This window comes from Triturus cristatus, chromosome 7 (genome assembly GCF_964204655.1).
Source record: "Triturus cristatus chromosome 7, aTriCri1.1, whole genome shotgun sequence".
In the NCBI taxonomy this organism is placed as follows: domain Eukaryota; kingdom Metazoa; phylum Chordata; class Amphibia; order Caudata; family Salamandridae; genus Triturus; species Triturus cristatus.
This window is the reverse complement of record NC_140590.1, coordinates 1,119,899,434-1,120,043,612: the sequence shown is the minus strand read 5'-3', so window position 1 is coordinate 1,120,043,612 and position 144,179 is coordinate 1,119,899,434.

Genomic DNA, 144,179 nt, shown 5'->3' with positions numbered 1-144,179 from the left:
GGTCTTGCTGGGGGTGCTGTTTCAGGGTTTAGGGCAGGGCAGTGGTATTCGGGCAGTGTAGGGGTTCTTGCTAGGGGTAGTGTTTCAGGGTTTAGGGCAGGGCAGTGGTGTTTGGGCAGTGTAGGGGGTCCTGCTGGGGGTCGTGTTTCAGGGTTTAGGTCAGTGCAGTGGTGTTCGGGCAGTGTAGCGTGTCTTGCTGCGGCTGGTGTTTCAGGGTTTAGGGCAGTGCACTGGTTTTCGGGCAGTGTAAGGGGTCGTGTTGGGGGTGGTGTTTCAGGATTTTGGACAGTGCAGTGGTGTTCGGGCACTGTAGGGGGTCGTGCAGGGGTGGTGTTTCAGGGTTTTGGGCGGTGCAGCGGTGTTCCGGCAGCATAGGGGGTCGTGCTGGGTCTGGTGTTTCAGGGCTTAGGGCACTGCAGTGGTGTTCGGGCAGTGTAGAGGGTTGTGCTGGGGCTGGTGTTTCAGGGTTTAGGGTAGTGCAGTGGTGTTCAGGCAGTGTAGGGGGTCATGCTGGGGTAGTGTTTTAGGGTTTAGGGCAATGCAGTGGTGTTCGAGCAGTGTAGTGGGTCGTATTGGTGTAGTTTTTTGAGGTTTAGCGCTGTGCAGTGGTGTTCGTGCAGTGTAGGGGGCCGTGCTGGGGTAGTGTTTTATGGTTTAGGGCAGTGCATTGGTGTTTGTGTAGTGTCAGCGCATGCGCTGCGTCGCTAGGGGAGACCTTAAAAGCATTGCACCAAGATGGCTGTCAACACTTCCTGATTTCCTGATGTAATATGTGATGTCATCAGCAGTGCATTGGGGGGGCGCGAGTTATAGTTAGCTGAACTAACTATAACAGGGGAATTTTTATGGTTTTGTACGAGTGAAATGTCCAGCTAACTAAAACACCCCTGAAACCTTTGTTTTTTCCTGTGAATTTCTAAGGTTTTTTAAATGCTAATTCCTAACTATAACATGCCTGAAACCTTTGGTTTTTTAAGTGAATTTCAAAGGTTTTTTAAATGCTAATTTCTAACTATGCTTACAGAGATAGGACATGTGAAGAAAGAAGAAAAAACACACAGAAAGAAGAAAAAGAAATGCAGAAAGAAGCTACAGAAGTCGTCAAAGACAAAGAAAAGTGCCGGAAGAAGGAAGCTGTGCAGAAAGAACAAACAGAGGAGGAGAAAGAGTCTTTGTTGCAAAATCATCCTGTACCCTCAACTTTTTCAGATGGTTACTGGTGGTAACTGACTCTGACTAACCAGTCCTAGAGCCAGTGCTATGCTAAAAGACACTTAAAATACAGTTAAAACACCTACATACACTAGGGAACACTATGCGTTGGGGTACCCCTGTTATTAGCATGACCTCCTCTGTAAGCTCCTAGTATATAATAGGGCAGGGGTATTAAAATTACCTCTTACAACGCGCCACATGGTGCGTTTGCACACTGGTGAAGGGAGGGGGGCTGAGCTGACGTGTGCAAACACGCCCTATGGCCCTTTTAATTTGGGGTATAAAGTCCCCTTGAATCCTGAGTGTCCCTTGGGTACAACTAGCCCTTCAGGTATCTCTAGTTAGCACCACAGAGCTGCCTTTCAGAGAAAATGGGCACGGCCTGGACCACCTCTCTGCAACGCAGCACAGTGGTGCTTACTGGAAGCACCTGGTAGACTAATTGGCCCCCATGGGCCCTCAGGATTGAAGGGGAATTATTTACCCAGCTTAAAACGCGCCACAGGGCGTGTTTGCACACGTCACCTCAGGCCCCGTCCCCTCCCTTCACCACTGTGTAAACCCGCCCTGTGGCCGTTCCAAGTTGAGAGATTAAGTCCCCTGAATCCTAAGGATCCGTAGTGTCAAACTACCTCACTAGGTACCTCCAGTAAGTGCTACAGAGCTGAGTTCCAGAGAGGTGGAAAAAGGGGCATGGCCTCTGAACACCTGTCTCCAACGCAGCTCCCTGGCGCACTGGAGATACCTGTTGGGTTAGTTGGCCCTCAGGGACCCTCAGTATTAAAGAAGAGTTAATCCCCCAACCTAACACATGCCACAGGGTGTGTTTGCACAGTGGTGAATTAAGGAGGCGTGGCCTGAAATGACCTGTCTGCAAACACACCCTGTGGTGCGGTATAAGTTGGGGAATTAATTCCTCCTCAATCCTGAGTGTCCCTGGTGGCCAACTAGCCCACCAGGTACCTTCAGTATGCACCAGAGAGCTGCCTTGCAGAGAGGTATTCAGAGGCCACACCCCTTTTACAACACTCTGCAACGCAGCTCTGTGGCGCTCACTGGAGGTACCTCATGGGCGAGTTGGCCCCCAGGGACCCTCCGGATTGAAGAGAAATTAATTCCTGAACCTAAAACGCGCCACAGGGCGTGTTTGCACACATATCAACTCAGGCCCTGCCCCCTCCCTTCACCACTGTGCAAATGTGCCCCGTGGCGCATTTTAAGTTGGGGGATTACCCCCCCTTGAATCCTGAGGGTCCCTGGGGTGCAACTACCCCACCAGCTACCTCCATTAAGCTCCATAGAGCTGCGTTGCAGAGAGGTGTTAAAAGGGGCGTGGCCTCAGACCCCCAGTATTCAAGGGGAATTCCTTCCCCATCCGCAAACGCGCCAGGAGGTGCGTTTCCAGAGTCCTGAAACGAGGGGGCGTGGCTTCCGGCACAATGCCGGTATTTCTTTTTTTTTTTTAAGGGGGGCTGCATAGCCCCCCCTTCTTTTTCTTATTTTTTGGCCCCGGGGACCCCGTCCCCTAGGGCCTGCCCCCTAATTTAAAAAAAATATATATATATTTGGGAAGGGGGCCCGAGGCCTTAATCAGCCCCAGGGACGCCATCCCCCAGAGCATGGCCTTTTTGTCTTTTTTTTTGTTTTTTGGAGGGGGGCTGCGTTGCCCCCTCCTCTGGCCACTAAAAGCCCCGGGGACCCCATCCCCCAGGGCCTGCCTTTCTAATTTTTTTGGGGGGAGGGGGGCACGTGGCCCCCCTCCCGGTCCACTAATAGCCCAGGGGACCCCATTCCCCGGGGCTGGCCATCTCCGTTGGGGGCCGTGGGGGGGTCCCCAATCCCCCCACGGTCCAGCCGGCTCCCCGCCTCCTGCGGGAGCCGGCATTGCTTTTCCACATGGGGAAGTGGTGCAGTGGTGTTTGTGTAGTGAAGGGGGTCATGCTGGTGGTAGTGCTTTAGGGTTTAGGGCAGTGTAGGGGGTTGTTCTGGGGATAATGTTTTAGGGTTTAGGTTAGTGCAGTGGTGTTTGGGTAGTGTAGGTGGTCATGTTGGGGCAGTGTTTTAGGGTTTAAGGTAGTGCAGAGGTGTTGGTGTAGTGTAGGGGGCCGTGCTCGGGGTAGTGTTTTAGGGTTTAGGGTAGTGCAGTGGTGTTTGGGTAGTGTAGGGGGTCATGCTGAGGGTAAATTTAGGGTTTAGGGTAGTGCAGTGGTGTTTGGGTAGTGTAGGGGGTCGTGCTGGGGGTAGATTTAGGGTTTAGGGTAGTTCAGTGATGTTTGTGTAGTGTAGGGGGTCGTGCTGGTGGTAGTTTTTTAGGGTTTAGGGTAGTGCAGTGATGTTTGTGTAATGTAGGGTGGTCGTGCTTGGGGTAGATTTAGGGTTTAGGGTAGTGCAGTGGTGTTTGTGTAGTGAAGGGGGTCGTGCTGGGGGTAGTGTTTTAGGGTTGAGGGCAGTGCAGTGGTGTTTGTGTAGTGTAGGGGGTTGTGCTGGGGGTAGTGATTTAGGGTTTAGAGTAGTGCAGTGGTGTTTGGGTAGTGTAGGGGTTCATGCTGGGGTGCTGTTTTAGGGTTTAGGGTAGTGCAGTGATGTTTGGGTAGTGTAGGGGGTCATGCTGGGGCAGTGTTTTAGGGTTCAGGGTAGTGCAGTGGGGTTTGGGTAGTGTAGGGGGTAATGCTGACGGTAGATTTAGGGTTTAGGGTAGTGCAGTGGTGTTTGGGTAGTGTAGGGGGTAGTGCTGGGGTAAATTTGGGGTTTAGGGTAGTGCAGCGGTGTTTGCATAGTGTAGGGAGTCGTGCTGGCGGGAGTGTTGTAGGGTTTAGGGTAGTGCAGTGGTGTTTGGGTAGTGTAGGGGGTCATGCAGAGGATAGATTTAGGGTTTAGGGTAGTGCAGTGCGGTTTGGGTAGTGTAGGGGGTTGTGCTGGGGGTAGTGGTTTAGGGTAGTGCAGTGGTGTTTGAGTAGTATAGGGGGTACTGCTGGTGTAGTGTTTTAGGGTTTAGGGTAGTGCAGTGGTATTTGGGTAGTGTAGGGGGTGCTGCTGGGGGTAGTGTTTTAGGGTTTATGGTAGTGCAGTGGTGTTTAGGTAGTGTAGGGGGTCGTGGTGGGGTAGTGTTTTAGGGTTTAGGGTAGTGTAGTGGTGTTTGTTTAGTGTAGGGGGTAGTGTTTTAGGGTTTAGGGTAGAGCCGTGGTGTTTGTGTAGTGTAGGGCGTCGTGCTGGGGTAGTGTTTTAGGGTCCAAGGAAGTGCAGCAGTGTTTGTGTAATGTAGGGGGTCATGTTTTAGGGTTTAGGGTAGTGCAGTGGTATTTGGGTAGTGTAGGGGGTACTGCTGGGGGTAGTGTTTTAGGGTTTAGGGTAGTGCAGTGGTGTTTGGATAGTGTAGGGGGTCATGCTGGCGGTAGTGTTTTAGGGTTTAGGGTAGTCTAGTGGTGTTTGTGTAGTGTAGGGGGTAGTGTTTTAGGGTTTAGGGTAGTGCAGTGGTATTTGTGTAGTGTAGGGGGTCGTGCGGGGGTAGTGTTTTAGGGTTTAGGGTAGTGCAGTGGTATTTGGGAAGTGTAGGGGTTCGTGCTGGGGTAGTGTTTTAGGGTTTAGGGTAGTGCAGTGGTGTTTGAGTAGTGTAGGGGGTACTGATGGGTAGTATTTTAGGGTTTAGGGTAGTGCAGCAGTGTTTGGTTAGTGTAGGGGGTACTGCTGGGGGTAGTGTTTTAAGGTTTAGGGTAGTGCAGTGGTCTTTGGGTAGTGTAGGGGGTTGTGTTTTAGGGTTTAGGGTAGTGTAGTGGTGTTTGTGTAGTGTAGGGGGTAGTGTTTAGGGTTTAGGGTAGTGCAGTGGTATTTGTGTAGTGTAGGGCCTCGTGCTGGGGGTAGTGTTTTAGGGTCCAAGGAACTGCAGCGGTGTTTGTGTAATGTAGGGGGTCGTGTTTTAGGGTTTAGGGTAGTGCAATGGTATTTGTGTAGTGTAGGGGGTCGTGCGGGGGTAGTGTTTTAGGGTTTAAGGTAGTGCAGTGGTCTTTGGGTAGTGTAGGGGTTCGTGCTGGGGGTAGTATTTTAGGGTTTAGGGTAGTGCAGTGGTCTTTGGGTAGTGTAGGGGGTCGTGCTGGGCATAGTGTTGTAGGGTTTAGGATAGTGCATTGGTGTTTGTGTAGTGAAAGGGGTCGTGCTGGGGGTAGTGTTTTAGGGTTTAGGGTAGTGCATTGGCGTTTGGGTAGTGTAGTGGGTCGTGCTGGGGGTAGTCTTTTAGGGTTTAGGGTAGTGCATTGGTGTTTGGGTAGTGAAGGGGGTTGTGCTGGGGGTAGTATGTTAGGGTTTAGGGCAGTGCAGTGGTGTCCGGGTAGTGTAGAGGGTCATGCTGGAGAGGTGTTTTACGGTTTAGGGCAGTGCAGTGGAGTTCGGGCAGTGTAGGGGGTCGTGCTGGGTATGCTGGTTTAGGGTTTAGGGTAGTGCAGTGGTGTTCAGGTAGTTTAGTGATCGTGTTGGGGTGGTGTTTCAGGGTTTAGGGCTGTGCAGTTGTGTTCGGGCAGTGTAGAGGTTTGTGCTGGGGGTGGTGTTTCAGGGTTTAGGGCAGTGCTGTGGTGTTCAGGCAGTGTGGGGGGTTGTGCAGGTGGTGGTGTTTCAGGGTTTAGTGCAGTGCAGTGGTGTTCGGGCAGTGCAGGGGGTCGTGCATGGGGTTGTGTTTCAGAGTGTAGGGCAATGCAGTGGTGTTCAGGCAGTGTAGAGGGTAGTGCTGGGGGTGGTGTTTCAGGGTTTAGGGCAGTGCAGTGGTGTTCAGGCAATGTAGGGGGTCATGTGGGGTGGTTTTTCAGGGTTTAGGGCACTGCAGTGGTATTTGGCAATGTAGGGGATGTTGCTGGGCTGGTGTTTCAGGGTTTAGGGCAGTGCAGTGGTGTTCGGGGAGTGTAGGGGGTCATGCTGGGGCTGGTGTTTCAGGGTTTTGGGCAGAGCAATGGTGTTCGGGCAGCGTAGGGGTCGTGCTGGGGCTGGTGTTTCAGGGTTTTGGGCAGAGCAGTGGTGTTCGGGCAATGTACGGGGTCATGCTGGGGGTGGTGTTTCAGGGTTTTGGGCAGTGCAGTGGTGTTGGGGCAGTGCAGGGGGTCATGCTGGGGGTGGTGTTTCAGGGTTTAGGGCAGTAGTGTTCGGGTTGTGTAGGAGGTCTTCCTGGGAGTGGTGTTTCAGGGTTTAGGGCAGTGCAGTGGTGTTCAGGCAGTGCAGGGGGTCTTGCTGGGGTAGTGTTTCAGGGTTTAGGGCAGTGCAGTGGTGTTCGGGCAGTGTAGGGGGTCATGCTGGGGATGGTGTTTCAGGGTTTAGGGCAGTGCAGTGGTGTTCGGGCAGTGTAGATGGTTGTGCTTGTGGTGGTGTTTCAGGGTTTAGGGCAGTGCAGTGGTGTTCGTGCAGTAAAGGGGTTCATGCAGGGATAGTGTTTTGGGGTTTAGGGCAGTGCAGTGGTGTTTGTGTAGTGGGCAGCGCATGCGCTGCGTTGCTAGGTGAGACCTAAAAAGCATTGCCCCAAAATGGCTGCCAACACTTCCTGGATTGATGTGTTGGCAGCCAATTAGAGCCAAGCTCTTGCTTGTGTAGTTAGGTTCCGCCCAGATATATAAATATATTTTTCCTTTAATATCTCAAAAACTACTGAACGGATTTACACCATTTAGAAAATAGGTCACTTTATAGACCAAGCACTACCTTTTTGCCAAATTTGGAATAATTCCGTTCAGCAGTTTCAGCTGTAACCGTGTCTAAAGTTTCCTATGGGAAATAGATTTTTTGACCACTATTTTTTTAATTTCTCTGGAACGACTGAATGGATTTACACCATTTAAAATAAAGGTCTCTTTATGAGCAAAGGGCTACCTTTTTGCCAAATTTGGTGTAATTCCGTTCAGCAGTTCAGGCTTTAGTCATGTTTAAAGTTTTCTATGGGAAATAAAATGGAGAAAACACGTTTTGGGACCCCCCTTTTTTCTCAGCCCCCACTTGGCGAATCACTCCAAATCTTTCTGGATATTAGCTGACCAGAACGGGCCACATGTTTTGAAAGTTTTGCAAAGATTCGTCAATCGGCGCCAAAGTTATTGGGAAATGAAAAAACGCTTGTCCTATGGAAACTACGTCCTAACTATAACTGTCTACTGGCGATCGTGGTAGAAATATGAGTTGTATTGGCATGTGTGGTAAAGACTGCATTGTAATAGGTGTTCCCTATGAAAACATGAACGCAAATAAAGCAGGTCATATTTCTCCTTCCCCTTCTCTGCCTCTGAGCCAAAATCCTCATCCTCTTTGGCAGAATGTTCAATGCTGACATTGGGAAGAATGCTGGCGCACTTTGAGTGCCTTTTTCATGTTTGCGCCTGCTTACGAACAGATCCGCTTTGATGAAAATTGTGTTTTTTAAATGCCCTTTTTGCGACAAGTCGCAATTAGGAAGTCCGCTGTACATACTATTTGTCATTTCCTACTTTGCGAAATGCAAAATCCATTTTGCATCACTGCATATACCTTTCTAACATACCAAAATGTAATTTTGCATTTTTTAATGACCCTAAATAATGATTCAGACCATTAAGAAATGCAAAATCAATTTGTACATATGGGCTTCAATTACATAAGAAATTGCATAGCGGTGCCATCATATCAAAGTACTTTTGTGTGAGCTGTAGTAGATAATCTTTGTTGAATGCATATCATGATTCTGGCACTTCAGTGTTATTGCAGCATGTGTCCAATGATAGGGTTAGGCCAGCTTTAGCACTGTTTGCACCCAGTGCGACAGTCTTTTTGACACCCTCAAATGATGTCCTTCTCCCCAGATTCCCTCATTACCACCCTCCAACAATGTCCCCCATATCTCAAAAGCCCCTCTCTCACATGCATTTCATGGTACGCAGACATTGGACCATGTTCTTCCTTCTAACATACATTTTGCTGTTTGCACTGCAGACACCTAATTAAATAGTGCTGCAGTTGTAGGTGGAGAAGTGTCAGTCAGCAGGATGGGAAGGGAACAGGATGTATGGAAGGATCACACCCTGTTAAGAAAAGAAAGCTGCAATTACTGTGGGGGAAACACTGGCAACAGGAATTAATCGGTGTTTGCCACATGGTGAAATGACAGTACTTCAAATGTCATTGTTTTTATGCCACTACTCATATAAGTGTAGGGTGTCAAAATACTTTTTATCACATGGTCCAACATGCAGCGGCCCGCCTAGTACTAGGCTGGCCACGCAGATCATCAGCCTCTGCAGCAATGGATGCACTACACTGGCTCCCAATTGCAAAGAGGATTCTCTTTAAGGTCCTCTTGATTACCTTTAGGGCTTATCACCATCAACGCCCTAAATATCTAAGCCAGGGCTTTAGACGATACAATCCGGTACGCTGTCTAAGGTCTGTGGGTCAGAATCTGTTGGTTATTCCTAAATTCAGGCTGACAACCACAGGTGGTAAATCCCTTTTCGTGTTGGGTGCTAAGGCCTGGAACAAGCTCCCCCTCTCCTTATGTTCCATGTCGGATGAAACCCAATACAGGAAAGCATTAAAAACTTGGGTATTTTCTATGACCGATTCAGCTTGCATAGCAATGGTTTAAAGATGTAGTGTCTTGCGTGAACTGTGTCTACTCCCCCCCCATCTCGTACATCTGAGTTGGGTGAGCGCCAAGATACTCCCTGGAGTGATAGTAGCGCTATAGAAGTGGACTTTACATTACATTACATACAGATACAATGAATCATATGTGTGTTGATCAGTATATAGGAAATGTTACATATGACAATGAGGATTGCAAGATATAAGAATCATGTCACTCATACTAGTAGGCAATATATTTTAAGAGTGTTTGGACAGGAGAAGCCAAAACTCAGGATTTAAAATGTACCACTGGTTGGGGCTAACTTTTCTTTTCTCAACACATTTTATTATATTTTGTTTTGACATTACCTGATGGCCAACATGGCCTTAAACGTGCAGGGTAGTAACACCCCTTCGCCCTCCCCCAAAAATTCCAACATATGCTGCCAAAATCAAATCTATCATTCCCACCAAGAACAACATTCTCATAATCTCCATATAGGGGTGTGTGGATCTGATAGGTGACCGGAAACCTCATGGACTGCCATCAAATCATAGTAGTTCTGTGTCATGGAAGTAGTCTTTCAAATGGACCTATGCCAATAGTATGCCTCTGTGGCATGCCCATCACTGCCATATTTTTATGTGTTTTTATGGGCAAACCCTAGCTTGATTTACTGCTATTTCTACGCCCATACAATGGCACATTCCTTGCTTCCAGGTATCTACCATGGGCAGGGACACATCCTTTCATAGCCGTTCAATGTTGCGTTTAGCTAGAGTTAAGCCCAAGAAGAGTAAGTGTTTCTTATATCTATTACCTTCAACTCTTTCTGTGCTATGGAGTAAGGTCATCTTTGGGTGAAAGGGAATCTCCCAGGACAGGACCCCTTCTAGGCAGGCAACAGCTCCCTGCCAGAAACTCTTGAGAGTTGTATATTCCCATACAATGTGGAGGAAGGTACCCTCACTCATTCCACGTCTTAGACAGACCGGCGAGGCGATGGTGCCTATGCACCATAGGCAATATCCAGTAAAATAAGCTCTATGAAGGAATTTCAATTAGATAAGACGTAGTCTGGACAGTATCACCGCTCAACGTGGTGCCATTAGAGCCTCTGCCCAGTCATCATTATCGAGTGTGGGTATGTCCTCCTGCCAGGTGTGTCTGAAAGTTGGAAGTGTGGACGTACTGTGCGTCACTAGTGTCTGGTAAAGCTGTCTAATTGTTTGTTTACCCAAATCCCCAGTTAGTAGTTTGTCCTCTAGTGGTTTGAATTCTGGTAGTTCATGTATATCGTGTAGGTAGGGAGTAAGAGCATGCTGTAACTGGAGATATCTATAGAGTTGCTGTTGATGCAATTGAAAGTCTGTCTGCAGTTTCTATAAGGATTTAAAAACTAGACCCTGCATGATAGCTCCTAGAGTTGAAAAGCCAATAGCATCCTACTGCTACGTTATTTGGCCCAAGAAGTTCTCAACCCACAGTGGTGTCATCTACGTCAGTCTGGTCCACCAACCCATCCATTTAGTGTCAGTTTCCACAGTCAGAACCCCGGTTGGGCTGCATGCTGGATATGACCCCCATAAAGGAGGTGTATGAGTTAAAAATCTTCCATCGCCCAGCACTCTGGCTTCTTCGCTGGGTCTGCCCATAGTGCATACCACCTTTCATTGATAAGGAGGAGATGGGACACAGCATAGTAGGAGTCAACGTCCAGGGCAGCAATGCCCCCGTTGAATGAAGGTGGACTGAACATAGGTCTGTAGAGCAATACGCACTACGCATTCACCCCAAAGAAACTGTCTGAGGGCCATATTGACCCACTTAAACCATGTTGGGTGATGGTAAAGGGATAACACTGCAATTTATAGAGCATTTGTGCCATTGAAACCTTTTAAAAATCATTGAACGGCTTAGCAGAAAGAGAGGCAGCAGGGACCACACTTTGATCTCCTCTCTTATTCAGTGCAATAACAGACCAACATTGAGTTTTGCGTAGTTGAGGAATCACGGGCCAAAATTAATGCTCTGCAGTAAAGTGAAGCGGTATTGCCAGCTGAGAGAAGCAAACACTTTGTCCATATCTACTAAAAGCACTACCGCTGGTAGAGTCAGGCTATCAACCATAGCCAGGGCTTTATAGACACACTTTCTGTTATGACGTGTGGACCGCTGGGCCAAAAAGCCCGCTTGGTCTAGGTGTACAAGATTGGACATCCATTTTGGTAGTCTATTGGCCAGGGTCTTGACTAAGAGCTTCACTTCAAATTTAAGAAGGGAGATTGGGCAGTAGGACACGTGTAGATCTGGTGGTTGCCCTGGCTTCAGGAGTACAACAAACTCTGCATGTCACCAGTCCTAGGGGAGTATGGCATCATCTGATGCCTCCTCTATGACTTCTAGTAGGGTACTGCCAAGATGGCATAAGAACTTCAAGAACTCGCATGGGAAGCCAGTGGTCCCGAGGCTCACCCTGTATGAATTTCGGCTAAGGTCGTTGCCAGTTCCTTCACCGTAAGTTTCTCATCTATTTATCTCTGCACAACTACAGATAAAGTACATGGCAAGATGTCCCTGAAGATTCCCTGGACTAATTCAATTTGAATATGATCATTTGGAACATATAGCACTCTATAATAATCTGCAAAACTTTGGGAGACCTCTGCCAGCCCCAAAATCAAACCCCCCGATGGTTCCATACCGACTCTGGCAACAAAGTCCTCACGGCCTGATGCATTCCATGCAGCATGCGACTGGACTTATCTACCTATTGATTTTTGTTGTTATGTGGACTGCCATGCCGTCTTTGCCTCATTTAGTAAGTGTTAGTAGTATAATTGTTGGGTAAGATTAAGCTCTAGTCTTGCTGCATCATTGCCTGGCTTCCTACAATCGCTCTTCAACTTCTCAATTTGTGTTTCAGGGGCAACCCACTCCTGTGCTCTAAGCCTATAGTCTCCTATGCATAAGCTGATGGTCACCCCTTGAATAGATGGCTTAAGTGCCACCAACAGAACTACCTGTGTGGAGGTTGTTGATGTATTGAATGCAAGGTATTCCGTTATTGCTTTTTTTTACAGTGGTCCTTTAAGTCAGGTTCTGAAGATGCCATTCAGACATCTGCCATAGAAATCCAGGGCAAGTGGCACCAATATGAAGCTCCAGGGATACAGGGAAGAGATCTGAGAACTCCTTGTGTTGAATATGGTGTGATAACACACTGTGGAGATATGTGGTTGGGATCAATAGGTAGTCCAAGCGAGAAAAGGACCCATGGACTGTTGAGTAGTATTTATATATATTCTCAGAAGGGTGATAGGCCATCCATGTGTCCGCCCATCCCAGAGTAGTCACCAGAGTGAACAGTCTAGAGTTATGTTGGATGTCCCTACCACCCTCTGGTTGTCATCTGTCTAACCCGGGGTGAATGATGTAATTCCAGACTCCCCCTACCAATCAAAGCCCGCCTGGCATCTCACCCCTTAAGCAGGGGTTCAGTTAAGGCAACCCCTAACAGAGGGGTGCATAGACACTCAATAGCGTGAGCTGTTCCCCATGATTGTCTCCCGTCACTGCAACGTACCGACCTTAAATAACTACCCATACCCATTCAGTGGCAAAAGGGACCCTACGATGGATTAAAAAGGCTTAGCCCTGGGAGCCCTGTGTAAACCCGAGTGAAAAATCTGTGTATAGCTAAGACATGCTAGGCAGACTGTTTTTGTTCCCTTAAGATTTTTTTTTGTAAGAGGAGAATGTCTGAACCCAAGTGTTTTGCCTGCAAGAGGACTGGCCCTCATTTAATTGTATCCAGTACCCCCTCACATTCCATTTTACAATGTACCCCCTGATGTGCAACTAGGTATGTTTGTAGATGGTAAAGAATCATGTCCTCTAAGTGCATGTCATGTCAGATTTGGTGTGAACAACAGGACTACAACTATTCAATAACCAACAAAGCATGAATACAATAAACAATCCCCACCTCCCTTCTCCCATATTTCACAAAACTGGAAGCATCTGAACATTATAACAGATTTTTGTTTGTTGTAGTGCAAATGTTATGTGCCATCATGTTACTCAGGGGCTTATTCTCATAATTACTTTTTTCCGTAGCTCTGCGTCTGGCCCCGGTGGAGGATGTCACCTATCTGGCTCATCGGTTGTCCAAATCTTCCTTCCTTTTTTTCTCCTCAGGCACCACGTTTACTGCTGTTGTTCCAAGTTCACTTATAAAGTGCTTGTACATATGCATTGCAATTTTATGACAATTTAGAGCAGACTTTTTTGGGGGTAAAATGGTTGGAGGTCTCTGGTCTCAATTGCTGCATCCAAGGCAGGGTCTGCATTCTTTTGAGGGTCATTTTTCAAAAGTAATCCAGAATCAGCTTTTGGATTATATGAGGGCAAGGTTGGGGGCCAGTGCGGGGCTGAAGAGCGTCCCTGATGGATTGTACAATTCTTCCACACCGTGCCAGGATGTGGGGGTTCCTTTTGTGTGAAACATATTGCCAAGGCAGTTGCCTGCTTTTTCACTCAGGTATAGTTCCTTGAGAAGAAATCTCCTTTCCTTTGCTAAGGCAGGGCAACAGCACAGAAGATGTAGCCATGATTCTTATTTCGACTTACTCCACCTGAAATTTGGCTTGCCCAGGACCGTCTGAATTCCACTATTGGCAGTACAAGCAGACACATGTATATGATCTCTCTTCTGATTTTGGGGATCAGCAAGGCTTTACGATGAGCCAAAACTGCCAATAAAAAACCTCCCATCTGTTCCTAGCAGGAACATTAAACAACAGTGTTATACGGACAGGTTTATTGTTGTCTGAAAACTGCTGGACTCACAAGGAACTCTGAAGCACATGCTTTTAAACTCATAACTTATTTCTAAATATGCTGCACCCCTTGTTCAGCACCAGGTGCGGCTGTCCTGGCTGCAGTGCCCCAAAACCGGCCCTGGATAGAGATGAAATGTTTTCAGTGTACTGGGCTATAGTACCGGAATCAAATATTTTTTAACATCTGGCCCGCAAAAGAGTTAAAGCTGTTCCAAAAGTCATAGGCTACTAAATTAGTGATTAGCACTTTTATGTAAGGCAACTTTTGTTTGCTATATTAGCTCCTGGTTTCATAATTCCACCTTCAGTGGAAGGAATAACAACCCTGCTTATTACAGCTTATACTGGAGATTCTAGGTGCCTTCCACTTAGAGAAAAATATTGTCTGAATTCATGCTATGTAATATTATAAATATATGAAGGCTTTTATTGTAGCGGTTGATATGATGATGAATATAATAGATCCCATTTCACTTACCTACAGTTGCATTTGAGATATTTATTTATGCGTTGGGTTTTGGGCAGAGTGCTAATAAACTGCTGGGCACAGACCACTTTGCAGGAAAAGGACATATGTGAAGGTATTGACAGATTACATTATAACACATATGCCAAACCTGAAGGAAGAGAACCACTCAAATGTCAGCAGTGGTGGACAGTACCTCAAGAGGACCCATCATCAAATATATCCAGGTAAGATGAAAAAGGCATTTAAAAGAGCAAGAGTCTTGGGGGCCTTTCTTGAAAGACAAAGCTGGTCTTAGGTGTCTGGTCAGTTGAGGCTTAGGAACACATATTGTAGATCTTAGAGGCAAAAGATTAAGTCAACCACATTCCAGGGCTGCATAATATGCCTTTAAAAATCCTCTGAATTTGTCATATTCACGTTCTAGCCTCAAATGAAGAGGTGGGGAACTCTACACAAAGGAGCCAGGATGTTGACATATTGTATCTCTCTGGACAGCTCATCAGTAGGCACTGGTTGGTAGATCTAAGGCTTCTGGTCAGTTGGTTTAGGGCAAACAGTTTAATCTGTTAGTTCGGTGAATGGTCCGTTAGTGCTTGGTTTAGATTTTAGATATCCCATCTGTCAAAATACAAATCCCATAATATCCTATGGGAGTTATATTTTGGCAGACGGGATATCTGTCACTGCTGTGATAGAGTAACCAGTCTGCCAAAATCTAAATCAGGCCCTAAGAGACTTGTGTTCAAATCAAAGTATTTTAAAGAGAATATTTTTTGTGGGAACCCTGTAGCTGTGTTTCAGCAAGTGTGATGTAGTTGTGAAGATTTATGTAAAACAAGAGGTACTGCAGTATTTTGAACTCCCTGTAATTTACAGAAATGAGTGCAGGGTTATCCAGTGGCTGTGCTGCTGTGGTCATCTAGTCAAGGAATGACTGTGACATGGATTAGGGTGTTTTTAAACAAACCATGGAGCAGAACACGATCTTCTCTCAACAGGTGTAGGTGAGGAAATGTTGTTTGAAGCAAGTTTATTTAGCCATTAGTCCGTAAAACATAACAATAAAATGACAGTTGATAATCCTTACAAACAATTAAGTATACAATGCAATTCTATTTAGAATATAATTTAACTGTCCATCTTATGACTGTTGCATCTAGGAATAATGGGAATTCAATTAATACATAATGTAAAGAGCTTTTTGTATTTAACTGGCAAGGACATAAACCATCCATTGCATGAACCCTAACACTTAGCTCCAGAATAACATAAATTGAATATATTCTAAATTATATTTAATACGTTAAGACATGGATTGGGATCTGCTTATTGATTAATATATGGAAACACTTTCCCCAAGGTTCTTACTGTTAAAGCAATAGAAGATTTTGATGCTAGATATTTAAAAAAAAATGTTTCAAATACATATCTTTCCATTTCAAATTCTTTGATGGATTATAAAACAAATTGGAAAAAAAAAGAAAAAGCCATGTTACAGCAATGTGAAAAACAAATAATCAGAGTTAACAAAACAGATATACAAGAAAACATATCAGGGATGAGTAGAAGGTCTATCAGTATCCCCATGCAAACCTTCCTACTGCATGCAAATACACTACTTGATGGAGCAAAGAGTCTGGAAATCAAAATATGTTATGTTGAACCAATCAACAAGCGATTTATCCATATAAGTTCCCTCACTATGATGTTATACTTTTCAACAATCACCAGTCTCAGCGAACATCAGGGAGAATAGGAGAACCTAGAGACATGAGTGTCCGGAAAACAGTAAATATGAAGGCTATTTGTAGCACAGCTGTTTTTCCAATTACTAATCACAGTCTTGCAAATCTCCATTACGAGAATGTCCAGTCATAGTCTATCATTAGGTGAACACACCTGTGGATCTGGGAATCCATTATTGAGAAAAATGAATTATGTTTTGGGTTGAAAGTCAAATACAATTGAGATAAATTTAAATAACTTATCCCAGAATGGGGAGACTGAGCAGAAGAAAAACAGTAAGAGTGGCATATGATCCATGGCTTTTTTACAGTTCCAGTTTATAGGGCCATCATTAAAAGACAGTTTGTGCAATCATGAAGTTGTGGAATATGTTCTATGAAATAGCCAATATTTAGACTGGGACAATAAAGGAGTGATTTTGTGAGAAACAACTGATTTACATATCAGAATCCAATACTCAGTCAAAATTGTATTAGCCTCGATCCTTTTCTTCCTTAACGCATGATTGAGATGTGTGGTTTTTAGTTGGAAAATTTGATAGAATTTGGATACTTGGGGGGATATGTACAAGGAAGTGGAGGAGGCGGGCATCAGTCTTCCTGGCTAAATGCCTCTCTCCTCCACTTCTGAAACGCAAGGCTGCACCATATTTACAAGAATGTGGTGCAGTCTTGCATTTCCCCCTGCGATGGCACTAAGTTTAGCAACTTAGTGCCAATGCAGGCACCCGTACAAGGGTGTCGGCGGGCAGGGTAGGATTGTTTATATGTAGGAAGGTGTCTCTTCCTGCACATAAACAATCCTAGAAATGCCATTCAGTCACTTTCTTGCATGCTGCTTCATGCAGCACACATAAAAGTGACAACATGGAATTTTATTTTAAAGTTTGTTTATGTACAGGAAGGGACACCTTCCTATACATAAACAAAGAAAGACATTTTGCGTGTTCCATGTGTGCTGCACAAGACAGCACACATAGAAAAAGCAAAAACAAGGAGAAATAATGCATTTCTCCTCGTTTTGCCATCTTAAGATCTGTTTTAACCTGATCTTTATTTTGGCGCTGCCTCCTATGTACGCCACCCTTGTACATAGGGGGCATCATCAAAATGAATGGGTGTTACGGTGGAACTCCCACCGCAACACCCACTGTCCACCCCATTTACGCTAACCATAGCATGAAAGCCCCTATTGCCACCACAACGTCACTGTAGTTGACGTTGTGGTGGTGATAGGGACTTGTACATATGCCCCTTGGTGTTCTGATTTGGTAAGCTAGCTTATCAGGGTGGGTAGAGTCAGGTCTTTATAGGTAAATTTGACTTTGGATATACAGTCTTTGAGTTTGAGAATGACATAGAAGTCCATATTTTCTAGCTTAATTGGATTCGGAGATTATTGAAAGTGAGCGGTCAATTCTGTGTGCAAAGTTGTTTGAGAACAAGGATGTCTTTGTGGGTCCAGGATTTTGAGTATAAAGGTGAGGCTTTCAGGTTACATGTTTTTGGATATATTTATATTGAGATTAAGCTGGAAGATGTTATTGGGATTTCTAAAAAATTGTCGATCCTTAGTATTACCTGTTTAGTATTTTTGAAAATGTATTTGGAGGGTTGTGAGTAATTAATTTTAGTAGATATTAGCATAATAAGATGAATCCCTTCTAAGATTGCTATTTCGACAAGTAGCCAGGTTGGATTATGATTCAACAATGGTGAGAACCACAAAGATCTCTGTTTGGCCAGAAAGAGGGTTTGGTAATTTCTGAAGTTTGTCAGATTCACTCCACCTAAATTGGTTGGAAGATACAGTTTATATTGACATCCTAAGACATTTGTTTTGCCAAACAAAGTTTCCTAGGAGTTTGTCCAATTTGTGGTGGAAGTATTCTGATAGAGTGAGGGGAAGCATACTGAACAAATAGTTGACTATATGTGTTACCCTCATCTTAATTATATTGATACAACCCCTCCAGGTGATCAATTTAGGATTCCAGCTGTCCAGTAAACGTTCTGATTTCCTTAGTGTGATTTTTTCATTGTATTAAATGGTTATCTGTTATATCTGATCCAACATCTATGCCCATGTTCTTCAGGCGCTGTGCTTGCCAAACTAAACCCAAGTTTTCTAGAATGTCCTTAGAGTATAGCGCATTGAGAACTTTGACCTCTGATTTCTCTCTATTAGGTTTGTAGCCTGATACTGAAGCATAAATGTTGATTGTGTTTATGAGGGCTTTTCTAGATGATCAGGCTTTTTTGGTTACAATCAAAATGTCATCTGCATATGTTGACACTACTGCAGTAGTGGTATCAACATCAATATTGTAAATTAGGGAATTGGATTGGATGTTTTAGATTAAAGGTTCAATTGCCATGATGAAAAGAGAGGGGGAGAGCGGTACCCTTGCCTTGTACCTTTCTCAAGTTTAAGGAAGGTAGAGATGAGCCAGCCTGTCCTTACTCTAGCACTGGAATTGCTGTGTAGAGTCATAATCATTCTAAGAACAAACTCCCAGGTTAAATTTGTCAGAGTGTTTTTGAGAAAATCCCATTAAATATTATCAATGGCCTTCTCAGCATCTAGAGTTACTGCCATTTTCATGCTTTCTAGAACATGGCACAAAAGCCATGTCTTGTCATTAGACATGCAATTTCTCACAAATCCTACTTGTGAGTGACCTATTAGATGAGGTAAGTAAGGTTCAAATCTTTGGCCAGTCTTTTAGCATGAATCTTCTCATCAAGATTAATTGGCCTGAAGTTTTTTTTAAAAGTGGATCTTTACCTACTTTTAGGAGGACTACTATTATGGCTTTGTCTGTGGTTCCAGGAAAAAGAACCAGGATCTGCAAAACCATTGAATAAATCTACTAACATAGGGGTGAGTGTTGGAAAATGCTTCAAAGTCAGTTGCAGTATAAACATCTGGGTCCTCACCTTTGTTCAACTTAAGAGATTTTATGGCCATGGTTATTTCCTCTGCACTGAATTGGGTGTTTTAATTTTTATCCTCTTCAGTTATTTCTGGGAGTTTCATTTTAATTTTGAAGAATTTGCATTTTTCAAAGGAAGTGTGTGATTAATTCCTATATAATGATTCAGACAATTCCCTGAACACATACACATTTGTTGAGGATTTGTTTGTGTATTGTTTATCTTATCTTTAAGTGTGGTAATACCTTTTTGATTTTGTTTGTGTTTTAGGTAGGACATGATCATTTTTCCTACTTTGTTTGGTTCGCTGAGTTTTGACATAATATTCTTTCATATTTTCATAATTTATTTGTAAATTGATTGAGAGTGGAATTATCTAGATGATGCGTCTCGAGCTTTACAATTTCTTATTCCAATTCTGTTAGCGTTAAGTGCGTCCAAAAATAAGGGGAATGAAACTTCAGAAGATTTATTATAATTGATGTAATTAAGCATAGTTTATTCTACATTTTCTCTGTTAACTTCATTCTTAAGAATCTCTTGCTAAAGTGTCATATTTTATACTTTGGTTTGGGGTTCTTACCTATGAGGGTCGTAGTTATACGTGAATGATCTCAGATGAGCCTAGGGAGAATATTAGTTTGATCAATGAGATGGGTGTATGAGCCCAAATTGAGGCGATAATCAATTATACAGTAAGAATTATGTGGATCAGAGAAAAAGGTGTAGTCTCTTGTGTCTGGACGTTGGAGGGTACAACAATCGCATAAATTCTATTTAGAACATAATTTTAGTACAGCTTTGTGAGACTTTGGGAGATGTTATGAGATTGTGGATTGTCTGTGAAGAATCAAGTCAAGAGAAAGATTGAAGTTGCTGCCCACTAATGTTCCAGAATATGGGTTCTTCTGAGTTTGGATGTATAAGTTTGCATGCATATATTTGTTGTTTTTGCAAAGTTTTGTGATTATCCATTTGCTCTCTATGTCAAAAAAGTGGAAGTCTATCTTCAAATCTGAATTTTCCGAGATCAGGGTCATCACTTCATTTAATTTGTTTACTGCAGAGAGCATATTATGTTACTTGACTAATTGTTTTTAAATGTAGCTGCCTCCTTTGAGCCTATATTAGTCTTCTGAAACATGATTATGTCTGCCTTGACTTTGAATCCATAGTCTACAACCTTCTGGCATTCAACAGGATGGTTTAGATCCTTAATATTCAGTGGTGCCACATTTATGTTGTCAGTGAGAGGAGGTTTTGGTAGTTAGGGAGAATAATTGGTTGATCTGTGGTAGCTTGGTTACCTAGGTGAAAAGGTCTATGATATGCCTATATTGTTCTAAGAGAAGGCACAATTTCAGGAGGAGGATTGTATGCACTCCTTCAATTGGTGGGTATGAGTGTACGCTGTATCTTTGTGTATTAGTTAGGTTACAAACAATCTGTTGAGATTGTGGTAAAGGAGAAACCATGTTTTTTGATTTGCAGAGGTTGAGGGTAATTTTAGTGAATAAAAGACCGCATAGCAAATAAAGAGCATATATTACAAGAAATAGAAAAGGGAAATCCAACACAATAAACCCACCCCAGATCCCCTGTGCCATCTCCCCACCCACCCAATTCCCAACAGAGATATTGGGAGAGACGACGGAGAAGCGTCATCCCAGCAGTGGCAGAGCTGTAGATATAGCTTCCAAAACAGATACAAACCTTTCGTAAACTTATTTTAAGGTTTTACAACAGGTAGGTCTGAATGCATTGCAAACAATAGAAAGCTTCGCATCATGCATAAGTCAAGACAGTTAGCCGGGTTTTCCGCAAATAACTAGGTGAAGGTGCAAGTGCTGCTGTGGTAGCTACTGTGTACTAAATAGAAGACTTCTGTTCAAGCCTAACCACGGATATGACATTTTTAACTTATATTATGTATAACTAATAATAATGATTAGGACCACAGTTTTTCTATAGGCATCATTGGACTGAAATGTATGTGAGTTTTAAAACATAACAGAGGTTACTCTCCAAACCCGGCCGGAACCCTGCCTGCTACCAAGGACCCTTCACCTGCCAAGCCTGCAACTTCACCTGCCTCCGGACCTGCACCACACCTAAAAGGCCAGGCACCAGCAACAACCACCTCAAGGGCATCCTGCTCAACACCCGCTCCGTCCAGATACACGCCGTCGAACTCTAGAACCTGCTCGACACAACAGCACCAGACGTCGCCTTCCTCACGGAATCCTGGATGAACACCTCCTCAGCCCCCGACATCGCCATAGCCATCCCGGACGGATACAAGATCACCCGGAGGGATCGGGCAAACCAGACCGGAGGAGGCATCGCCATTGTCCACAGGAACACCATCCGCATCACGACCAACTCCGACGACACCATCACCGCCGCCGAGCACCTTCACTTCCAGATACACACTGACCCCAAGACCACCCTCAGAGGCACTCTCATCTACAGACCCCCGGGACCACGCACACAACTCTGCGAAGCCATCGCAGACTTCATCAGCCCGCACGCCCTCACCTCCTCTGACTACATCCTCCTAGGAGACCTCAACTTCCACTTGGAGAACAACAATGACAGCAACACCAACACCCTGCTGGACAACCTCGCCAACCTCGGACTCAAGCAACTGGTGAACACCCCCACCCACTACGCCGGCCATAAGCTTGACCCCGTCTTCTCCTCCAGCAAGCACATCTCCTTCAGCCACTCCACCAGACTTCGTTGGACTGATCACAGCTGCGTCCACTTCAACTTCAGAAGAACCACGACCCACCACCACCCGCAACAGGTTCCCCGCAGGAGCTGGAACAAGATCACCAGCGACCAGCTCACCACCTCCCTCAGCCAGAACCCTCCCGCCAGCGCAACTGACCCCAACGAAGCAGCCCGCAACTTCACAAAGTGGCTCACCAACTGCACCGATGACCTCGCACCTCTGAAGAACCCACCCAGCAGACCCGGCAGCAAGAAAGCCTCGTGGTTCACCAACAAACTCAAAACGTCCAAGAAAAACTGCCGCACCCTCGAAAAAACCTGGCGCCACAACCAGACTAAGGAAAACATGACAGCCCTCAAGAATGCCACCCGCATACACCATCAGCTGATCCGCACCACCAAAAGAACAACATTCAAAGAACGACTGGACAACAACACCCACAACAGCAAGGAACTCTTCAGCATCGTCAAGGAGCTCTCCAACCCCAGCGCCGGAAACAACGACATCACACCCTCGCAGGACCTCTGCGACTCACTCGCCTCATTCTTCCACCGCAAGATCGCTGACATACACAACAGCATCGGCGCACAGACCACGCACCCAACCACCAAACCAACGCCCCCCACCACCACCCTCTGCAACTAGACCCCAGTCAGCACAGAAGACACCATCCGCACGATGAACACCATCCGCTCCGGATCCCCTACCGACCCCTGCCCCCACCACGTCTTCAACATGGCCGACTCCATCATCGCACCCCAACTCCGGGACATCATCAACATCTCCTTCACCACCGCCACCTTCCCGGAGAGCTGGAAGCATGCCGAGCTCAGCGCCCTCCTGAAGAAACCGACAGCGGACCCCACCGACCTCAAGAACTTCGCCCCATCTCGCTCCTCCCTTTTCCTGCCAAAGTCATCGAGAAGACCGTCAACAAACAGCTCCCCGCATTCCTCGAGATGAACAAATCCCTCAACCCCTCACAGTCCGGTTTCCGAGCCAACCACAGCACCGAGACCGCCCTCATCGCAGCCACCGACGACATAAGATCCCTGCTCGACAACAGGGAAACGGCTGCCCTCATCCTCCTGGACCTCTCTGCAGCGTTCGACACAGTTTGCCACCGCACACTAACACAGCGCCACACCGGAATCCGAGAGAAGGCACTGGAGTGGATTACCTCGTTCCTCGCCGGAAGAATCCAGAGAGTCCACCTCCCGCGTTCCGTTCTGCGGCCACCGAAGTCACCTGTGGCGTACCCCAAGGATCCTCGCTCAGCCCCACCCTCTTCAATGTCTACATGAGCCCCCTCGCGGCCATCGCACGCCAACACAACCTTAACATCATTTCCTATGCCGACGACACCCAGCTGATCCTCTCCCTCACCAACGACCCCGCCAATGCCAGAGCCAACCTACACGAAGGAATGAAAGACGTCGCCGAGTGGATGAAGAACAGCCGCCTGAAACTGAACTCAGACAAGACAGAAGTTCTCATCCTGGGATCATCCCCTTCCGCCTGGGACGACTCCTGGTGGCCCCCTGCCCTGGGCACCACCCCCAAGCCAATGGACCACGCACGAAACCTGGGCTTCATCCTGGACTCCTCCCTCTCGATGACCAAACAAGTCAACGCCGTCTCGTCATCCTGCTTCAACACCCTGCGCATGCTCCGAAAGATCTTTCGATGGATCCCCACCGAAACCAGAAAAACGGTCACCCAGGCACCCGTCACCAGCCGACTGGACTACGGGAACACTCTCTACGCAGGAACCACAGCCAAACTACAGAAAAGACTCCAGCGCATACAGAACGCCTCCGCACGACTCGTTCTGGACATCCCCCGCCAGAACCACATCTCCGCCCACCTGAGAGACCTGCACTGGCTCCCCGTCAGCAAGAGGATCAGGTTCACACTCCTCGCCCACGCACACAAGGCTCTTCACGACCTGGGCCCCAAGTACCTCAACAACCGCCTCACTTTCTACACGCCCACCCACCAGCTGCGATCGACCCACCTTGCCCTCGCAGCCGTCCCACGCATTCGCAGAGCCACCGCCAGAGGAAGATCCTTCTCCTACCTGGCAGCCAAGACATGGAACTCCCTCCCCATCCACCTACAGCTGACACAGGACCATCTCTCCTTCAGGAAGCAACTCAAGACCTGGCTTTTCGAGCAGTAACGGACCCCCCCCCCCAGCGCCTTGAGACCCTTACGGGTGAGCAGCGCGCTATATAAATCGATTGATTGATTGATTGATTGATAGTAACATATAACATAATCTTCAGTGAATAATAACACAATATGGTAAACTCCGCACATAGTAAATTCAAACATGAGGTTCAAGGTTCCGAGCTATGCTTATAAGTATAAATACTATTTAGACAATAATGTCAACTTATTTGCCTCTACCTGGAAGAAAAATATATTGCAGGACTTGGTAACCGAACCCAGAAAGCCGGCTAACAAATGTTCGGTATTTCCTCTTGGTTTTGCTGTTATGTTGACTTTCCATTCATTGTTAATCTCTTCCATCTAAAAAGGTTGAGAGATCTTTGCAGTCAACAAAGATATGATGTTCCCCATCTGCAAAATCTCTACATATTGCAGGGCCAGCAAAGGAGAATTGGAGAGTCAAGCTTTTGAGTCTAGGGTGAAAAGCCAATAAGCCCTTCATCATTTCCACTGATGATTTTGGGCAATACTGTGAGATTTAGATATTCTGACCATTCCAAAGAATATGGTTATTTTTATACATATAATTGAAGGCCAGTTCCATGTGTTGGAAGTGCAGGGGCCTGCACACAATCTGTCTTGTGATATATTTGTTTGTAGGTTTAACTGAAGGAACTGAATGTTCATGCTCCAGTTAAAAATCTTTGTTGAAGGATAGCCCAGTGACTTACGGTATCCGTTTTTCCAGATAGGAAATACAGGAATCAGCTGTTTCTTCAGCCAGTTCAGGAATGCCAAAGGTCTGCAGGTTCCCTCAGCGATTCCTATCTATAATACCGAAAGGTCTCTGTGGAGGGATTTTATTGTTGAGTGAAGTACTTTAAGGTCCTTGTTTGCCATTACCGATATATTCTCACATTTTCTAATCTAATGTTTGGCCTCAAGTATTTTATTATTGATTTAGTTAATGTTGGTTCTTATGGCTGTCATTTTTAGTTACATCACATATGTATTGGACTTTGTTAGTTAGTGGACCTCAACCAATGTTCCAAGGATCATATCCATAGTTCTATTGATGTCAATTTTCCCTTTAATCAGTGAGTCCAATAATGGAGGATTAGCGTCTGAGCATTTGAGATTTGATTTAGTGGGCTTCTCCACCATGATTGCACTCTTCCAGAAATTGTGTGTGTATATTGTGCTGCAGGGATATGTATGTGTGAATGACCTTGACCATGAACGTATAGTGAAATCTGAGCAAATGACAAGTGTTTCTGACCTTTACACACAGCATAAAAGGAACAAGATTATATTTATGAAGTGCCAGTGTAGGAACAAAATTGTACCTTTACGATTGAGGAATTTGTGTGACTTGGTATTCGAGGGCAGACAGGATGGTCTTATTGATTTGTAGGAGTTGATTTTAGATTACCAGTATGCTGATAAGTGCCACGCTCCTTTAGTTGCCCAATTGACAGCAGAGGACCGAAATTAGGACTCTGGTATGCACTAAATCACTTTAGATGCCAAATAGCCATACATGTTGATTGTTCTACATTCTTCTAGATGCCTAAGTAGCAATGTAGAATGCAAATATGCAACAGTATAGGGATTAGATGAGTTTAATAACTGACAGGCCTTTGGACCAGAGAGAATGAGGACAAGAGACTTACTTGGCTACCATGTTGAGGACAGGCAAGGTTCGAGATGACTCTCAGGTGTCAATGATGAAGTGTTTCTCAACAATGGATTAAGTACGCCTTTTCTTAACATAATAGGCTAACCTCAATCTGATCCTATTTGTCATGATCATTCTAGCTTAACTATAGTACTATATACAGCTGAAAAATGAAACCTTTTGTGCCTTAGGTCTTTTGTTGTAATAGTTTGAGATCTGCAGTGACATGCCATATAAATAACAGCTTCCCTCTGCATCTTTATCCATGTACTACCTCTGATGTTCATGTAGATAAACTGTGTTGTGCCAATTCGCTAAGCACACTCACAGCACCATTTTGAGGTCAGGCAGGGTGGTTGGGCTGATATTTCATAGCTTAATTGGTTTTTACTTGTAATCTTTAATGTTGAGCAGCACTCCACCACCATACCGTCAGTCTTACCTCCTCGTAGCTCGCTGTTAAGAGTGAGCATCAGGGTTTTTAGTTGTTCCTGTATGCCATGATGCAAGCTCACGCATGACAACATCTGCCGTTTTTGTTCCCCAATTATTCTTCTTTCATTGAATATCCTTCACTACCATAGTGCTGTTCTGGAAATGCGTGGAAAAAATGATAAGCTCTGCGCTGGTAAGAGTGGCAGAGTTAGCCTGCCATCTGACTTGATATCCAAGCCATACCCCCCTCTAAAGATGTTTTAAAGTTGATTTTCTTAAACGTGCTTTTGTCCAACAGTTCCCATGATATTATAGACCCCATGCATCAAACCAAAAAACAGTCACAAAGAGGCATATTCTGCGAATCTGCCCCTTTGCGACCAATATTTTTTCATTTGGGATGCATCATCCGAAATGCAAAAATCGCAACTTAGGGAATCCTTAAAATTGTGATTACTTAAATTGAGATTGCATTTTAGGAATCGCAAATTGTGATTCCTTAAATTCGATGCATTAAACAAAAAATTATTGCGATTTTGCTATTAGGAATCGCACATTACCATCAAACTAAAGTCGATGGTAATTTGCGATTTTTTGTGAAAAATGCACTAAATTGCCTGAAACAACCTTTACAATGCAGTCATTACATCGCACTAATTTTACAAAGCAGTCATTACATTGCAACATCCTTTACATCACATGTCAATACAATGCAGCCATTACTTCGCATGTCACTACAACTCAAGTCATTACAATGCATGTCACTACAATGCAGGCATTACATCGCAAGTCATTACAATGCATACCATTACAACGTATAGTACCCTTATACTATCCAACACTTACCCTAATGTTACACTCACTGGAGTTAGAATAGTAATTATTACCCCTATACTATCCAACACTTACCTTAAATGCGATGTAATGCTATGCATTGGAATTGTATGCGTTGTAAAAGGTTTAATGCGATGTATTGGAATGCGTTGTAAAGGTAGTTTCTGAAAATGCGATGTAATGGCATGCGATGTAAAAGAATGCATTGTAAAGGATGTTGCGATGTAAAAACTGCGTTGCAAAGGCATGCATTCCAAATGTATGATTTGTAACGTCATACATTCCTAAAGTGCATTTTTCAAAGGCAGATTTTACACACATGCATGCCCTCGGGGCATGTGTGTGCGCAACATGTGGAACAATTTGATTTTCAGGGGTGCAACGGGGTATCCTTTTGGAACCCTTGCACCCTTGAAATTGCATGCGCAATTTGGGAGTACCTATTGAGTACTCGCAAATTGCGCATGCAATTCCCATTCATTCCTAAGGGCCTCCTGGCCCATAGGAATCAATTCCTTAATTGAGACTCGCAATTTGTGAGTCGCAATTAAAGAATTTGTAGGAAATGCATTTTTTTGTGTGATTCCTACATGCATTGCATTTTGCGATTTCTAAATAGCGAATCAGTAAAATTTGCTATTTAAAAATCAGAAAAAACAGGCTTGATGCTTGTGCCCCTATATTTTACTTAAGAGATTTTATTCTGTTCTTCATTTACCAGAAATGTATTTATAAAAATTTGCATATGGATGCTATGAGGTTTAATTTGCATTGTGTCCTATTGGGAGACTCATTGTTTTAAACTGTCACTCTCTGAATATTCAAAAGAGACATTTAGGTCAAGACACAATAACTTGGAACCATATACTGCCATTGGTGGGATTTTAGCCGGATAGGTTTTAAGCAAGAGGGCCAAAGAATACCTCCCATATTGGTGCGTATATTTTACTAAAGCACACACTGTTAATAAAGCCCTGAAATTGATTGAGGCAGTGTAGGTGTTCTTTCCAGCTGTAAATAATAAACCTCGATATTGATATAAATTGACCTCCTGCACTGTATTTTCTTCTGGGTACAGTTTAAACTTAAACTCTTTCTTACCAAATACTAATATTTTAGTGTTTTTCAATCTAAATGTTAACCAATGTATTTCAGAATATTTTATTAAGACATTCAACTTTCTTTGTAGGCCTATCGCTGTATAGTCCAATTATATTAATTCATCAAAGTTTAAAAGGCAGAGAATGTGGACAGCACCTATTTTTGGTGAAACAAATAGCGATTCTTTCAACAAAGATGGTAAATCTGATGCATAAAGCCCAACAAAGAATGGAGCAAATACACCTCTCCTCCAAAGCCCACTCTCAATGTTATTCTTTTTGAAAGTCATCCTGTCGGATCAAGTTCCACTTGTGCCCAATGTATTGTATTCAGTGCCCGAAGGAGTGACAGCTGGCCCTCAGTGTTTTTGCATTTGGATAACTTATGCCTAAGGCTTTCTCGATCCACTGAGCCCAATGATGTTGGCAATTTGTGAAACAACAACATTACCTAAGATTTGTCTCTTTTGATTTCTGACTTAGTGACCAAAGGGCAAATCAGTGATCTATCACAGAATCACGTTCCTGGCATTTCCCTTGTGCGATTGGTAAATGATTATTATTTTTAATGCATTAATCCTAGTGTTCCTGAAGAACATCTGCAAAAACCTTTGAGGTTATAGCCATTAAATTGATCATTCTATATTTGCTAGGCATACCACAATCACCTTTTTCAGAAATAGGTATTATGACTCCCCCGCTCCATGAAATTGAGATTTGTCTGATGTTAGTTATCAATTGGAAAGAGGATGCACATTTTTTCACCGATGAGTGAGAGGTAATATTTATTTGGATAGTTACTGTGGGTATATTGTGAGGGCACTCCCTTATACTTAAATTTAGCACTGATATAATTCTTATTTGTTCTTTGATGAATGTTCCAATAATATCAGTGTCAGGTTAGTGCATTTGAAAAATTGGTATTTTTAGTCGATTTTCTTATATCCCACAACTCTTCTCCTATTGTACATAAAAGAGACCCAGGTTTTATATTTCAGACAATGAGTTATTATGTTAGCTGCTGATATGATTTCATTTAGTGTCAGTAATTTATATTGTAGATAGTCTATATTCTTCCATTTTAACAAATGTAACATTTTTGACCCTTCTTCCTTTGTCGTTTCTCCTCTTCACTTTTTAGATACTTTTTTTGTAACTCGTTTTTTGGAAATCATTAACCAAATGAATTAATCTCCTATGGATATTATAATTTGATGATGCCATGTATTCAGTTTAATAGTGGAGAGCAATAAACGTCTCAAGAGTATTTCAGATCCGGTTTTACTGAATCTATTTTCCCAGCAGTATCCTCTGAAGAATTCTCTTTCTTACAATAATAGGGACTGCCATTTTCGAATGCATGATTGAATAAAATGTTTAGTTTCTAAATTACACAAATTGAATTCACCAATGGCAGTACTGTAGATCTTATTTAACTTTGTAGATCTTTTGTGGATGACTTAACTTCCACTCATAACATTATATTTGCTTTCCTTATTATCCATATTTTTCTCTGGTTCTCAAAGTCTCACAGATCTATGAGAACCACAATAAGACTATCTAATTCAATTTTTAACTATATTTTAATGTCTTATGTTTGCACAATTTACCTTGCAAGTATGAACACTATCGACTTTGCATATATAATTTACAAAGAGCATCAGCTGCTACAAATTTTCCTCCAACGTGTCACTTTCTAAGAGAGTACTCCCAAATCCCCTTCCGCCCTCTAATATCAAGTTTACATGAGTGGTTTAATCAATCAATGACTTCTTAATATTCAATCGCTGAACTCGGGTGTATATAATATTTTAATAAAAATACAGCATACATTAGTTTGATTTAATAGTAAAATTTTATGTAACTTTGTAGGTATGTACACGTTCTGACTTACCTCTTCACTGTGTCCTATTCCAGATTTTTGTTGGCACCTCCATTTCAACCCACCATATAAACTAATCATAATGCAGGTACCAAATTAGAACAGTACTTTGAAAATTGCTTATTTTTCTGAAGTGTGACCAAGGCGTTGCAACAGCACATCTCTTCAGAGAATAAAGGATATTAAATTGTGGCTTCTGTCACTCAAAGCCAGCATTGAGAGTTGCTTATTCTGAGCATGTATTCTGTCACCCTAATACATTCATCAACCCTAGGCTCCTTGGGGGAGGGCAGCTCAGTGATGCTGCTTTCTGACCTGCGTGAAGGCCCTCCAACTCAGACAAATGAATGAATCTTCTAAAGAGCGCTATGAATGATCCATCTGTTCTCTGGGTGTACCATTGCCACCACTAACCATCCCACCGATCATCTACCTCAGCTGTGAGAGAGCAGTTCTCCCAGGAAATGATCAAAATGAAAAATTCAAACTGCTGTCAGGAAGTTGTCAAAATATTTTTCTCAACGTCTCTTTTGAGACGCCTCTGTTTCCGTTAAATCCTGCATCCCAACAATGTAGATTATCATATTGCACCCTACAGGACCTACAAGACCATTGGTGAGAGATGGTGGGTGGTTACAAGCACCACTGGAAACAGCCACAATCAAAACTTCGAGACGAACCAGCTCTCGCCCAGATCTATGCAGTGAGGTCCCTGGACTTTCAAATTGGGGGTTGGTGCTGCCCACCGGCCTCAGCTGACAATTACTGGACCATGGAGGGAAGATCCTGCGGTTGGGTAAGGCGGCATACTGGTGCACATCCGATGATTTCTGGATGTCTACTGGACTACGGAGGGGAGAGCCGGAAAAGCGGCACATTTGGTGGGGGTCAACATCCTTTACTTGGCCCTCTCCCCTGAGCCGCTAGCTCTGCCTGTAGTCACTTCTCCATATCATAATATTATGAAAGTGTCCATTTCCCCTTGGATAACTTCATTTAGCCCTGAACTCCGATTCATCTGAGAAAATGGCAGCCGTGCTGGAGCCCCCCATGGAAGCTCTGGGGCTCAGCATCACTCTTGGGTGAAAAGCCCAGATCCCAACTGGTCTTCACCTCTCCCGAAATGGTAGTCTACGTGGCAGCTGCATAGTGCTATACAAATAGTAAGCCCTGCACTGAAAAAACATATTCACTGAGCATCTCGTAAACGACGGGTCTGCCAATTGTGAGACTCATCCTTCATTAATCAGTGTACCCAACATCTAACATCTGGCCCCCAGGCTTTGAAAGCATTGCACACTGTTGAAATAGAAAAGCAAGAATAATAATGAGGCATTAGCGCCATCTTCTGGCCCTTTTTCCTACATCTACTAGACAAATAATCCTAAACCAAGTTAACCGTGATTAAGCCTCCTTCTTGCTCCACGCCCATAACTTTGCCAGTATACTACTCCCAGTTAAACTACATGAAGGCATTTGTGACAGAGAGAATGTATTTTACTTTTTATTGAACTGTTCCTCTGAATCATTATATTAACATAAATTGCGTGCATCTTGTTGGCCCTCAATAAAGTATGCTGATACTCTCTAGTAACCCTGGGCGTAGTGGGCGTAGTGGGGCTAAGCGGAGCATCACGGAGTGGGGGCAAATCTACGCACACCCGCAAAGTCCGCGTTGCCCCACTACGCGCCACCCACCTCCTTCCCTCCCGCTTTTAAAATGCAGTGAGAATGATCCTAAACTTTTAAAAAACAAGCTTAAAGTAATTTAAAAAACTTACCTGAGCTGCAGCGTCCCGGGGCTCCCTCTTCCTTCTCTCGCCGACTTCTTCCTCACAAATGCGCATGCGAGGGCAGCCGCGGTTTTTGATCTTCATTAGCTACCCATCTTGCCCTTCCTCACTCTTAATGTCTACCCCAATAGGTGAGGCTGAATCGCTGCTTGAAATTCCAAAATGCAATCTTTGTGTCCGTCCTAGCTACCCCACCTCACCCTGTTTTACTATATTTCTCTGATGTTCATGATACTCCTATAATCCTGATCCATCCTAGCTACCCCACCTCACCCTGTTTTACATTATTTCTCGGATGTTCATGATACTCATACACCACCTTGCTTATTAATTTTTGTACCCTCCTAACTTTATTCAGGTACTTCCTGGGCTGAAGGTACACCCTTTAATTAATCCAGATCAGTGGGTGGATTTTTAATCTGTTGTCATATGTGCAACTACATTTTTCCACCTCCACCAAATGCGTGATGAGCTCCAAAAACTGTAGATTCTATCTTATATTTTAATTGTTGCTCTCCCTGCTGCTAGACAATCTGTATTTGATGTTGAATAGCCATTAGATGCATTTAACCTAATGCGCTACGTGCACCCAAATTGATCTACCTCATTTGGTGGCTTTTTACCTCAATCGTTTTTTTATTAGCTGCTTGATAATCTGTACTTTAGCTGGAAATGCTCCAAGATTTTTTTTACTTTATGCACTATATACCCCCAAAAGTTTCTACCTCACTGTGATATTTTAATATTTTATATGGGTCCTCCTTACCCGCTGTTAGACAAGCTGTAATTTTGTTTTTCGGACTTGCTGCTGGACTTTAACCTAATGCACTATGTGCTTCCAAATTGATCCTCCTCATTGTATGGTTTTTTATTTCAAATGTTTCCTTGCCCGCTGCTAGGCCATCTGTATTGTTAACCCTAATTATGCTATGTGCACCCAAAGTAATCTACCTCATTTTGATGTTTTTCTTTTTTGCCTGCTGCTAGGTCTACCTGTATTGTTAACCTAACATGCTACGTGCACCCAAAGTAATCTACCTCATCTTGGTTTCTTATTTCAAATTGTTCTTAGCCCACTGCTAGTCTATCTATATTCTATTTTGAATGGTGACTAGATGTTTTTAACCCATTGCGCTACATGCTCCCAAACTGTTCTTCCTCATCTTGATTTTAATTGCCTTGAATGTTGAACCGCTCTGTCACCCTAATTAGCTGAATACTATCCGCCTCTATCCCATGGGCCGACCCCTAACTTCTCGTGGAAAAAAGATCATTGTGATCCTGCATATCTCCCCGGTCTCCTCGCAATCTTAATCTCTCCCCCCTCGCTCATGCCTATTCTCCCACTCTCTGGTCTTTAACAGGGACTCCCCTAGTTACTCTTACCACTCTTTATTCCCCCCAACCTCACCCCCATAATCTCCCCTGTCCCAGCCATACCACCCCCACAACCCCCTCTCTCCTCCTGACACTGCACTCTCTAGACATGGCCCCAACTCATGGAACATCCTATACCCCTCCAACCTTTCAAAAAACGGCAAGAAAAACTTCAAGCATAAATTACTTACTCGTCTCCCAGAAATGTTAATTGCCGATACCTATCTTAGGGTCACCTCTCCCATTAAATCGAATTTCATTTTCTTTACCAAACGCCTCTCTAAATGGAAAAGCACCTTCCTCCGCCACCTTCAAATCTCTAATTCCACTAACATTCCTTACAGTTTTAATCCCCATCCCCAATCTTTCCCGTGAAATTGACATTTCCATCTTCAAAACTGACAACATCATCATACAAGCCTCAGACCACCACCTCACCCTCTTTGAGAAACACTTTAGTCCCTTGACGTACCAACTCTCTCTAGCTTCTCCAATCCCCACCCAGACTACCCGATGACCACATTCGGTCCCCTCCCCCACTAGATCTCCCTCGCCAACACCTACACATCAACCCAGTACAGACTAACATGCCTACTCTCCTTCTCACCCACGATCAACCGTCACCTACCCATCATCCCTCCTCTAACCTCACTCATCTCACCCGTCCACTACAACTCATAACTTCTGCCCCACCACTCCCGCTGCTAATCTCTCCCTCCCTGAATGACTCCCCCTCTCATTCAGAAGATTCCCAATTACCACCTTCCTCTGCCCTGATTGACTCTACTACAAACCGTTCTCTATACATGCCTAACATCCTGCAAATCAGCCAGAAGGTCTTTCCAACGGCACCTCCAGATCCCCCTCTCCCGGCATACACTAGACGTCCTCCCATGACAAGAACGGAACCTACGGCATCCCCAAACACCCTTTCAACTGAACCCTCACCTATTCTTCTAACACAGACGCTTATCAACATCTAGCGATATCTCTCCATTGTGACCTCTGAACTTTCAAGGCTCAGAAAGGACTACAACTCCCTCAAATCCCTGGTCCTCCCTAACTATAAGGAGGTCCCCTGTGCCTGCGCCCGAGGCATGCACCTTCCCAATAAATGGAGGACTACACACTCCCATGACCGAGATCGTAGGCCTCTGCGCACTGTGAGCGACTTATCCTCCTCTGACCTCAGGGACCTCAGTAATTCATTCCTCCCGAATCTCTTGGATCACGACCTTCCCCCCCAACATGCCAATATTCCCGTGATAATGGGTATCAACAGAATCCCATACGCACTCCCTTCCCCCGACCCCCTGGTCAACTCACCACAATCCAATGCAATACTACATCAGATAGCCCAAATCCCCTCTCTTGCATGCTGGTAAACTGCCGCTCGGCGGTCCGACATGCAACCAAATTATCTGAAACTATACTCAGCGAAGACATTGACATCACATTCCTGACAGAAACCTGGTTCAAGGACCATTCAATGGCTTTTCTGGACCTAATCATTCTACCCAGTTTCTCTATCCTCAGGAAAGATAGGCACGTTAAGAAAGGTGGCGGTCTAGCCATTATATATAAAACATCCTTAATCTCTCCTTCTAAAAGAATCTGACCACCAAACCTTTGAATACCTCAGGGTTGAACTCTTGATACAGGGTGCGCCCCCCATCCAACTGCACAACATCTATCACCCGCCGGGTGAACCGCTTCTCTTTGCCGAAGAACTGTCTGACTTTATCTCACTTTCCTCTCTTTCAAACTCCAAAAATCTCTTCCTAGAAGATTTTACCATCCATTGGAACAACATAGAGGATCCCATAGTCATGCGCCTCAGTAACCTCCTAGAGAGTAATGATCTCAAACAAGTATGTCAACATCCAACCCACATCAAAGGAGCAACTCTTGACGCTATCATTTCTGACAGCGACATTATATCCCTTACCAGCATCACTCCCACTGACTGGTCGGACTATCACCTCATTCTTTTTAAGTTCGTAACTAATCCCGCTCACCTAACAAAAATCTCCAAACCCTTAAAATGGACCAGAAACCTTAGTCAAATTCCCTCAGACGTACTTGAATCTGAACTCTAAGCCCAACTCCTGTTCACCCCTCTCTCCCACAATGCCAACAAGCTCACTGAGCATTTTAACAAGACAGTCAATGAGGTGCTGGATCACTTAGCCCCTACCAAACTAAAAATATAAAGAAACATCCCATCCAACTCTTGGTTCAACTCCGATCTGAATAATGAAAGACGTTCTCTTAGACAGACTGAAAGAACATGGAGACAACACCCTTCTCACTCCCATCTAGCACTCCTCGGATCAGCAAGATCGGAATACAAGAAACACATCTTCAAGGAAAAAGCAATTTTTTTCTTTCACAGCTTGATCGTGCCAAAAATAGGCCCAGAGAACTGTTTCATATTGTTAGAAAACAAACATCATCCGCCCCCCGGAGCTGATCACCTCCTCAGAGAGATATGCAGGAATTGCTAACTTCTTTTCTGAGAAAATCACCAAAATTGAACAATCTTTCCTCACTACCCCTGCCTCACCTTCCCTTCTACCTGCGGGTGATATCTTTTCAGTCCTCCCGACCACGTCGAACCTGCCCCATCATCCCAGCACTCCAACAGATATTCCTGTTTCTACCTCTCCTGATTCCTTCCCCTCCATCTTACAGCTGACAAGTAATGCCTCCTGGCAAAATTTCCATCCTGTCACTAAACAGGAAGTCCTTAACATCATCTCCAAACTTAAGCCTTCTTCGCACTCCAAAGATCCCCTCCCCCCCAGCCTCGTCCATGACCTCAAACAAATCATCGCCCCTTTCTGGACTTCAATCATTAACTGCTCCTTTGCCACGGAGTGTGTCCCTGACTCTCACCAGCTCAAATCACTCCCATCCTCAAAAACCCATCTGCCGACCTGAATGACCCTAACAACTTTCGCCCCATTTTGAACCTCCCACTGCAATCTAAAGTCCTGCAAAAATGTGCTCTCCGACAATTTGACAATCACATCAAAAATTTCCACCTACTTGACCCGTTGCAATCCGGTTTCAGAAAAGGATTGTCGATGACCTCCACCATTTCCTTGACAATGGGAGGTCCTGCCTTCTCATTCTCCTTGACCTCCCCGCTGCCTTCGATACAGTTAACCACGCCTCGCTACTTAACTCACTCAAAACCCGTTTTGGCATCAACGGTCTAGCCCTCAAATGGTTCTCCTCCTGTCTCCAACACAGAACACAACAAATCAAAATCAAGGACTGTCTCTCCAACCCAATGCTGGTCTCCCTTGGCATACCCAAGGGCGCCATTCCTCTCCCTCCCACATCAACCTCTTTATGGAACCCCGTACTCTCATTCTGAAACAAGCAGGAATTAACTACCATCTCTACACGGACGACACCCAACTGTACTACAAGATCAAATCCCACTCTGATATTCTACAATCACCTCACACTTAACCCTAATAAAACTGAAATCATTCTCTTCTCACCTAAAAACAACAAGCTTCCCATCCAAGGCTGGCTCTCTGACCTCAATGCCCTGAACTGCTCTCTCTCCTTATCTAACTCAGCAAAATCACTTGGCTTCAATATCAACAATAAATTCACTCTTAACAACCACATTAAGTATGCGGCTAAAGGAGCTCTCTGCACTCTCTGGCATCTTAAAAAACTCAAACCCTTCATTCCTTCTGACAGCTTTAAATGGGTTGTCAAATCCCTAATCCTCTCCAAAATAGACCATGGTAATGCTATCCTCACCGGAATCCCCAAAACACACCTTGCCCCCCTCATATCTGTGTTTAAATCCGCCGCCAGGCTAATCACTGACTGTAAACGTTTCGACCACATCCACCCAGCCCTCAAGGCCCTAAACTGGCTAACCATTGAGGGAAGATCTGCTTACAAGACTGCCTGTATTATACACAAAACCCTCCACTAACAAACCCCGCTATATCTCTCTGACAAACTTGAGAAAGTGGGCTGCTCCCAGCAGGCAATAAGCTCAAATGCTCTACTTCTCGTCCCCCCCTATCAAATAGGAGCTCCACACAATTCCGCTCCTTCTCGGTAAACGCCCCAATCATCTGGACTGCCCTCTCCAGAGACCTGCGCTGCAACCCCTCGTACCACAGCTTTAAAAAATACCTCAAATCCCACCTTCTCTGCAAATACTGGGGTCCATAATCACTGTATTCAACCCTTTATTCATACCCCGTTATTCATTACCCTTACAGTCTTTTTCTGTCCGACTCTTCTCCCCTCTCTCTCCCTCCTTGACTTTTCTTTTCTCCACTCTAATTTTACCCTCCCTCCTTTTAACACTTACCTCTAGCTCCTCCTCAATTTCTCCCCCAAACTTGTAGCTCCCTTCTTCTCTCTTTTGATCCCTCCCACCCTATTTCACTTGATTATTCTTAGCTTCCTCACTTAACAACCCCGATCTCTCCCTCTCCCCCCTTTCCTAATTTGAGCTGTGCTGCATGTTTCGGACAATGTATATTTGATCAGCCCTATCCCATTTAACTGCTTAAATGAAAGCCTTGTCCCGGGTTTCTTTAGCTCCCTTGCCTTTTTATTGTTCCTTTGTTAATTGTCTGTAGTGTCATTTTCGTTCTACTCATGGCCATAACTGTTACTCTATTTGCTTATTTAAGAAGTGTTTTTTGTTAAATGTGTATGTCAGTAAATTCTTTTGATCCAGATGAATCTACTGTACCGACTGGAATCTTAATGCTCATGTAAAGCGCTCTGCTACCCCCGGGTCTTGAAGCACTATATAAAACTTTTCAAATAAATAAACTCACCCTTTATATTTTAAGACTGTGAGTTTATAGTACTTCAAAGGGGTTGGAGATCTATCTACAGGTATTTCTGTTGATAACTTACTACTTCACAGTTTGTAACACTACTAGTGTTTTATAAAATAGTAGTTGCTAAAAAAGTTGTATACATAATGCTTCATTTAATGTTTTGATGAGGCGTACATCTCTATGTAATATGACGTCATTTGTGTTTAACTGTTTTTTACTTGTTATTGTTGTTGTAACCTAAGATGATGTAGTGCGGGAGTGTTTCTTGTAGCACTTCTTTTCTAATTTATCTAAAGGTAACTGAGGCCCTCCTATACTAACAAGAATATGGGCCAACACTTTTACAAACTATAGGCGACAAAAAAAAGGGAGGGTGTGGCCACGCTTAAGGAATATTTTATGAATTGTGTTCCTAAGAAAGTATATTTGTGATTGCTTGATAAAAACTTTCAAACCTAGACTGACCACACCTACTATTTTGCTGCAAGGAAGTAGCACTCCCCGTAACAGAAGTAAGCACTGCACTATAACTATACATTATAAGTAAACATTGCTCCCGAGAAGTAGCCTACTCAGAACCTTATTTAAATGAAGACCGCAACAGCGTGCTTTGTTTTTGCAACCCCCTACTCCATATTATATTTGCTCCAAAGTTATAGCGCTCCTCGTCACAAAAGTAAACGCCACATTATAAGTAAATAGTGCTCCTGGGAAGTGTCCCACCCGCTGACTTAATAAAAAGAAGAGCGCAACACACTCTGTTATTTTCCCGACGTGATTTGTAGGCTCCATGCTAATTATATAAATGGCCCCTAAAATATATAAAAAACAATTTTTACCTTCACAGTCCCAGACCACCACCTTGTGACCACTCTACAGAGTTAATAGTGTTCCTACCCTCCCCTCTACTACTTTTTTCACGTACTCCTTTGAAGTGCGTCACAAAATGGCTGACAACAGTGAACCGTTCCGAGACAATAAGGAGCAAATTTGTACTCAGAACACTTTAGCCAATAAAATTCCATGGTGTTCCGCAGAGGGGGAGGGAATGGCTGGCAACACTTCTACTTTCAATGGTTCACAGCCAATGAACATTAAGCTCTGGAAGGTCCTTCTTGGAACATGTGAGCCAATCAGATGTCCTTGCTACTCCATGGAGGGGGAGGGAATGGCTGGCAACACTTCTACTTTCAATGGTTCGCAGCAATGAACATTAAGCTCGTTCTTGGAATGCCTCAACCAATTAAATGTTAATTTTGTGCCGCCCACAGGGACAGAACACGCCCTTCCACATAATATTAAATTTCCTCTAACAAAGTGACACTATCCGTGATAAAAGTGAAAACCGCATTATAAGTAAACATTATTGCGCATTACATTAACCCCTTCGACGCTTATGACGGAACGGTTCCGTCATGCACGTCGGTTGGGCTATGCTTATGACGGAACCGTTCCGTCATGGCCCCGCCCGCGCTCAGAACCTTCAGCACCACGCTGGAATCCGCGCAGCGCTGAAGGGGTTAAAGGAAGGCCGCAAAGCGGCGCATTGTTGTTTTGCCGATATGATTTCCACAGCCTACTGAACATTGCCGCAATACCGCGCATCGTTGTTTTAGGGACGTGATTTCCACGGCCTACGCAACATTCACAACACCTCTGTGTGCACCCTACACACTGCTTAACGCAATACCGCTCATTCTTTTTCCGACGGGATTTCCAGAGCCTACGAAACCTTGCCACAATACCGCACATCGTTGTTCTGCGGACATGATTTCCAGAGCCTACGCAACATTCAAACTCCCTGCCCCTGCACTGTACAGACTGCTTAAACTAAGTCCACACTGTTCCTACTATACCCTCTTAAATAATTTTTCTCTTTTTTCCCCTACTCCTTTCAACTGAGTTACAAAATGGCTGCCAACACTTCCTAGTTTCAACCATTTAAAGCCAATGAGCCGCAAGCTCGTGCTCGTAATGCCTCAGCAAATCAGATGTCAGAATTCTCAAATATCGATATCTGTAAATTTTGATATTTCTCAAAAACTACTGAACGGATTTACACCATTTAAACAAAATCGTGCTTGCTGGACCAATACCTTTCTCCCTGCCAAATTTGGCATAATTCCGTTCAGCAGTGTGACCTATAGCCTTGTCAAAAGTTTCCTATGGAAATTGCATGGTGAAAACACGTTTTGGGACCCCCCTTTTTTCTCAGCCACCCCCTAGACAAATCACCCCAAAACTTTCAAGATAGGAGCTGATCTGAAAAAATTATTTTTGGGGAAAATTTTATAAAGATTCGTCAAACGACACCAAAGTTATAAGCATATCAAAAAATGCTTTTCCTATGAAAACTTGGTCCTAACTATAACTATCTACTGGTGACCGCCAGTAGACAATATATATATATCTATATATCTATTCGCAGAAAAAAACATAGGTTTCAGGGGTGTTATTTGAGATGTCATCAGTGATATCATCAGTGATGTCACTGACCATGTCATGAATGATGCAATATGTGACATCATCAGCAGTGCATTGCGGGCACGCGAATTATAGTTAGCAGAACTAACTATAACGGAGGATTTTCTATGGTTTTGTATGAGTGAAATGGCCAGCTAACTATAACACCCCTGAAACCTACGGTTTTTCTGTGAATTTCTAAGGTTTTTTAAATGCTAATTTTTAAGTGTGATAGTAGTTATACCTATTTTTTGTACTGATTTTCTACAGTTTTTAACTTTTTATTTATACATTTTTTATTCATTAAATAACATTATATATTTTTCTGAAAATTACAAAAAAAATTAACAAAAAAAATTCAAAATGAAATATTGATTTATTTTCCTGTTTTAATTTTTATTTGAATATATTTATATTATTGTCTTTAAAAAAATATCTATTTTTTTTCGGAGTCGCGCTCTCAAAGCTGGCACATCACGGTGGGTGTGCACATTCTAGCCGCCATTTTAGAAAAGTCATGAAGGATCCGCGTACGGTGGCTGCGTGTTTTAATGTTACATTATATACATTTAATATTACGTGATGTGCGCGATTGGTATGTGACCAGTCCGCAACTCCTGCTCCCGCGCATTCGCGACAAATGCACATTAGAGTGCGAGATGCTTGCGCGGTTGCGGTTCCCGCGTGACGTCATATACGTGCTGGGACGCGCTGGGTGCGCGACTCTGCAAAAAAAAATGATGTTCCAAAATGATATGTATGTGTCTTTAATATACATATTAGGGCAAGTGATTATCTAAGATATATTCATAAAAATAATATATTTGTATTTATAATAAACTTATATGATTTTGACATATATTTTCGCGAAGTCGGGTGCGTGCATCGTGAGTGCAGAGAACCAGGTCAGCAGAGCTGCTGTAGAGCCTAAGAAGCAGGTCAGCAGAGATGCTCTAGAAAAAGAGACCCAGGTCAGCAGAGCTGCTCTAGAGCCAGAGACCCAGGTCAGCAGAGCTGCTCTAGAGACCGAGAACCAGGTCAGCAGAGCTGCTGTAGAGCCAGAGAAACCAGGTCAGCAGAGCTGCTTTAGAGCCATAGAACCAGGTCAGCAGAGCTGCTCTAGAAGTAGAGAACTAGGGCAGCAGAGCTGCTTTAGAGCCAGAGAACCAGGTCAGCAGAGCTCTAAAGAGGGAGAGAACCAGGTCAGCAGAGCTGCTTTAGAGCCAGGGAACCAGGTCAGCAGAGCTGCTTTAGAGCCAAAGAAAGCAGGTCAGCAGAGCTGCTTTAGAGGGAGAGAACCAGGTCAGCAGAGCTGCTTTAGAGCCAGAGAACCAGCTCAGCAAAGCTGCTTTAGAGCCAGAGAACCAGGTCAGCAGAGCTGCTTTAGAGCCATAGAACCAGGTCAACAGAGTTGCTCTAGAGGCAGAGAACCAGGTCAGTAGAGCTGATTTAGAGGGAGAGAACCAGGTCAGCAGAGTTGCTTTAGAGCCAGAGAACCAGGTCAGCAGAGCTGCTCTAGAGGCAGAGAACCAGGTCAGCAGAGCTGTTTTAGAGGGAGAGAACCAGGTCAGCAGAGCTGCTTTAGAGCCAGAGAATCAGGTCAGCAGAGCTGCTTTAGAGCCAGAGAAAACAGGTCAGCAGAGCTGCTTTAGAGGGAGAGAACCAGGTCAGAAGAGCTGCTTTAGAGCCAGAGAACCAGCTCAGCAGAGCTGCTCTAGAGGCAGAGAACCAGGTCAGTAGAGCTGATTTAGAGGGAGAGAACCATGTCATCAGAGTTGCTTTAGAGCCAGAGAACCAGGTCAGCAGAGCTGCTCTAGAGCCAGAGAACCAGGTCAGCAGAGCTGCTTTAGAGCCAGAGAACCAGGTCAGCAGAGCTGTTGTAGAGTCAGAGAACCAGGTCAGCAGAGCTGCTCTAGAGCCAAAGAACTAGATCAGCAGAGCTGCTCTAGAGCCAGAGAACCAGGTCAGCAGAGCTGCAATAGAGCCAGAGAAACCAGGTCAGCAGAGGTGCTTTAGAGGGAGAGAAGCAGGTCAGCAGAGCTGCTCTAGAGGCAGAGAACCAGGTTAGCAGAGCTGCTCTAGAGCCAGAGAACCATGTCACCAGAACTGCTTTAGAGCCATAGAACAAGGTCAGCAGAGCTGCTTTAGAGCCAGAGAACCAGGTCAACAGAGCTGTTGTAGAGCCAGAGAACCAGATCAGCAGTGCTGCTCTGTAGCATAAGAACTGGGTCAGCAGAGCTGCTCTACAGCCAGAGAACCAGATCAGCAGACCTGCTGTAGAGCCAGAGAAACCAGGTCAGGAGAGCTGCTTTAGAGGGAGAGAACCAGGACAGCAGAGCTGCTTTAGAGCCAGAGAACCAGGTCAGGAGAACTCCTCTAGCTGACACGGACTGATTGACACTGACTAACACTAATTGACTGACACTGTCACTGACTGACACTGACACTGACTGACACTGACACTGATTGACTGAAACTGACTGACTGACAATGACTGACACTGATTGACTGACACTGATTGACTGACACTGACTGACTCACTGACTGACACTGATTGACTGACACTGACTGACTGACGGACACTGATTGACTGACACTGACTGACTGACACTGACAGACTGACTGACACTGACTGACTGACACTGACACTGACTGACTGACACTGACTGACTGACACTGACTGACACTGACTGACTACTCTCTACTACTCTACTGTTCACTCTCTACTACTCTCTCTCTACTACTCACTCTCTACTACTCACTCTCTGCGTCTCTGTCCTAGTCACTCTCAACTACTCTCTACTACTCACTCTCTACTACTCACTCTCTACTACTCTCTACTACTCACTCGCTACTACTCTACTACTCACTCTCTTCTACTCACTCTATACTAATGTATACTATTCTGTGGGAGCCGGCCTCGTGGCGTGGTCCTGTTTCCCCGCGCTCAGCCGCACGAGGTCCCATGCACATCGGAACTCCGCCATCTTGGATTGCCCGTCACTCCACGTGACCACCTGTATGACCCTGCTCTACCCGGCCTCGGTCCCAGCGAGGCACGACATCGAGACGCCAACCCCTGGCCCGGGGGAGACCACATGAGCCCTTTCCACTCCCGGCGGAGGGCAGTATCGATGGGACCCCCTACCGTCTCTCCACACCTAGGTGTGATCACCCCACAGCTCTCTGGGGCCTGGCGCCTCTCCTGCTGGGCGTCTGGCCGCTCCCTACCCGGCCTCTCTGCCCCCTCCGGGCGCACGGGTCCGGACATCAAAGGGCTCCCGTCCTATATCTGGGGCGACCCGACAACTGGACAGTAGTTGTATCCTGGAGTCAAGAGCCCTGCTGATCGGATCGCGGCTGACCCTACGGTAGAAGACTCACCCTGAACCACCACTTGAGCCCTGCTGACGGCGTCGCGGCTCCACCGTGCTTAAAGACCTTCACGAACCTTTGGGGCCCTGCTGACGCTGTCGCAGCCCGACCTTGTTGAACCTTACCACCAGAGCCCAGCTGACCTCGTCGCGGCTCGACCGAAGCGGAACTACCATCCGAGTCCTGCAGACGACGTCGCGGCTCTCCACGTCCGAGCCGCTCTGAGACCAGCATCCAAGGTCTGGCGCAGAGCCCTCCCGTGCCTGGCTGGCACTAAGACTGTCCCGCTACCCTATCCTCTTGAACGAACACTGAGACTCTGACAGGATCCCTCGATCCCTCTGTAAATATTGCACGTATTACTGCCGATAAAGAATCTAATCTCGCAACTGCTATTGAGTCCTGTGTGGTGGTGTTACTGGGCCTAGTACGATCATAGGAGAAAGACCTCCCCGAGGGGGCTTGTCAGCGGCGCTCGTCTATAACTTTGCGGTAGGATGGTGCCGGAATAGTCTCCCCGACTACCCGGTGGGCCTCCCTCCAACAACTCTCTACTACTCACTCTCTACTACTCACTCTCTACTACTCTACTACTCACTCTATATTACTCTCTACTACTCTCTCTCTACTACTCACTCTATACTACTCTACTACTCTCTACTACTCACTCTCTACTACTCTCTACTACTCACCACTACTCTCTCGCTACTACTCTACTACCCACTCTCTTCTACTCACTCTATACTACTGCCTACTACTGTCTCTTTACTACTCTCTACTATTCACTCTCTGCTACTCACTCTCTACTACTCACTCTACTACTCTCTACTACTCTCTACCACTCACTCTCTACTACTCTACTACTCACTCTCTACTACTCTCTACTACTCTCTCTCTACTACTCACTCTCTACTACTCACTCGACTACTCTCTACTACTCACTCTCTAGTACTCTCTCTCCACTAATCGCTCTCCACTATTCACTCTACTACTCACTCTCTACTGCTCACTCTCTACTACTCGCTCTCTACTACTCTCTACTACTCACTCTCCACTACTCACTCTCTACTACTCACTCTCTACTATTCTTTACTACTCACTCTCTACTACTTATTCTCTACTACTCTACTACTCTCTCTACTACTCACTCTCTACTACTCACTCTCTACTACTCTACTATTCTCACTTACTCTCTCTACTTCTCACTCTCTACTACTTTCTCTGCTACTCACTCTCTACTATTCTCTACTACTCACTCTCTACTACACACACTCTACCACTTGCTCTCTACTACTTGCTCTCTACAACTCTCTAGTACTCACTCTGCTACTCACTCTCTACACCTCTCTACTACTCACTCTACTACTCACTCTCTACTACTCTACTACTGTCTACTACTCTCTCTCCACTACTCTCTACTACTCACTCTCTACTACTTACTCTCTACTACTCTCTACTACTCTCTCTACTACTCACTCTTTACTATTCTCTACTACTCATTCTACTACTCTCTACTACTCTCTACCACTCACTCTCTACTACTCTACAACTCACTCTCTATTACTCACTCTACTACTCTCTACTACTCTCTCTACTATTCTCTCTCTACTATTCTCTCTCTACTACTCTTTAGTACTCTCTACTACTCACTCACTACTACTCACTCTCTACTACTCTCTACTGACTACTCTCTACTGGTCACACTCCTCTACTCACTCTCTACTGCTCGCTCTCAACTACTCTCTACTACTCACTCTACTACTCACTCTCTACTACTCTACTACTCTCTCTTACTCTCTCTACTTCTCACTCTCTACTACTTTCTCTACTACTCACTCTGTACTACTCTCTACTACTCACTCTCTACTACACATGCTCTACTACTTGCTCTCTACTTCTCTCTAGTACTCACTCTACTACTCACTCTCTACTTCTCTCTACTACTCTCTCTCTCTACTACTCACTCTACTACTCACTTTACTACTCTCTACTACTCACTCCCTACTACTCTCTTCTACTAATCACTCTCTACTATTCACTCAACTACTCACTCTCTACTGCTCACTCTCTACTACTCACTCTCTACTACTCTCTACTACTCACTCTCTGCTACTTACTCTATACTACTCTACTACTCTTTACTACTCTCTCTACTTCTCACTCTCTACTACTCACTTTCTACTACTCTCTCTCTACTACTCACTCTCTACTACTCACTCTACTAATCTCTACTACTCACTCTCTACTACTCACTCTCTACTACTCTCTACTACTCAGTCTCTACTACTCTCTCTCCACTACTCTCTACTACTCAATCTCTACTACTCTCTACTACTCACTCTCTACTACTCTCTCTCTACTATTCTCTACTACTCTCTACTACTCACTCTCTACTACTCACTCTACTAATCACTCTCTACTACTCACTCTCTACTACTCTCTATTACTCACTCTCTACTACTCTCTCTCTCCTACTCTCTACTACTTACTCTACTACTCACTCTCTACTACTCTCTCTCTGCTATTCACTCTACTACTCTCTACTACTCACTCTCTACTACTCACTCTCTTCTTCTCTCTACTACTCTCTAATACTTACTCTAGTACTCACTCTCTACTACTCACTCTCTATTACTCAATCTACTACTGTCTACTACTCACTCTCTACTACTCTCTACTACTTTCTCTCTACTACTCACTCTATACTACTCTACTACTCTCTACTACTCACTCTCTACTACTCTCTACTACTCACTACTACTCACGCGCTACTACTCTACTACTCTTCTACTCACTCTCTTCTACTCACTCTATACTACTGTCTACTACTCTCTCTCTACTACGATCTACTATTCACTCTCTACTACTCACCCTCTACTACTCACTCTACTACTCTCTACTACTCTCTACCACTCACTCTCTACTACTCACTCTCTACTACTCTCTACTACTCTCTCTCTACTACTCTCTCTCTACTACTCACTCTACTACTCTCTACTACTCACTCTCTACTACTCTCTCTCCACTACTCACTCTCTACTATTCACTCTACTACTCAGTCTATACTGCTCACTCTCTACTACTCGCTCTCTACTACTCTCTACTACTCACTCTCCACTACTCACTCTCTACTACTCACTCTCTACTACTCTATACTGCTCACTCTCCACTACTTACTCTCTACTACTCTACTACTCTCTACTACTCACTCTCCACTACTCACTCTGTACTACTCACTCTCTACTACTCTCTACTACTCACTCTCTACTACTTACTCTCTACTACTCTTCTACTCTCTACTACTCTCTCTACTACTCACTCTCTACTACTCACTCTCTACTAATCTGCCACTCTCTACTACTCTCTCTACTACTCACTCTTCACTATTCTCTACTACTCGCTTCCACTCACTCTCAACTACTCTACTACTCACTCTCTACTACTCACTCTCTACTACTCACTCTACTACTCTGTACTACTCACTCTCTACTACTCTCTCTCTACACTTCTCTCTCTACTACTCACTCTCTACTACTCTCTACTACTCTCTACTACTCACTCTCTTCTACTCACTTACTTCTACTCACTCTCTGCTACTCTCTACTGCTCACTCTCCACTACTCACTCTCTACTACTCGCTCTCAACTACTCTCTACTACTACTCTACTACTCACTCTCTACTACTCTCTCTATATTACTCACTCTACTACTCACTCCACTACTCTCTACTACTCAATCTCTACTACTCTCTCTCCACGAATCTCTCTCTACTGTTCACTCTACTACTCACTCTCAACTACTCGCTCTCTACTACTCTCTACTACTCATTTTCCACTACTCACTCTCTACTACTCACTCTCTTCTACTCTCTACTACTCACTCTCTACTACTTACTCTCTACTACACTACTGCTCTCTACTACTCTCTCTACTTCTCACTCTCTACTACTCACTCTCTACTACTCACTCTCTACTACTCTCTACCACTCTCTCTACTACTCACTCTTTACTATTCTCTACTACTCAATCTACTACTCTCTACTACTCTCTACCACTCATTCTCTACTACTCTACTACTCACTCTCTACTACTCACTCTCTACTACTCACTCTTTACTACACACGCTCTACTACTTGCTCGCTCTCTACTTCTCGCTCTCTACTACTCTCTAGTACTCACTCTACTACTCACTCTCTACTACGCTCTACTACTCACTCTACTACTCACTCTCTACTACTCTACTACTCTCTCTTACTCTCTCTACTTCTCACTCTCTACTACTTTCTCTACTACTCACTCTCTACTACTCTCTACTACTCACTCTGTACTACACACGCTACACTACTTGCTCTCTACTACTCTCTAGGACTCACTCTACTACTCACTCTTCTACTCTCTACTACTCACTCTCTACTACTCTCTCTCCACTAATCACTCTCTACTATTCACTCTACTAATCACTCTCTACTGCTCACTTTCTACTACTCTCTACCACTCACTCTCTACTACTCTACTACTCACTCTCTACTACTCTCTCTCTATTACTCACTCTACTACTCACTCTACTACTCTCTACTACTCACTCTCTACTACTCTCTCTCCACTAATCACTCTCTACTATTCACTCTACTAATCACTCTCTACTGCTCACTCTCTAGTAGCTCTCTACTATTCTCTACTACTCACTCTCCACTACTAACTCTCTACTACTCACTCTCTACTACTCTCTACTACTCACTCTCTAATACTTCCTCTCTACTACTCTACTACTCTCTACTACTCTCTCTACTTCTCTCTCTCTACTACTCACTCTCTACTATTCTCTACTACTCACTCTACTACTCTCTACCACTCATTCTCTACTACTCTACTAATCACTCTCTACTACTCACTCTCTACTACTCACTCTACTACTCTCTACTACTCACTCTCTGCTACTCTCTACTACTCACTCTCTACTACACACGCTCTACTACTTGCTCTCTACTTCTCGCTCTCTACTACTCTCTAGTACTCACTCTACTACTCACTCTCTACCACTCTCTACTACTCACTCTACTACTCACTCTCTACTACTCTACTACTCTCTCTTACTCTCTCTACTTCTCACTCTCTACTACTTTCTCTACTACTCACTCTCTACTACTCTCTACTACTCACTCTGTACTACACACGCTCTACTACTTGCTCTCTGCTACTTGCTCTCTACTACTCTCTAGTACTCACTCTACTACTCACTCTCCACTACTTTCTACTACTCACTCTACTACTCACTTTCTACTATTCTCTACTACTCACTCTACTACTCTCTACTACTCTCTACCACTCACTCTCTACTACTCTACAACTCACTCTGTACTACTCACTCTCTACTACTCTCTCTACTATTCTCTCTCTACTACTCACTCTCTACTACGCTCTACTACTCTCTACTACTCACTCTCTACTACTCACTCTCTGCTACTCTCTTCTGACTACTCTCTACTTTTCACTCTCCACTACTCACTCTCTACTGCTCGCTCTCAACTACTCTCTACTACTCACTCTACTACTCACTCTCTACTACTCTACTCCTCTCTCTTACTCTCTCTACTTCTCACACTCTACTACTTTCTCTACTACTCACTCTCTACTACTCTCTACAACTCACTCTCTACTACACATGATCTACTACTTGCTCTCTAATACTCGCTCTCTACTTCTCTCTAGTACTCACTCTGCTACTCACTCTCCACAACTCTCTTCCACTCACTCTACTACTCACTCTCTACTACTCTCTACTACTCTCTCTCTACTACTCACTCTACTACTCACTCTACTACTCTCTACTACTCACTCTCTACCACTCTCTCTCCACTAATCACTCTCTACTATTCACACTACTACTCACTCTCTACTGCTCACTCTCTACTACTCGCTCTCTACTACTCTCTACTACTCACTCTCCACTACTCACTCTCAACTACTCACTCTCTACTACTCTCTACTACTCACTCTCTACTACTTACTCTCTACTACTCTACTACTCTCTACTACTCTCTCTACTTCTCACTCTCTACTACTCACTCTCTTCTACTTACTCTCTACTACTCTCTACTACTCTCTCTACTACTCACACTCTACTATTCTCTACTACTCACTCTACTACTCTCTACTACTCTCTACCACTCACTCTCTACTACTCTACAACTCACTCTGTACTACTCACTCTCTATTACTCACTCTACTACTCTGTACTACTCACTCTCTACTACTCTCTCTACTATTCTCTCTCTACTACTCACTCTCTACTACTCTCTACTACTCTCTACCACTCACTCTCTACTACTCACTCTCTACTATTCTCTACTGACTACTCTCTACTGGTCACTCTCCACTACTCACTCTCTACTGCTCGCTCTCAACTACTCTCTACTACTCACTTCACTACTCACTCTCTACTACTCTACTACTCTCTCTACTTCTCACTCTCCACTACTTTCTCTACTACTCACTCTCTACTACTCTCTACTACTCACTCTCTACTACACATGCTCTACTACGTGCTCTCTACTACTCGCTCTCTACTTCTCTCTAGTACTCACTCTACTACTCACTCTCTACTACTCTCTACTACTCATTCTACTACTCAATCTCTACTACTCTCTACTACTCTCTCTCTACTACTCACTCTACTACTCACTCTACTACTCTCTACTACTCACTCTCTACTACTCTCTCTCCACTAATCACTCCCTACTATTCATTCTACTACTCACTCTCTACTGCTCACTCTCTACTACTCCCTCTCTACTACTCTCTACTACTCACTCTCCACTACTCACTCTCTACTACTCACTCTCTACTACTCTCTACTACTCACGCTCTACTACTTACTCTATACTACTCTACTACTCTCTACTACTCTCTCTACTACTCACTTTCTACTACTCTCTCTCTATTACTCACTCTCTACTACTCACTCTACTACTCTCTACTACTCACTCTCTACTACTCACTCTCTACTACTCAGTCTCTACTACTCTCTCTCTACTACTCTCTACTACTCAATCGCTACTCCTCTCTACTACTCACTCTCTACTACTCTCTCTCTACTACTCTCTACTACTCACTCTCAACTACTCACTCTACTAATCACTCTCTACTACTCACTCTCTACTACTCTTTATTACTCACTCTCTACTACTCTCTCTCTACTACTCTCTACTACTCACTCTACTACTCACTCTCCACTACTCTCTCTCTGCTACTTACTCTACTACTCTCTAATACTCACTCTCTACTACTCACTCTCTACTTCTCTCTACTACTCTCTAATACTCACTCTAGTACTCACTCTCTACAACTCACTCTCTATTAATCACTCTACTACTGTCTACTACTCACTCTCTACTATTCACTCTCTACTACTCTCTCTCTACTACTCACTCTATACTACTCTACTACTCTCTACTACTCACTCTCTACTACTCTCTACTACTCACTACTACTCACGCGCTACTACTCTACTACTCTTCTACTCACTCTCTTTTACTCACTCTATACTACTGTCTACTACTCTCTCTCTACTACTCTCTACTATTCACTCTCTACTACTCACCCTCTACTACTCACTCTACTACTCTCTACTACTCTCTACCACTCACTATACTACTGTCTACTACTCTCTCTCTACTACTCACTCTCTACTACTCTCTACTACTCTCTCTCTACTACTCACTCTACTACTCTCTACTACTCACTCTCTACTACTCTCTCTCCACTACTCACTCTCTACTATTCATTCTACTACTCACTCTATACTGCTCACTCTCTACTACTCGCTCTCTACTACTCTCTACTACTCACTCTCCACTACTCACTCTCTACGACTCACTCTCTACTACTCTATACTGCTCACTCTCTACTACTTACTCTCTACTACTCTACTACTCTCTAATACTCACTGTCCACTACTCACTCTCTACTACTCACTCTCTACTACTCTCTACTACTCACTCTCTACTACTTACTCTCTACTACTCTACTACTCTCTACTACTCTCTCTACTACTCACTCTCTACTACTCACTCTCTACTATTCTGCTACTCTCTACTACTCTCTCTACTACTCACTCTCCACTATTCTCTACTACTCACTCTACTACTCTCTTCCACTCACTCACAACTACTCTACTACTCACTCTCTACTACTCACTCTCTACTACTCACTCTATTACTCACTCTCTACTACTCTCTCTCTTCTCTTCTCTCTCTACTACTCACTCTCTACTACTTTTTACTACTCTCTACTACTCACTATCTTCTACTCACTCTCTTCTACTCACTCTCTGCTACTCTCTACTGCTCACTCTCCACTACTCACTCTCTACTACTCGCTCTCAACTACTCTCTACTACTCACTCTACTACTCATTCTCTACTACTCCACTACTCTCTCTTACTCTCTCTACTTCTCACTCTCTACTACTTTCTCTACTACTCGCTCTCAACTACTCTCTACTACTCACTCTACTACTCATTCTCTACTACTCTACTACTCTCTCTTACTCTCTCTACTTCTCACTCTCTACTACTTTCTCTACTACTCTCTCTCTGCTACTTACTCTACTACTCTCTAATACTCACTCTCTACTACTCACTCTCTACTTCTCTCTACTACTCTCTAGTACTCACTCTAGTACTCACTCTCTACAACTCACTCTCTATTAATCACTCTACTACTGTCTACTACTCACTCTCTACTATTCACTCTCTACTACTCTCTCTCTACTACTCACTCTATACTACTCTACTACTCTCTACTACTCACTCTCTACTACTCTCTACTACTCACTACTACTCACACGCTACTACTCTACTACTCTTCTACTCACTCTCTTCTACTCACTCTATACTACTGTCTACTACTCTCTCTCTACTACTCTCTACTATTCACTCTCTACTACTCACCCTCTACTACTCACTCTACTACTCTCTACTACTCTCTACCACTCACTATACTACTGTCTACTACTCTCTCTCTACTACTACTCTACTACTCACTCTCTACTACTCTCTACTACTCTCTCTCTACTACTCACTCTACTACTCTCTACTACTCACTCTCTACTACTCTCTCTCCACTACTCACTCTCTACTATTCATTCTACTACTCACTCTATACTGCTCACTCTCTACTACTCGCTCTCTACTACTCTCTGCTACTCACTCTCCACTAGTCACTCTCTACGACTCACTCTCTACTACTCTATACTGCTCACTCTCTACTACTTACTCTCTACTACTCTACTACTCTCTAATACTCACTGTCCACTACTCACTCTCTACTACTCACTCTCTACTACTCTCTACTACTCACTCTCTACTACTTACTCTCTACTACTCTCTCTACTACTCACTCTCTACTACTCACTCTCTACTATTCTGCTACTCTCTACTACTCTCTCTACTACTCACTCTCCACTATTCTCTACTACTCACTCTACTACTCTCTTCCACTCACTCACAACTGCTCTACTACTCACTCTCTACTACTCACTCTACTACTCACTCTCTACTACTCTTCTCTCTCTAATACTCACTCTCTACTACTCTTTACTACTCTCTACTACTCACTATCTTCTACTCACTCTCTTCTACTCACTCTCTGCTACTCTCTACTGCTCACTCTCCACTACTCACTCTCTACTAATCGCTCTCAACTACTCTCTACTACTCACTCTACTACTCATTCTCTACTACTCTACTACTCTCTCTTACTCTCTCTACTTCTCACTCTCTACTACTTTCTCTACTACTCACTCTCTACTACTCTCTACTACTCACTCTCTACTACACACACTCTACTACTTGCTCTCTACTACTCACTCTCTACTACTCTCTAGTACTCACTCTACTACTCACTCTCTACTTCTCTCTACTACTCACTCTACTGCTCACTCTCTACTTCTCCACTACTCTCTCTTACTCTCTCTACTTTTCACTCTGTACTACTTTCTCTACTACTCACTCTCTACTACTCACTCTCTACTATTCTCTACTGACTACTCTCTACTGGTCACTCTCCACTACTCACTCTCTACTGCTCGCTCTCAACTACTCTCTACTACTCACTTCACTACTCACTCTCTACTACTCTACTACTCTCTCTACTTCTCACTCTCCACTACTTTCTCTACTACTCACTCTCTACTACTCTCTACTACTCACTCTCTACTACACATGCTCTACTACGTGCTCTCTACTACTCGCTCTCTACTTCTCTCTAGTACTCACTCACTACTCACTCTCTACTACTCTCTACTACTCATTCTACTACTCAATCTCTACTACTCTCTACTACTCTCTCTCTACTACTCACTCTACTACTCACTCTACTACTCTCTACTACTCACTCTCTACTACTCTCTCTGAACTAATCACTCCCTACTATTCATTCTACTACTCACTCTCTACTGCTCACTCTCTACTACTCCCTCTCTACTACTCTCTACTATTCACTCTCCACTACTCACTCTCTACTACTCACTCTCTACTACTCTCTACTACTCACTCTCTACTACTTACTCTATACTACTCTACTACTCTCTACTACTCTCTCTACTACTCACTTTCTACTACTCTCTCTCTATTACTCACTCTCTACTACTCACTCTACTACTCTCTACTACTCACTCTCTACTACTCACTCTCTACTACTCAGTCTCTACTACTCTCTCTCTACTACTCTCTACTACTCAATCGCTACTCCTCTCTACTACTCACTCTCTACTACTCTCTCTCTACTACTCTCTACTACTCACTCTCAACTACTCACTCTACTAATCACTCTCTACTACTCACTCTCTACTACTCTTTATTACTCACTCTCTACTACTCTCTCTCTACTACTCTCTACTACTCACTCTACTACTCACTCTCCACTACTCTCTCTCTCTGCTACTTACTCTACTACTCTCTAATACTCACTCTCTACTACTCACTCTCTACTTCTCTCTACTACTCTCTAATACTCACTCTAGTACTCACTCTCTACAACTCACTCTCTATTAATCACTCTACTACTGTCTACTACTCACTCTCTACTATTCACTCTCTACTACTCTCTCTCTACTACTCACTCTATACTACTCTACTACTCTCTACTACTCACTCTCTACTACTCTCTACTACTCACTACTACTCACGCGCTACTACTCTACTACTCTTCGACTCACTCTCTTTTACTCACTCTATACTACTGTCTACTACTCTCTCTCTACTACTCTCTACTATTCACTCTCTACTACTCACCCTCTACTACTCACTCTACTACTCTCTACTACTCTCTACCACTCACTATACTACTGTCTACTACTCTCTCTCTACTACTACTCTACTACTCACTCTCTACTACTCTCTACTACTCTCTCTCTACTACTCACTCTACTACTCTCTACTACTCACTCTCTACTACTCTCTCTCCACTACTCACTCTCTACTATTCATTCTACTACTCACTCTATACTGCTCACTCTCTACTACTCGCTCTCTACTACTCTCTACTACTCACTCTCCACTACTCACTCTCTATGACTCACTCTCTACTACTCTATACTGCTCACTCTCTACTACTTACTCTCTACTACTCTACTACTCTCTAATACTCACTGTCCACTACTCACTCTCTACTACTCACTCTCTACTACTCTCTACTACTCACTCTCTACTACTTACTCTCTACTACTCTACTACTCTCTACTACTCTCTCTACTACTCACTCTCTACTACTCACTCTCTACTATTCTGCTACTCTCTACTACTCTCTCTACTACTCACTCTCCACTATTCTCTACTACTCACTCTACTACTCTCTTCCACTCACTCACAACTACTCTACTACTCACTCTCTACTACTCACTCTCTACTACTCACTCTATTACTCACTCTCTACTACTCTCTCTCTTCTCTTCTCTCTCTACTACTCACTCTCTACTACTTTTTACTACTCTCTACTACTCACTATCTTCTACTCACTCTCTTCTACTCACTCTCTGCTACTCTCTACTGCTCACTCTCCACTACTCACTCTCTACTACTCGCTCTCAACTACTCTCTACTACTCACTCTACTACTCATTCTCTACTACTCCACTACTCTCTCTTACTCTCTCTACTTCTCACTCTCTACTACTTTCTCTACTACTCGCTCTCAACTACTCTCTACTACTCACTCTACTACTCATTCTCTACTACTCTACTACTCTCTCTTACTCTCTCTACTTCTCACTCTCTACTACTTTCTCTACTACTCTCTCTCTGCTACTTACTCTACTACTCTCTAATACTCACTCTCTACTACTCACTCTCTACTTCTCTCTACTACTCTCTAGTACTCACTCTAGTACTCACTCTCTACAACTCACTCTCTATTAATCACTCTACTACTGTCTATTACTCACTCTCTACTATTCACTCTCTACTACTCTCTCTCTACTACTCACTCTATACTACTCTACTACTCTCTACTACTCACTCTCTACTACTCTCTACTACTCACTACTACTCACACGCTACTACTCTACTACTCTTCTACTCACTCTCTTCTACTCACTCTATACTACTGTCTACTACTCTCTCTCTACTACTCTCTACTATTCACTCTCTACTACTCACCCTCTACTACTCACTCTACTACTCTCTACTACACTCTACCACTCACTATACTACTGTCTACTACTCTCTCTCTACTACTACTCTACTACTCACTCTCTACTACTCTCTACTACTCTCTCTCTACTACTCACTCTACTACTCTCTACTACTCACTCTCTACTACTCTCTCTCCACTACTCACTCTCTACTATTCATTCTACTACTCACTCTATACTGCTCACTCTCTACTACTCGCTCTCTACTACTCTCTGCTACTCACTCTCCACTAGTCACTCTCTACGACTCACTCTCTACTACTCTATACTGCTCACTCTCTACTACTTACTCTCTACTACTCTACTACTCTCTAATACTCACTGTCCACTACTCACCCTCTACTACTCACTCTCTACTACTCTCTACTACTCACTCTCTACTACTTACTCTCTACTACTCTCTCTACTACTCACTCTCTACTACTCACTCTCTACTATTCTGCTACTCTCTACTACTCTCTCTACTACTCACTCTCCACTATTCTCTACTACTCACTCTACTACTCTCTTCCACTCACTCACAACTGCTCTACTACTCACTCTCTACTACTCACTCTACTACTCACTCTCTACTACTCTTCTCTCTCTACTACTCACTCTCTACTACTCTTTACTACTCTCTACTACTCACTATCTTCTACTCACTCTCTTCTACTCACTCTCTGCTACTCTCTACTGCTCACTCTCCACTACTCACTCTCTACTAATCGCTCTCAACTACTCTCTACTACTCACTCTACTACTCATTCTCTACTACTCTACTACTCTCTCTTACTCTCTCTACTTCTCACTCTTTACTACTTTCTCTACTACTCACTCTCTACTACTCTCTACTACTCACTCTCTACTACACACACTCTACTACTTGCTCTCTACTACTCACTCTCTACTACTCTCTAGTACTCACTCTACTACTTACTCTCTACTTCTCTCTACTACTCACTCTACTGCTCACTCTCTACTACTCCACTACTCTCTCTTACTCTCTCTACTTTTCACTCTGTACTACTTTCTCTACTACTCACTCTCTACTACTCACTCTCTACTACACACACTCTACTACTTGCTCTCTACTACTCACTCTCTACTTCTCTCTACTACTCACTCTACTGCTCACTCTCTACTATTCCACTACTCTCTCTTACTCTCTCTACTACTTTCTCTACTACTCACTCTCTACTGCTCACTCTCTACTACTCGCTCTCTACTACTCTCTACTACTCACTCTACTACTCACTCTCTACTACTCTACTACTCTCTCTTACTCTCTCTACTACTCACTCTCTACTACTCTCTACTACTCACTCTCTACTAGACATGCTTTACTACTTGCTCTCTACTACTCGCTCTCTACTTCTCTCTAGTACTCACTCTACTACTCACTCTCTATAACTCTCTACTACTCACTCTCTACTACTCACTCTCTACTACTCTACTGCTCACTCTCTACTACTCTCTACTACTCTCTCTCTACTACTCACTCTCTACTACTCTACTACTCTCTACTACTCACTCTCTACCACTCTCCACTACTCACTACTACTCACTCGCTACTGCTCTACTACTCACTCTCTTCGACTCACTCTATGCTACTGTCTACTACTCTCTCTCTACTATTCTCTACTATTTAATCTCTACTACTTACTCTCTACTACTCTCTACTACTCTCTCTCTACTACTCACTCTACTACTCACTCTACTACTCTCTACTACTCACTCTTTAATACTCTCTCTCTACTAACCACTCTCTACTATTCACTCTACTACTTACTCTCTACTGCTCACTCTCTACTACTCTCTACTACTCACTCTCCACTATTCTTTCTCTACTACTCAATCTCTACTACTCCCTACTACTCACTCTCTACTACTTACTCTCTACTACTCTACTACTCTCTACTACTCTTTCTACTTCTCACTCTCTACTACTCACTCTCTGCTACTCACTCTCTACTACTCTACTACTCTCTACTACTCTCTCTACTACTCACTCTCTACTATTCTCTACTACTCACTCTGCTACTCTCTACTACTCTCTTCCACTCATTCTCTACTACTCTACTACTCTGTACTACTCACTCTCTACTACTCTCGCTCTACTACTCTCTCTCTACTACTCACTGTCTACTACTCTCTACTACTCTCTACTACTCACTCTCTACTATTCACTCTTTACTACTCTCTACTGCTCACTTTTCACTACACACTCTCTGCTACTCACTCTCAACTACTCTCTACTACTCACTCTACTACTCACTCTCTACTACTCTACTGTTCTCTCTTACTCTCTCTACTTCTCTACTACTTTCTCTACTACTCACTCTCTACTACTCTCTACTACTCACTCTCTACTACACACGCTCTACTACTTGCTCTCTACTACTAGCTCTCTACTACTCTCTAGTACTCACTCTACTACTCACTCTCTACTACTCTCTACTACTCACTCTACTACTCATTCACTTCTACTCTCTACTACTCACTCTCTATTTCTCGCTCTCTACTATTCTCTACTACTCACTCTCTACTACTTACTCTCTACTACTCTACTACTCTCTACTACTCTCTCTACTACTCACTCTCTTCTGCTCACTCTCTACTACTCTATCTACTACTCACTCTACTACTCTCTACTACTCACTGTCTACTACTCACTCTACTACTCTGTACTACTCACTCTCTACTACTCTCTCTACTATTCTCTCTCTACTACTCACTCTCTACTACTCTCTACTACTCTCTACTACTCACTCTCTACTACACACTTTCTTCTACTCTCTACTGCTTACTCTCCACTACTCGCTCTCTACTACTCGCTCTCAACTACTCTCTACTACTTACTCTACTACTCACTCTCTACTACTCTACTGCTCTCTCTTACTCTCTCTACTTCTCACTCTCCACTACTTTCTCTACTACTCACTCTCTACTACTCTCTCTCTACTACACACGCTCTACTACTCGCTCTCTATTTCTCTCTAGTACTCACTCTACTACTCACTCTCTACTACTCTCTACTACTCACTCTACTACTCACTCTCTACTACTCTCCACTTCTCATTCTCTACTACTTCACTACTCTCTATTACTCACTCTCTAATACTCACTCTCTACTACTCTCTACTACTCACTCTCTACTACTCATGCTCTACTACTCTCTACTACTCAGTCTCTACTACTCTCTCTCTACAAGTCTTTACTACTCATACTACTCTCTACTACTCAGTCTCTACTACTCTCTCTCTACTACTCTCTACTACTCACTCTCTACTACTCTCTACTACTCTCTCTCTCTGCTACTCACTCTACTACTCTCTACAACTCACTCTTTACTACTCACTCTCTAATACTCACTCTCTACTTCTCTCTACTACTCTCTACTACTCACTCTACTACTCACTCTCTACTACTCACTCTCTACTACTCTCTCTCTACTACTCTCTACTACTCACTCTCTATTACTCACTCTACTACTGTCTACTACTCACTCTCTGCTACCCTCTCTACTACTCTCTACTACTCTCTACTACTCACTCTCTACTCTCTATTACTCACACTCTACTCTCTACCTCTTTACCTCTCTCTACCTCTCTCTCTACTACTCTCTACCTCTCTACCTCTACCTCGCTACCTCTACACATCTACCTCTACACCTCTAACTCTACACCTCTACCTCTACAGCTCTCTCTACCTCTCTCTACGCGTACACATATGCACATATATATAGATGCATATATATGCATATGCATTTATATATATGTATGTATATATATTACCTACAGGATGACGCCAGTAGGTAGTTATAGCTGGAACCTATTTTCCATAGGAAATCTGCAACATTCTATTCCCAATAAGTCTGGCACCGGTTGACGAATCTTCGCAAACTTTTCCAAACTTTTGGCCAGCTCTGGTCCGCTCCTATCCTGAAAGTTTCAGGGTGATTCGTCAAGTGGGGGCCCGAGAAAAAAGGGGGGTCTCAAAACGCGTTTTTCCCCATGGAATTTCCCATAGGACCTTTTGACGCAGCTACAGCCCGAACTGCTGAACGGAATTACACCAAATTTGGTAAAAAGGTAGTCCTCCGTTCAGACTCGTGCCTTTTGCTTAAATGGTGTAAATCCGTTCAGTAGTTCCTGAGAAAATTAGAGTTAAATGTACATATATATCTATGGCCTCGGAGGATCCGCGCACCCTATTTTTAACCTGAGCACACCCTCTGCGAACCGTGCACGCACCCTCCCAATCACGCGCTGAATGCTAATTGGCTGTCAAGTGTCTGTCAACATTCGAAACCAGGAACTGTTGGCAGCCATTTTGTGCCTCGGTAGAAGTGAGGCTGAGGAAGTAAGGGAAATAAGTGTGTGAAAGATGTAAAGGGGGCAGGGTAGAAATTCTCTGACCCTCTAGTGTTGCTTATGGGGTCCCAGAAGGAAACCCAGGGCCCCCTTTTTTTTTTTTTAAACGGCAAAATGCGCGCAGGGTGTGTGGATCCAGCCGTAAAAAAACATAGCGTGGGCTTTCGCACTTCCTTAATAATTAGCCCCCGGGGTGCCTGATCCCAGGGGCAAAATGTGTATCAAATTAACCGCTACCCCCGGGGCTAGCAAATAAATAGGGTGGGGGGGATGAACGGCCCCCCCAAGCCCAGGCGACCACCACCCCCCGGGGCTTTATATATTGAGGGAAGGGGGCAGCGTGGCCTCCCTCCTGGAGCCATCGAGGGCCCTGAGGATCCCCACCTCCTACAGTGTCCTGGGGTGCCCACCCCCAGGACACTGTTGTTTGCTATGAGAGGGCGGCAGTCTCCCGCCCTCCCATAGTAAACTTCGTTTGGATTTTGAAAGAGAGAGCGGGAAACCTGCTCTCTCTTTCAAAATCCAAACCATATTGCTTTTCCACATGGCGAGCTGTATGTCAGCAGCTCCCCATGTGGAAAAGCAATGCCGGCTCCCGAAGGACGCGGGGAGCCGGCTGGGTCCGTGGGGGTGTTGGGGCTCCCCCCACAGTCCCCAACGTGTTTTTATAAGCCCCGGGGGATGGGGTCCCCGGGTATAATAAAAATTAGTGATAGGGGCTATGTTCTTTTTTACGGTAAAATTAGGAGTCGCGCATCCTAACGCGTTAGGTGCACGATTTCTCTCGCGTAGGGTGGGCGGTTCCTAACGCGTTGGGTGCACGACTCCAAGGGAAAAACTGAAATCTTTGGGAGATAAACATCAAGCTTAAGTGTTTTGTTCTTGAGTGGCTCTAAAAAGAGCTGTTGTGTTCATTGAGAGTTTTTGGTACTTATAAGTAAGTAACTATACAGAGTCTAAAGTTGTTGAGGAAGACTCTGTTTCCCTCATCAGTAAAGTGTACTCCATCTCTCCTGTACATCTCTTGCATATGAAAGCTCAGATTGTTATTGTAAATGGACCCCATTCTATAGTCTCAGAGAAAATCAGAAACAGATTAATTCATATGTTTCCTAGCTTTCTCAATCAGTGGACAAAAATGATTGGACCAGTTCCATTTCTGCCTTTGGCATATGTTAGAATACACAATGGCAGTTTTGGGAAAAAGTGAAATCAATTCTGCAAAAGTGTCCTGCATAAGCATTTCCAGACCTACACCAGTCAAAGTACCTAGGTCATTGCCACCACAGCGCACTATTATGAGGTCAGGGTGTTGGAGATGCATAAAGGATTTTACCAATGGCATCAATTGGTGCCACTTTAACCCTCTCTATCCAGTCCATTTAATGTCTACATTTGGCAAACCTAGGTCTTTGAGAAAATTTAGCTGTGTCCCTCAATCCACATTCTAAGCATCTTGAAGGAAGGTCTGGATGCACTCAGATGGTCTCTGTAAATGAAATGGCAGTTTGAAAAGTAAGATTTTTCTAAAATGGTGGCTAAGATGCAGTTTTGAAAAAAGACAAGAAATCATTGGTTGTTTGACAACCTTCTACACTGAAAACTAGGGTGCATGTTTCTGTTTTTTAAACGCTTGATTCTTATTGGTAAACAAAAACTGATTGAAAGGAACATTATATATGATAAGCTGATATGTTGAAAAGTCAAGCACACTTGCAGTTTTGATTAGCAACATTGTGTGCTGAACTTGTGACCTGTGTGCTCAGTTAAGTGCTCCATGACCTGTTTCTATGATAACAGGCAGAAGGCAGATTAGGGTAGGGTTCAAATGTATGTCATTTGGAAAGGGTCGAAATGTTAAACCAATAGAAATGTGTGTTAGCTTTTGAATTAATGTGGGAAGGAATGTGATTTGATGTTTACATGTATATGCGTGCAAAATGAGAGGGAAACGTTGCCATTCTTTGGTTTTGCTGACAGGTGCACAGTGCAGAGATTCTGTCTAAGAAAATCTGGTGTGTCACTGACATACTTCTTAATCAACAAAACAACTTGAAAGGTGAGTTATTTAATTGTGAGGGGATGTATGTGGTCTATTTAGATTTTAATCAGTGTTGGAAGGCGGACCTCGGGGGGGTCGGAGAGACCACACAGGGGGGCCCCCACACTGTACGAAGTAGCCGAGCGCTGCTGAGAAGCCTCCTACGAGAGGTCCTTCTCCTATACCGTACTAGCACAGTAACACCACCACACGGGACTCGAGGATGTTTATCAAGACAAGCAATTCTTTATCAGCATTTAGGAAGTTACGGTTATCGATATATACAAGGGGGGATCGAGGGATCCGCAATAGTCTCAAAGTCTTTGGTAGGGACGGGGTAGCGGGACAGTCTCTAGTAGCAGCTGGGTACGAGGGTACCTTAGGCCCAGGTCTTGATCCTCAAGCTGGCGGGACTCCGGGTCTCGGAGGGGTCGAGCCGCGACGGCGTCAGCAGGGCTCTGGCGATCAGTTCGTGGAGCTTGAGCCGCGACTAGGTCAGCAGGGCTCTTAAGGTGTTTCAGTTCAGCTCGAGCCGCGACGACGTCAGCAGGGCTCTGGGGGGAGGTTTCAGCGAGGTTGGGCCGCGACAGCGTCAGCAGGGCTCCGATGTTCCGTGAGGTTCCTTGTCTCAATAAGGTGGAGCCGCGACGCAGTCAGCAGGGCTCGTGGTATAGTGTCCAGCAAGAGTTCTTCTCCGTAGGGTCAGCCGCGATTCCATCAGCAGGGCTCTTGACTCCGGGATACAACTACTGTCCCATTGCGGGGTTGCCCCAGATATAGGTCTGGAGCCCTTTGATGTCCGGACCCTTGCGCCTGGGGGGGCGGAGAGGCCGGGCTGGGAGAGGCCAGACGCCCAGCGGGAGAGGCGCCAGGCCCGGGGAGGCCGGAGGACGATCGCACCTAGGTGTTGAGGGACGGTGGGGGTCCCATCGAAACTCTCCTCCTCCGGGAGTGGTGAAGTGGCCATGCGGTGCCTCATGGCCAGATCTTGGTGCCTCGATGTCGGGGCTTCGCTGGGGCCGAGGCCGGAGGGAGCCGGGCTGCGTGGGCTGGTGCGTGGAGCAAGTATGGGGGGGGGACCCCGAAGGGATGAGGGGCCCCTGTGCGGCCTGGAAAAGGGGGCCGCTGAGGCGGGTGTAGGAAAACGGGTACAATCCAAAGGGGGCCTCGAAGGGAGGAGGGGTCCCTGGCGGCCTGAAAGGGCGGCCCGTGTAGGCCGGTGCGGGGGGGACGAGCACAATCCAAGAGGGTTAAGACCACGCCACGAGGCCGGGTCCAACAGGCGTCCCCCCCAGCCGAAGGCAGGGAGAGTCCCCCATTTCCTTGGGGGTTCTCCTCGTCGAGGCGGAAGAAGCGGGACAGGCCATCGGCGTTGGCGTGGTCATTGCCGGGCCGGTGTTCAACAGAGAAGTCCATCCCTTGCAGCGAGATGGACCATCGCAGCAGCTTGGGGTTCTCGCCCCTCATTTGCATTATACACCGCAAGGGCCGGTGGTCGGTCTGGACCCGGAAGTAGGTGCCGAAGAGATAGGGCCGGAGCTTTTTGAGGGCCCACACTACAGCGAAGGCCTCCCGCTCGATGGTGCTCCACCGCTGCTCCCGGAGCAGCAGCCGTCGGCTGATGAAGGTCACTGGTCTGTCGAGTCCCTCCGAATCTACCTGGGACAGGACGGCCCCAATTCCATATTCGGAGGCGTCCGTCTGCACCACGAACTCCTTGCTGTAGTCAGGGGCCTGTAGCACGGGGGCAGTGCACATCACCGTTTTGAGAGTCTCGAAGGCCGTCTGGCAGCGGGGGGTTCAGTGTACCTTCTTGGGCTGCTTTTTTGACGTGAGCTCTGTGAGGGGGCCGACAATGCTCCCATAGTCTCTGATGAATCGCCGGTAGTACCCGGTGAGGCCCAGGAAGGCCCGGACAGCTGTCTGGGTGGTGGGGGGTTCCCACGCCTGAATGGCATCAACTTTCGGTTGGAGGGGAGCCACCTGACCGCTCCCTACTTGATGGCCCAGATAGGTCACCGATCCTTGGCCTATCTGGCATTTGCTGGCCTTGATCGTGAGCCCGGCCCTTTGGAGGGCGGCCAGGACTGCTTTGAGGTGCCCCAGGTGCTCAGCCCTGTGACTGCTGTATACGGCAATGTCATCTAAATAAGCCGCGCTGAAGGCCTCTAGCCCGGCCAGGACCTTGTTCACTAGTCTCTGGAAGGTGGCCGGGGCGTTCTTCATGCCGAAGGGCATCACCCGAAAGTGGTAGTGCCCATCAGGGGTGGAGAAAGCGGATCTCTCTTGGGCACCGGGGGTGAGCTGGATCTGCCAGTACCCGGCGGTGAGGTCAAAAGTGCTCAGGTAGCGGGCTGCCCCTAAGCGGTCGATGAGCTTGTCGGCCCGGGGAAGAGGATGGGCATCGGTCTTGGTAACAGCGTTCAGGGCCCGGTAGTCCACACAAAATCATAGCTCCGGGGGGGTGCCTGGTGCGGCGGCCTTTGGCACCAGGACGACGGGACTGGCCCACGGGCTGTCGGAGGGCTCGATGACCCCGAGGGCCAGCATCTTCGCCACCTCAGCCTGGATGCAGGCCCGCACCCGGTCGGGTACTCTGTAGGCTCTGTGTCGCACGGGGGGACTGATCCCAGTGTCGACGTCGTGAACACACCATGGAGTCACCCCCGGAGTGAGGGAGAAGAGGGCCGCAAAGGGCTGCAACAGTTGCTGACAGTCGTGGTGCTGTTCCAGGGTCAGGGAGGAGGCGAGTTGTTCGCCTTCGATGGTCCCGTCGTGGTCGCTGGTCCGCAGGAGGTCGGGTAGGGGCTCAGAGTCGCCTTCGCCCCTGTCGTCGGTCGCTAGCAGTAGGCTTAGTTCGGTCCGGGCAAAGTGGGGTTTGAGCCGGTTAGCGTGTAGAACCCGGAGGGGGTTCCGGGGAGACTCTATGTCGATCAGGTAGGTGACAGGGCTCTTCTTTTCCACCACCTTGAAGGGCCCGGTCCATTTGTCCTGGAGGGCGCAGGGGTCAACCGGTGACATGACCCAGACTTGCTGGCCCGGCTCAAACTCGATGGTAGAGGCGTTTTGATCGTACCATCTTTTCATGTCCTCTTGGCTGGCCTCGAGGTTGGCTTCGGCCAGGGCTCGGAACCTTCGTGTCTGGTTTCGTAGGGTCAGGAGGTATCTGTAGACGTCGGGAGGGGCATCTCGGGGCTTCGTCTCCCAGCCCTCTTTGACCAGGCTGAGGGGCCCTTGGACATGATGCCCATACAATAATTCGAAAGGGCTCAATCCCAGGGACTTCTGCGGGACCTCCCGATAGGCAAACAGGAGGCACGGCAGCAGGACATCCCATCTCCGCCGTAGGGGTTCTTCCAGGCCCTTGATCATGCCTTTTAAGTTTCTGTTGAACCGCTCGACCAGTCCGTTCCCCTGAGGGTGGTATGGGGTGGTGAACTTGTACGTGACCCCGCACTGCTGCCACAGGGACCGCATGTATTTAGAGATGAAGTTCATACCTCGGTCGCTCACCACTTCTCGGGAGAACCCCACTCTCGAGAAGATGCCCATTAAGGCCCGGCCCACTACGGGGGCTGTCACAGTTCGAAGCGGGATGGCCTCAGGGTACCTGGTTGCGTGGTCTACGAGGACCAGGATGAAGCGGTGACCCAGGGCGGTCCGGGGGTCCAGGGGCCCTACGATGTCTATTCCGACCCGTTCGAACGGGGTGTTGACTGCTGGGAAGGGCTGGAGAGGGGCTTTGACCCGTCCCCCCATCTTGCCGCTGGCTTGGCAGGTCTGGCAGGACCGGCAGTGGTTGTCCACGTCCTTCCGCATCCGGGGCCAGTAGAAGTGGGTCACCAGGCGGATGTAGGTTTTGTCCTGCCCCAGGTTCCCGGCGAGGGGCACATCATGTGCCAGGTTAAGGAGGAACTACCGGAATCGGAGGGGGACCACCAGCACTCGACTGGCCCCCAGTTCTGCAATCTTCTGCTCGCTGTACAGTAGTGCTTCGGCCCAATAGACCCAGTGGGTTCCGGTCTGGTCACCGTTGGCCTGCGAGGCCGCTTGCTGCCGGACTCCTTCAAGGGAGGGGCAGGTCTTCTGTTCCTGCAAGAACTGTTCTCTGGTGGGGCCCCCGTCGTGGCGCCATTGGGCAAGCTCCGGGAGTGTGCCGAGAGAGGCGTTCTCGTCCGGGGGGGGCACCGTGGATCTGGCATCGGTGTCCGCTTCTTCCTCGCTGGAGGCAGGTGGTGGCATGGGCCCCTCGGGCTCGACGGTGTCGGCGGCCATGGACGAACGGGGGGCCTGGGCGGCCATGGACCGGGTGGTGGCGCAGGTCCATTCGGGTAGTCCTAGCATTCGGAGATGCTCTCACCGCTCCACTTGAGCCCAGGGGGAACTCTCAAGGTCGTTCCCAAGCAGGCAGTCCACCGGTGCGTCGTCGCGGACAGTCACCTTCAGCATGCCCGTCACCCCTCCCCATTCGAAGGGAATCTGGGCTATCTGGCACATGCTCACGCTGTTGTCGGCCGTCCGGACGGGGCATAGCACATTCGGCAGGATCTGTTCGGGGGCCACCAGGTGGCAGCGGACAGCGGTGACACTGGCCCCGGTGTCACGGAGGGCTTCGGCCCGTCGTCCATTGATAGTGACCCACTGTTGGTACTTCTGGGTGTTGCTCGGGATGGGTGTTCGGGGCACCATTTCTCGGCTGCCCAGGCAGACCAGGGACATGGCCGCCGGCTCCCACTCAGTGGACCCCCCGTCGAGGGGTTCTTCCTTTTCCTCCCCTTCTCCCAGGGCGGCAGCCGCTAGTTGTCGGGGCGGGGGCCCGCTGGTCCCACTTCGTCGGTTCCGGGGGCAGGCAGGGTCGCTGGCATAGTGTCCTGTTTGTTGGCAGCCGTAGCAGGTTATCGTGGGCCGGCGTCCGGTTTTGGCTGGCGTCGTCCCTCTTCGGGCTAGGTTCGGGGAGGTGTGTTGCTGATGCGGCCCCCGAGGCGGACTCCGGTGCAGCCTGGCTGGGATGACCCGATTCCTGTTCAACCCTCCTCCCCTGCCGCGCTGGCGGGGGGGTCCGGTGGGGTTTCGCTGGTACTCCCCCATCGAGCTCCGGGGGACTCGGGTGTTGACCCATCGATCGGCGAGCTTCCGCGGCTCGGTCAGCTTGCTGTCGAGGAGGTGTTGTCTTAGCTCCACGAAGCAGTTGTTGGAGAGGTGTTCCCAAATAATGAGGTCGACCAGCTGCCCGTAGGTGGTGACCTTGCTCCCCTTGATCCAACCTTCCAGGGCCCTGCTGAAAAAGTCAACATACTCTACCCACGTGGTACCGGGGATTTTCTTGCAGTCTCTGAAATGCTGGCGGTACATTTCCGCGGTTAGTCCATAGCGGGTGAGCAGGGCCTCCTTCATATGGTCGTACGAGGTCATCACCTCTTCCGGGAGCTGGAGTAGGGTGTCTCGGCCATCGCTAAGGAACCGACCCCATAGGCCGGCACCCCAATCCTTCCGGGGTACCCGATGGGAGGTCATGGCCACCTCGTACGCCTTAAACCACTGCTGGATGTCGTCGTTTTTATAGTACTCCTTGACGACATCTTTGGGAATATGGACCTTGGCTTCGGTGGGCGGCAGAGCGTCTCTATTGCTGGGGGTGCCGGTCTCCCCCTTCTGGGCCTTGAGCTCAAGTTCTTTGAGGCCCCGCTCGTGTTCGAGGGTCAGCCTTTTCTCCTCCAGCTCTCGATGCCGCTTCTTCTCCTCTATCTCCTCTTGTAGCCGTAGCTGTTCCATGGCCAATTTCTTTTCGGCCAGCAGGAGTTCGCCGTCCAGCCGAAGTCGTGCGAGCTCTAGCTCATGGGTCCGGACCTTCTCCCGCTCTCGTATTTCTTCCGCGGAGAGGCCGGTTTCCAGGCTGTTTCTCCCTCCGTTCGCTGGGGTCGGTGCTGGTGGCATGGCTGTATTCAGGGGCAGGGGACCTTCACTCTGGGAGGGACCCGCCTGGGACTCTATCCAGGTTCTCAGGGCTTTCTGCATCTCTTCCTTGGTACCTAGGCCGGTGGTCGCAATGCCCTTGTCCTTGCAGAACTGTTTTAACTCTTTGTGCGTGTACTCTTCCAATCTTTCTGGTTGGAACTCCATGGTCGTGGTGGTTTCCTGGTTGCTCATGGTCTCTGTTCGTCTGGATGGATAGCGAGTGGGTTACTTGCTTGTACGATCTGCGTTCGGCTCGGATCCCGTCGCTGGCCACCAAATGTTGGAAGGCGGACCTCGGGGGTCAGAGAGACCACCCAGGGGGGCCCCCACACTGTACGAAGTAGCCGAGCGCTGCTGAGAAGCCTCCTAGGAGAGGTCCTTCTCCTATACCGTACTAGCAGAGTAACACCACCACACAGGACTCGAGGATGTTTATCAAGACGAGCAATTCTTTATCAGCATTTAGGAAGTTACGGTTATCGATATATACAAGGGGGGATCAAGGGATCCGCAAGAGTCTCAAAGTCTTTGGTAGGGACGGGGTAGCGGGACAGTCTCTAGTAGCAGCTGGGTACGAGGGTACCTTAGGCCCAGGTCTTGATCCTCAAGCTGGCGGGACTCCAGGTCTCGGAGAAGTCGAGCCGTGACGGCGTCAGCAGGGCTCTGGCGATCAGTTCGTGGAGCTTGAGCCGCGACTAGGTCAGCAGGGCTCTTAAGGTGTTTCAGTTCAGCTCGAGCCGCGACAACGTCAGCAGGGCTCTGGGGGGAGGTTTCAGCGAGGTTGGGCCGCGACAGCGTCAGCAGGGCTCCGATGTTCCGTGAGGTTCCTTGTCTCAATAAGGTGGAGCCGCGACGCAGTCAGCAGGGCTCGTGGTATAGTGTCCAGCAAGAGTTCTTCTCCGTAGGGTCAGCCGCGATTCCATCAGCAGGGCTCTTGACTCCGGGATACAACTACTGTCCCATTGCGGGGTTGCCCCAGATATAGGTCTGGAGCCCTTTGATGTCGGGACCCTTGCGCCTGGGGGGGGCGGAGAGGCCGGGCTGGGAGAGGCCAGATGCCCAGCGGGAGAGGCGCCAGGCCCAGGGAGGCCGGAGGACGATCGCACCTAGGTGTTGAGGGACGGTGGGGGTCCCATCGAAACTCTCCTCCTCCGGGAGTGGTGAAGTGGCCATGCGGTGCCCCCTGGCCAGATCTTGGTGCCTCGATGTCGGGGCTTCGCTGGGGCTGAGGCCGGAGGGAGCCGGGCTGCGTGGGCTGGTGCGTGGAGCAAGTATGGGGGGGGGGACCCCGAAGGGATGAGGGGCCCCTGTGTGGCCTGGAAAAGGGGGCCGCTGAGGCGGTGTAGGAAAACGGGTACAATCCAAAGGGGGCCTCGAAGGGAGGAGGGGTCCCTGGCGGCCTGAAAGGGCGGCCCGTGTAGGCCGGTGCGGGGGGGATGAGCACAATCCAAGAGGGTTAAGACCACGCCACGAGGCCGGGTCCAACAATCAGACTAATATATTTCTCCTGCTAAAGTGCAGGGAGTACTTTTTTTGTCTACAATCTTATTGTCAATGTGTGTGCATGTAGAAACCATTCTGTGATAAGCATTTGTGTTTTTCATGTGTTTGCAGACAGATAACTGTGCTGTTTTTATGTTTTCGTAGAATTAGAAACCAGTCATTGTTTATGTATTTGCAAAATGAGTCATGTTTCTACACTAAAATGTAGTACTCCTTCTAGATTAAGAAATGTGTTTTGGTACAGTGCAAGGGATAGTGTTGTTTGTCTAGAATCACACAGTGAGTCTGTGTGCATTTAGGAATCATTTTGAGAGAAACATTTTGGTACTAATGTGTAAAAGAAAATGTTCTGCAATGTGTGCAGTCACCTACATCTTGTAGACTAGTAAATGCATTTTGTACAAGGGATAGTTGGCTGTCTGCAATTACACTGTGAGTCTGTGTGCATTTGGGCAATTATTGTGAGAAAAGCATATGGTAACATCATGAATTTGATTGCAGATTACTGCTTTAAAATGTGGTTTGTTGTCAAGTTTGAGTGGCATTAGAAGCCAGTCATTGCTTATGCAATTGCAAAATGAGTCAGGCTTTCACAGTAGTGTGCAGTATTGAAATATGTAGAATGTGTGCAGTCACCTTACCCATTCCAGAGTAGTGAATTAGTTTTGGTAAAGTCCAAGGGATAGTGTTGCTTGTCTAGAATCACATTGTGAGTCTGTGTGCGTTTGGCCAACCATTGTGAGAGAAGCATTTATAACATTGTGTATTTGCTGACAGATAACTGTTTTAAAACCTGTCATGTTGTCAAGTTTTAGTAGCATTAGAAGCCAGTCTTTGCTTATGCATTGATAAAATGAGTCAGGCTTTGCAACTAAAGTGCAGTACTGAAATACGTAATTTGTGTGCAGTCCCCTTACTCCTTCCAGAGTAGTGAATGTGTTTTGGTAATGTCCAAGGGATAGTGTTGCTTGTCTAGAATCCCACTGTGAGTCTGTGTGCTTTTGGGTAAGCATTGTGAGAGAAGTATTTGGTAATATCGTGTATTTGCTTGCAGATTACTGTTTTAAAACCTGTCATGTTGTCAAGTTTTAGTAGCATTAGAAGCCAGTCTTTGCTTATGCATTGATAAAATGAGTCAGGCTTTGACAGTAAAGAAAAGTACTGAAATATGTAGATTGTGTGCAGTTTCCTTACTACTTCCAGAGTAGTGAATGTGTTTTGGTAAAGTCCAAGGGAAAGTGTTGCTTGTCTAGAATCACACTGTGAGTCTGTGTGCATTTGAGTAACCATTGTAAGAGAAGCATTTGGTAACATTGTGTATTTGCTGACAGATAACTGTTTTAAAACTTGTCATGTTGCAAAGTTGTAGTAGTATTAGAAGCCAGTCTTTGCTTAACATTGATAAAATGAGTCAGGCTTTGACACTAAAGTGCAGTACTGAAATATGTAGATTGTGTGCAGTTCCCTTACTCCTTCCTACATTTGGGTACTTCATATCTTTGCATACACATAACTGCTTAAACACCTTTCCTGTTCTCAAGTTTTGGTAGAATTAGAAGCCAGTCATTGCTTATCTATTCACCCAGGACCTCTCCTTGCAATACTGTAAACATTCAGTTAATATCCAAGTAGTAATGGAGTGAGGCAGGCCTTAGCACATGGATTGATTCAAATGCTTATCCACTCTGCATGCAGTCCTCTAACCATCTACACACTTGTCTTTCACACCTTCAATTCCCCAGTCAATATCCATACACTTCCAGCAAACACCCTGTCACTGCCCTTGCACTCCTCTACTGATCCATTCAGCACCATGTACTAATCCATTCACTGTGCGAAAACCCAACCACTTATAAATTCATCCAGTCATTCTCCTTGCAGTACTCTAATTATTCAGTCAGTACCCAAGTACTCATGCAGTGACCAGGCCTTAGCACATGGACTGCTTCAAACCCCTATCGACTATGCAGGCAGTCCTCTAACCATCTGCACACTTGTCTTTCACACCTTCAATTCCCCAGACAGTATTCATACAGTTCCAGCAAACACCCTGTCACTCCCCTTATAGTTCTCCAGTGACTCATTCAGCATCATGTAGTAATCCTTTTACGGCGCCAAATCCTAAACCCGTATAAATTCACCCAGGAACTCTCCGTACAATACTGTATACATTTAGTTAATATGCAAGTAGTAATGGAGTTAGGCAGGCCTTAGCACATGGATTGATTCAAATGCGTATCCACTATGCATGGAGTCTTCTAACCACCTACACAATTATCTTTCAGACCTTTAATTTCCCAGCAGTATCTATAAACTCCAGTAAACACTCTTTCAGTCCACTTGCACACCTCTAGTGACTCATCTAGCACTATGCAGTAATCTATTCACTGCATCAAAACACAAAAACTTAAAAAGATTGACCCAGGCATTCTCCTTGCAGTTCTGTACTGATTCAGTCAGTACCCTGGTAATCATGCAGTGTCCGAGGTCTTAGCTCATGGTCTGTTTAAACATCTATCCACTATGCATGCAGGCCTCTAGTCACCTACACACTTGTCTTTCACTTTTTCATTTAACTAGTCAGTATCTATATACTTCAATAAACACCCTGTCACTCACCTTGCACTCCTCTAGTGACTGATTCAGTACCATATACTAATCTATTCACTGCGCCAAAACCGAACAACTTAAAAGTTTTACCCAGGCAGTCTCCTAGCAGTAGTTTAATGATTCAGTCAGTACCCAGGTACTCATGCAGTGAACCATGCATTACCACATGGACTGCTTCAAAGGACTATCCAGTATGCATGCAGGCTTCTAACCTACTATACACTTGTCTTTAACAGCTTGAATTCCCCAGTCAGTATCCATGTACTTCCAGCAAACACCCTGTCACTCCCCTTGCACTCTTCCAGTGACTTATTCAGCACCATGTAGTAATGCATTCACTGTGCCAAAACTGAAACACTTATACATTCACCCAGGCACTCTTCTTGCAATAGTCTAATCATTCAGTCAGTACCCAAGTACTAATGGAGTGAGGCAGGCCTTAGCACATGGATTGATTCAAACGCGTTTCCACTATGCATGGAGGCCTCTAACTACCAACACAATTGTCTTTCAGACCTTCAATTTCCCAGTCAGTATCTATAAACTCCAATAAATACCCTGTCACTACAATTGCACACCTCCACTTACTCATTTGGCACTATGTACTTATCTATTCACTGCGCCAAAACCCCAAAACTTAAAAAGATTCACTCAGGCACTCTCCTAGCAGTACTCTAATGATTCAGTCAGTACCCAGGTAGTTATGAAGTGATCCAGGTGTTAGTCCATGGACTGTTTAAAACGTCTATCCACCATGCATGCAGGTCTCTAGCCACCTACACACTTCTCTTTCACACCTTTAATTCCACAGTCAGTATTCATACAGTTCCAGCAAGCACCCTGTCACTCCCCTTATAGTTCTCCAGTGACTCATTCAGCACCATGTAGTAATGTATTTACTGAGCCAAAAAACAAATACTTATAAATTCTTCCAGGCACTCTCCTTGCAATACTCAAAACATTCAGTCAGTACCCAAGTACTATTGGAGTGCAGCAGGCCTTAGCACATGGATTGATTCAAACGCCTATCCACTATGCATATAGGTCTCTAATCACCTACACACTTGTCTTTCACACCATCAATATTCCAGTCAATATCCATACTGTTCTTGCCAACACCCTGTCACTTCCTTTGCATTTCTCCAGTGATTTTTTCAGTGACATGAAGTCATCCATTAACTGTGTCAAAAAACAAACACTTATAAATTCATGCAGGCACTCTCCTTGCAATACTCTAAACATTCAGTCAGTACCCAAGTACTAATGGAGTGAGGCAGGCCTTAGCACATGGATTGATTCAAACGCCTATCCACTATGCATGTAGGCCTCTAACCACGTATACAATTGTCTTTCACACCTTCAATTCGCCAGTCAGTATCCATACACTTCCAGCAGACACCCTGTCAATCCCCTTACTCTCTTTTAGTAACTCATCAGGCACCATGTAGTAATCTTTACTACACAAAAACCCAAACCCTTAAAAGATTTATTCAGGTACTATCCTTGCATTACTCTAATGTTTCAGTCAGTATTCAGGTACTCATGCAGTGAAGCATGCCTTTTGACAAGGACTGTTTGAAGTAACTATCCACTATGTATATAGTGGTCTAACCAGTTTTACACTTGTGCATCAGGCCTACTTTTCCACAGTTACTATGCATACACTCCAGCAAACACACTGTGACTGCTGATGCAAACCCTTTGTGAGTGTTTTAGTAGCATGTAGTGATCTATTCAATGAAGTAAAATTCAAACAACTGTGATTTCACTCAGTGTCTCTCCTTATAGTAGTGTAATCATTCAGTTAGTTAGCATGTAGTCTTTCAGTGAGGCAGGCTTTAGGGCATGAACTGCTTCTAAGTAGTATGCACTATGATTGTAGTGTTTTAACGATCGTCCCACTTGTGCTTCAGGGCTATAATTTCTTAGTCAGTATTTATATAAAATGTGTTTGTATAGTAATAGAAAAATATAAATTATAACGATATTAATATACATTTATTTGTGATTATTTTTTACAGATACTCTTTTTCTCCATTAAAATAGAGAAATCATGCCAGAAAAAGAAAAGAACAGAGAAAGGAAAGTTACTTGAAGAAAAATCAACCACAAGTATTGAATGAACAACATAATGTGGCTAAAAAGAAAAAATCTTCTGGTAAGATCACAAAGCAATGTATTAAAAATGTTTGTAGGACCATACAGAATGTCCAGAATGCTGAAACCTCTAAGAATGCTTCAACTAGAAAAAATATTTAAAATAATAGGAAAAGCAAAAAAGCAAATGGACAGTCAAAGGAGACAAAGTATGGTAAAAGAAGGCAAAATCAGTATAAGGAAATACGCAAAAAAACATTTTACAAGAGAGTAGTACATAATTTGCTGAAATATGTGAAGAAATATAAAAAGAGAGCTCTATTTTATAAAATGAAGAAGCATAATGAAACCATTGTTGAAAAGGCTTTTGAAGTAAAAAGGAAACTATTCATTTTAGTATTAAAGAGAATTAGATCACTAGATAAACCAATACATTTAATGAAGGCCAAAAGTAGGAAGAAAAGAGTAATGAATAGAACAACATTTTGTGATTTTTTTGGGGAGAATGGAAACACAGTTCAAGTTCAGACCCTTTCTTTAATGAAGAGAGTTATTTACAGAGCAATAATTTATTTATAATAATAATATTATAATTACATTATAATTTATAATAATTTATTTATTTATTTATTGCATCCAGTGGTCGAGGTTATGAGGATAGAGATGGTTGTCCAATTGACAAAGAGAAAATGGTTGAAAGAAATGTAGAAGAAGTGATAGCTGATGAAGTTCTAGGGAGACGTCCTAAACACCCTGTGTACACTTGGGATTGCAGTAGTATTTGTAGTGTACGACAAGAATCTATTGATAAATTATGTAGTTTCTTACGAGCATATAGTAAAAAAGTGTTAAACAAAAGATTAAGGTGTTGCAAGGACTAGACCCTTGCAGAGTGAGAAAAAATAGTGGTTTGCAAGGTCATTCTCTGGCTTGCCTTTCTAGGAAAGTTTGTCAAAGTGTTTTTCACTATTTTAGGATGTTGGCAGTACATCATACTCAAATGCGGAAGTTAGTGAGAAGATTGTATTATGCAAAAAGTCCAGCATTAAAGTTAAATGAGTTGAACAGTGCTCTTTTGCGTGGGTCAGTATCAGATGTGAAGAAGGTTCGTGATGATATTGAGTTTTGTTACTTTGGTCCTCAGCAAGAGAGTGCAGAAACTAACACATTAGTAGAACAAAATGTTGAAGACAATGTAGGACCCGTGATTACAAAAAATGTTGAAGATCAAATCACAAAGTTTAAGGTAATTTCAGGTGAAAGACCAAATGTTTCTTGTATTTGTTGTCGGCGAAGTCACTAAAAAAATCATTTGATTTGGGATCTGAGCAGCATATTTGCAAATATTGTTATAACAAATTAGATGAGAATAAAATGCCTGCTAGAGCTGTTCATAATAATCTAGAGTTGGTTGCTATTCCTCCAGAGCTGATAGATTTAAATACGTATGAGTCTATTCTCCTTCAATGTGTGCACCCGTTTCAGGCTATTGTTCATATGGAGCCTAAAACAGGTAAATTACCTCCATCAGAGTTACAAAGAGGATTGAAAGGAAGAGTTGTGTATTTACCATTAGATTTAAAGAAAAACATTGAAACTATTGGTGTAGACCATGCAGCAAATGAACCACTAGTCATTCTAGTTAATGGTGTTCCTACTAAGAATAAGAAAATCTGGCAATAGTTAGTGGATGTTAAAAAAATGCAAAAGGCATCATTGTATGTGATAAAAAATAATGAGTACTATAGAAATGTGTTTGTAGGAGAAGAAGAAGTAGATTTAGCAGAAGATACTGAAACATTAAGTGGACAAATTGAAAAAGTGGACATGTCCAGATGTGAAGAAATCTATGAACATTACAGTGTACATCCACTTCATTCCAAAGAGGTGATGGGGAATACGATTGAGTTGTTCCAAATGAAAAAAGCAAGAGGAAGTCCCATGAGTGTATGGGAAGAGAGCTTGGAAGCTCGTTGTTTCCCGCAGTTGTTTCCAACAGGAAAAGGTGGACGACATGATGAAGGTACTGTGCAGATTCCTGCATCTGAATATCGGACAACAAGATTATATGCTGAAGATCCAAGATTTCGACAATGTATCCCTTATATATTTCATCTTCTGTTTGAAAGTGACTTGTCTGGACTTTCATATGCAGTAAATCACATTTTAAAAACTGGAATGCATCTGCAAAATGTAACTGCAAAGGATTTTATGGATAAAGTGCATCAGAGAGATGATCATTTAGAATCTCAGTTGATTAATCTGATGGCATGTCAGCGTGGGACTAATAATTATTTGTGCCGTCATCATGGAGAACTGAAATGTATTCTATGGAACTTAGGAACTCCTACATGGTTTATTACACTATGCTGTGCTGAGTATGCTTGGGATGATTTACATGAATTTCTTCGAGAGGCAAATTCCAATATAAAAAATATTGAATACAAGACTCCTGGAGAATTGTGCTCTTTGGATCCTGTTAATGTATGCAGATATTTCAATCATAGATTTGAAGATATGATGTCTTTCATCTGCAATAAAAAAATCCTCCTCTTGGAGAAGTTGTGGATTTCTTTTGGAGAAAGGAGTATCAAGCAAGAGGTGCTCCTCATATATATATATGTTGTTATGGATCAAGGAAGCCCCCAAATTTGGAACAGATTCAGATGATACTGTTTTGTCTTTCATTGAAGATTATGCCACATGTGCTGTACCCAATAGCAGAGAAGATAAAAACTTAAAACAACTAGTCTTACGATTCCAAAGCAATAGGTGTGGGAAATACTGTCGACGAAAGTACAAGTCAAAGGATAGGTTCTATACCAAATATCATTTTGGATTTCCCCGTCCTGTATTATCTAAAGGAAGAGTGAACAGTTTTATGTCAGCTATGAGACATACCATCGCAAGAAAGTCTCTGAAAAATACCTCCAGCTTAAGAAGAAGCGAAGAGTCAAAATACATAAATGACTACGATCCAGTTATTTTATCCATGTGGAACGCTAACATGGATATTCAGTATGTTGCGGACAATTCCATTGCTGTTGCTCGATATGTAACGTCCTACATTAATAAATCAGAAAAGACGGAATTGAAAAAAATGTGGGAAGAGATTTCTCACGAGAAGACTTTAATTAAGAAATTATAGAGTTTCAGTTTGAAGATGTTATCGCATCGTGAAATTGGAGCATATGAATGCTCACATCGGTTATCATCTGCAAGTCTATACTCCAAAAGTAGAAGAATCATTTGAGTGAGTCTTGGTCTTGCAGCAATGCGAAATCGAGTGCTAAAATCTGTTCAAGAAATTGAATATTTAGCAGAAAAAGAACCAGAAAGTACAGATATTTTTAAATCGAATATGTTGGACACATATTACCCAAACAGAAGTCATCATCTTGAGAACATGTGTCTCTATGAAGTGCTGCAAAACTACACTTTTAAACGGAATACTACAGAGAACATCAATGATGGAAAATATGCAGTGATTGGTTCCGAAGGATGTTTGGTGAAGCAAAGGAAAGGAAATTTAATTAATCACAGGAAACTGAGATAAAAGGGAATTTCGCTATTTAGCCCTTTTGCAAATGTTCAAACCATGGCGTTCAGAACTGGAAATACTTGGAGATTTTCAGCTATGAAGATTCATTTAATGCTTGTAAAGATAGGATACAATGCAGTGCTTTTGTAAATTATGTGAAAATGTTGAATGATGAAATTGATCAAGAAGCTACAATTGCAGCTGAGATTGCTAGAGACAGTTCTCAAGACAGTCAAAGTTCTGCTGCACTGAGTCAAGATCCACTAGGACAACCAATTGTTGAAAATGAAGAAGCAATTGCCATGAATGAGGTGGAAACAGCAATGCATCAAGCTCAAGAAGATGTAATGCAGTTAGGAAACTTGGAAGAACAACTAAATGTTGAACAAAGTATCAACAAGTGAAAGAACAGATTGACCATGGATTATTTCATGGAAAGAAGGGTGCTCATGTACATCATTTCAACCTATCCGAATGTATGTGAGTGGTCAAGCTGGAACAGGAAAAAGTTTCTCAATTAAAGTAATTACAAGTTATCTGCAGAGAACAACTGAGTCGCATTTGTCTTGTGCTGTCACAGCTCCAATTGGGTTGGCAGCACATAACATTAAAGGAATTACTTTACATTGTTTACTAATGCTACCAATAGAGCATGAGAACAAATTGGAATACCACAAGCTATCTGGAGAAGGTTGTTGTGAAGTAAGGGTGGGCGCAGTGCTCCGCTCCGCCTGCGGAGTGTGCGTAGTGCTGTCTACTTCGAGCTTCGCAAAGTAGGCATAGCAGGGGCAGGCTACGCACACGCCGTGGTGGAGCAGAGTTGCCCGCCACCCGCCTCCCTCCTGCCCTCATTTTACAATTACTTAGAACCTTACATATAAAGAAAATTACTTACCTGAGCTGCCGCGTCCCGGGGCTCCATCTTCCAGCTTCCTGGATAAGCTTCTACCTCACGAATGCGCATTCGCGGGAGCGCGTGAGATTCCCGAGACGCGGCAGCTCAGGTAAGTAATTTTCTTTATATGTATGGTTCTAAGTAATAGTAAAATCGGTGCAGGTGGGAGGCGTGCGGCGCGTAGTGGGGCTACACGAAGTGTGCGGGTGGGCGTAGATTTGCCCCCACTCCGTAATGCTTCACGTAGCCTCACTACGCCGACTACGCCCAGGGCTGTTGTGAAGTTTCGAGCGTCCTGAAGAAAATTAAACTTCTCATTATTGATGAGGTAAGCATGGTCTCAAACTTGATGCTTGCCTTTGTGCATTGAAGAATGCAGCAAATTCTTAAAACAGAGTATGAAGTTTTATTTGGAGGAAAACACGTCATAGTTTTTGGAGATCTACTGCAACTGACTCCGGTAAAAGGACAACTGGTATTTAAAACACTTGCACATGAAGATATCAGAAAGTCTCTCGGTAGTGTTGGTAACGTGAACATTTGGACATATTTTGAATACAAAGAACTGACAACAAATATGCGACAGGCAAATTATGCTGAATATGGTAGTATTCTTCAAGATATAAGAATTGGACTTCTGACAGAACATGGCAAACAAGCTTTGCAGAGTCGATTACTTTCCTATTTGTTTCCAAATGAAAATGTATTTCCTGAGAAAGTGTACATGAAAAATGCAGAAAATAAATCAGTGATCTACTTAATGCCAACACTGCAAGAGTGTTCTATATTCAACGAAGAACTATTGTAACTGGAAAATGAAGAAATTATAAAAATGGAAGCCATTGATAAAATAGAGCATAAAGGAATCACTATTATTTTGACGGGAAAATTGGAAACAAAACTGGATTCTTTAGAAAAAAAGATATCTAAAACGGCTGGTTTAGACAAGACTCTATATGCATGTGTAAACTATCGGGTAATTTTAAGGCGTAATTTGGATGTAGAAAAAGGTTTAGTTAATGGAGCAATGGGTAAAGTGGTGGATTTTGTTAATTATCAGAAAAAAGTAGGAATTGAATTTTTAAAAATTAAATTTGATCAGATTGAAGAAGTTAAAGAAATTGGTCGTGGTTCAGTTCGTTTTTTGCTTGTTAAAGATTTATATGTCTGTAGGAAACAATTTCCATTTTATCTGGCATATGCAGAGACTATTCATAAATCTCAAGGATTAAGTGTAGACAGTGCTTTGGTGAACACTGGATCTACTGTGTTTAAAGAGGGTATGGCATATGTTGCTTTGTCACGAGTCAGAACATTATCTGGTTTGTTTTTGATTGATTTTGATGACACAAAGGTTACTGCAGATGCAAACTGTGTAAAAGAGTATAATAGGTTAAGAAGGGCATATGCTCCCAATTTAGGTCAATATCCTGTATTTGAAAAGCGTGTGGTTGGTTGAAAAAGATGGTTTGAGAATATCTGTACTGCAGGTGTAGAGAAGGGAAAAGAACAAGATAATGTTGTGATTGCAAGTAAAAAGAAAAAGGACATTATTGAAGAGATTGTTGGTTATCAGTCTGAAAATAGTTCAGGTGTCAACTGCTATGCTAATGTAGTGGTCAATGTTGTTTTTTATCTTAAAGGTTTGCAAGAACAAATTATGCAGAATCGGCAAAAAAGATTTTGTTCCTTGTTGCATTCTGTTTATGAAAAATTGACAACAGATACAAGTAAAATACAAACTGTTTCAGATGTTCGTAATCTTTTGGATGTGTGTTCTGGTTCTACACAATTTACGAAAAATATCCAACAAGATGCTCATGAATTTTTAATGTATATGCCTACCATATTTGAAAATGAAGGTGTAGAAATAGAACATATTTTTGGCCTTTGTTACAAATGTGAACATCATTGTGAAAATTGCATGTATACATCTAGCACTAATGTAGACACTGAAAGATTTCTATATTTAACATTAACAGACTGTAAATCAGTGTCTTTGAATAAATTAGTTAAATGTGCAAATCAAAACATGGAGTGTAGCCAATGTAAATCAGAAATGTTATCCACATTATTTAAAAAAAAAATATGGACAATATATAATTTTTATGATGCAACGTTGTACAGCTGATGGAAGAACATTTAATACTTTAATAAAGCAATTTGTAGCAACACAACTATCAATATCAGGAAGCAATTGCAATAATTTTCCATGATGGTCCTTCAACAACATCTGGACATTACACTGCCTATCTAAAATGTGACAAAGGCTGGACACTTTGTAATGATGCCCAGTTGGTTTTCAAACAACGTTTGCCTAGTGAATTACCAAACTCCTACCTAATATTTTTAAAGCCAAAGTTTTAGGAAGATATTTCACTCTCTGAGGAATTTATTATTATATTTTAATAGGATTACCATTGGACAATTTACATAAAAAGGAGTGCAAAAATACCATTTGGCCTCAAGGAAAGGTATATGTTTGAATTATGGACTTTTTTGGGCTCATTGACTCGGTGAATATTTTAAAGCGACAACATTTACAGTTTTTATAAGTTAAAGTTATAAAATGTTGTTAGCCATAAGCATTTCATATATGTGTGATTTGTATTTTCTGGTATTTTACTGAGAATAGCATGTTGGGTTTTTTTAAACAATCTTTTTGATTGGTTTTTTTTGCCTGCTGTTATGTGATGAGTACGATTGAAATCACTATTTCTAGTGAAATTCAATATATTCTGAGAACAGCAAAAAAGGCACACAAATGACTGTGTTTAAATTATGCTGTGTTGTTAAAAATGTATTATTACATGTTATAACTATTTTGTCTTTTCTTTCACAGATCCTAATTCTAAAATAAGCAATTTACCCCAATTTACATTACAAAAAACATCTGAAAAAAATGTGTACCATTTTTTATTTCTATTACTGTGAAGGTAAGTTTAACTAAGTATTAATATCTACAATGGGCAGATCTGCAAGAAGCTGCAAAGTTTGAATACGTTTTTCAAAACACCCTGTTGATACCTATGTAGTTTTTGAATCTGCCTGTCATAGGATATCATGTGACCTGCAAAAAAACTGATTTGAGTGGTTCATAATATTTCCCATTGTACCTATTGAAGGGCCGCAATCATTTCAATCATTCTTCTTTGAGCATCTTTGCAGACAAAACTCTGTGCTTACCTCCTATCATTCGCAAGCAATTTTCCAAACAGAAATATGTCACTTTTTGTAACATAGCTATAGCGCAAGACACTCTTTCATATTTACAAAGAGAGCAAAAGGCACTCTGTGTACCTTTTCTTCTCCATGTAAATGCAACCTCATCATACACACCATTTTGCGTTGAAAGGGTGTTCTATAAGTGTTGTTGTGCGTGATTCAACAGAATACTCATAGAACAAGACACATCTCCAGATTTATCAGAAATCATAAATCTCAACATGTGTGTGAATGCTGCACTATTCTCCAATTGGTGAAGCAAATCACAACAAGGAGAATTGTTTTCATTTCTCCTCATTTTTTAACCATCAATGCATGCTAAAATGTTCAGCATACATTGAAGGAGAAAAATGTGTTTACTGATTATTTTTGTGCAGGAAGGTGTGTCTACCTGCACAAAAACAAACACCACATGACACAGATATCCGTGCACCATGGTGCAAGGGTGCCTGTGTCACCATATGGCTGCAGTTTAAGCAGCCATGCAGAGAGAAGCATAGATTGGCAACATATATTTATGTACATATGTTACATCCCTGTTCTTCGGAAGTCCTACAGCACACTGCAGATAAAGAGGTTACTGTGTGATGCTGCAGCACTTCCTCATAGTTCTGCACTTATACATTCACCATACGCTACTAATGCATTTGTTCAGTCAATTATGCACTACACATACATTCATCTAAACTTTCACACACTACATGGCAGCCGCTGACTGAATGGCCGCGGGTGCTCTGCTTCGGGTTTTCGGGCCATAAAGCTTGACTTCGAGGCAAAATTAATCAACTATGAAAATCCCCCGTATCGATCTCTTCGAAATATGGTGTGGTCCCCCACAAACAGAAATTTTTGTTATTACTTACCAGAGCCTGTTCTCCTGTCGGCGCCCCTGGCTGCTGTGGCGGTGGCGGATTCAGAGCGGATAGTCTGTTTTCGTCTTTCCGATTCCGGTTCCTGTGTGTGCGGCAGGGTCAGACGGTGTGAAGGCTGGGCCGTGCCTGAGGCGCCGGCGAGGAGGAGCGAGCGTGGAGCTGCTGAATGCCTGAGTTGGAGGTGGGGAAACGCGGTGGAGGCATTGAGATGGAGCATTGTGTTGTAGTCCTGACGGTGTTCACTGCCCGGATTTTCCTTGTTTGTCTTCAGAACAGGTAGAGAGGGTTGGGACAGTGTGCCGGAGGGGCTGGCGACGATTTCAGGCTGGAGTGAGTGCAGTGTGCTTCCTGGAACTTTCCTGGCCATTCTGCTTGTTGGTGGGAGCAGTATCCCCGAGTGTGGAGGTGACTATTTTGGATTCAATTAAGAACGAATTACCCTTGCTTGTTTCCAGCAATAGAAACAGTAATAGGAACAGCACATTGGAAAAAGCAGAGGGGGTAATTCTAGGTGAAATTCCCCCCGAATGTATGGAGAGTAGGATTACTGTGCAAGAGGGTGCTTCTCCCCCTAAACTTACCAGATACTCACTAAGGGCTGGGGCGGCACATTTAGTTTCTAATAAATTGATCACCCAGTCGATTTTCCCGCAGCGACCCCCCCCCCCAGTGGCTGAGATTAACATCTTGACCAGGAAAGGAAAACAGATTAAGCAGGAGGGGATTTTTGGGGTCTCAGAGGCACCTGTTTCTTTCCCAAAACCACAAAGGGGTAAGGTGAAACTAAAAGAAAATAAATTGGTGGGTACTAATGTAAGAACTAAGCCCTCATTGAGATCCTACTACCAGGTTATGTCTCTGACCGCCACAAAAATGAACCCCCGATCTCAATCACAAGCCCCTGTCAGCTCCAAAGTGGCATCTCTATCAGAGTCCATTGTGTCCCATTCGTCTGTTTCCGTTCCCTCCCTCCTCCCCCTTCCACCCTAAAGGGAGGAAAGGGTCAATATTGGAGGTTATTGACTGCAAGCAGAACAGTATACATAGGGAAAGCCCCCTCTCGGAGTCAAGAGATTTAGTTAACTTGGTAGAATGTATTGAAAAATCTGATCTGGATTCAGAAGTACATCCAGCTATTACCCTTGTTAACAGATACTCCATTTTGGATCAGCAGAAAGAGGATGATCAGGGATTCGACCAGCTACAGGGAATGCAACAAGTTCAAGGCCGGGAGGAAGGGAATTGAATGGACAAGCAAGAACTATTAGAGCTATTAATAGGGGCACAAAATAAAGGAAAGGTAAAAGGACAATCAGAGGATCCGAGTTGTTCTACCAGCCAGTGCATCAAAGGCTCAACCCCCCTTCCTATGGAAATAAAGGCCAATTCAATCCCAATTTCCCACTCGTTGGCTGATATCCTCTTGGCGCTGAAAGACACAATGGCAAATAGATTTACAGTTTCCAAGGCAAACCAAGCTGATCTAGCGAATAGATTCTTGGTCTCCGAGGCAAATCAGGCTGCCATTCGATCTTCTAGTGAGTTGCTGGACCAGAAATTGGAACTAGTTACCACAAGGACAGGTGCAATTGAGAAGGAAATCCCCAAGATTAAGAACGTGATGGAGGCCACCGCGGCACAACTGGAAAAAATATCTATCCAGAACAAAGATCTTAAAGACTCAAGGAGAAATAATTTGAACATTTTGAACATTCCCGAAGCAATGGAGGGAGATGATATCAAGAGTTTTCTGATCTCCTTATTGAAGCGCACTGTACTGAAAGATCATACTGGTATAGATTTAAGCTATGAAATCCAGAGAGTTCATAGACATCCATTCAAAAGAAACCCGGGTCGGTTGAAACCCCGGCAAATTTTGGTCAACTTCCTATCTTATTCAGTGAAAGAACAGATCTTATCTGCTGCTCTAAAGGAAGGGGCTATCCCATCGCCATTTTCACAACAGTCTTCTTTTTCCTTTTTTATAAGATCAGACATTTCTCACATAACAGCGGAAAGGCAATGGGTACTAGGGAAAAGACTATCAGAATTGAATGGGTTGGGGGCGAGGGCTAAACTAAGGTTTCCAGCTACACGGTGGGTTATGTGGAACAATCACATGCACATGATTCGCTCATCACAAGAAGTTGACACTTTAATTGCAAAAATTCAGCACGATAAACATGGAGGTCCATGAGGGGGAAGGGTAGAAACTCATTATGATTCCTCAGTCAAGTCAAGCCGTTAGTTAATGATTTATGTTGCCCGGAGAGGGGAATAGCCAGAATAGGCATTTGCCTTTTGGAGGGTAGGGTTTCTCAGGGCGTAAGGGGGTCAGGGGATCACGAGGGGTTAGGGAGGGAAGGGGCGAGGGAGGGTGGGGGAGTGGTGGGGCACAGGGTGGCAGGAAAAATGGTAAAAAATGTTCTCATCTCACTGGCTATTTAGATAAGTGTTACCCGTTAAGCAGGGAATTCACCTCGGAAGGATAAAAAAAAAAGGGGGGCCGCAAGATCCAAGTTATTTTGTGGAATATAAATGGTTTAAGATGTCCCAGAAGACAAAGATTGATTTTTAAATATCTAGAGATGTTACCAGTTCAGGTTTGTTTATTGCAGGAAACTCACCTAAACCAAGAAACGTCTAAGAGTATTTTGTCCAAACTCCCGTGGATACAATCTTTTTGCCACTCTCAACAATCAATGAACAGCCGCGGGGTGGCATTTTTGGTTAAGGGGGGATTTTCCTGTGAAATAAACTCGGTTTTAACAGACCAATCAGGAAGATGGATTATCACCCAGTTGGATTTTGAGGGGGAAAAGTTGACCTGTTCTTCCTCTTACGGCCCTAACGTGGACGATCCCTCCTTCCTGGTTAAACTACAGGATAATCTTATCTCAGCATCTCCCCCCCTAATTGTGGGAGGTGATTTCAATGTCCGGCTCGACTCGGTCAAGGATAGGTCTAATCAGAGTCATACCATCGGCTCTCTAAAATCTCGAAGGGTCCTGAAAAACCTCTTATTAAATATCAACTTGGTGGATGTATGGAGATCTAAGATGGGTAGTGCACAGGGCTTTACTTTTCATAGTAAAAAGTATCATCGTTCTGCCAGGATAGATTATGTCCTGACAACCAAAGAGGCCCTGGATAAGATCCTCAATATCTCCATTCCACCAAGTCATCTTTCAGATCATGCACCTCTGCTCCTGCAATATTCTATGAGCAATCCACGTCCGCAACCAAGGTGGACTTTGAATAGAGCATTCTTGTCAGATTCAGGGATTATTCAGGCAATCAAAGAGGCTACCACTGAATTCTTTTTTTTTAATATGGGCTCGGCCTCAATAGATCAGGTTTGGGAGGCATATAAATCCAATTTGAGAAGGGTGCTGGGTTGTCAAATACGAATAAAAAATAAAAAAAAGATTCTTGAATTACAGTCATTAGAGTCAAGAATATCTGCCCTTGAAAAAGAAAGGAATCTCATTAATCAAGAAAATTCTAGGGATTCGGACAAACTAGAAAAGGAACTTGAGAAAGCTAGACAGAATCTCAGGATATTTCTAGATGAGAAATGCAAGGCCCAGTGGCAGGCACGGAATATGGAGAATTTTGAATACGGGGAAAGAGGCGGAGCATAATTGGCCTGGAAAGCAAGGTTGGATCGGGCAAAAAATGATATAAACAAACTTATCATAGATAGCGAGGGTACTAAATCAAGTAAGCATGTAGAAATGCAGGATTGCCTTCGGTCCCTCTTTTCAAAGCTGTATAGAGAGAACATTACTCCCTCTACTGAAGCAATTAGCTCATGGCTAAGGGACAAGTCCCTACCTGTGTTAACTGAAGCCGCTAAAGATTTGTTAGAAGCGCCTATCTCTATTGAGGAGATAAGGGTTCAAATTAAGAGGGCAAAAAATAAAAAAGCGGCTGGTCTTGACTCTCTTCCTAATGAAGTCTATAAATTGTTAGCAGATGAACTTTTGCCTATTCTTCACACACTTTTTAATTCAGTTTACAGCACCTCCGGGGTGGTCCCTGGATCTTGGAAAGAGGCCACAATAGTTTTAATATTGAAACCAGGGAAAGATCCCCAGGCGACAGACTCTTATTGACCAATCTCCCTGCTGATGCCGATTATAAGATCTTCATGGGCAATTTAGCAGGGAGGCTGGCAAAATTGGCAGCAAGCTTAATAAATATCGACCAGAAAGGTTTTATGGTTGGGAGATCTATCCAGGAGCAAACCCAAATTTTGATCGGAAATATTGACTTGGCAGAGATTAGGGGTGATCCCTTAGCGGTGATCGAGTATGTTGGAGATACCTATGGGGGGCGTTAGAGATTGCAGGTATAGGCCCGATATTTGTCCAGACCCTAAAAAATTGTTATGCTGGGGCATCGACGAAAATCTTGCTAAATGGTTCTTTGATCCCTAGTTTCGAAATACAGAGAGGAACGAAGCAGGGATGTCCTTTGTCTCCTCTTTTGGTAAATATATATATTGAACCTTTGGCACAGATGATCAGGCTGGATAACGGCAGAAGCCCATTTGAATCACAAGATTATCATTGTAAAATCGCACTTTATGCCGATGATATTATCATTTACACCAGTGGTCCCAACATTGCCATCCCCCGGATTGAGATATTGTTACAGGAGTTTGGCTTATTGTCAGGATATCTAGCTAATTCGGATAAAACCGAAATTATGTGTTGGAATACAGCATATAGGCGAGGCTCTGAGAGTGGGGAGTTCATATATCTCGGGATAAAAATAGCGAAGGAACTGAAGAAAATACCCCTCTTAAATCTGGTCAAAATTGAAAAGGACATAGATTACCTCTTTGCTAGGTGGAAAAACTTCCCTATGACGATCTACGGAAGGGTAAACCTAGTTAAGATGTCGGTCCTCCCTAAACTGACATATCTTTTTAACACGATCCCCCTCACTTTTCCACAGAAAATCATTAGTAAAATTCAGGGTAAAATCAGAAGTTTTATATGGGGGCAAAAGAGTGCAAGACTATCATGGAAGAAACTAAGAAGAAAGCTCTTGAAGGGCGGCCTGGCCTTACCAGATATTAATTGGTACCTAATGGCATTCCAGTTTAAGGGCATTAGGATGTTATTAACAACTCCGGCAGAGACTAAGTGGGGCAGGCTTTTGGGGGAAATGGTATCAGCAGAGGGGGGCAATGGGCAAAGTGGGTTTTTGTATAAATTTGGAGTTCCCAGATTTTTTAAACGTGTGCACCTCAAAGTCCTAAAAACTGCCTTGTCAAATTGGTACAAAATGAGGCGAACTCTGGGTATAGTCTATTTTTCCAACTTTGCCCCGATATGGGATTCACCAGGGGCTCCAGAATGTTTGAGGATAGCCTAGCGACTTCTATAAGGAAGGCTGGTTGTGGAAATGGTTGGACTTGGTCGATTCAGAGGGGGTATTCCCATGGGAGCTGTTAGAGTTCAAGATTGGCTCCACCTTTTCAAGGTTAAAGTACCTCCAGTTAAGATCATGGTATGAGGCTGAAGTGGGTAAAATTAAAGGGAATTTGGATCTGGAGCAGTTATTCCAAGATCCGCAACCAAGGAAAAAAGAAATATCCCTCTGGTATGCAAGTTTGCCTGAAGCGGAGGATAGTGAGATCCCGCCCCAAGCATCGGTGCAGAACCCTCTTCCCCAAGCCCATCCCACAGAAGCCCATTTTGAATCCTCTCTTAAATTACTTTATAGATTTATAAAGCCTGCTATGCTAAAAAAGAATCACTTTTTTGTGCTAAACAGGCTTTATTATACCCTGGCCAGAATTGCTAGGTTTGCCCCGGTCACGTCTCCACAATGCCACAGATGTAAAAGTGATAAAGCTGACGATGTTCATATGTTTTTCGAATGTATATGGTTTTGAGCATTAATCAATACATGCCTATATTGATTTAGACCATTATAGTCATATGATGTGCATAAACTATTCAACAAACATTATGAACAGGTTGTACATTTGTCTCCTGTATGTTTAGACTTGCGGCATAATGCCGAAGAATAACTAAAACTAAAATCACTGTATTGCAATACATAGTTTCACTTCTTGTATAAATACACTAAACACAGTAAAAGAATACAATGGTATTTGCTGTATAAATGATGTGACCCTGTAGCATAACAATTGTTTTTTTGAGTAAGAAATTAATAGGAGGGTATACATTCAAATACGTGCTAAAATCATTCTAAATGTAAAAACACTCAAAACAACTTAAAAACACATTATACGATGTAAAATTGATTCCTTCCTTAGAAAAGGACATTTCTTTACTTGTATTTGAGGATAAATGAATTGTTGGGCTAGGTCTAGGAATATAAAGTGCTGAGAATATGTGCAAAACTTGGAATAAAGTGCAAATAGTGCTAAAATACGTTTTGGAATAAACCAATTGAAATCCAGTGTTTACAAAGACAATCCTCTTTTAGCCAAAAGAAAGGAAAAAGTCTAAAATTTAAATTTTAATTTTTAAAATTACAGATAGTAGGGAGTCTGCTGAAATATAGGAGGATACCACAATTATTTGAACTGGAGTACTGTACATGGCCACTTGGCTAATGCTAGAAGCCGAACATTTATATCAATAAACTTAATTTCAGTTTTGTTTGTACAAGTTATAGATCTTTTTATAGAATTTAGAGCCAGGCGTATAAGTCTTCGGTCGTATTAAGACCATTCAGAGACTTACTGTCAAACTCCAAAATATATTTGGTTTCCAGTTTCCTCAATTGGGCCTCCCTGTTACCCCCTCTCCTAAGTGATGGTACCGCGTCCACAACATAATATTTGAGATCATGTACTGAGTTGTTGTGGACTTCCTTAATATGTCGGGCCACAGGGTAGCTGGGATCTGCGTTGGTTACAGCTCTCGTGTGCTGGAGAATGCGCTTGTGGACTTGCAGCTTGGTGCTACCGATATACTTCAGTCCACAAGCGCATTCCAACACATAGATTGCATACTCTGATTTGCAGGTTAAGGATTTGGAGATTGTGGACGGGGCCAATTTGAATGGGGTTATGAAAGAATTTTTGTTCAAACCCAATTTGCAGGCTTTGCATGAAAAACATTTCTTGAAACCTCTAGAACTTAATAGCCAGTTTTTGTTGGCCGAGATTTCTGGACTACTTTTAACTAAGTAGTCACTAGATGATGGAGCCTTCCTATAGGTAATGACTGGATTGGCTAAAAGTTGTTCCCCAATTATGGGATCAGTGCGTACAATATGCCAATTTTTTCTTATGACGCGACTGATTATGTCCCTTTGTTTGTTGTAAGTCATTTTTAACCTAGGATTAAGAGGCTCTTCTGTTTTCTGGCTAGAGATCACGTGCGATTCCATTCTGGCAATGGGGAAAATTAACTCATCTCTGCGGAATTGACTGGTTTTATTTATTGCAGCAGAGATTGTATGCATAGAATACCCTCTCGCTAAAAAGCGATTTTTGCATCCCTTTTGTGCTTGCGCCAGATCATGATCTCTACTGCATATCCTGCGTAGCCTCAGCATTTCTCCATACGGAATGCTATGTATGGTGTGTTTAGGGTGAAAACTAGAAGCGTGGAGAATAGTGTTTCCCGCTTTTGGTTTGCGATGCAACCTAGTTTCCAGTTTATCATTATGAATAAACACTTCCACATCAGGAAAACAAACCGAGTAATTACTGATATTGTATGTGAGCTGTAAATTGATGTCATTGTCATTAAGCATGCTAATGAATGATACTGCGCTTTCCCTATTGCCATGCCAAACTAAAAAAAGATCATCTATATATCTGACCCATTTAATTACATGTTTGTCAATTATGTCCTGGTATTGAGCATGTACTACTTCCTCCTCCCACCAGCCCATATGGAGGCAAGCATAGCTGGGTGAAAAGCTTGCCCCCATAGCCACACCTTGAATTTGCTGGTAGATTTGATTCTGGAAGAGGAAGTAGTTGTTGCTAAGGCAAAATTCAGTCAAAGTTAACAACATTTTGTTATGGTTGAGGAACTGAATTGGTCGCCTATCCAAAAAGTGTTTTAAAGCTTGTAAACCATCCTTATGGTGTATGCTAGTGTATAGACTAGACACATCTTTAGTCATTAGTAGATAATCTTTGCACCATTGTAGTTCATGGATTTTTGTTAAAAAGTCAGTGGTATCTTTTATGAAAGAAGGTAGAGCTCTGACGTGGTCCTGTAGAAATGAGTCTATGTAGATGGAGATGTTTTCCAACGGACTTTGCTTGGCCGAAATGATGGGTCTGCCCGGAGGTTGTTTAATGTCTTTATGAATCTTAGGGATAAAGTATAACACGGGCATTACAGGATAGTCTTTTTTCATGAACTTGTATTCATCCGCATTTATTAAGCCTGCACTTTTCCATGCTAGCAGCCATTTGAAGAGCTCATTTTGTGCTGCCACTAATGTTGGTTTATTGCTCAGTTTGTAGCAGGTTCTATCACTCAGTTGTCGTAACGCCTCTTCCAAATATAATTTTTTTGGCCAAAGAACAACATTGCCTCCCTTGTCAGAATTTCTTATAACAAGAGAGTCATCCTTTTGCAATTTGGTGATCAATTGATGGTACTGGTACTGGCGTGCTTGTTGATAATTTAAGTTTTTTTGAACTTTGTGATTGAGCTTTTTGATTTCGTTCTGTACTACTTCATGGAAGGCATCGATAGAGTCGCGTGGTAGAATGGGGACAAAGGTTGATTTAGGTTTGAATCCCAAATTGATGGTGGCATTAGTGGAAATGGCTTGCTGCTCAAAAATTAGATTGATATTTTGTGAGTCTAAAGTTGGGGAAATGTTTGCTTCGAGAGCTTGCATGTCACAAAATAGCACAGTATCAGCTACCACTAATCCTTGTGGCGGTTCGTTTGTTGCTGAATTTGTCATTGGAAGACAGGTTTTGTTTTTTTGTAGTTTATGTATATGTATATGCATGCATGCATTTATATTTGTATTTATATAGATATGCAGATTATATATATGTTTATATATGTATGTATATATATATATATATACACATACATATATATAAATGCATATGCATATATATGTGCATATGTGTGCGTGTAGAGAGAGGTAGAGGTGTAGAAGTAGAGAGGTAAAGGTAGAGGGAGAGAGGTAGAGAGGTAGAGACGTAGAGAGTATTAGAGAGAGGTAGAGAGGTAGAGAATAGAGAGTGAGTAATAGACAGCAGAGAGTGAGTAGTAGAGAGTAGTAGGGAGTAGTAGAGAAAGTAGCAGAGAGTGAGTAGTAGAGAGTAGTATAGTGAGTAGTAGAGAGTGAGTAGTAGAGAGTAGTGGAGAGGGAGTATTAGAGAGAGAGAGTATGAGAGAGTGAGTAGTAGAGAGTAGTAGAGAGTGAGTAGTAGAGTGAGTAGAAGAGAGTCATAGAGAGCGAGTAGTAGAGAGTGAGTAGTCGAGAGTAAGTAGCTGAGAGAGAGTATTAGATAGTAGTAGAGAGTGAGTAGTAGAGTGAGTAGTAGAGAGTAGTAGAGAGAGAGAGTAGTAGAGAGAGTAGTAGAGAGAGAGTAGTAGAAAGTGAGTAGTAGAGAGTAGTAGAGAGTGAGTAGCAGAGAGTGAGTAGTAGAGAGTGAGTAGTAGCGAGTAGTGGAGTAGTAGAGAGTGAGTAGTAGAGTGAGTAGTAGAGAGTAGTAGAGAGTAGTAGAGAGTGAGTAGTAGAGTGAGTAGTAGAGTGAGTACTAGATAGAAGTAGAGACTGAGTAGTAGAGAACAAGTAGTAGAAAGTGTGTAGTAGAGAGTGAGTAGTGGAGGGTAGTAGAGATGAAGTAGTAGAGAGAGTAGTAGAGAGTGAGAAGTAGAGAGAGTAAGAGAGAGTAGTAGAGTAGTAGAGAGGGAGTAGTGGAGTGTGAGAAGTAGAGATTAGTAGAGAGTGAGTAGAAGAGAGAGAGTAGTAGAGAGAGAGTAGTAGAAAGTAAGTAGTAGAGAGTAGTAGAGTGAGTAGTAGAAAGTGAGTAGTAGAGAGAGAGTGAGTAGTCGAGAATAGTAGAGAGTGAGTAGTAGAGAGAGTGGTAGAGAGTAGTAGAGTAGTAGAGAGTGATTAGTAGAGAGTGAGTAGTGGAGAGTGAATAGTAGAGAGAGTAGTAGTGAGTGGTAGCGTAGAACAGAGTGTGTGTAGTAGAGAGTGAGTAGTAGAGAGTAGTAGAGAGCGAGTAATAGAGAGAGAGTAGTGGAGAGTGAGTAGTAGAGAGTAGTAGAGAGTGAATAGTAGAGAGTGAGTAGTAGAGAGTGTATAGTAGAGAGTGAGTAGTAGAGAGTAGTAGAGTGAGTAGTAGAGAGTGAGTAGTAGAGAGAGAGTAGTAGAGGGTAGTAGGGAGTGAGTAGTAGAGTAGTAGAGAGTGAGTGGTATAGACTAGTAGAGAGTAGTAGAGTGAGTAGTAGAGAGTAGTAGAGAGTGTGTAGTAGAGAGTGAGTAGTAGAGAGCAGTAAAGAGCGAGTAATAGAGAGTGAGTAGTAGAGAGTGAGTAGTAGAGAGTAGTAGAGAGTGAGTAGTAGAGAGAGAGTAGTAGCGAGTGTATAGTAGAGAGTGAGTAGTAGAGAGTAGTAGAGTGAGTAGTAGAGAGTGTGTAGTAGAGAGAAAGTAGTAGAGAATAGTAGAGAGCGAGTAGTAGAGAGTAGTAGCGAGTGAGTAGTAGAGAGTGAGTAGTGGAGAGTAGTAGAGAGTGAGTAGTAGAGAGTGAGTAGTAGAGAGTAGTAGAGTAGTAGAGAGTGAGTAGTAGAGAGAGAGTAGTAGAGAGTAGTAGAGAGTCAGTAGTAGAGTAGTAGAGAGTGAGTGGTAGAGAGTGAATAGTAGAGAGTAGTAGAGAGTGAGTATTAGAGAGAGAGTAGTAGAGAGTGAGTAGTAGAGAGTAGTAGAGAGTGAGTATTAGAGAGTATTAGAGAGTGAGTAGTAGAGAGTGAGAAGTAGAGAGTAGTAGAGAGTGAGTAGTAGAGTTGTAGAGAGTGAGTAGTAGAGAGTGAGTAGTAGAGAGAGAGAAGTAGAGAGTAGTAGAAAGTGAGTAGTAGAGTAGTAGAGAGTAGTCAGTCAGTGTCAGTCAGTGTCAGTCAATCAGTGTCAGTGTCAGTCAGTCACTGTCAGTCAGTCAGTCAGTGTCAGTCAATCAGGGTCAATCAGTCTCAGTCAGTCAGTGTCAGTCAATCAGTGTCAGCTAGAGCAGCTCTGCTGACCTGGTTCTCTAGCTTTAAAGCAGCTCTGCTGACTTGGTTCTCTCCCTCTAAAGCATCTCTGATGACCTGGTTTCTCTGGCTCTACAGGAGGTCTGCTGACCTTGTTCTCTGGCTCTAGAGCATCTCTGCTGACCTAGTTCTTAGGCTACAAAGCAGCTCTGCTGACCTGGTTCTGTGTCTCTAAAGCAGCTCTGCTGACCTGGTTCTCTGGCTCTAGAGCAGCTATACATGCCTGCAGTGAATTAATTGTTATACTGATTTTTTTGATACTGATTTACTACATTTTTTAAACTATTTATTTTTAGATATTTTTTTTATTACATTATAATTACATTATACATTACAATACAAAATATACTTTCTTAGAATGAATTACTTTATTTTAAATACTTGGCAAATAGGCAACAGACTTTTAAGTACAGTAGTTACAGTTGTTACAATGGCCAACACAATTTCAAACACAAAGCAACATTAAGCTCAATGTGAATTTCTAGTTAAATGCAATTAGTTACTTTATGGATTAATTTTCTAACCACAGGACTGGATCCTAGATTCAGTCCTTGGACATCTCCTGTAAATAGTTGAGTAAAAGCGTTTTGGTTACAGTAGTTATTTTTAAGGAATATTATTGTATTTTAAAAGTTGACACTTAGAAATTTTTTCACATAGAATCACCAATGTTATCCTATGGCAGAAAATTCACTTAGCAGATAAGTAGTGTTATCGTTACTTTTTCTTACTCAGTAGTGGATCCTGGATCCAGCACTGGTAAACTCCTGTAAACAGTTGAAAGAATGTGTTTAAGTCATACAGATGATTTTTTAGAAATATTTTTATTTTGTGAAAATAGACACAGAAACTTTTCTGCTGAAAACCACACAATGGATTCCTATAGAAGGAAAAACAAGTTACTGGTAAATACGCTTAGAATTACCTTTCAGGGTCAGTGCTGGGCAAAAAGATGCAGCCCTGGGTTCTCTCCTGATAACAGGTGAGTAAATCAGAATTCGTAGTTCGGCTTATTTTAGAGGAATATTTGTACAATGGTGAAGGAAGGGGGCGGGGCCTGAGGTGACGTGTGCAAACACGTCCTGTGGCACGTTTTAAGTTGGGGAATTAATTCCTCTTCAATCCTGAGGGCCAACAAGCCCACCAGGTACCGCCAGTATGCGCCAGGGGGCTGCATTGCAGAGAGGTGTTCTGAGGCCACGCCCCTTTTTACAACACTCAGCAATGCAGCTCCGTGGCACTTATTGGAGGTATCTGGTGGGCTAGTTGGTCCCCAGGGACCCTCAGGATTGAAGAGGAATTAATTACCCAACTTAAAACGTGCCACAGGGCGTGTTTGCACACATATCACCTCAGGCCCCGCCCCTACCTTCACCACTGTGCAAACACGCCCCGTGGGGTGTTTTAAGTTGGGGGATTAAGTCCCCTTGAATCCTGAGGTCCCCTGGCGTCCAACTAGCCCACCAGGTACCTCCAGTATGTTCCAGGGAGCTGCATTGCAGAGAGGTGTTCAGAAGCCACACCCCTTTTTACAACACTCTACAACGCAGCTCCGTGGCGCTTAGTGGAGGTACCTGTTGGGCTAGTTGTCCCCTAGGGGACCTCTGGATTGAAGAGGAATGAATTCCCCAACTTAAAACGCGCCACAGGGCGTGGTTGCACAGTATCACCTCAGGCCCCGCCCCCTACCTTCACCACTGTGCAAACGTGCCCCGTGGCGTGTTTAAAGTTGGGAGATTAAGTCTCCTTGAATCCTGAGGTCCCCTGGTGGTCAACTAGGTACCTCCAGTAAGTGGCAAGTTTGCAAAGGGGTGTAAAAAGGGGCGTGGCCTCATTACACCTCTCTGCAACGCAACACCCTGCCGCATACTGGAGGTTCCTGGTGGGCTAGTTGGCCCCCAGGGACCCCCAGTATTGTAGGGCGTGTTTGCAGAGTGATGAAAGGAGGGGGCGTGGCCTCCTCCCGATCCCGTTTTTTTTTTTTTTTTTTTTTTTTAAGAAAGGGAGCTGTGTAGCTCCCCTTCTTTTTCTTATTTTTTGGCCCTGGGGAGCCCATCCCCCAGGGCCTGCCCCCTATTTTTTTTTTTTTTTAACTGTGGAGGGGGGCTGCATGGCCCCCCTCCTGAGGCCTTAATTTGCCACAGGGACTTTTTTTTTTCCTTTTCTTTGGAGGGGGCCTGCCTGTGGCCTCTTTTGGTCCCGGGGACCCCATCCCCCTGGGCCGTTTTTTACTTTTAATTTTTTTATTTTGGGGAGAGGGGCAACGTGGCCCCCCTCCCAGGCCACTACTGGCCCCGGGGACCCCATCCACTGGGGCCTGGCCTCCGTTGGGGACTGTGGGGGGTCCCCAATCCCCCCACTGCCCCGCCGGCTCCCCGCCTCCTGCGGGAGCTGGCATTGCTTTTCCACATGGGGAGCAGCTAACATGCTGCTCCCCATGTGGATAAGCAATCTGCTTTGCTATTTGGAAGAGAGAGCAGGTTTCCCTGCTCTCTCTTCCAAATAGCAAAGCAGTTTGCAATGACAGGGTGGGAGCCGCGAGGCTCCTGCCCTGCCATTGCAAACAGCAGTGTCCCGGGGGTGGGCACCCCGGGACACTGCAGGAGCCGGCCCTGGGGGGTGGCGGTCCCCAGGGCCACGACAAGGCTCCAGGAGGGGGGCCGCGTGGCCCCCCTCCCACTTAAGTTAAAGCCCCTGGGGGTGGTGGTCCCCGGGGCTTGGGGGTCCGTAATGGACCCCCTACTTTAAATATGTAGTGCCCCAGGGAGGTGGCAGTCCCCGGGGCATGTGTGGGGGCTCAAGCCCCCCACACAGGGTTTAAAAAAAAAAAAAAAGCCCCGGGGGTGGCAGTCCCAGGGGCTGCGAGGGGGCCATGAGCCCCCCGCATACATTAAGATAAGCCCCCAGGGGTGGCGGTCCCTGTGGCTGGGGGGCCCCTCTGGGCCCCCATCATAATATTTTTAAAACAAGCCCCGGGGGGTGGCGGTCCCCGGGGCTGTGAGGGGGCCATGAGCCCCCCTGCATACATTAACTTTAAGCCCCAGGGGGTGGCGGTCCCCGGGGCCCCTCTGGGCCTCCCATGACTATGAAAAATTGCCCCCGGGACATGGCCCCCCGGGGGCTAATTGTAATTAAAGCGCGGGAGCACGTGCTTCGCTTTTTTTTTCCTCAGCGGGATGCACATTTTTTTTGCAATTTTTTTTTTGGGCCTTGGGGGTCCTTGTGGGACCCCCTGAGCAGGCCTAGGGAGTCAGGGTGTTTCTACCCTGCCCCCTTTTCGCTTTTTGCGATTTTTTGGGGGGGCTTCTTGTGGCTCGGTTCTACCGAGGCACAAGATGGCTGCCAACACTTCCTGATCTGGAGTGTTGACAGCCAATTAGCATTCAGCTCGTGCACGGCAGGGTGCGTGCTGGGTGTGGGGAGGGTGCGCTGATCCTCCTCAGCCATAGATATCACTAACTTTTAACTCTAATTTTCTCAGGAACTGCTGAACGGATTTACACCATTTAAGCAAAAGGCACGAGTCTGAACTGAGGACTACCTCTTTGCCGAATTTGGTGTAATTCCGTTCAGCAGTTTGGGCTGTAGCTGCGACAACAGGTCCTATGGGAAATTGCACGGGGAAAACGCGTTTTGGGACCCCCTTTTTTCTCGGCCCCTGCTTGACGAATCACCGCGAAACTTTCAGGGTAGGAGCGGAGCGGAGCTGGCCAAAAGTTTGGAAAATTTCGCGAAGATTCGTCAATCGGAGCCAGACTTATTGGGAATAGAATGTTGCAGATTTCCTATGGAAAATAGGTCCTAACTGTAACTATCTACTGGCGACCGCCAGTATATATTATATATATATATATATATATATATATATATATATCTATATATATATATAATGGCTGTTCTATCTTTTTGCTGAGGAACAATAAACTATTCAATCGCTAAATCTTGTGGTCCACGCTCCATCTGTTACGAGATTGGTAAAACGAAAGTGGAGTTCGAGTCATATATATATATATATATATATATATATATATATATATATATTAAACCAAGGTTGCCCATATAGGAGAGGTCACTCAGAGAAGAGTTACCGCACTCACATCCCCGGCGGTGACAAAGTCGCTGCTCTCGCTCATATCCCTCGATTCACCAAACGCGTTTCGGGCGGTGAGCCCTTGATCACTGGTGCAAACAAACACGGAGGCAGCTTCAGTGTATGGAAACCATTTTAATTGGATTAAGGTCCCGCCCCAATGGGCGTCGTCAGGCATTGCATTGTGGTAGATGCAGTCAATATGCTTGTAAAGACCCCAGGTTATCCACGGTACACCCAGGTGGGCGTTGCTGCCCCGTAACAAGTATGGAGATGTGCTCAATACAGTTCCTTTGGCACCAATATCCCCCGAAGATGAGGCCTCCTCAATTCCACACGGCGCTGTGTTAAAACGCCGGGATCCGCTATGATTAGCGGCGGGACATCTCCGCGACCGGACTGGCCGCATAACATTAAACCAAGGTTGCCCATATAGGAGAGGTCACTCAGAGAAGAGTTACCGCACTCACATCCCCGGCGGTGACAAAGTCGCTGCTCTCGCTCATATCCCTCGATTCACCAAACGCGTTTCGGGCGGTGAGCCCTTGATCACTGGTGCAAACAACACGGAGGCAGCTTCAGTGTATGGAAACCATTTTAATTGGATTAAGGTCCCGCCCCAATGGGCGTCGTCAGGCATTGCATTGTGGTAGATGCAGTCAATATGCTTGTAAAGACCCCAGGTTATCCACGGTACACCCAGGTGGGCGTTGCTGCCCCGTAACAAGTATGGAGATGTGCTCAATACAGTTCCTTTGGCACCAATATCCCCCGAAGATGAGGCCTCCTCAATTCCACACGGCGCTGTGTTAAAACGCCGGGATCCGCTATGATTAGCGGCGGGACATCTCCGCGACCGGACTGGCCGCATAACATTAAACCAAGGTTGCCCATATAGGAGAGGTCACTCAGAGAAGAGTTACCGCACTCACATCCCCGGCGGTGACAAAGTCGCTGCTCTCGCTCATATCCCTCGATTCACCAAACGCGTTTCGGGCGGTGAGCCCTTGATCACTGGTGCAAACAAACACGGAGGCAGCTTCAGTGTATGGAAACCATTTTAATTGGATTAAGGTCCCGCCCCAATGGGCGTCGTCAGGCATTGCATTGTGGTAGATGCAGTCAATATGCCCTCGTAATATCAAATGCTGTGACATCTATAGATTCTATAGCTTTAGCTGCAGGGTTCATGTCCGGACATCGGGTCACCGCGGCACAATCAGGGACAACAATATCCACCGCAGCAGGTATAACCTCACTAGAAGTTGCAACCTTAACATTAGTTTTCAAGTTCTCTGCTCCCTGAGCGACCTTCTTACTCTTAGTAGACTGAGTTTTAAAAATCGAAGGTACTGTTTGTTTACCTTGGCACGGCGTTATCTTCACATTAGGCTTTAATTATTGCTGCTGCTGCACCCGCCAAAGTTGCCCGAGTTTCCCGCATTTAAACTCTCATTAGTAGGGATAGAGAGACCCACTGTTGCTGCCACTACTGCTAATTTCTAACTATAACGTCCCTGAAACCTATGTTTTTTTTCAGTGAATTACAAAGGTTTCTTAAATGCTAATTCCTAACTACAACATATTTATATATTTATATGTATGAAATGGCGGATTTCAACAATGTGGCCCTGTGGCTGCGTTATGTTGACGATATCTTTTTCATATGGTGCGGTGATGAGGAATCAGTCAGAAACTTTATTGACAAACTCAACAGTAACAAATTCAATCTACAGTTTACAAAACATATCAGTAAGAATACAATGGAATTTCTTGATGTACTCTTAGAAGTGAAGGACAATCAATTAACAACTAAACTGTTTTGCAAAAAAACAGCAGGAAATAGTATTCTGAGTGCAAGCAGTAGTCATCCACGGAATTTGGTGTACATAATCCCACATGGAGAGTTACTGAGAGCCAAAAGAAAATGTAGTTCTGTTGAGGCTTACAAATGGGAGGAAATAACTATGTGCCAGAGATTCAAAGATCGAGGGTATAGTAACAAAATGATCAAGGAAGCAATTTCTAGAGTAGAATTGAAATCCAGAAATGAGTTACTATATCCTCAACAGAAGGACGAAGGTGGTGAGTGTATCAGGTTTATCACCACATTTTCGGGGCAGTCAAATGAGGTACGCAATATTTTTAAAAAACATTGGCATGTATTACTCACAGACGCATCTAAAGAAAAATCTGGGGAGTAATCCACAAATTACCTTCAAGAAAGGACGATCATTGAAAGATGTATTCAGTCACAATTACATCACAGAACGGGATATAAATTTATCCAAAGGTACACCGTGGTTCAGATGCTGTCACAAATGTAAAGCGTGTAAAAATAGCAGCGATTGCAATAGACTGTCAGTACCCAACTCTAAGAGGGAGTTTGTGATTAAGAAAAAATTGACATGCAATACTACATATTGCGTCTATGTTTTGATGTGTCCTTGTAATAAGTGGTACATTGGAAGCACGAAACATAATGCAAAAAAAAGAGTTTTGGAGCACTTTCGTGCAATACGAAATAACAATAGGCAATACCCTATAGCTCTTCATTTTCATGATAAACATATGCAGGACAATACATTAGTCCGCATGGTGGTAATTGATGCTGTGGATTTGGGTGTGAGGGGCGGCAACAGAGAATTGTCGCTAAGGAAACTGGAGTCTCGATACATTATGGATTTGGAAAGTCTGGCCCCTAAGGGGTTGAATTTGAGTGAAGAATTGGCAATTCATTTGCACAATTAATTGAATATAATGTACTGTCTGTCTCAGGATTTTAAATTAGATTTTGTTTTATCACAGGTACTTCTCTTGCATTTGGTGGAATTTCTGTTGTTCATTGAAGAAACATTGGATTATTGGAGAATGTCATGAAATTATGGACAGGTTTTTTCTTGTGTATATATACCAATGCCATTATTTTTTGCATAATTGATGTAGCCCACTTGGGCTCATACATATGATGAATTGCGCTGAGATACATAGACTTTAGATATTCTCAGCAGGGTATGCCATTCTCAGTTAAATCTTCTGATTTTGATATTGTAATACAGGAATTCAGGCACAGTGATACGGAGCCTAGAGTGCATTACAACGAGTATTGACACCCGTCAGAATGGAGTCGCGTAGAGCATGAAGTTCGCAGTGCAACATTGTTTGTGCTAATATTTCATTACCCAATATTCTTATGTGATATTTGTCCACTGGGACCACAATTACGATATGTATGACATTATCAATGAGCAATTTACGTCTAACTCATGTTAATGCGACATTTCAAAATGGCTGCGATGTTTGTACTCGTATACTGTTTTGTTTGCAAGAGTGGTCCGTTTTTCAGTATTCACTTGGTGATGTATTTAAACATGGTGGATTGTTTACTTTACGAGCGTGAACAAGCCGTAAAGGTGAAATGGGTCGTCTCTACTTGCCTAATTAAATGATCTACTTTCAAACGGGGTGTCCAAGTGTTTCCTTGGGATAAGGGGAATTGTGGAGTTGATATATATATATATATATATATATTATAAATCCAAAGATGCGGCACTCGGGAAAGAGATTTTCAAAAGATTATTTATTTGCAACACAGCTCCAGCAACGCGTTTCAGCCACCAAGGCCTTGTTCACGGTCAGTAAGTCCTTTCTCTATTGCACCATTTATACACCCACCTGGCCTCAATGTTGCATTGTGGGAAATGTAGTGCAGTAAAAAACAAAATTGTATTTTTATCCAAAAGGAAACTCAATTACGACTGTTAAATAACAGGAAAGGGCACTTTAAACTAAGTTATGGTATAGTACCAGACATTTAGTATACAAATGGTTATAAATTCATTTGCTAGTAAAGAAACATTCAGTAACATTGGTATCATGATGTCTCAAAGTCTTGATTCCATCCTCATGTGTCTGTGTAGTACAATTGTCATGAAGGCGGCATAATAGATATAGAATGAAAAAGTTTCAGAGTACTATGTTTTCATGAACGGGAGTGAGAGGAAAAACACAAACAAAAGAAGAAAATGAGAAAAGTGAGAGAAAGAGTGGATCCTAATTAGGTTCATCGAAGGTCAAAAGGTTCATCATGTTACAGGACGTTATTCTAAGTGTACATAAAGTTCTTCGTCATTGTTCATGCCTCTCGGGTTCTTAGTTTTGAGTTTGATAATATAGCGTGATTCAAGTTGACGTAGCTTCTTGATTCTATTGCCACCTCGTTCGTTTGCTGGGATGGTGTCAATCCCATAGTAGCACATTGATCTCCAGTTCCCCTTCTGGCATAGTATCATGTGTTTAGCAGTTGCATAGGAGATGTCTTTGTTTTTAACTGCTCGAATGTGCTCGAGAATACGCTTTTTTAGTGGGCAGATGGTGCTCCCCACGTATTTCTGTCCACATGTGCACTCAATGACGTAGATCACAAATTTGGTATTACAGGTTATTCTTGTCCTTATAGTTACAACATTTCCGTTAGGCTCTGTGATAGTTCTTATGTTTTTGCCAATCTTACATGCCTTGCATGAATTGCATTTAGTAAATCCATTTTGTTTTTCTGTTAGCCAGGTTGTTTCTTCTCTTTGTGTGAAGTGGCTTTTGACGAGCATGTCCCTCAGAGATTTGGTTTTTCTGTATGAAACAGTTGGTTTAGTACCTACTAGTTTGCCTATATCTGGGTCTTTCATAATTAGATGCCAGTGTTTTATGATTTTGCCCATGATGGTACTACTCTCTCTGCTGTAGGTAGTAATAAATCTCGGGATTTGTTTTCCGTCTTCAGGTATTGGTGTCATTTTAGGTATTAAGGTCTCTGCTCGAGTTTTGTTATCGATTCTCTTTTTATTTTTCTTGAGAGTGAGTTCTGAGTAGCCTCTCTGTTTGAGTCTTTCCATAGATTCATAAATTTTGCTTTCAGCATCTTCCGGTTTTGAGCCATTACGTTTTAGTCGCATGAATTCCCCATAGGGAATACTATCCAAGAGGGGTTTGGGGTGGAAGCTAGTTCCATGCAGGATACTGTTTGTTGCTGTTTCCTTTCTGTAAAGTGTCGAATGGATCTGATCATTCTCAATGTAGATCAAAGTGTCCAGGAATGGAATTTCTGACCTGCGCATATTGTATGTAAAGGATAGGCCAGTTTTGTTGTTATTAAGTTTGTCAAAGTATTTTTTGAAATCATCATCTGTGCCATTCCAAATTAAAAACAAGTCATCGATACGGACCCATAGTATGATCTTCTCCAGCTCATCCTGGTTGTCTAGGTTCCACGCTATGGTTTTCTCCCACCATCCCATGGTGATGTTAGCGTAATTTACAGAAAAGGAAATGCCCATGGCTGTTCCGCACATTTGTTTGAACAATTCTTTATTGAAACAAAAAATGTTATTAGTGAGACACATCTCGATCATGCTAAGAAGCATTTGTGTATGTTTCATTTCTGTGATTTTTCTTTGTCTCAGAAAATAATTGCATGCTTCCAGGCCCACCTCATCTCGTATGGATGTGTATAATGACACCGCATCTATGGTGATTAACAGAAACTGGTTGTTCCAAGATATACCATTCAAGACACGTAAGAAGTCTCCGGTGTCCCTAATATAGGAGCTCATGCTACGGGCTATTGGGGCGAGAAAGTGATCCACATATTCTGATATGTTCTCGTACATAGAGTCACATGAAGATACGATCGGCCTGCCTGGTGGATGATTTAAAGTTTTATGAATTTTAGGCAAGAAGTATATAGTTGGGATGGTCGGAAATTCATTAGTCAGGAATTTCAATTCATCTTCACTGATTAGATTTTCATTATGCCATTTAGTTAGTTTTTCACTCAAGTCCTTTATCATTGCATTCATTGGATTAGTAGTAATCCTGTTGTAATTCGAGGTATTGTTCAACTGTCTATATGCTTCATCTAGGTAATCTTCGGTGTTTAGAAGTACCGTGTTGCCGCCTTTATCCGCCGGTTTTATTATCAGATTTTTATTCTGCATCAGATTTTTGATTGCTTCTCGTTCTTTTTTGCTCATATTTTCTCTATGCGTGACATTCCTGGTATTTGTGATTTTATCCAGTTCTTCAATTACTGCCTCGCTAAATTGGTCGAAGCGATTCCCAGGTGGTAAAACAGGGCAATACTTTGATTTCTTCTTTAGTCCACTGTCTGGTCTTTTGTCTGTTTCTATTGACAGATGTTCAAGAAGTTGTTCCTCAGTCATCTCATCATCGTTTAAATCATATAGGAGATCGAAGATATTCTTTAAATCAGTTGCTTGGTCAATACTAAGCATAGGTTCCAGATTTAGAGAGGAGAAATCAGAAAACACTGGCATCTAATTATGAAAGACCCAGATATAGGCAAACTAGTAGGTACTAAACCAACTGTTTCATCCAGAAAAACCAAATCTCTGAGGGACATGCTCGTCAAAAGCCACTTCACACAAAGAGAAGAAACAACCTGGCTAACAGAAAAACAAAATGGATTTACTAAATGCAATTCATGCAAGGCATGTAAGATTGGCAAAAACATAAGAACTATCACAGAGCCTAACGGAAATGTTGTAACTATAAGGACAAGAATAACCTGTAATACCAAATTTGTGATCTACGTCATTGAGTGCACATGTGGACAGAAATACGTGGGGAGCACCATCTGCCCACTAAAAAAGCGTATTCTCGAGCACATTCGAGCAGTTAAAAACAAAGACATCTCCTATGCAACTGCTAAACACATGATACTATGCCAGAAGGGGAACTGGAGAACAATGTGCTACTATGGGATTGACACCATCCCAGCAAACGAACGAGGTGGCAATAGAATCAAGAAGCTACGTCAACTTGAATCACGCTATATTATCAAACTCAAAACTAAGAACCCGAGAGGCATGAACAATGACGAAGAACTTTATGTACACTTAGAATAACATCCTGTAACATGATGAACCTTTTGACCTTCGATGAACCTAATTAGGATCCACTCTTTCTCTCACTTTTCTCGTTTTCTTCTCTTGTTTGTGTTTTTCCTCTCACTCCCGTTCATGAAAACATAGTACTCTGAAACTTTTTCATTCTATATCTATTATGCCGCCTTCATGACAATTGTACTACACAGACACATGAGGATGGAATCAAGACTTTGAGACATCATGATACCAATGTAACTGAATGTTTCTTTACTAGCAAATGAATTTATAACCATTTGTATACTAAATGTCTGGTACTATACCATAACTTAGTTTAAAGTGCCCTTTCCTGTTATTTAACAGTCGTAATTGAGTTTCCTTTTGGATAAAAATACAATTTTGTTTTTTACTGCACTACATTTCCCACAATGCAACATTGAGGCCAGGTGGGTGTATAAATGGTGCAATAGAGAAAGGACTTACTGACCGTGAACAAGGCCTTGGTGGCTGAAACGCGTTGCTGGAGCTGTGTTGCAAATAAATAATCTTTTGAAAATCTCTTTCCCGAGTGCCGCATCTTTGGATTTATAATATATATATATATATATATATATATATATATATCAACTCCACAAGTCCCCTTATCCCAAGGAAACACTTGGACACCCCGTTTGAAAGTAGATCATTTAATTAGGCAAGTAGAGACGACCCATTTCACCTTTACGGCTTGTTCACGCTCGTAAAGTAAACAATCCACCATGTTTAAATACATCACCAAGTGAATACTGAAAAACGGACCACTCTTGCAAACAAAACAGTATACGAGTACAAACATCGCAGCCATTTTGAAATGTCGCATTAACATGAGTTTGACGTAAATTGCTCATTGATAATGTCATACATATCGTAATTGTGGTCCCAGTGGACAAATATCACATAAGAATATTGGGTAATGAAATAATAGCACAAACAATGTTGCACTGCGAACTTCATGCTCTACGCGACTCCATTCTGACGGGTGTCAATACTCGTTGTAATGCACTCTAGGCTCCGTATCACTGTGCCTGAATTCCTGTATTACAATATCAAAATCAGAAGATTTAACTGAGAATGGCATACCCTGCTGAGAATATCTAAAGTCTATGTATCTCAGCGCAATTCATCATATGTATGAGCCCAAGTGGGCTACATCAATTATGCAAAAAATAATGGCATTGGTATATATACACAAGAAAAAACCTGTCCATAATTTCATGACATTCTCCAATAATCCAATGTTTCTTCAATGAACAACAGAAATTCCACCAAATGCAAGAGAAGTACCTGTGATAAAACAAAATCTAATTTAAAATCCTGAGACAGACAGTACATTATATTCAATTAATTGTGCAAATGAATTGCCAATTCTTCACTCAAATTCAACCCCTTAGGGGCCAGACTTTCCAAATCAATAATGTATCGAGACTCCAGTTTCCTTAGCGACAATTCTCTGTTGCCGCCCCTCACACCCAAATCCACAGCATCAATTACCACCATGCGGACTAATGTATTGTCCTGCATATGTTTATCATGAAAATGAAGAGCTATAGGGTATTGCCTATTGTTATTTCGTATTGCACGAAAGTGCTCCAAAACTCTTTTTTTTGCATTATGTTTCGTGCTTCCAATGTACCACTTATTACAAGGACACATCAAAACATAGACGCAATATGTAGTATTGCATGTCAATTTTTTCTTAATCACAAACTCCCTCTTAGAGTTGGGTACTGACAGTCTATTGCAATCGCTGCTATTTTTACACGCTTTACATTTGCGACAGCATCTGAACCACGGTGTACCTTTGGATAAATTTATATCCCGTTCTGTGATGTAATTGTGACTGAATGCATCTTTCAATGATCGTCCTTTCTTGAAGGTAATTTGTGGATTACTCCCCAGATTTTTCTTTAGATGGTCGTCGGTGAGTAATACATGCCAATGTTTTTTAAAAATATTGCGTACCTCATTTGACTGCCCCGAAAATGTGGTGATAAACCTGATACACTCACCACCTTCGTCCTTCTGTTGAGGATATAGTAACTCATTTCTGGATTTCAATTCTACTCTAGAAATTGCTTCCTTGATAATTTTGTTACTATACCCTCGATCTTTGAATCTCTGGCACATAGTAATTTCCTCCCATTTGTAAGCCTCAACAGAACTACATTTTCTTTTGGCTCTCAGTAACTCTCCATGTGGGATAATGTACACCAAATTCCGTGGATGACTACTGCTTGCACTCAGAATACTATTTCCTGCTGTTTTTTTGCAAAACAGTTTAGTTGTTAATTGATTGTCCTTCACTTCTAAGAGTACATCAAGAAATTCCATTGTATTCTTACTGATATGTTTTGTAAACTGTAGATTGAATTTGTTACTGTTGAGTTTGTCAATAAAGTTTCTGACTGATTCCTCATCACCGCACCATATGAAAAAGATATTGTCAACATAACGCAGCCACAGGGCCACATTGTTGAAATCCGCCATTTCATACATATAAATATATAAATATGTTATAGTTAGGAATTAGCATTTAAGAAACCTTTGTAATTCACTGAAAAAAAACATAGGTTTCAGGGACGTTATAGTTAGAAATTAGCAGTAGTGGCAGCAACAGAGGGTCTCTCTATCCCTACTAAGGAGAGTTTAAATGCGGGAAACTCGGGCAACTTTGGCGGGTGCAGCAGCAGCAATAATTAAAGCCTAATGTGAAGATAACGCCGTGCCAAGGTAAACAAACAGTACCTTCGATTTTTAAAACTCAGTCTACTAAGAGTAAGAAGGTCGCTCAGGGAGCAGAGAACTTGAAAACTAATGTTAAGGTTGCAACTTCTAGTGAGGTTATACCTGCTGCGGTGGATATTGTTGTCCCTGATTGTGCCGCGGTGACCCGATGTCCGGACATGAACCCTGCAGCTAAAGCTATAGAATCTATAGATGTCACAGCATTTGATATTACGAGGGCATTCGGTGGGCAGACTGCAGAGAGCCTGGGGGATTCGGAGGATTTTGGCACTACTAAGACAAGTCTAACTCTAGGAGCTGTCTCAGGAGAAGAGTCCAGTCTCAAAAATAATCCTCTGGCCAGTGGCATTGTGGGCAATGCAGTTCCGCTGAGGAATAAATACAGAACTCCCAGTCTAATCGTTAATGAGGTACAAGATAAGGTGTTTATGATTAAGCAAAGTATCCCACAGGCATCTCACCAAGTTGAAGGTACTGGGGACAGTGATTAAATGGATAATTTATTTTCATTGTCGGACTCTTCATCTTCATCCGAGGAAGGAGATTTAAGTAAAGACTGGGCTAATTATGATACAAACAGCACCGGCCAAGAAAAACTGTCTTTATCCCAGATAGGAACAGTCCGCAGACCTAAAGCACATGTGGAGGCAGGGGGGAGTCATGGGATTGCGGGTACTCTGGACTGGGATTACTCGTTTACAACCTCATTAGGTAAGCCGCTTTTGGTAGATAAAGGAGATGTGGTATCTGCGATAAACCCGGCCCATGACCCCCCAAAGGAGATCTCCCTCGATATGATTTACCAGACTATTGTTGCCCATCACGCTGAGACCAGACTTGAGAGTGCCAGGACCCAGGGGGCCTGTCGCAAACTTCAGAACGCCATCAGGAGGATGGCTAAGGCTTGCACAGATATCGGTCTTTGGGTAGGAGAAACAGAGGGTCGAATCTCTATGCTCGTAGATGAACTTGTTGTACAGAAGGGAGTTACAGAGGCATTAAAAAATCAGAAAGATGATGTTACATGGAAGCTCTCCGATTTAGAGAATCGGATGAGAAGGAATAACCTTCAGATATTAGGCATTCCAGAGGGGTCAGAAGGCGAGGACACGCGCCAGTTTGTGGTAGAGCTTTTCACAGAGGCATTCCCGGAACTGAATCACTGGGAGTGGAAGGTCGAGCTGCAGAGAGCCCACGATTCCCATTTCACCTAAAATCACAACCTGGTCAATCGAATGTATTACCCCGGGCTATCTTGATTTCTATGAATAATTTTTTAGCGCGAGAGGCTGTTTTTGATCTTGTTAGGCCTAATAGAAAAAGGGCTGCTAGGGGGTTTGATTTTTTTGTGAGGCCAGATTTTTGCCAGGCGACAGTTGAGCGAAGGTGGCAGCTCCGCCAACTAATTTCACTATTTCAAGCTAAAGGGGCACAGGTATTTCTGCTTAATCCCGCAAAATTAAAAGTGATCCATAAGGGACAAACAAAGTTTTTCACTTCAGAAATACAGGCAAAGGAGTTTTTGCATCTAATATAAGGGGTCAGATGTGGGGAACATAAGTGAAATGCTCCGTGGGAGGGGCTCACTCTCAGTGGGGGGCTCCCAGCTCCCCATCGCTAGGGACCTATGGTCCTTTTGCCGCTTAAAGGGGGTGGGGGTGGGGAGGGATGTTGGGGGTCTCGGGGTTTGGGGTATAGTGGGGGTAGAGGGAGGGATTCAGGGGGTGATATGGGCGGGGGGAAAAAGGTGGAAAAAATGTTCCACAGTTTCATGTTTCTATGCAAGATGATTGTTATTGATTTTCAGATTGTAATATTTCAAATGCAAACTCCGAAGATTTATCTATGGCTAATTTAGACTTATGAATATGCTCCTTTAACGTATGTGGGCTTAACGGATATGATAAAAGGAAGAGAGTTCAGTCTGAGCTCAGGGTTATCAACCCAGATATAGTTTGTATACAGGAGACTCATCAACCATGGCTCAAGCGGCAGAGTTTATTAGATCTGGGGTTTAACCTATTGGTTGCTTCTAAACAATCTAATACAGTTAAAGGGGTAGCAATATTAGCTAGACCCTCGGTAGTGGTCCCAGGACGGCAAATGGTAGATAATCAGGGGCGGTGGGCTATCTCGGAGTGCTTAGTGGGGGAAGCAAAATTTACCTTATGTACAGTTTATGGGTCTAATCTGGATGAGGACACGGTTATGGAATACCTGAATGGTGAGCTAGCACTTTGGCCCTCGCCTTTAGTAGTATGTGGGGATATGAACATTAACCTGTCCGGTAACACACTTCAGCTCGGCAGACAGGACTATAAAGGGCGTAAGCCTAAAGTGTTTAGGGCTCTGAGGTCTTTGCTTATGCATCATGGACTGGTGGATGTCTGGGCCACCCATCATGTGCAGGATCCAGGATATACCTTTTGCTCTTGTCCCCATAAGAAGCTAGTCCGGTTGGATTATTTTTTTACATCTGCCGCTTGGGCCTCTGAAGCTTTAATGCAAGTCTACCCTAGGGTCACATCGGACCATGCTCCGGTCGTTATTAGGGTTTCTAATATGGCGATACATAAGCCCCCTAAGTCTTTTACGTTTGATAGGAAGCTTCTCTTAGATCCAGCCTTTGTTAGCTACATGAAGAGTTGGATTAAAGATTATTTCCTGATAAACAGAAACTCTGCGTCATGCAACATGGTCTGGGACTTGTTTAAATCCTATTTTAGAGGTGAGGTGCTGAGCTATGGGCTTTTTTTACAGAAACAGGCGAAAATGACAATTTTTGAGCTATATAATCAACTTAAAAAAGCAGAAGAAAGGCTGTCTGGTGGCTTGGGGGTCGGCCAGGATGTAACTGACTTGCTGGATAATTTGGCACATTCTAAGGCAAACATAAATCGAATATGGTCCCAAGAAATTGCATGTAAGCACCAGATGTATAAGGAGCAAATGTATGAGTATGGGGAAGACACCGGTAGGTGCCTTGCCCAGAGAATCCGTGCCAAAGAGGCTCAGCAAAGAATACAAGTGATTAAGGATATGGGAGGTTCATTGGTTTATGACCCACAGGCGATTTTAAACGTTTTTCATATGTTTTATACAAATTTATATGCAGAGCGGGTGTCTGGTAAACTTCCCCCTGATCTGGGACTCCCTCCTTTGCCGTGGGAGCATTTGGACCCCGCACATTATGAGATGTTAGAGAGGCCATTCACCAGAGAGGAGCTGGCACATGCTGTGAGCAGTGTGGGAGGGGGGAAGGCCGCAAGGCCTGATAGGCTCCCCGCGGAGGTATATAAAATCTTCTTTCAAGAACTGAAGGAAGATATGTTTGTTGCATTTCAGGCTGCCCTTCTTGGTAATGCCCCGAGATCTTGGCAGGAAGCTAACATAGTTATTTTTAGGAAAAAAGACAAACCTGCTGACTTCCCCAGTTCGTATCGACCAATCTCCCTGGTGAACTGTGACGGCAAGCTATATGCAAAAATGTTAGCTAATAGATTATCATTGGTTGTGCCACCCTTGGTCTCGAAGAGACAACACAGCTTTATACCAGGGTGGGGGACGGTCAATCATGTCAATAGAGTTGTGGCCCTTCTCGACATCGCACAGGTCGAGTCTAGGATGTTGGGATTCGTTCTGCTCGATGCCGAGAAGGCGTTTGACCAGGTGGCCTGGGGATTTCTCTGGGGGGTTTTATACCGTATGGGATTTGGCCCAGGGTTCAACCATGCCCTGCAGGTTCTCTACCGCTCTCCCACTGCTAAGATTTGTGCAATGGGATATAGTTCCAAGGATGTTTTGATATCTAGGGGTACGCGACAGGGGTGTCCGTGCTCCCCACTCCTGATTGCGCTGTATATCAATCCCTTTTTAAACATGCTGGAACTAAGTAACCATATTCCACCGTTTATGGTGAATAATGAGCATTTCTCTGTGTTAGCGTATGCGGATGATATTGCTGTCATAACAACTGACCCAGATATAACTATCCCGGAGATCGAATATTTAGCTGGTAGTTTTGGGGCTATGTCTGGATACAAGTTAAATATTACTAAAACTCAATTAGTTTGTACAGATCGCTCACGGGTAAAAGATCAGAGAGTAGAGGAAGAAGCTATGTATCTAGGCATTAAAATGAGACCCTGTTTAAAAGATTTAGTACAGGTAAACTGGGACTCCATAGTGGATAAGACTAAAGCAGCGCTGACAAATTGGGAAAGTTTGCATCTTTCATTAGTGGGAAGATCTAACTTATTGAAAATGGTTATCCTACCGAGAGTTATGTATTTTTTTAGGGCGGTACCCCTTGGGATTCCCAAAACCCAGATTCAACATCTTCAATCATTATGTGTTAGGTATCTGTGGGCTCCAGGGAGACCTCGGAGAGCTGCTCGATTTATGAGTCTACCAGTGGATCGGGGTGGGTGGGCAGTGCCATACTTTTCTTTTAATCATATATCTTGCCTATTGGCCAATATGTGTTTATTATTGACTGGGGAAGAGGTGAGCAACCCCGCAGAGTCACCCTCTATCTATCAGATGGTATTGGGTCCTGTGACATATAATTGTCTATTTTCCAGACCTGACGGCAGCTACTATAAGAGGACTCAATTCAAAATGTTGGGGGCTGCCTTTGGGGTATGGGACACTGGTAGGAAAGCATTTCAGATTCCTAGACTCTCCTTATACACACCATTATCAGCAGATCAATTCTTATCCCCCATTTTCTTTGATCACATACTTAGTGATTGGAGATTAAAAGGCATCATACGCTTGGGTGATTTTTATGCTACTGATGGGGTTTGTGTTTCCTTCTCTAATTTGAGGGATAAATATAATGTCTCATCTACACAATTCTTTAAGTTTTTGCAGATTCGTGATTTTTTAATGAAACATGTTTCATCTGTAAATTCCTATCAAATAGTTGAGGCTATCAGGCGTAAGGCAAGGATAGGAGTGTTATATCAAATATTGTTAACATCAAGAGGGGATGACATGGGGAAGATTAATCTTAGATGGGGGGATATCTTGGCAGACAGCTCGATTTCGGTTGAAAACCCCATTAAAGTTGCCAGAAAAGTATGTCTTACAGCTTCATTGAGGGCACAGCATTACAAAACGGTTTTAACTTGTATCGTACTCCTGCCGTTATGATGAAATGGGGGGGGGCAGTGAATTTTGTAAATAATGGGAAGTGCTTTTGCTGCAGGGGTGACAATGCCGATATTGTGCATCTATTTTTCTTGTGTCCCAAGCTGGGACAATTTTTGGGTCACATTGAAAAATGTATATCATTGGTTATTGGAAAGCCTATTCGATTTTCTGCTAGTATGATGTTATTAGGGATTGGGGAGGATCTTAAGGAGGGTCAACCTTTGTTTAAAGACCGTTTTTTAATTTTTATAGTGGCAGCAGTGGATCGACTCTGTATAGCTACTTCTTGGTTACAGCCTGAGGACCCCCCTTTTGAAATATGGCGGGCAAAGTTTTACAACATCTTTAATTTAGAAGTCAGCTTATACGCACTTAAAAACCCCAACAGGCGAAAGTTTGGTTTTGCGATATGGGAACCCATGATTGAGTATTGTAGGGGGTAGCTATCGGTATTAGCGGAGGTGGTAAGAATGTATTACTGGATAACCGATCGACCCCGTTGTCATGTATCATTTGTCTATGGTGTTTATAATTGTACATGATTGTAAAAACAAAAGAAATTAGCATTGGAAAAAACCTTAGAAATTCACTGAAAAAACCACAGGTTTCAGGTACATTATAGTTAATTGTACATTTCACAATTTCAAACATAGATGTGCAGATCAAAATGGCCGTCTGAAATTTTGAGTCGGTGTATCAAAGGTTATATTAGGATGTGAGAAGATGTACTAATTTATCACATGGATGACGTCATCAGTGATGTCATCAGTGATGTCATTTAAGATGTCATCAGTGATGTCATGAGTGATGTCACTGACCATGTCATGAGTGATGTAATATGTGATGTCATCAGCAGTGCATTGCGGGCGCGCGAGTTATAGTTAGCTGAACTAACTATAACGGGGGAATTTCAATGGTTTTGTATGAGTGAAAAGTCCAGCTAACTATAACGCCCCTGAAACCTATGGTTTTTTCAGTGAATTTCTAAGGTTTTTTAAATGCTAATTCCTAACTATAACGTGCCTGAAAACTATGGTTTTTTCAGTGAATTTCAAAGGTTTTTTAAATGCTAATTTCTAACTATGCCTACAGAGATAGGACATGTGAAGAAAGAAGAAAAAACGCACAGAAAGGAAAAAAAGAAATGCAGAAAGAAGCAACAGAAGTCCTTAAAGACAAAGAAAAGTGCAGGAAGAAGGATAACATGCAGAAAGAACAAACAGAAGAGCAGAAAGAAGCCTTGTTGCAAAATCATCCTGTACCCTCAACTTTTTCAGACGGATACTGGTGGTAACTGAGTCTGACTAACCAGTCCTAGAGCCAGTGCTATGTTAAAAGACACTCAGAATACAGTGAAAACACCTACATACATTAGGGAACACTATGTGTTGGGGTCCCCCTGTGATTAGCATGACCTCCTCTGTAAGACCCTAGTATATAATAGGGCAGGGGATTAAAACTAACTCTTAAAATGCACCACAGGGCGTGTTTGCACACGTCACCTCAGGCCCCGTCTCCTCCCTTCCCCACTGTGTAAAGCCGCCTTGTGGCCGTTTTAAGTTGGGAGATTAAGTCCCCTTGAATCCTGAGGGTCCCTAGGGTCCAACTAGACCACTAGGTACCTCCAGTAAATGCCACAGAGCTGCGTTGCAGAGAGATGTAAAAAGGGGCACGGCCTGCACCACCTCTCTGCAACGCAGAGCAGTGGTGCTTACTGGAAGTACCTGGTGGGCTAGTTGGCCCCCAGGGTCCCTCAGGATTGAAAGAGAATTATTTCCCCAAATTAAAATGCACCACAGGGCGTGTTTGCAAACGTCACCTCAGGCCCCGTCCCCTTCCTTCACCACTGTGTAAACGCGCCCTGTGGCCGCTCTAAGTTGAGAGATTAAGTTCCCTTGAATCCTAAGGGTCCCTAGGGTCAAACTAGCCCACTAGGTACCTCCAGTAAGCGCCACAGAGCTGCGTTGCATAGAGGTGTAAAAAGGGGCATGGCCTCAGAACACCTGTCTGCAACGCAGCTCCCTGGCGCATACTGGAGATACATGTTGGGCTAGTTGGCCCTCAGGGACCCTTAGAATTGAAGGGGAATTAATTCCCCAACTTACAACTGGCCAGGGGGCGCGTTTGCAGAGTGCTGCAAGGAGGGGGCGTGGCCTCCGGCGCAATGCCCATCTTTTATTTATTTTATTTTTTTAAGAAGGAGGGCTGTGTGGCCCCCCTTCTTTTTCTAATGTATTGGCCCTGGGGACCCCATCCCCCAGGGCCTGCACCCTAATTTGGTTTGTTGAAAAAAATTAATTTGGACCTCCCAAGGCCTTAATCGGCCCCGGGGACCCCAATCCCCGGGTCATGGCCGTTTTTGAAAAAAAATTCTTTAGGAGGGGGGCTGCGTTGCCCCCCTCCTCAGGCCACTTATGGCCCCGGGGACCCCATCCCCCGGGGCCGGCCTTTGTTTTTTGTTATTATTTTTTTTAGTATATTTATAGAAACACTTAGGACATGCTGGACAAACCGTATATACCTATCACCATGACGATTTGCGTGATAATCATTAAAAGGCGACTATGCATACAATGAATCCATGTGGAATGTATTTACACCGCTAGTGAAGCTCTGACGTGTCTGACGCCCTACCGTGCCTAATCCTGGCATCCCCGCCGATGGGTACTCTCCAAGTAGACACCCTTGTCATTTATTTATACAAACATGGGTAGCTGTTGACGGGCACATTTGATACACACGCACACCAAGCCATTCAAAGGGGAATTGACAAAAATTCGACCAAACTATGCAAGAAACCCCCCCTCATGGTTAATAAAACACACATCCACCGCCGGATGTGTAATACTTTTTATTTTACTCTCTGGAAAGGAGACCAACCTCACTTGAGAGTCACAGCGTGCTCCTGGCTGAGCCCAATGCTGTGTTACACCCACCAGTGCCCACCGAGTGCCACACACCTCTGTGTTATATTCCACCAGCTAGTGCGTATACTATGACACTCCCTAGCCCATGTGCATTGTAACACCACCCCGTGAATATGTCATGCCACACTTGCCTTCGCATGGGTTATATTGCCCCATCTAACGTGCCTTCCTCAATGCCTATGTTATAACGCACAGCGCTATGCCATACATATAACAATCTGGGATCCATATCTTTGTCACAGTGCATTTGCAACGTTACACTCCCCAGCACATATTTTATATTACAACTTTAGAGACTAGTTAGGTTACACAACACTGCACTGTGCATATTACACGCCAAGGCGCATATCGCATAGCACGTGCTAGTGCCTGTGCTATCTCGCGCTCTCCAATGAATCGGTCATTGCACACAATGTATTCCATATTATATTTCACGCCCGGTTCATCTTATATCACACTTTTTGGTGCATAGTTTATACCATATACTATATCTAGTTTTCATTTTCAATTGTGCTCTCAGGACTATGGTCTATATAACACTGCGTCCACCTACCCTTTTCACGGGCATTACATTTTGCGATGGGGGTGGAGTGTCAGGGGGTGTTTCTGCCAAGTGAACCCGGAGTCACAGTCACAAACGTCCTCTTCTTCCTGATTAAAAATGAGATTATGCTGCATACCTGTTCATATTTTAAGTAGTTCTCACACATTTTAAAAACAATAAAGTTCCTAATACCCACCTTCTCTGAACAGTTAGCTTGCTGCCCCATCCACCTCCTCCCTATCCTCTGTTGTCTGAATCCATGGACTAGCCTCCTCCCTCCTGCCATGCATGGTCTGATGTGCTACCACTGCCCTCCATTTAGCATGATGTACCAGTACACTCCTCCTGCCCTCCATTGCCCAATTCTATGGCCCATCATTGACCTCCTGCTTAGACTCTGTGCTTAGCCGGCTGCCCCTATTCTCTTTCCCCCTGCCCTCCAATGTCTTTGTGCATGCCCGTGCTCCATCCTATTTGCCCACCATGTTCCATGGACCTGCCACTCCTATCTACTCTGAGTGTTGTGTGGAGCTGCCACTCCCCTCCCACCTGCCTAGCATTGTCAGATGACTGTAACCAGTCCCTGCCACCTCCACCCTGCCTGTCCACATGCCATGCCCCTATCCCCTTCCTCCTGTCCTCCATGGTCCATTTTACTGCCACACCCTTCTGCCATCCCTGGTCTGTTGTGCTGCAACTGCTCCTCCTGCCTGCCCTGTGCAGTCTGTTGTGAGGCCCCTTCCCCTGAACTCTCTTGTCTGTGCCCAGGTCCTGACCCTCCCTTCTATCCTCCATGGTCCTTTGTGCATGCCCCTGCACCCTCCTTCTTGCCCATCATAGCCATTGTGCTGCCACTAACCCTCCCGCTTGCCATGCATGGTCTTCTGTGATGCCATGGCCCCTCCCACCTTCCCTTTGTGGTCAGCTAGCTACCCCTGACCCCCTCCCACCTTCCCTCCATGGTCTGTGTGTATGCCATCATAGTCTCACTGTTGCTCTCCATGGTGTGTCTTGTTTCTAGTGCCCATCCTGCCTGACCTCCATGGTCATCTTGCTGCTCCTGCCCTGCCCCCTTGCCCCCAGCCCTCTGTTTCCATGTGCAGACCCCTATTCCCTCCCTCCTGGATTGTCTGTTCTATTGTAATGCCCCTGATCCGTCCCTCCTGCCCTTTATGGTCTGTTATGCTGCAGCTTTCTCTCCTGTCTGTCCATTATGGTCAGCTAGCTACCATTGCCTCTTTCCCCTCTGTTCTCTGTTGTCCATGTGCATGGTCCTGTCCCCTCCCTATTGCTTTCTATGGATTGTTGTGCTGCACTCCCGTCCAGCATGACCTGTGTGGTGTATTGTGCTGCTGCAAACCCTGATGCCTGCCTTGTAGGGTCAGTTTGGTGCACCTCTCCATGTCCCTTCTGTCCTCTGTTATCCGAGTCCATGTCCCTACTCCAATTCCTCCTGCCTACCATGATCCAATGTACTATACTTGAACTTGGTAAGAAGGAGATTTTGAAAAGAAAAATGGGGTATTGATTTTCCCCTTTGAGTTACATTGAAAAAGAGGAGATTGTAGACAGGAGACAGACCAAATAATGCCCATTTGAGCTTAAAAACATTGGACTTTTCCTGGCTGAAACGGGTCTGTTGGCATGTATGGTTGTACTACCACTGCCTCTTCCTTCTGCCCACAATGGTCTATTATATTGCCACAGCCTCTCTTGCCAGTCCTGTATTGTTAGTTTGTTGCCCCTGCCCCCTTTCCACTGCCCTCCTTAGTCTGTTGTTTTGCGAATGCCCTTCCTGCCTGCCCAGTGTGGTCAAATTGTTGCCTCTGCACTCTCCTACCTGCCTTCAATTTTCAGAGTCCGTGCCCCTGGCCTCTGCCTCTCAACAGTATCCCAATGAACATTTAGATTGCTAACATTCTATATTTATCACAAAAGTGTGGAATGGTTGACGTCATCTTGATGTAATCATAACTGTAATACCTAGAGCATTTCCTTTAGAAATTACATATATGAGAGGGTCTTATTTGCATCAAAATTATGGTTAGTGCTCTAAAAAATTAAAATGAGGACATATTTTCTGAGTTTTCAAATAGCGACAAAGAACTTTTAATTTATTTGTAATCTTTATGTTTTTTTATCCAGTTGACCACTTGATTAAATGTTGCACCTAGGGGAGAGGATGTGGTGTTACTTCCAGAGCTGCAGACTTTGCAACTGGGGAATCAGGTTGGAGTTTCTGCTTCAGCGCAACATTCTGTGATTCTGGTCAAATCACTTAATCTCCCCATGTCTACAGCCAAAATGAATTTGATCTTGTGTGATGTAACCAATGCTCATGTAAAGCGCTCCGATACCTGACAAGTCTGCACTATATAAAACTGCAAATACACAAAAAATAAGTGTTTTGCACACTTCGGTCATTGGGCTACATGTGGGCTACATCTGGGTGATATTTGTGCTGCATTTGGGCTCTTTTGTCTCTGGTGGCCATCTTGGGAGATTTATTTGTTATGAAGTTTCCTAATTTCCTCATTTACTGCAGTCTCCTCAGTAGGAAATGCTTTCAGTTTTTTACTTTGATTCCATCAAGAAGGTATTCAGATATGTCACACATTTGCCATAAATTCGGAATGTTAGCACTCTAGTTGCTTATTAGATCACTGTAGTAAAGCTACTGCTCACCAGGGAAGTCTGCTGCTGGTACTGAAAGTGCATGTTTCAGTCTGCATGTCAGAATTTGTTTAGGAAATAGAAGAGGATTTGAGAAGTCACTCAAAATGTGCCCTAATTTTTCTTTCTGCAGCACTAATCATACTTTCTATGGCAAAATGAACCCCCTCATGTTGTTCCTTTTTAAATTAAATGTTGTAAGAGTTACCACTTTATTCCAATCAAGATGGCTTCAGGTGTGCCATACTTTTGTCATAAGTAAGACATGTATGCATTGTCAGCATTCCGTCCATCATTTGTTTGTTGTAACGATTTTCGCCCTAAGTGGGATGGGTATTCCCAGACGTGGGACCCGTGCTCACTACGCCACTGGAGTCAAGCTATCCTGGCTGATGACGGCTGATAGCCAGAAACCGGTCCTAGGATGCTTGATTCCGGTCCAGGGAAGACATGGCTTGGCAGTTCGGGCTGGACTGTTCCCATGAGGCACAGGGTCAAGACTGATTTGCATATGGCCATGTCTAAACTGGGGTGGTGTAGTGGGCAAAAGAACGATGGATTTAACCCAGATCTCTTGACTGGGGGAGAATGTATGCATTGTCAGCATTCCGTCCATCATTTGTTTGTTGTAACGATTTTCGCCCTAAGTGGGATGGGTATTCCCAGACGTGGGACCCGTGCTCACTACGCCACTGGAGTCAAGCTATCCTGGCTGATGACGGCTGATAGCCAGAAACCGGTCCTAGGATGCTTGATTCCGGTCCAGGGAAGACATGGCTTGGCAGTTCGGGCTGGACTGTTCCCATGAGGCACAGGGTCAAGACTGATTTGCATATGGCCATGTCTAAACTGGGGTGGTGTAGTGGGCAAAAGAACGATGGATTTAACCCAGATCTCTTGACTGGGGGAGAATGTATGCATTGTCAGCATTCCGTCCATCATTTGTTTGTTGTAACGATTTTCGCCCTAAGTGGGATGGGTATTCCCAGACGTGGGACCCGTGCTCACTACGCCACTGGAGTCAAGCTATCCTGGCTGATGACGGCTGATAGCCAGAAACCGGTCCTAGGATGCTTGATTCCGGTCCAGGGAAGACATGGCTTGGCAGTTCGGGCTGGACTGTTCCCATGAGGCACAGGGTCAAGACTGATTTGCATATGGCCATGTCTAAACTGGGGTGGTGTAGTGGGCAAAAGAACGATGGATTTAACCCAGATCTCTTGACTGGGGGAGAATGTATGCATTGTCAGCATTCCGTCCATCATTTGTTTGTTGTAACGATTTTCGCCCTAAGTGGGATGGGTATTCCCAGACGTGGGACCCGTGCTCACTACGCCACTGGAGTCAAGCTATCCTGGCTGATGACGGCTGATAGCCAGAAACCGGTCCTAGGATGCTTGATTCCGGTCCAGGGAAGACATGGCTTGGCAGTTCGGGCTGGACTGTTCCCATGAGGCACAGGGTCAAGACTGATTTGCATATGGCCATGTCTAAACTGGGGTGGTGTAGTGGGCAAAAGAACGATGGATTTAACCCAGATCTCTTGACTGGGGGAGAATGTATGCATTGTCAGCATTCCGTCCATCATTTGTTTGTTGTAACGATAAGTAAGACAGTAAGCGCTCTAGTTGTTCTTAAGAACACTCTGGGACATTCTGTCATTGGGCTATACTTGGGCTACATCTGGGTGATATTTGGGCTACATTTGGGCTCTTTTGTCTCTGGTGGCCATCTTGGGAGATTTATTTGTTATGAAGTTTCCTAATTTCCTCATTTACTGCAGTCTCCTCAGTAGGAAATACTTTCAGTTTTTTACTTTGGTTCCATCAAGAAGGCATTCAGATGTGTCACACATTTGCCATAAATTCTGAATGTCAGCACTCTAGTTGCTCATTAGATCACTGTAGTAAAGCTACTGCTCACCAGGGAAGTCTGCTGCTGGTATTCAAAGTGCATGTTTCAGTCTGCATGTCAGAATTTTTTTAATGAAATAGAAGAGGGTTTGAGAAGTCAAAATGTGTCCTAATTTTTCTTTCTGCAGCACTAATCATACTTTCTATGGCAAAATGAACCCCCTCATTTTGTTCTTTGGAAATTAAATGTTTTAAGAGTTACCACTTTATTCCAATCAAGATGGCTTCAGGTGTGCAATGCGTTTATCATAAGTAGGAGGGTTAGTGCTCTAGTTGATCTTTAGAACACTCTGGGAAGCTGCAGTAGAACACAAAGGAATAAAATGACAGTCTCTGCCCTTGTTGGATGTACATGTTTTACTGAGAATGTCAGACTTCATTCTCACATGACTGAGAAAGATAATGTGAATTTACAGAAAATATGCTCTCAGTTTAGCTTATAGATCACCTTCCAAACCTCTGTGGGAAAAGCATGAGAAAATAGTTTTCTCTCAAACATGATTCATGATATCACAGCAGAAGGCTTTTTCACATGGTAAAATCACCTTAGAACACACCACAATTCCTAAAATGAGTATGGTACCATCAACAAATGATTTATAATGTAACTAAAGTCTTAAAACCTTCTATTAACTGCAATGCTTTTTAATGAGGTGCTATCATGTATATTAGTCCCAAGATGGCTGCCAACACTTCTTAGATGAAGTGCTGACAGCCGATCTCACGATTAGATGTGTGGTTAGGCTCCGCCCAGATATATCTATCTTTTTAACTCTAATTTTCTCAGGAACTACTGAACGGATTTAAGCCATTTAAGCCAAAGGCACAAGTCTGAACTGAGGACTACCTCTTTGCCAAATTTGGTGTACTTCCGTTCAGTAGTTCGGGCTGTAGCTGCTTAAACAGGTCCTATGGGAAAATGAATGGGGAAAATGCGTTTTGGGACCCCCCTTTTTTCTCGGCCCCCGCTTGACGAACCACCGGAGCTGGCCAAAAGTTTGCAAATTTTTGCGAAGATTCGTCAATCGGCGCCAACGGTATTCCAAATAGAATGTTGCGGATTTCCTATGTTAAATAGGTCCTAACTATAACTACCTACTGGCGACTGCCAGTAGGTAATATAAATATATATATATATATATATTCACTGAAAAAACCAAAGGTTTCACACACGTTATAGTTAGGAATTAGCATTTAAAAAACCTTGCAAATTCACTAAAAAAAACATACGTTTCACACACGTTATAGTTAGCTGGACATTTCTCTCATACAAAACCAATGAAATTCCCCCGTTATAGTTAGTTCAGCTAACTATAACTCGCGTGCCCGCAATGCACTGCTGATGACGTCACATATTACATCACTCATGACATGGTCAGTGACATCACTCATGACATCACTGATGACATCTCAAATGACATCACTGATGACATCACTGATGACATCATCCAGTGAATGTGTGGTTTTCTGAAAATTAAATATGTTTTATATATGTATATCTCAAGGTTGATGGAAGAATAAATGGGTATATAAGTGTCTAAATGGATGATTTGTTTTTGAAAAATTGATTGTGTAACTGACTGATTAAGTGTATCATAGTGAATATATGGCTTAGTGAGTAATGTTTAAATATGTAAATATCTGTATCAGTCTCTCACTTTGTGTATAAGTGGCTGTATGGGTTGCTGAGTAGCTACATGGGTGACTATATAGGTTATTACCTCATCTTCAGAAAGAAACTTAATACCATGTTGTTCCCTAACACTCACTAAAACGCTCGCTGTATATTGTTCAATCTTAGCGCAATGATATCCTTTGGGATGAATGTTAGCGCTTTAGAAATACCTTTACCATTACCATTACCATTACCATTACTAGTTGCTTTTTTGAGTATCAGTCTGAGTGTCTGCATGGTTCGGTGGGGGTATTACGTAGTGCATAGGTGCATGAATGAGTGACTCACTGTTTGTATGTGTTGAAGACAGCATGTGTGCAGGACTGCAGGACTGTATGGGTGGATGAGTGTGTGTATGGGTGTGTTAGTGAGTGAATGACTGTCTCAATAGTGTCTTTATGAGTAACTACATATGTTTTAAAATAGTATATGTGACTATTGTTGTATATAAGTGAGTATATGTGAGAGTGAGAGATTGAAAGAGTTCCTGTATGAATAAGTATGTGTTTCTATAAGTGATTGTTTAAAAGACTAAGTATGTGTAAGTTTCCATAGAAGTAAGTGTGGTGGTGTGTGTATAACTGTATATGCAAGTAAATGTATGTTTGATTCTTTATTAGCATGAGTGACTATGTGTGTGAGTAACTCTATGGATGAGTGGCATTGTGTAACAGGATGTATAGGTGTATGAGTACATATGATGAGTGAGTACATGTATGAGTGACTGTATAGGACTGTTGGTGAATGAGTGGATGTGTATGTGGATCTTAGAATTACTGAAGAGGTTGTTGTAACTGGTATTGGTATGTCGAATGTTTTGAAAATTTTAGTCTCTATTTTTGAATGTGTGTATCAAAGGTTATATTAGGGTGAGAGGAGGTCTACCACTCTATCACAAGGATGATGTCATCAGTGATGTCATCAGTGATGTCATTTGAGATGTCATCAGTGACGTCATGAGTGATGTCACTGACCATGTCATGAGTGATGTAATATGTGACGTCATCAGCAGTGCATTGCGGGCGCGCGAGTTATAGTTAGCTGAACTAACTATAACGGGGGAATTTCATTGGTTTTGTATGAGAGAAATGTCCAGCTAACTATAACGTGTGTGAAACCTATGGTTTTTTTAGTGAATTTGCAAGGTTTTTTAAATGCTAATTCCAAACTATAACGTGTGTGAAACCTTTGGTTTTTTCAGTGAATTTGTACGGTTTTTTAAATGCTAATTTTTGAATTATTAAATTAAATATTTATTTTTTTTTCAGTGAATTTGTACGGTTTTTTAAATGCTAATTTTTGAATTATTAAATACATTTTTTTTTTTTTTTATTAAAATAAAATTCCTATGTATTCATTTATATATTATCTGTATCCTTTTATTTGTTTTTGCTCTTTTTTTTAACTTTCAATTAGGATAAAGTTGAACAGTTTATTTATTTTTTTCAATTAATTTTTCTCCACTTTTTTTTTTAATATAAATTCTTGGGGTGCGCGCTCAGAGCGCGCACCTAGTACGTTTTCGTAAGTTTTTTATGAATACCGTCGTACGTTATTTACGTACGCATACATACGTTATAGTGCGCGCTGGGAGCGCGCACCCAGTACGTATGCGTACGTACGTACGCATGCGTGCGTGCGTCGTACGTGCTCCACTCGGTTCACTTCCGCATACGCTTAAATTACGCGCATTAACGTTTGCGTATACGCGTGTGCAACGTATGCGCGTTACGTACGCGCATATGACGTATGCACATGCGCTCCTACGCGTTCGCGCATGCGTAAACACAAGGTGAGCGCTCGGAGCTTGCTCAGTGCGCGCACCTCGGGTTATATGCATAATAAAACAACACTTCTAATTGGTTTACATTACTTTCAGTTTCTGATTGTTTCAACACCACACCCAATCCCCTCATGGCAAGTCATGTGATCATGAATCATCACTTTTGATTGGTTTGAAGTACTTTCAGTTCCAGATTCTTCCCAAACCACACCTACTCCCCTCATTATTAGTTCTGATTCCTTTGGAGAAGGAGCTATTCTGTTGTTGAGAGACAATGGCTGAACAGCAACCATCTTCAGACACTGAGCAGGACACTCTTGAGAGGCAGAGGAACAGGAAGCAGAAAGACAGCTTTATATGGCAGTTTTTTACTTTCCCAGAGGGACAAAAAAAGGTAAATACACCGAAAGTTACTTGTACATTGGGTCAAAAAGTCTTATCACGTGGGAATGCTAACAAGAAATATTCTTTTAGCATACACACAATGACGAGGCATGTTGAGGCAATGCATCCAGTATCTTTTCGTCGAGCTTCTGGAGCAAACCCTCCACCTGCTCAACCGACGACATCTGCAGCAGCTCAGCCAAGCACATCTTCGGCAGCTCAGGCGAGCACTTCTTCTGCAGTGGTGCCTTTGCCTTCTTCCACACCTCTTTTTGGACCACCTTGTTTGGCGAGGTTGTCCACACGCTGCACTGATTGCGGTCGACTTATTCTGTGGGTGAGACCAGTCTTGATCTCATTCAGAGAAAATTTGATGCGCATGAGTGCAGTAGGCCATAGATGTTTTTTCTTTTTTTTCGTTTTTCTCTTCCTGTTTCCCTCCATTAACTCAAGGGCTCTTTTAAGAGCCACTTAAAAACTAAACCCCCAAAACTTTTTGGGGATTTTTTTTTTTTTTTTTTGGGTGCGCGCACCCTGCGCGCACCCAAGGATGTTTTTTAAAAATTAAAAAAAAAAAAAAAAATATTTAATGTACAAAAAGAGGTGAAGAAATGGAAGCATGAAAAGGGAGGATTGAGAAATACAAATATTTTTCACTTATTTTTTAAAAAAAATAACTTATTTGAAAAAAAAAAATTTTTTGTATTTTGCAAGGGAACAGAATTTCGTTGTTTCTTTTTTCTTTCTAGTTCTGCAAAAAAAGAAAAAAAGTATTAATATTCAATCATACATTACAAAACGCATTACATGTTTTTACATATTTTACAAAGCAATTTTTTGCCCTTTTTTTGCTGTTTTCAGAATTTTTTAATTTTCACTTAAAATAGTGAAAACAATTGTATTCATCATTTAACAGCGGGCAAAAAAACAAACAATCTAAAAGATTGTTTAAAAAAAGCTTCCTGTGATTTATCAAACTTCCTTTTGTTTCCTTCACCAAACATCCTTCCTCACCAATGACTTTATATTTTCCATTGTTGATGTCTTCTGTGGCTTTCCGTGAAAAAAATGTAGTTCTGCAGCACTTCATAGAGACACATGTTCTCAAGATGATGACTTCTTTTTGGGTAATATGTGTCCAACATGTTTGTTTTCAAAATATCTGTACTTTCTGGGTCATTCTCGGCCAAATATTCAATTTCTCCAACAGATTTCAGTACCCGATTTCTCATTCCTGCAAGGCCTAAGCTTACCCAAATTATTCTTCTGGATTTCGAGTAAAGACTTGCAGATGATAACCTATCTGAGCATTCGTAGGATCCAATTTCTCGATGCGATAACATCTTTAAACTGAAACTGTACAGCTTCTTACTGACAGTCTTCTCGTGAGAAATCTCTTCCCACATTTCCTTCAATTCTGTTTTCTCAGATTTAGTGATGTAAGATGTGACATACCGAGCAACAGCAATAGAATTGTCTGCCACATACTGAATATCCATGTTAGCATTCCACATGGATAAAATGACTGGGTTGAAGTCATTTATAAATTTTGACTCTTCTTTTCTTCTTAGGTTGTATGTATTTTTGGGAGATTTTCTGGTTATAGTATGTCGAACAGCTGACATAAAACTGTTGACTCTTCCTTTAGAAAGAACAGGTCTAGGAAATCCAAATCGACACTTTGTGTAGAATTTATCTTTGGTCTTGTACTTCCGTCGACAGTATTTTCCACACCGATGACTTTGGAAACGTAAAACTTGTTCTTTTAACTTTTTCTCTTCTGTGCTATTAGGTATAGCACATGTTGCATATTCTTCAATGAAAGATAACACTGCTTCATCAGCATCTGTTCCAAATTTTGGGGCATCCTTGATCCACAACAGCATATGAATATGAGGAGCACCTCTTGCCTGGTACTCTTTTCTCCAAAAGAAATCCACTACTTCTCCAAGAGGTGGATTTTTTTTATTGCAGATGAAGGACATCATAGCCTCAAATCTATGATTGAAATATCTGCAAACATTAACCGGATCCAATGAGCACAGTTCTCCTGCTGTCTTGTATTCAATGTTTTTAATGTTTGAATTTGCCTCTCGTAGAAAATCCAATAAATCATCCCAAGCGTACTCGGCCCAGCTTAGGGTTACAAACCATGTAGGAGTTCCTAAATTCCGTAACATGCATTTTAATTCACCATGGCGTCGGTACCAATATTCATTTGTCCCACGCTGACAAGCCATCAGATTGGTCAGTTGTGTTTCCAAATGATCATCTCGGTGCTGCACTTTCTCCATAAAATCCTTAGCAGACACATTATGTAGATGTACTCCACTTTTTAAAATGTGATTTACTGCATAAGATAATGCAGACAAGTCGCTTTCAAATAAAAGATGACACAAATAAGGAATACTTTGACGAAATCTTGAATCTTCAGCATATAGTCTTGTAGTCCGATACTCAGAAGCTGGAATCTGTTCTGGGCGTTCATCGTATCGTCCACCTTTTTCTGTAGGAAACAGCTGAGGAAAACATCGAGCTTCCAAGCTCTTCTCCCATACACTCACGGGAGTTCCTTTTGCTTTCTTCATCTGAAACAGATCAATAGTGTCTCCCATAACTTCTTTTGAATGAAGAGGATGTATGCTAAAATGTTCATAAATTTCTTCTTCCTTTGACTTGTCCACTTTTTCAATTTGTCCAGTTGGTGTTTCTGTGTCTTCTTGTAAATCTTCTTCTTCTTCATCTATATAAATTGATTCATACCATTTATTATTCCTTTTCAAATATAAATTTGCTCTTTGTACTTTCCGTACATCTACCAGCTCCTGCCAAATCTTCTTATTCTTTGTAGGTACACCATTAACCAGAATAACTAATGGTTCAGTATCTGCATCAATAGTTTCCATATTTTTTTTCAAATCCAAGGGCAAATACACCACTCTTCCTTTTAAACCTCTCAGTAAATCTGAAGGAGGTAATTTACCAGTTTTGGGTTCCATACGTACTATGGTCTGGAACGGATGAACACATTGAATGAGTATAGACTCATATGTATTTAAATCAGAAAGTTCGGCAGGAATAGCATCCAATTCTAAATTATTATGTACAGCTCTGGTCGGCATTCTATTTTCTTCTAACTTGTTATAACAGTATTTACAAATACGCTGATCTTCACCCAATTCAAAACAATTTTCCAGAAATATATATGTTTCAAAATCCTTCCACTTATAATTATCTTCATTTTCACTTTTTTTATACAGATCAACATTCCTTGTTTGAATTTTATAATGGCTTCTGCGGCAACAAATACAAGTATTATTTGGTCTTTCATTAGAGATGATAGTAAATTTTGTCATTTCATCCTCGAAATTTTTAGTAATAATGAGTTCTACAATCTGTTCCTCATTTTCCTCATTAACTGTGTCCTTTTCTGCACTTTCTTGTTCTGGACCAAAGTAACAAAACTGAATCTCATCAGTAACCTTCACTACATCTGATACAGATCCACGGAACAGAGCATTATTCAACTCAATCAACTTTACTGCTGGACCTTTAGCAAAATACAATGTTCTCACAAACTTTCTCATTTCAGTATGATGAACAGCCAGCATCCTAAAATGATGAAAAACACTTTTACACACTTTTCTAGATAGACAAGCCAGAGAATGTCCTTGCAAACCAGTATTCTCTCTCACTCTGCATGGATCTAGTGTTTGAAGCACCTTCATCTTCTGTTTTACACTCTTTTTACTATATTCTCTTAGAAAGTCACATCATTTATCAATAGATTCCTGACGCACAGTACAAATACTACTACAGTTCCAAGTGTACACTGGGGCTTTTGGACGTCTCCCCATAGCCTCAGCAGCCATTACTTCTTCCTCATTTCTTGGGACCATTTTCTCTTTTTCCATCACACAACCATCCTTAACTTCATATGCTCTACCATTGGTGTCAACTGCATGCAACAAACTATTACTTTGAAGATAACTCTCTTCATTAAAAAATGGTTCAGTACTTGAACTGTGTTTCCATTCTCCCAAGAACACTTTACAAAAGTTACTTTTTTTCACTTCTCTTTTCCTTTTGCTTCGTGACTTCATTGCATTGACTAATTTATCTAATCTACGCATCCTATTCAAAATTAGAATAAAAAGTGTTCTTTTTATTTCCAAAGCATTACTTACAATATTTTCTATAAATGTTTTTTTCTTAATAAATTTTGATTTTTTCTTATATTTTTTCACATCCTTTATCAAATTTAACATCACTCTTCTCTGAAACATTTTTCGACGAATGTTTTTAAAATCTAATTTTCGTGTTAAATCAGTTTTACATACTTCTGATTGTACATTAGCTTTTGTTTTTTGCTGTTGACTCTGTTGTTGCTTTGTACATAAAACACTGTTTGTTTTACATTTATTTTTGCCATTTTTTTTTGAAGATATTTTTAAAGAAAACTTTACTTTTCTTACCAGTAGAGTTTTTCTTTTTTCCATCACATGCTTCTCCTCCTATTTTTTTTCCCCAGTTTTGTCCAGATATACTTGTTGTTGCTTTTCTTTCCTCTTTCTTGTCCTTAAAGGCATTTTTAAATTTTTACACTGTTGCTCAGCAATACCTGCAAGAAACTTAAAAAATATTTTTTAAGCTTTTCATTAATTTCAAATGTTTTACCATTTGCCTCTCATTTGTAATTTACTAATTTGTGCAGAGTGCTAACCACCACAGTTGAAAAAAAACAAGCTGCCCCTTTCCTGCAACTGCAAGTCTTTCAGAACAACTGCAACAGACTTTAAATCTCTGCCCACAATTCCTGTGTGCACACAGCTCAAGGTGTGATTCTAGGCAGAAAACAATATTTGATTGGCAATTTAAATGCACATTTACTACTGTGGTAGAGCAACTGATAATTGCTGTTACAGCCTGACACATTTTCCTTATAGTTTACAGAGACAGAAAAGAGCACATTTCCTAACAGCTACTTCATACCATAAGCATCTGCAACCTGGGTGAGTGATTAGAGTAGAGCAAAGAAAATGAGGCCTTGATGATGTTTTTATGTGTTTGCGCTATACACTGCTTTCTGAAACATCACACAGAGCTAAGTACTACACATGGGAGTGTTGGAGAAGCTGCTGCATGTGTGCCAACAGTGTGTTTCTGGAGACTATGTATTGTCAGCTGCAAGAGAGATGAGCAAGGAGACTTCCAGAATTGCATAAAGACTGCAGGGATGTATGTAACAGTGCATGTGTGCTAAGGGATAATTTGTGTAAAGACAACAGGCTGCCCCTTTCCTGGGACTGCAATTCTTACTGAACAACAACTTCACAAATGTAATCTCTGCCCACAATTCCTGTGTGCACACAGACTTATGCCATCATTTTAGGAACATAACACAGGCTGCCCCTTTCCTGGGACTGCAATTCTTACTGAACAACAACTTCACAAATTAAATCTCTGCCCACAATTCCTGTGTGCACACAGACTCATGCCATCATTTTAGGAACATAACACAGGCTGCCCCTTTCCTGGGACTGCAATTCTTACTGAACAACAACTTCATAAATTAAATCTCTGCCCACAATTCCTGTGTGCACACAGACTCATATCGTCATTTTAGGCACATAACACAGGCTGCCCCTTTCCTGGGACTGCATTTCTTTCAGAACAACAACTTCACAAATTAAATCTCTGCCCACAATTCCTGTATACACACAGACTCATGCTATGTTTTTTGAAACAAAACAGTGTTCCTGAATAGTACCAAATTACTGTTAGAGCCTGACACATTTTCCTTATCATTTAAAGAGGCAGAAAACAGCACATGTCCTAACAGCTCCTTGAGACCATGACCATGTGTTACAGGGTGAGTGATTAGACGAGATCAATGAAAATGAGGCCTTGGTGACGTTGAATGTGTTTGCATTACACAATGCTATCTGAAACATCACACAGAGCTGAGTACTACACATGAGAGTGTTGGAGAAGCTGCTGCCTGTGTGCCAAGAGTGTGTTTCTGGAGACTGTGTATTGTCTGGTGCAAGACAGATGAGCAAAGAGACTTCAAAACTGCATGAAGACTGCTGGGATGTATGTAACAGTGCATGTGTGTGAAAGGTTAGTTTCAGTCTTGAACATATGGCAACTACCTGTGCCTTTGCTATTTAGAAAGAGAAATCTACCCATTTGGTTTCAAATGTTTTAGCTTTTGCCTCTCATTTGCGATTAACTGATTTCTGCTGAGTGCTAACCGCCACATTTGAAGAAAACAAGCTGTCCCTTTCCTGCAAGTGCATGTTTTACAGAACAACTGCAACACAAATTACATCTCTGGCCACAATTCCTATATGCACACAGCCTCATAGTGTGCTTCTAAGCAGAAAACAGAATTTGATTTGCAATTTCAAAGCACATTTACTACTATGGTAGAGCAAGTGATAATTAGTGTTACAGCCTGACACATTTTCCTTGTAGATCACAGAGGCAGAAAAGAGCACATGTCCTAACAGCTCCTTGAGACCATGAGCATGTGCATTCTGGGTGAGTGACTACACTAGAGCAAAGGAAATGAGCCTTGTTGACGTTGAATGTGTTTGCGTTACACAGTGCTATCTGAAACACCACACAGACCTGAGTACTACACATGGGAGTGCGGGAGAAGCTGCTGCGTGTGTGCCAAGAGTGTGTTTCTGGAGACTGTGTATTGTCTGGTGCAAGACAGATGAGCAAAGAGACTTCCAAAACTGCATGAAGACTGCTGGGATGTATGTAACAGTGCATGTGTGCTAAGGGTTATTTTTAGTTTTGAACATATGGCAACTACCTGTGCCTTTGCTATTTTGAAAGGGAAATCTACCCTGTTGGTTTCAAATGTTTTAGCTTTTGCCTCTCATTTGCGATTAAGTGATTTCTGCTGAGTGCTAACCACCACATTTCAAGAAAACAAGCTGCCCCTTTCCTGCAAGTGCATGTTTTACAAAACAACTGCAACACAAAATACATCTTTGGCCACAATTCCTATATTCACACAGACTCATGCTGTGTTGGTAGGCACAAAACACAGGCTGCCCCTTTCCTGGGTCAGCAATTCTTACAGAACTAATGCTAATTTCAAATGTGCTGCCATTTTCCTCTCTTTTCTTTCAAAGTGATTTCTGCTAAATCCTAATCATCACAATTAAAAATAAGCTGTCCTTTCCTTTCAACTGCAAGTCTTACTTTTCAACAGCAACGCAAATTAAATCTCTGTCAACAATTCTTCTCTGCACACAGACTCTTGGTTTGATGGTAGGCACAAAACAGTATTCCTCATTCTTACCAGTACACATAAACTTATTGTGAAAACATACTCCATAATATCTTACAAGTTCAAAACAGTTAAATATCTCGCAAACCTCAAAATGTAAAACATAACTTTTGAAGAAGATTCACAATTCTAATATTTATCTAAAAAATCACCACATACATCCCCTCTCAAACTCATAACTCACCTTTTAAAATAGTTAGTTGAGAAAGAAATGTGCCACTCAAACAGCAGACTATCAGAGTCAGAATATCAGAGCTCCACACCTCTCTCCTCTCTCCAGAACCAGTAAATGGCAATGTTTCCCTCTCTTTTTTCACACATATACATGTTAATTTCAAATCTCAGTGCTTCCCACTTTTTTTCAAATAAAATCACACATTTCTATTGGTTGAAAACTTCAACCCCTTTCCAAATGTACTCTTCCCCCAACTTGTCTCCTGCCTGCTACCATAGCAACAGGTCATGGAACACTGCTGTGAGGAGAGAGGTCAGAAGTTCAGCAGACAATGTTTCATATCCAAAGAGCAAGAGTGCTTGACTTTTCAAACCTAACAGCAAATCCATAGTAATGTTCTTTGGTAACACATTTTTGTGAACCAATACAAAACATGCTTTTTAAAATTTAAACATACAGCCTAGTTTTTAGTGTAGAATGGTTTGAAACAGCCAATGAGTTCTTTTTATAAAAAAAACTATGTGTGCCTCCATTTTTCAACTGTCTTTCATTTCATATTGCCTTTCTACTGAAAGACACCTCCTGAGTGCATCCAGATCTCCTTGGAAGATGTTCACAGTGTGGATTGTAGGTCACAGCTATGTCTTCTGGAGTGAAAAATTTGCAGAAAAAAGACTTATGGTGAGAGACCTTGCTTTGCCAAATGTAGACATTAAATGGATTGGTCAGAGAGGGTTAAAGTGGCACCAATTAATGCCTTTGGTGAAAACCTTTCTACATCTCCCACAGCCTAACCTTATTATTGTGCACTGTGGTGGTAATGACCTAGGCACTTTAACTGGGGTAGGTCTGGAAATGCTTATTAATGACACCTTTGTGCAATTGATGTCGCTTTTTCCACAAACTGCCTTTGTATATTCTAACATATGCCAAAGGCAAAAGTGGAACTGGTCCAACCAATTTTGTCTGCAGATTGACAAAGCAAGGAAGCACGTCAACAAATCTATTTCTGCTTTCCTCAGAGACTATGGTATGGGTTCTATATACCACAACAACTTGCGTTACAACATGCAAGACATTTATAGAGGAGATGGTGTACACTTCACTGATGAAGGCAACAGAGTCTTCCTCTTGAACTTTAGACTCTGCATCGGTACTTACTTGTAGGTACCAAAAAACACACAATAAACACAAGGGCTCTTTTTAGAGCCACCATATATCTTTTCACTTAATTGCGAATTTTTATAATTTTTTTGTTTTTAAAAATTGTTCGGGTGCGCGCTGGGTGCGCGCACTCGGCGATAATTTTTTTCAAAATATAAATCTTTTTTTTTGCCATACAAGGTCCTATTGTGACCCCCTTACAATGCCTAGTGGGTCAATATCTCCCCACTCTGCCCCCTTTTCACGTTCTCCCCCTTTGTTTATCACCCCCTCTTTATGCAAGAGACAAAATGGCGGCCGCCGCTTCCTGATTTCCACCGATTCGAATGTTTACTGACACCTAACAACCAATCAGAAGTGCGCTCGCGCACGGCAGGGTGCGCGCACAGGACTTGCTCAGTGCGCGCACGCTGCGCGCGTACAGATATATATATTGATTTAAATGCTAATTTCTCAGGAAATACTGAACAGATTTACACCAAACCTGCAAAAGGCACTTCATGGACCTTATGGCTACCTCTCTGCCAAATTTCACATAATTCTGTTCAGCCGTTCGGGCTGTAGCTGCGACTAAAGTCCCTACGGAAAAATGCATGGGGAAAACGCGTTTTGGGACCCCCCTTTTTTCTCGGCCCCCGCTTGACGAATCACCCCGAAACTTTCAGGGTAGGAGCTGAGCGGAGCGCCCCATTAGTTTGAAAATTTTGCGTGGATTTGTCTACCGGGGCCAAAGTTATTCAAAATAGAATTTTGAGATTTCCTATGGAAACACGGTCCTAACTATAACTACCTACTGGCGACCGCCAGTAGGTAATATATATATATATATATATATATATATATATATATATTTATATATATATATAAAATATATATATATATATATATATATATATATATATATATATATATATATATATACATATATACATATATATATATATATATATATACATATATATATATATATATATATATATATATATGTATATATGTATATATGTATATATATATATATACTTGTGTTCCTGTCCGTGATCAAGGCAACATGCTGAAACGTTGGGCAAAAGGGAATAAGGCGCTGCAGGTATTGGGACTCACATCGTTTTTTCTTACCAGTATGGTGATTGTGGGTTGCTCCGTGCCCATGCAGTGAGGCCACCCTGAAGGGCCGGGGGCTCCGGAAACGGGGGAACGCGGACGCTTCTTCAAGATGTTAACTGAGGAGCATGGCTCACTCGCGCCTTCCAACCCACGAAGGGATGACTACTGAGTAAATGGAATGGCGCGTGGAAGGGATTTGAAGAGGGATGATTCCCTGCTTTAATCGTGCCTGAAAGATGCCGCTTTTCATGAGGCTAATATTTTAAAAACATTTTCGACATGGACTAAAATTCACCTGCCTGCTTCAATAACGATTCCATGCCAATATCAGTGCTTGTGCAATGTAATTACCACCAAGGGAATAAAACATCGTTGGATTGCCAGTTCACAATTCGAGTAAGAAGCACAAATGCACTTTGGGAACGGTAGTACTGGCAAATGCAGTCACGTGATATACTTCATAAAAGACACCTGTGCGCACATGGGCGCTTGTGTTCCTGTCCGTGATCAAGGCAACATGCTGAAACGTTGGGCAAAAGGGAATAAAGCGCTGCAAAAGGACTCTTGAAATAAAGCAAATTTCAAGGTATTGGGCCTCACATCGTTTTTTCTTACCAGTATGGTGATTGTGGGTTGCTCCGTGCCCATGCAGTGAGGCCACCCTGAAGGGCCGGGGGCTCCGGAAACAGGGGAACGCTGACGCTTCTTCAAGATGTTAACTGAGGAGCATGGCTCACTCGCGCCTTCCAACCCACGAAGGGATGACTACTGAGTAAATGGAATGGCGCGTGGAAGGGGTTTGAAGAGGGATGATTCCCTGCTTTAATCGTGCCTGAAAGATGCCGCTTTTCATGAGGCTAATATTTTAAAAACATTTGCGACATGGACTAAAATTCACCTGCCTGCTTCAAAAACAATTCCATGCCAATATCAGTGCTTGTGCAATGTAATTACCACCGAGGGAATAAAACATCGTTGGATTGCCAGTTCACAATTCGAGTAAGAAGCACAAATGCACTTTGGGAACGGTAGTACTGGCAAATGCAGTCACGTGATATACTTCATAAAAGACACCTGTGCGCACCTGGGCGCTTGTGTTCCTGTCCGTGATCAAGGCAACATGCTGAAACGTTGGGCAAAAGGGAATAAGGCGCTGCAAAAGGACTCTTGAAATAAAGCAAATTTCAAGGTATTGGGCCTCACATCGTTTTTTCTTACCAGTATGGTGATTGTGGGTTGCTCCGTGCCCATGCAGTGAGGCCACCCTGAAGGGCCGGGGGCTCCGGAAACGGGGGAACGCTGACGCTTCTTCAAGATGTTAACTGAGGAGCATGGCTCACTCGCGCCTTCCAACCCACGAAGGGATGACTACTGAGTAAATGGAATGGCGCGTGGAAGGGATTTGAAGAGGGATGATTCCCTGCTTTAATCGTGCCTGAAAGATGCCGCTTTTCATGAGGCTAATATTTTAAAAACATTTGCGACATGGACTAAAATTCACCTGCCTGCTTCAAAAACGATTCCATGCCAATATCAGTGCTTGTGCAATGTAATTACCACCGAGGGAATAAAACATTGTTGGATTGCCAGTTCACAATTCGAGTAAGAAGCACAAATGCACTTTGGGAACGGTAGTACTGGCAAATGCAGTCACGTGATATACTTCATAAAAGACACCTGTGCGCACCTGGGCGCTTGTGTTCCTGTCCGTGATCAAGGCAACATGCTGAAACGTTGGGCAAAAGGGAATAAGGCGCTGCAAAAGGACTCTTGAAATAAAGCAAATTTCAAGGTATTGGGCCTCACATCGTTTTTTCTTACCAGTATGGTGATTGTGGGTTGCTCCGTGCCCATGCAGTGAGGCCACCCTGAAGGGCCGGGGGCTCCGGAAACGGGGGAAAGCTGACACTTCTTCAAGATATATATATATATATATTCACTGAAAAAACCATAGGTTTCACACATGTTATAGTTAGCTGGACATTTTACTGATAAAAAACCAATGAAATTCCCCCGTTATAGTTACTGTAGGCAACTATAACTCACGCAACCGTAATCCTCTGCTGATGCTAATACTGTATTTAGACACTTATTTGCCCATGTCTTCTTCCATTAAATTTTAGCTATACATATATTACAAATATTTTTTTTTCATAAAGACACATATGTCATCAGCAGAGGATTACGGTCGCGTGAGTTATAGTTGCCTACAGTAACTATAACGGGGGAATTTCATTGGTTTTTTATCAGTAAAATGTCCAGCTAACTATAACATGTGTGAAACCTATGGTTTTTTCAGTGAATTTGCAAGGTTTTTTAAATGCTAATTCCTAACTATAACGTGTGTGAAACCTATGTTTTTTTCAGTGAATTTGTACGGTTTTTTAAATGATAAGTTACTTTACGCCATTTGTGGCGTGCGCGCCCACTTAACGCAGTTCGTTCTGTGCGCGCACGGTGCGCTTCGCCCACGTTACGCTACATGGGCCATGAACGCACGATGCGCTTCGCGCACCGTGCGCACATGGAGGAAATATGATGAGCATCGCTGTGATAGGTAAAATATGTGTTAGGTTAAGCTCTAATAAACAATGCACAAAAGGTGCCCTTCGGGCACCTTTTGCACACGGGGTGGGGAGAATGTGGATATTTTTTTTTTTTTTTTTTTAAATTTATTACCGTACGCGTACGGTAAGCGTAATCGGCGAAATTTTCGAAAAAATTAAAATTGCCTTTTTTCCCTTGGGGGATCGTTGGGGACTCCCTGGACATGGCTAGGTGCATGGGAGCTGTCTAAACAGCCCCTTTACATGTTTTGGGGCTTTGTTTTTCAACCCCCTGTCAGAGTGCGAGAGAGAAAATGGCGGCCGCCGCTTCTTGGTTTCGACCGATTCGAATGTTTACTAAGATCTAAGGGCCAATCAGAATCGCGCTCGCGCACGTCACCGTACGCGTACGGTAAGCGCACCGTAAGCGCACCGTAAGCTGGCTCAGATATATATATTGATTTAAAGGCTATTTTCTCAGAATCTACTGAACAGATTTACACCAAACCTACAAAAGGCACTTCCTTGACCTGAGGACTACCTCTCTGCCATATTTCAAGTAATTCTGTTCAGCCGTTCGGGCTGTAGCTGTGTCTAAAGGTCCTATGGAAAAATGCATGGGAAAAATGCGTTTTGGGACCCCCCTTTTATCTCAGCCCCCGCTTGACGAATCCCCCCGAGACTTTCAGGGTAGGAGCGGAGCGTAGCGCCCCACCTATTTTGAAAAATTCGCGAGGATTCGTCAACCGGCGCCAAAGTTATTCAAAATAGAATGTTGCGGATTTCCTATGGAAACGTGGTCCTAACTATTATATATATATATATATATATATGTATATATATATATATATATATATATATATATATATATATATATATATATATATATATATATATATAATCTACTGGCGGTCGCCAGTATATAGTTATAGTTAGGACTGTAGTTCCATAGGAAATCTGAAAATTCTATTTTGAATATCTTTGGCGCTGGTTGACGGATCCTTGCGAAATTTTGAAAACTAATGGGGCGCTCCGCTCAGCTCCTACCCTGGAAGTCTCGGGTGATTCATCAAGCGGGGGCTGAGGAAAAAGGGGGGTCCCTAAACACGTTTTCCCCATGCATTTTCCCATAGGACCTTTAGTCAAAGGTACAGCCCGAACGGCTGAACAGAATTACTTGAAATTTGGCAAAGAGGTAGTCCTCAGGTCAGGGATGTGCCTTTTGCATATATGGTGTCAATCTGTTCAGTAGTTCCTGAGAAAATTGCAGTTAAAAGTACATAAATATCTATATGCGCGCACCGAGCGCACACCGTGCGAGCACCGTGCACGCACCGTGCCGTGCGCGAGCGTAATTCTGATTGGTGGTTAGATGTCAGTCAACATTCGAATCGGTCGAAATCAGAAAGTGTTGTCCGCCATTTTGTGTGTGACAGTGAAAAGGAAAGGTGTCGAACGTGAAAAGGGGGCAGGGTACAGAGTTCCTGGCCGCCTAGCTTTTGTCAGGGGGTCCCTGAAGGTCCATGAAAGGTGAAAAAAACTATTTAGTTTTTTTTTTTTAAATCGCGGGGTGCGCGCACGGTGCACGCAAGGTGGAAAAAAAATCATTAAAAAAATAGAATTAAAAATCAAATTTAAATGTTTAGATGTTAGGTGGCTCTAAAAAGAGCCGTTGTGTTAATGGACACAAAGCCCGCCCTGCAGAGTCGGGGGCCCCCAGTAAAATGGAGCTGTTTGGAACATTAAAATGAGGGGGCATGACTCGCTCTTACTGCGTACCAGCCACTGGAATGACCAAGGTTATTTGGTAACGTAAAGGAGAAAGGAGGAAGAGGGAGTTTTCTCTCTCTGGGACTTCGCATTTTCAAGCACCTATTTTACATGCAAGGCAGCAAAGTGCACTGTGCGTTTTATTTTGAATGTTTTGCACCTTATGGAGAAACCTAATTTTTGAGACAATGTGATAAACATTTTGGTGCATTCTGGGGCCCGTAGTAGTTGCCACGGGTCAGGTGACCACTTGGGAGTTACTTAAAGACACTCACCTGTGAAAAAGGCGATGACGCCGAAACCGGTCGGAAGCAATGAGTGTTGTGAGGCTGCCTGCATGCGACGAATAAAAGTCAGCTTGTCAAGGAAGACGGAGTTGGGCTTTGCTTTCTTTGTGGTGTTACATTACCAGGATCTCCGTTCCTGTCACAAAGCCCGCCCTGCAGAGTCGGGGGCCCCCAGTAAAATGGAGCTGTTTGGAACATTAAAATGAGGGGGCATGACTCGCTCTTACTGCGTACCAGCCACTGGAATGACCAAGGTTATTTGGTAACGTAAAGGAGAAAGGAGGAAGAGGGAGTTTTCTCTCTCTGGGACTTCGCATTTTCAAGCACCTATTTTACATGCAAGGCAGCAAAGTGCACTGTGCGTTTTATTTTGAATGTTTTGCACCTTATGGAGAAACCTAATTTTTGAGACAATGTGATAAACATTTTGGTGCATTCTGGGGCCCGTAGTAGTTGCCACGGGTCAGGTGACCACTTGGGAGTTACTTAAAGACACTCACCTGTGAAAAAGGCGATGACGCCGAAACCGGTCGGAAGCAATGAGTGTTGTGAGGCTGCCTGCATGCGACGAATAAAAGTCAGCTTGTCAAGGAAGACGGAGTTGGGCTTTGCTTTCTTTGTGGTGTTACATTACCAGGATCTCCGTTCCTGTCACAAAGCCCGCCCTGCAGAGTCGGGGGCCCCCAGTAAAATGGAGCTGTTTGGAACATTAAAATGAGGGGGCATGACTCGCTCTTACTGCGTACCAGCCACTGGAATGACCAAGGTTATTTGGTAACGTAAAGGAGAAAGGAGGAAGAGGGAGTTTTCTGTCTCTGGGACTTCGCATTTTCAAGCACCTATTTTACATGCAAGGCAGCAAAGTGCACTGTGCGTTTTATTTTGAATGTTTTGCACCTTATGGAGAAACCTAATTTTTGAGACAATGTGATAAACATTTTGGTGCATTCTGGGGCCCGTAGTAGTTGCCACGGGTCAGGTGACCACTTGGGAGTTACTTAAAGACACTCACCTGTGAAAAAGGCGATGACGCCGAAACCGGTCGGAAGCAATGAGTGTTGTGAGGCTGCCTGCATGCGACGAATAAAAGTCAGCTTGTCAAGGAAGATGGAGTTGGGCTTTGCTTTCTTTGTGGTGTTACATTACCAGGATCTCCGTTCCTGTCACAAAGCCCGCCCTGCAGAGTCGGGGGCCCCCAGTAAAATGGAGCTGTTTGGAACATATATATATATATATATATATATATATATATAATCTACTGGCGGTCGCCAGTATATAGTTATAGTTAGGACCGTAGTTCCATAGGAAATCTGAAAATTCTATTTTGAATATCTTTGGCGCTGGTTGACGGATCCTTGCGAAATTTTGAAAACTAATGGGGCGCTCCGCTCAGCTCCTACCCTGGAAGTCTCGGGTGATTCATCAAGCGGGGGCTGAGGAAAAAGGGGGGTCCCAAAACACGTTTTCCCCATGCATTTTCCCATAGGACCTTTAGTCAAAGGTACAGCCCGAACGGCTGAACAGAATTACTTGAAATTTGGCAAGGAGGTAGTCCTCAGGTCAGGGATGTGCCTTTTGCATATATGGTGTCAATCTGTTCAGTAGTTCCTGAGAAAATTGCAGTTAAAAGTACATAAATATCTATATGCGCGCACCGAGCGCACACCGTGCGAGCACCGTGCACGCACCGTGCCGTGCGCGAGCGTAATTCTGATTGGTGGTTAGATGTCAGTCAACATTCGAATCGGTCGAAATCAGAAAGTGTTGTCCGCCATTTTGTGCGTGACAGTGAAAAGGAAAGGTGTCGAACGTGAAAAGGGGGCAGGGTACAGAGTTCCTGACCCCCTAGCTTTTGTCAGGGGGTCCCTGAAGGTCCATGAAAGGTGAAAAAAACTATTTAGTTTTTTTTTTTAAATCGCGGGGTGCGCGCACGGTGCACGCAAGGTGGAAAAAAAATCATTAATCAAATAGAATTAAAAATCAAATTTAAGTGTTTAGATGTTAGGTGGCTCTAAAAAGAGCCGTTGTGTTAATGGAGGAACAGAGGAACAAAAAATGAAAAAAATTACAGGGTGCCGCATGTGTGCTGCTGTATCTTGCTCTCTATTAGGGGAATGCTGGTGTCCCCATAAGAGAGAAGAGCATTGCATGCATTGCACCGTATATGGACCCTCTTGAAAAGAGGGTGTATATCCAGAGGAACAGAAGCAGGTGAAGCTGCCACCGCAGATGAAGTGCTCGGCTGAGCTGCCGATGATGTGCTCGGCTGAGCTGCTGCGGATGTGCTCGGCTGAGCTGCTGGAGGGTTTTCTCTAGCAGCTCGAGCATAAGCCACAGGATGTACTTCTCTAACATGCCTGATCATAGTGAAGATACTAAAAGAATATTTCTTTTTAGGATCTCCTCTTCATAAGACACCACCACAAATAGTTCAGGTGACTTTTGGAGCATTCACCTTCTTCTGCCCCTCTGGAAAAGTGAAAAATTGCCATATAAAAGAGTTTTTCTGTTTCCTCTGCCTCTTTGGTACAAGGGTCTCCTGCTCACTCCCAGAAGATGACTGCTGCTCTGCCAATCTCAAGTACTGGAGTACTGGAAAAGCTGCTCAGCTCCTTCTCCCAGGGAATCAGAAGTAATAATGAGGGGAGTGGGTGTGGTGTTGGAAGTTTCTGGAACTGAAACTACTTTAAACCAACGAAAAGTGTTGTTTCTTAATCACATGACCTGAAACTACTATAAACCAATGAAAAGTGTTGTTTCTAAATCACATGACTTGCCGTGGGCGCATGGTACGTACACGGTGCGCGCACGGAGCACGCACGCATGCGCATATGGAGCACACACGCATGCGCGTACGGAGCACGCACGATGTACGCATGCGCACGTGGAGCACATACGGATGCGCACGCGGAGCACATACGCATGCGTGCACCGTGCGCGCATTGTGCTGTTTCTTAATCACATGACCTGAAACTACTATAAACCAATGAAAAGTGTTGTTTCTAAATCACATGACTTGCCTTGCGCGCATGGTACGCGCACGGTGCGCGCATGGAGCACGCACGCATGCGCGTACAGAGCACGCGCGCATGCGCGTACGGAGCACACGCGTACGGAGTATGCGCGGATGCGCGTACGGAGCACGCACGACATACGCATGCGCACGTGGAGCACATACGCATGCGCACGCGGAGCATGTACGCATGCGTGCACCGTGCGCGCACGGTCAAAAACCCTTAAAAAAAAAAATTAAAGTGTATGTAAGTTTATAGAAGATATTAACTATGCTGTTCAACTTTATCCAAATAATAAAAAAAAAAAGCTGAGCCATTCCATATTAAAGTCAATCTATAACTATATATATAGGTAGCTTATTGTAAAATAAATATTTAAAAAATATAATAATACATTCATAAATTAGCATTTAAAAAACGTTGCAAATTCACTTAAAAAACCATAGGTTTCACACACGTTAAAGTTAGAAATTAGCATTTAAAAAACCTTGCAAATTCACTGAAAAAAAACATAGGTTTCACACACGTTATAGTTAGGAATTAGCATTTAAAAAACCTTGCAAATTCACTGAAAAAACCACAGGCTTCACACATGTTATAGTTAGCTGGACATTTCACTCGTACAAAACCATTGAAATTCCCCCATTATAGTTATTGGTATTGCAGTATGTATGGTTTTGAGAATGGAACTCTGAAATTTTGAGTCAGTGTATCAAAGGTTATATTAGGGTGTGAGAAGATGTGGTAATTTATCACATGGATGACGTCATCAGTGATGTCATCAATGATGTCATTTGAGGTGTTATCAGTGATGTCATGAGTGATGTCACTGACCATGTCATAAGTGATGTAATATGTGACTTCCTCAGCAGTGGATTGCGAGCGCGCGAGTTATAGTTAGCTGAACTAACTATAACGGGGGAATTTCAATGGTTTTGTACGAATGAAATGTCCAGCTAACTATAACATGTGTGAAACCTATGGTTTTTTCAGTGAATATATATATATATATACATATATATATATATATTCAACACAAACAAATCTGAGATAGTTTCATATTACAAGCAAAGAAACAATATATGAGTCTTCTTATGTATTCATCTTCTGATGTTTATTCTTATTTTCTTTGTAGAGATTTACATATAAGAATCACAGTGATGCCTTCTTTTTCCTTTATGTTCAGATTTACATACAAGTATCAAAGTAAAGCCAACACGTGTTTCGCGCACACTGCGCTTCTTCAGGGCTCAGTTAAGTAGCTAATCTCACTTCTTGCCTTGTATTTTTGGAAAAAGTTCTCCCATTAGTAGAGTCTCCGTTTTCTAAGTATAGGTTCCTTAAATATTCATGTATACTTGTTGCACAGCTAAAGTATATCTTCATAATCAGAGTGTATTCTTTATCAGTCCTCAGTCTACTGATCCTTGATAAGATCTCTCAACCTTTCGACGATCGTCTAACCTTTTCCTCAGCCCATACCTCAGTTGAAGAT